This window comes from Pangasianodon hypophthalmus, chromosome 10 (genome assembly GCF_027358585.1).
Source record: "Pangasianodon hypophthalmus isolate fPanHyp1 chromosome 10, fPanHyp1.pri, whole genome shotgun sequence".
Taxonomy (NCBI): domain Eukaryota; kingdom Metazoa; phylum Chordata; class Actinopteri; order Siluriformes; family Pangasiidae; genus Pangasianodon; species Pangasianodon hypophthalmus.
The window spans coordinates 26,022,872-26,167,050 of NC_069719.1; the positions used below are offsets into that span (position 1 = coordinate 26,022,872).

General features: G+C 38.6%; 4 protein-coding genes across 9 annotated transcripts in view; all 4 read left to right on the forward strand.

Moving 5' to 3' along the window:
- Positions 1-10,315: 10,315 nt before the first annotated feature.
- On the forward strand, positions 10,316-30,486 carry gabrr2a (gamma-aminobutyric acid type A receptor subunit rho2a). Its single transcript, XM_026926558.3, has 9 exons — positions 10,316-10,756; positions 13,486-13,592; positions 19,449-19,516; positions 22,731-22,954; positions 25,286-25,368; positions 25,860-26,000; positions 26,440-26,592; positions 27,938-28,146; positions 28,286-30,486. Exons 1-9 carry the CDS (start codon positions 10,635-10,637, stop codon positions 28,589-28,591), a joined length of 1,413 nt encoding a protein of 470 aa, XP_026782359.3. The 5' UTR covers positions 10,316-10,634; the 3' UTR covers positions 28,592-30,486.
- A 1,463-nt stretch (positions 30,487-31,949) lies between these two features.
- On the forward strand, positions 31,950-71,168 carry syne3 (spectrin repeat containing, nuclear envelope family member 3). Of its 2 annotated transcripts, none has more exons than XM_053237599.1 (18): positions 31,950-32,131; positions 37,389-37,547; positions 39,095-39,267; positions 42,236-42,545; positions 43,568-43,723; positions 45,180-45,524; positions 46,000-46,136; positions 48,468-48,642; positions 50,711-50,893; positions 51,157-51,300; positions 51,495-51,629; positions 53,406-53,567; positions 53,739-53,911; positions 54,967-55,612; positions 55,752-55,898; positions 56,604-56,777; positions 57,009-57,050; positions 63,760-71,168. In XM_053237599.1, the coding sequence occupies exons 2-18, from the start codon at positions 37,404-37,406 to the stop codon at positions 63,946-63,948; spliced, it is 3,435 nt and encodes a 1,144-aa protein (XP_053093574.1). In that variant the 5' UTR covers positions 31,950-32,131; positions 37,389-37,403; the 3' UTR covers positions 63,949-71,168. The 2 variants fall into 2 exon arrangements, with proteins under 2 accessions (XP_053093574.1, XP_034164256.2); XM_034308365.2 differs by having other exon boundaries at positions 63,757-71,167.
- A 14,586-nt stretch (positions 71,169-85,754) lies between these two features.
- On the forward strand, positions 85,755-119,454 carry clmna (calmin a). 2 transcript variants are annotated; one of them, XM_034308118.2, is made up of 13 exons: positions 85,755-86,139; positions 105,676-105,737; positions 108,823-108,918; positions 109,165-109,248; positions 109,333-109,425; positions 109,716-109,909; positions 110,005-110,198; positions 110,336-110,418; positions 110,513-112,552; positions 114,187-114,380; positions 114,757-114,850; positions 115,775-115,833; positions 116,856-119,454. In XM_034308118.2, exons 1-13 carry the CDS (start codon positions 86,055-86,057, stop codon positions 117,034-117,036), a joined length of 3,459 nt encoding a protein of 1,152 aa, XP_034164009.2. In that variant the 5' UTR covers positions 85,755-86,054; the 3' UTR covers positions 117,037-119,454. The 2 variants fall into 2 exon arrangements, with proteins under 2 accessions (XP_034164009.2, XP_026782232.3); XM_026926431.3 differs by having other exon boundaries at positions 110,513-112,543.
- A 1,787-nt stretch (positions 119,455-121,241) lies between these two features.
- dicer1 (dicer 1, ribonuclease type III) overlaps positions 121,242-144,179 on the forward strand; it is a 25,610-nt gene continuing 2,672 nt past the window's right edge. The window contains exons 1-29 of one of the 4 annotated variants that reach the window (XM_053237600.1): positions 121,242-121,387; positions 122,320-122,424; positions 125,975-126,026; positions 126,672-126,774; positions 127,354-127,524; positions 127,756-127,909; positions 128,223-128,347; positions 129,021-129,155; positions 129,444-129,604; positions 129,871-130,039; positions 131,070-131,542; positions 131,807-131,939; positions 132,025-132,267; positions 132,353-132,507; positions 132,682-132,814; positions 133,358-133,433; positions 133,533-133,672; positions 133,788-133,967; positions 134,197-134,410; positions 134,557-134,710; positions 135,281-135,463; positions 135,549-135,654; positions 135,763-135,938; positions 137,160-137,925; positions 138,902-139,054; positions 140,152-140,977; positions 141,993-142,261; positions 143,771-143,933; positions 144,109-144,179. The exon at positions 144,109-144,179 is cut by the window's right edge and continues 5 nt beyond it. In XM_053237600.1, the coding sequence (XP_053093575.1) occupies positions 127,411-127,524; positions 127,756-127,909; positions 128,223-128,347; positions 129,021-129,155; positions 129,444-129,604; positions 129,871-130,039; positions 131,070-131,542; positions 131,807-131,939; positions 132,025-132,267; positions 132,353-132,507; positions 132,682-132,814; positions 133,358-133,433; positions 133,533-133,672; positions 133,788-133,967; positions 134,197-134,410; positions 134,557-134,710; positions 135,281-135,463; positions 135,549-135,654; positions 135,763-135,938; positions 137,160-137,925; positions 138,902-139,054; positions 140,152-140,977; positions 141,993-142,261; positions 143,771-143,933; positions 144,109-144,179 (5,472 nt within the window). In that variant the 5' untranslated portion in view covers positions 121,242-121,387; positions 122,320-122,424; positions 125,975-126,026; positions 126,672-126,774; positions 127,354-127,410. The remainder of the gene's footprint in view (positions 121,388-122,319; positions 122,425-125,974; positions 126,027-126,671; positions 126,775-127,353; positions 127,525-127,755; positions 127,910-128,222; positions 128,348-129,020; positions 129,156-129,443; positions 129,605-129,870; positions 130,040-131,069; positions 131,543-131,806; positions 131,940-132,024; positions 132,268-132,352; positions 132,508-132,681; positions 132,815-133,357; positions 133,434-133,532; positions 133,673-133,787; positions 133,968-134,196; positions 134,411-134,556; positions 134,711-135,280; positions 135,464-135,548; positions 135,655-135,762; positions 135,939-137,159; positions 137,926-138,901; positions 139,055-140,151; positions 140,978-141,992; positions 142,262-143,770; positions 143,934-144,108) is intronic. The other 3 variants (XM_026926596.3, XM_026926595.3, XM_026926597.3) reach the window with 3 other exon arrangements.

Genomic DNA, 144,179 nt, shown 5'->3' on the forward strand with positions numbered 1-144,179 from the left:
AACTCAAACAAAGTGGCAATTCAAGGAGTCATGAAACAAATCAAACTGAAGACTAAGTTGCAACAACTTTTTTTTATTACTACTCCTACTTCAAAACACAGGCTGAGAGTTATGATTCGGGAAGACATTGTTTCACTTTTCCTGTCTTTCTTGAATATTTCATAATTGTTCAGCAGGGTGCACAGCAATTGTATCTGCTGTTGCATGAGCAAAATCTAGAAAGGTCTTTGAAGAGGAGTTTCAGGCAGACATTTTGGATAAATAAGCAGCAGATCTGGCGTCTGTGCTTGCTTCCTGCTGAGATGTGAATATATATATAAAACGGAGGCATAAAACATTCACTTTAATCAACCTGTTTACAATCCTTATGCTATTTTTTCCGAGGCGGAGTACTGTTAGGAAACACTGAAACTGCAGACTCCTTCCATGAATGTTAAATAAACGTCACCATATCAGAGATTCTTTGTTAAACAACATTTTTTTAATCTGTTGATTGATTTTGAAACTGATTTCGAACTAGAGTGAACACTACAGTCAGAGCAATAGCTGTTGTAGATATGGAACAAAACAGAACTTCTGGAAAATCAGAATATCAGAATAGTGTTTATCAAGATTTGGACAAATTTGCTAGAAATCCTGGACTTAACACACATGTTCTGGTGTCGTGGTTCAACTCTGTGTCCTCTAATTTGATCTAGACAAAACATCCACTAAAGACTGTGTCTCAATAGCATATTTCTGTATACACTTCCTGTCATTAAGCTCATAAACAGCATATGGCCACACACCATCCAGCTGTCCGTTCCCCAGTTGCTGGTGTCTATGAATAATGAATAACTGTAATTCCTTTGCTTAAGGGTTCATTGTTACGCAGAGTGCTTTGTCCTTAACTGACTCCTCTGTTTGTTCTGAGGCTTGAGCAAACTTTTCATTATCATTCAGGAGCTTCCTGCTTTGTGAAAGACATGTCGTTACTCCGTCAGCAAACACGACTTTAATCAAAAGAACTGGATTCAGAATTGGGATGTTGACCTCTGGGCTAATTGGAAAATATAATTTCACTTCAAAAAGACTTCTGATCTGACCCATTAGACATCAAACATGAGGCGTACTTTTAGTGTGTCTTGTTAGAACAATTTAAGAATTGGTTATTGAATGCGGGAGAAGAAAAAGATTAAAGTACCTTCAGGATAAAAGATAAGTGTGTGTGAGAGAGAAAGCGATCATTATGTATGGGGAAAATGTCAAGAATATACTCTTGGGAAAATAAGGACACACTGTCATTGATGTGAAGTATCACATTAGCCACGCCCCAAAAATGTCTAGTTATATAAAATTCCTTGCTTAAGCAAATAACATGACTGAATGGCGACAAAATCTGAGCACTTTCCTTTTATTTCATTTTATTTTTTTTAAATTAAAGCATTAACTTTAAGAACATAAACAAAATGCCTCGTTTTTCAGGTATGAACATACAACATCAGTGAAAGCAAGAAATTTTATAGCATAACTCCCAGGTCCTGATGTGAGCTGTAAGTATTTTAGTTACATTAATACTTTTAATATTTAGTAATGTTTTAGTAATAATTCTGAAAACCTGATGATTAAGGGCTCAGTGCAATAGGAAATTAGAAACAATGAGCCAATAACAAGCTTTCTTTTGTAGTGTTTTCTTTGACATGGAGAACAACAGGGTCCTGAAAAATGACACTTCCGGGACCTTTGCTCCTTTTCTAATTACAGCTGTGGCCCGGGTGCTGTGATTGGACGGCGATTGTGTTCGTTATGGCACTTGTGTCTCACATAGTGAAATGCAGTTCATCCTTAAAAAAAAAAAAAAACGCAATCGCCTTTTGGTTGTTTCTCACTCAAGTGATGTAGTGAAGGTTTTGCTTTTCAGTGTGGAACGTTTTCTCTACATTACTAAAGAAAAGCAATATCACTTGTATATTGCATTTTACGGTTTTCCCCCAGTGTGATATCTTTTCTGTTTATTTAAATAAATGCACAAGATTGGCTGCAACTGAGGATCTGATCCAGAAGCTGTAATGTTTCATGTTTTGAAAATTAGAGTCGCTGAAGAGTCGACAGACAGTTTTTTTTTCTTTTCTCCTCTGAAATGCTAGACCAAAGTCCACTAGTTGCCATAGATTGTCCCATTTCTCATTTTAGGATCCTCATGAAAGCCCTGAATACACTCTCTGGTGAGTTTCACCTCTATGCAAACTCAGAAGTTGTCTCTTAAGCCATCTTGTGTGTATAAGGCGAGGACCAGTCACAGCAAATGGGTTTGTTTAACACACAAGATAGCCACAAGATGGATGCAGCAACCACAAGAGTCCTAAAGTGTCATTCACAAGGAGGTCATTTTGTTTTTTGCAGGAGACCAAAATGATAGAATTGATGACAAATCCTTGCGTAATCAATTTGCACTGAAAGTGTTTCGAATGCATTTCAAGTGCATTTCATCATTCAGTTGTTTCTTTATGTTGTTTCTTTACGCTTGTCTGTTTTTTCCAGCCTATTAAACAACTGACAACGCAGGGTTATTCAGGTGTTATACACCATCCCTACGGTTCATAGAACCACAGTTCTGTAAATAACTAGCATTGACATGAGTGCTAGTTTGTCCAAATCATTCAATACACTTGGCTGCAGAAGATACAGACACCAGCAATATTCTTCTGGTCTGTCTAAAATGACTTCCTTTAGGTTTCCTAGTGTTTAGTATATAAATACAGTTACATTAAAGTTTATTTTATGAATTATATGACAGTTGCACTTCTTCTGCTCATTTACATTTAGGAATTTTAAACAAGTGTCTGTAATGCATACATATATATATATGATATATATATATATATATATATATATATATATATATATATATATATATATATATATATATATATATATATGTATGTATAGTTTAATTACAATTGGTTATAAGATATTCAACATACAGTATGTTGTAATTAAACCATATATATATATATATATATATATATATATATATATATATATATATATATAATTTTCTACATCTTTGGCTCTCTTTACAAATTCATTTATATTGTACAGATATAGCTATAAACTAATAAATAATTTCTAACATGGCCGTAATGTGACTTTTATGTTTCCACAATACAAACTCATTAACAATTAATATGGCACTAAGTATAACAATTAAAATCTAACAATGAATATAACATTTTATTTATTTTGGAATATACGGTACCTTGGAGAAAAACATTCGGGAGGATGTAAGCAATTTTGTGCATGCATACTTGTGCATGTTAAACACTTTTCTGACTTTTAACCCCCAGGAGCTGTTAATGGGTCGAGACTTACTTTCCTTGCTTTAATAAATGCACGTCTTTCTGACTCATTTCACTGTATATATAATAAGTAATAATATGCTTCATAATGAATAACTGAATTATAAGATTGGTGTGATATCATTTAAGTGATTTCTGATAAATTGTTTGTAACAATTCTAAATATTCTTACAATGCTGTTGTACTAATATTGATATTAGTTTATGTCAAACTCTAGGATCGTTGTAGGTACGTTGTTTTAATAACATTATGCAAACCATTATATCTTTATAACTTCCCGTTCATACACCAGTGCATGAAGATTGAAGAATCTCTTCATCCTGTAAAAGCCTAACAGTCACTCTATCATTTGTTCTTCAGTTCTGCGAAAGTCAACATTTTCTGTTTTAGATCATGTGCTTTAAAGCTTTCCTAATTCTCAATAATTATTCATTTGGCTCCTCACATCAAACAGAGTGAGAATTTGAGCCCTTTTAAACTCTTCCTAATTTAAATAAGACATAAAGAATTCATGTTGTTTATTTTAAGTCAGTGGACACTTTACTAATGCACATTCAAATAGCGTTGTGTGCAAAAGTGTGGGCACCCCTGGCCAAATTACATTTTTTGTTGATTTTTGAAAAGAAAAGAAGTAAACGCAGCCTCTAAAGAAGATTTTTGTGCAAATGTTAATAATAACAATTACTTTATATTTGATAGACGTAAAAAATAGTAATAGTAAATTGCATGTGCAAAAAGTTTGGACACCCTTCCATTTGTAAAGTCTCAGAACTTAATTAACTCACTAGGCCATAATTGACTCATAAGACTCTTTGATGTTGTCAGGTCAAGAATTGTCATTTGGAACAACAATTCCAGAGCATAATAAATTCTCTGACTCTTAAAATCTTGTGCTATCACTCAACAGCCGTGAGTCAGTGGTGCCCGAACTTTTGCATACAACTCTACATTAACTAGAACATTTAAATGGGGGTGCAAACTTTTGAACTTACTAATTAAGGTCATTGTTGACTGTGAATTAATCGCTGTAATATTTACGTTGGGTGTTGTAATGGATTTTCAGTAAGAAATTTAAAAAAAATAGATGAATTATGTTTTGAAGATAAACTTTAAAGGACAAAAGGGATACAAACTTTTGCACTCTACATTTGCACTTAAGCATTTTGAGCAGTGTAGCCATTATATAAATAAAATTAAATGTTATGATTAACAGTATTTAGTAGCAAGATGACTTTTTTTAAATATATATACTTAAAATATGAATCAATATTATACGGTTTGGATATTAGTTCAAATTAAATAGCTTTTAATATTAAATGCAAATCCTGTCTTGTTAAGTTGATAAAGGTGCATCATACAAACCACCCACGCAAACCAAGCAGCCAGATTTATTCTTGAATCGCCTTGAAATCCCAGATAAGCTGAACTTCAGCAGCCGCAAAGCTGAGTGTGTGAGAGGGAGGGAGGATGTGTGTAAAAGTGACACACCATCTGCTGCTGTGGATCCACATTTGAGGAGCGAGGAGGCCCAAGGCACCAAACACAACCCCAAAACAACATTATTCTGAAGATTACTGACCACTGGGGTATTCCCAAAATATCCCACACCCTCAGGGATAAATAGGCTAAATCTGTTTATAGAGCTGCTTCAGTATAGATATATTACGTTTTTTTCATATCTGAAGGGTTAAAGTGAATGTAGAGGAGTCGGGTAATGCATGCTATAGCTCAGACAAAATAATACAGTAATATACATAAGCTTACTGTATTGTAGTACATAATATAAGTAAGCTGTAAAATACTTCAGGACATCCTGTTATAGAAAAATAATCAACGACTGAGTGGTGTGATATGGCCGGTGCAAACCTGAGTTACTGTTACAAACCCGAAGTTGCAAAAACAGCACATCCCGAAGCATTTTATTCATCTTATACAACAGCAACGATTACAATTTTTTAAATTTTTTTTTTATATGAACGACATGTTACACTTTTATCCATTTATAGCTACATTTAATGCTGTGGAATGTCCACAAAACAAGTTAGTTCTCGTTATCACTTAGGCTATAGCAGCTATGAACAGTTATTCCCCCATTGTGACATCACAACTCTGACTGTTCAAATTAAGATTGTATACAAAGCGCTGACACTGGAGACTCATTCCAACAATTATACACTTTTCTTTGTTAAATAATTTCATGTTTTTTAAAATCCTTTTATTTTAGTCTTAGATTATTGTTGACTAAATATTGTTGACCACAGAAACGATAACATTATAACGAGCGCATTAATACAAACCTGTGATTTGAATTACAGCCAGAACTATTGTCAGAGTTGATATTATAGAAAATGAATCAACACTTTCTTCTTCAAGAATCAAAAATTTAGCTGTGCTGTGAAATGAATTACAATATTTGAGCATTTAAGGATATATGAACATTTTACAGAGTGAACATGCACCATACAGTACACAGTCCTTGTGTGTATTAACTTAATTGTGTAAGTTACAGCAGTAACATTTTTTATAATAAACACTCTTGCTCAACTAACCTTTTGTCTAGATTGAAAAAAGAAAAAAAAAACAGTCCTGGTGCCTTGCTCTTGCTTTTTAACTGTAAGCGCCTGTCAAGCCTTAATACAGCTGTGCAGGTTTATATCTGGGGTTGCCAGATTGTGATGTTTACCTCCTGCATGATTTTATTTATTTATTTGTTTATTTATTTATTTATTCATTTAGAGCTTGCTTTGGTAGACATAATTTGTTCCATTTCGATTAACATAAAATATATCGAAAGCGAAAATACTGTCATGCTTTCCTTTTAAAAATAGAAATAAGAATAAAAACAAGTGATATTTATCCTACAATAGAATGAGTTTAATTACATTTTTATACACAATATGCAATAATACAATACGATAATGTGCTATCATTGTATGCTGAGTTAGTCATATTCTTCCAATATGTTACACTTTCAAAAGAAACCAACAACTTTTTTAAAATACGGCAGTAAACAGTCCTTGATGTAGACAGACATGACTCACTGTTTGGGTTTCCTCATCTGTTCGTTCTTCCCGATGCAACCTTAGAGAAAAAAATTGGTGTTTCATTATTCATGCTTGTTGTTGCAAGCACTGATAACATCTTCCATTTTGATTAGCCTTCTTCACACTATGCAGCTATGGTCAAGAATGTTGCACACACTCAAAACTCAAAAATGTTGTTGTTCTTCTTTCAGCTGCTCCCATCATGGGTCGCAACATTGGATCACTGGATCATCCTGACGCACCCCCCCCCCCCCATCCTGACGTGTGCAGCCCCATTGACTGGGGTTGATTCCCTGGCTGCTCCAGGGTCCAGACTCCAGTTCTATCCTCAGCTTGGGTTGCTCTCTGTGTGGAGTTTCACATGTTCTCCCCGTGTCCGTGTGGGTTTCCTGTGGGTTCTCTGGTTTCCTCCCACCTCCCAAAAGCATATTGGTAGGTGAATTGGCTTCTGTAACTTACCCCTGGTTGTGAATGTGTGTGCAAGTGTTTGTGCATGGTTCATGGCTATGGACTAGTGTCCCATCCCAGATGTACTCTCACTTCATAATCAGTGTTCTCAGGACTGGCTCTGGATCCACTGCAACTCTGGCCACTTCTCTGTATCTGAATGAATGAAAATAATTGACTAGAATAGCCATGAGCACTAGTAAAAATATTTGGATGGAGATCTGTGCTCCACACCCATGTAGTTGGGAGCAACCTGGAGAACCTGGAGAACCACAGTAGTGTTTGATATTGCTAGATCCAGGATGGCTGCTATAGTAAACAGTCAAAACAGTTTTCTATTAAAGAACTACCACTGAAAATGGAGTCTATGGACATTAAAACACACCTGCAAAACCATGATTTTACAAGAAGCAACCATCTTTGTACAAAACCCATAAGCTGAATCTGGCCTGCTCCCTCATGAACACTTACAATAATACAGAAACTACCCAAAGAACACTACCACCTAGCATTTTCACATTAGAGCAGCATGAGTGCAATACAATGAATTACTCTATGATTAGTTGCACAGAAATGCGACCCATCATTCATCTCATTCTCTCCAAAGACACCAGTGTAACTACTAGCAATGAAGAGGACACAGAGTGAAGACCTGTTTGAAGAGGACCTGTCTGTTCTTAGCTGTGACACACCGATGTGATTTCTTTGTAAAGAAGCTGTGCCAAACATGAAAGGATCCAATTTCCCTCAGCATTATCTCACAAAGCTGAGTAAAGGTAATCTGATTTCAGATAGCTTTAAATGAGCCTGTGTGCGGTGTACAGCAGGGTGTGTTTACATCAGCAAAACACGGCCAGGAAATAGAGCTTGTCATATGAAATGGAAAATAGATTTATATTTTTGTTATTTATACATTTCAAAGTGCACCGATCAGCCATACCATGAACACCACTGACAGGTGAAGTGAATAACACTGATTATCTCATTAGAATGGCATCTGTTAAGGGGTGGGATATATTAGGCCGCAAGTGAACAGTCAGTTCTCAAAGCTAATGTGTTGGAAGCAGGAAAAATTGGCAAGCATAATAATCTGAGTGACTTTGACAAGGGCCAAATTGTGATGGCTAGACGACTGGGTCAGAACATCTTCAAAACTGCAGGTGTTGTATGGTGTTCCTGGTATGCAGTGGTTATTACTTACCAAATCTGGTCCAAGGAAGGACAACTGGTGAACCGGTGACAGGGTCATAGGCCCCCAAGGCTCACTGATGCACTTGGGGAGCGAAGGCTAGCACATCTGGTCTGATCCCACAGAAGAGCTACTGCAGCACTGTGCATCACTTACCTGGGGAAGAGATGGCACCAGGATGCACTATGGGAAGAAGGCAAGCCGGCGGAGGCAGTGTGATGCTCTGGGAGATGTTCTGCTGGGGAAACTTGGGCCCTGGCATCCATGTGGATGTTACTTTGACACATACCATCTACCTAAACATTGTTACAGACCAAGTACACCCCTTCATGGCAATGGTATTCCCTAATGGCAGTGGCCTCTTTCAGCATGATAATACGCCCTGCTACACTGTAAAGCTTGTTCGGGAATGGTTTGAGGAACATGACAAAGAGTTCAAGGTGTTGACTTGGCCTCCAAATTCCCCAGATCTCAAGCCGACGTGCTGGACAAATAAGTCCAATCCATGGAGGCCAAACCTCGCAACTTACAGGACTTAAAGGATCTGCTGCTAACGTCTTGGTGCCAGATACTACAGCACACCTTCAGAGGTCTTGTGGAGTCCATGCCACAACAGGTCAGAGCTGTTTTGGTGGTATAAGGGGGACCTAGACAATATTAGGCAGGTGGTTTTAATGTTATGGCTGTTATCTATGTATATTTCTGATAATGAATAGAGTTAAGCAGTCACCTCTTTTTCATAAAAAAGTTCTACATTCTGGTACATAAAGCCCACTTAATTAATGTACAGAATGTGAAAAAAATGTAAAAAAAAAAAAAAAATTGGCCTTATAAGTTCATTAAAGCCCCTCAAAAATATGAATGCCTCTCTTTTTCTAAGACAAAAAAAAAAAATGCAGTATGTTATGTTGTGTTATGGAGAACCCACAATGCACAAACTCCCCTGTTCCAAAGACTCTACTGTGTGGGCTGTAAAACCTTCAGTTTTGTGATTTGGCAAATCACAAAATAAATGAAAGATTTGGGGGAAAAACATCACATATTAGAAATAAAACCACACACTACACGTAGAAAATCCACCACACATGGAAATGCAAATTGTGTGAAATATATTATGTGAGGTCAGGTTTCACAGTTTTGCACAAATTATAAATAAGCTTAGTTATTGAGAAATGTGTGCCAGTGCCAGAAATGGGTGCAAGCTAAGAAGAAAAAAAAAAAACCTGTTTGTGGTGTAAATAGTGTTGCCAACTTCACAATTTTGTTGCCAGATTGGGTGACTTTTTAGACATCTTTAGTGGATTTATGTAAAAAAAAAAAAAAAAAAAAAAAAGAGCCAAATCTATTGACTTTTGGAGCAGACATTAGCAACTCTCCTGCACCTGATGAAGCTCTCCAGCTCACATCACAGCTGCTGGTTATATGAAGTGAGACAGCAGGTTTGCCCGACTCACCTCCAGTGAGTTATGCTTATGCAAGGTGTTCCCAACAACCAATCACTGATCACCATTATTCCCAAAGAACCAATCACTGATCAACATTTTCCAAATTAACAAATCACTGATCACTATTGTTCCCAATGACCAATCACTAATCACCATTGTTCCCAAAGAACTGATCACTGATCAACTTTTTTCCAAATTAACCAATCACTGATCACTACTGTTCTCAGTAACCAATCACTGATCACCATTGTTCCCAGTAACCAATCACTGATCACCATTTTTCCCAGTAACCAATCACGGATCACCATTGTTCTCAATAACCAATCACTGATCGCCATTGTTCCCAGTAACCAATCACTGATCACCATTTTTCCCAGTAACCAATCACGGATCACCATTGTTCTCAATAACCAATCACTGATCACCATTGTTCTCAGTAACCAATCACTGATCATCATTATTCCCAAAGAACTGATCACTGATCAACTTTTCCAAATTAACCAATCACTGATCACTACTGTTCTCAGTAACCAATCACTGATCACCATTGTTCCCAGTAACCCATCACTGATCACCATTGTTCTCAGTAACCAATCACCATTTTTCCCAGTTACCAATCACTGATCACCATTTTTCCCAGTTACCAATCACTGATCACCATTTTTCCCAGTAACCAATCACTGATCACCATTGTTCTCAGTAACCAATCACTGATCATCATTATTACCAAAGAACTGATCACTGATCAACTTTTCCAAATTAACCAATCACCGATCACCATTGTTCCCAGTAACCAATCACTGATATAATCATGACAATTCAACCATTATGCAACTTAGACCATGACGTCATCCGGCGATTTCTACCCACTTTTTGAGCATGCATTGGCTACTTTCCCCTGAAAAGAGTTGGCAACACTAGCTGGAAAACAGTCAACCCAATCTGGCAACCTGTTTTATAACCAATAGCGCGCGGGAGCAGGAGGAGTACTTATAGCGGTGAGATTTAAACGGTTGCCATAGCGAAGCGCGGTGCAGCCTGTCGCGCGCTCTGACCGGAGCGATGCCGCCGATCCCGGGTCCGAGGCCTCAGGGATGATCCGCGTGCAGGGTGGCCGTGCAGGGTGAAGCTGCTGCGGAGGTGCAGGGTGAAGCGCAGGGTGAAGCGCAGGATGCCTGGGCTGGAGCTCTTGCTGATTGTCGCCGTGTGTCTGGTTGCTGTGGAGGAGTGCAGGAGTTACAGTGCAGCGCGTGAGAAACGCTGGACCGGAGCTGAGACCGAGAAACGGGGAGCGTAAGTGCTGCTTTTCAGTTACATCACTAAATGAAGTGCGAGGATGGCTTAAAAAGTCTAACTGGAGCATGCATTCAGGTCTGAGCTCACTGCTGAAATGTGGAGTGCTCATTTTAGGCGAAAATCTTTCCACTGGTTTTAGGAATAATTTAATGACAGGTTTGTTTGTTGTTGTTATTGATGATGAGGATGATGATGATGATGATGATGATGATGAGGATGATGGTCAGGAAAGTAATGACACTAAAGACGTAAAAGGTTTTGGTACAAATGCAGTGTTGATCATTTTGATCAGAATGGTGATTATGATTATTATTAAGATAATAGTGATAATAAGTTGGTACATGATGATGATGATGATGATGATGATGAGGGTGATGATGAAGCTACAGATGTAAAATGACAATTGATCATTATAATTAGAATCATAATGGTGGTCAGTTTGCTATTTTGTGATGACGATGATGATGATGATGATGGTGGTGATGATGATGAAGGTGATGATGAAGCTACAGATGTAAAATGATAAGAATGGTGATCATGAACACTATAATCAGGATCATTGTGATGGTCAGTTTGCTATTTGGTAATGATGATGAGGATGAGGATGAGGATGATGAGGATGATGAGGATGGTCAGGAAAGTAACGACACTAAAGACGTAAGAAAAACATAGAAATGCAGTGTTGATCAGAATGGTGATTATGATTATTATTAAGATAATAATGATAATTAGTGGGTACCTGATGATGATGATGATGATGATGATGATGGTAGTTATTAAGATAATGAGGGTGATGATGATGAGGATGAGGATGAGGATGATGATGGTCAGGAAAGCAACGACACTAAAGACATAAGAAGGTTTTGGTACAAATGCAGTGTTGATCATTTTGATCAGAATGGTGATTATTATTATTATTAAGATAATAGTGATAATTAGTTGGTACATGATGATGTTGATGATGATGTTGATGATGATGATGATGATGATGATGGTGGCAAAGACATAAAAAGAAGACTTTCGTGGGGATGAAATATTGATAATTATGATGGTGATAGCACTGATGATGATTATAATGTAGACAATATTGCTAAAGATCATGGCATGAGTAGTATCATGATAAAAATGGAGATGGAATGATAAGTATACTAAGGATGAAGGTAAAACTTTCTATCATTATTATTATTATTATTATTATTATTAGTTTTTTGTAACCAATCACTGAAATCATAACCAAGAATATAAAGATAAAGTTGCCAATATCTATGATAATCCAACACCATCCTTTCATAACTCAACCAACCCCCAAACCATAAAACCCTGTTCTCTTTTTAATCATGACTCATCCTTACTCTTAATGAAAGGGAAAAGGCCAGGGCACAATTAGCATGACCCAGACAGCCGGCACACACAACCATGGCGCTGTACACTGTGCACATGCTGTGCCTGATGCTCCTCATACACCACACGCCAGCCACGTGTCTCGCGCACGTTTCATCCATCTGGTACTTACCACTGAGATGACACAACATCCAACTAAAGCCACTATCACAGCCAATAATCTCCTGCATGGAGGACATCAGCACAGGGGCTGTGAAGAAACGCTTATTATGTACGTTAGAAATCCGTTCTCACATTACTGTGGTGTCAGAGTCAGTCTGGAATTCTCTGTCACAGAAATAAATGATAAATGATGAGATATAGCGAGTGGGAGTGGGGTCTCTGTGGCTTAATGATTTCCTTTTAAATGATTTCCTTTATGTTTCTTTGGCACATAAACAGTGTAAGCTTTCAGAGATGCAGTATCAGGGAATGATAAAAACCAGCACACATAATGCATAACAAATACTTTAAAGTCTGGTTCAAATTTCAGCTCAGAGTCAGTTAAGAGTTGATTATTTTCCTAAAACAGTGCATGCCAAAGTGTTTTATTCCTCTTATACCAGCAAAATTCGGCAAAGAATACAATTTTATATTTGTTAACAGATAAAAGTCATACTTTTTAAAGATTTTGGTAGCTATTTAATGTTGCAGAACATCCGCATCCAAAGTTACTTCCTGTTATCACTTATATTATAGTGGCTATAAACAGTACTGTATAGCAGACAACACAAATGCAGCTTGTCACTGTTACCGAGACACTGGAAAAAGCACAAACTCCCCTGACCTGAAGACTTTCCTATGGTGGAAAACGCTCTTTTACAATCTGCTGACACTGGAGACTCCTTTCACAAATGTTACATAAACATCTCATTAGAGAAAATCTCACCATTACACATTTTTTAAATAACATGTTTTTTTAATCTGATTATTATTAGCCTTAGATTGTGTGAATTATCTGCCATACAAGTCCGTGTGAATTAGCTCTAGCTATAGAAACTATAATGTAGTTAAACAAGCACATTAATATACTGTAAACCAATGATTTGCATTGCAGACTGAACTACTGTCAGAGCTGCTGCTATAGAAACATCTGACCAATCAGAATTAATAATGCAACAGTGCTGTGGTATTAAAAAAAAGAAGAAAGAAGACTGATTCAGGCTCTACTGTATTTTAAATTAATTATGTGTTTATTATAAGCTGCTGGTTCTACTTTTATGCCATGAAGTCACCACTGAGCTTTAATTCCTGATTGTATGCTATAGTGTATATCCTGTAATAAGGATTTGTTTTACAGAATAGATTGAATTTAAGGTCATATTTTGATTATTATTTTATTTCAGCCCTCTGGCGAAGAAGCCCCCAGATGTGACCAAATCCAGGAAGGTGAAAACAGAGCAGCTACTCAGGGTGGATGATCATGACTTCACCATGAGACCGGCATTTGGAGGCGAGCCCATTACCTTAAAACCAAATATTTATTATATTATGTAAAGCAATTATTTACATCATTACTTACTCAATTAATTACCACAATTATTCACAACAATATGTTTACTACATTACTTAGTCCAATTGCAAACCCCAGATATGTACTCCAATTATTTACCCCAATGGGTCATCTGCAAATATTTGCCCCTTGCTTATGCTGATTACTTACTCTAAATATTTTTCCCATTACTAACACCAATACTTAGCCTCTATCATTTTCTCCAGCATTACGTACCCCAATTATTTCTTCTTGTTACTTATCTTAATCATATACCACATTAGTTATCCCAGTTATTTACTCTAATTACTTACCCAAATTACTCAATCCAGTAGTGAGCAACATAGTGAGAAAATATTCCACATTCCTGCATTCCTTTATACACCAAAGAGACAGTTTCAGGGTGTATGGTCTGCTTTGCCACAATGACTTGTTCATCTGGGATAGCAGGTCCGGTCAGGTGGGTGAAGGTCAGTAAGACCAACCACAGGTGGAACCATGGTCTGTTCAGCCAGAATGGGCCTATCATCAACAATGGTTGCGTAGTATAGATGCATATTATGTTGCATGTGCTGCATGTCATCCAATAGTGACAGTGGTGGAAAGGCATACAGCTGTAGATTTGGACAGTTGTGTGCCAATACTTCCTGGCCCAAAGCCTCTGACCTGTCATTGAAACATGTTGAACAGTGAGTTGTCTGTCTGTTTGCAAACAGATTGACTAGGTTGGCAGCTGTTAAGGACAGAAGTTGTGCATCCACCCACTTCCAGAGCTTGTTCGCCCACTAAAATCACTTGCAATTTTATGGCCCCTTGGTTGTTGATGTAAAATACCACCATGGTGTTGTCACACTAATATGTGCAACCCCTTTGAAATGTTGCATCACTATCCATACAGCTTGCATTTCAAGAATGTCTTCAAGAACTGTTTTTCCAACTCTTCCACACACACACACGCACACACACACAGATACAGATCATGTTAAAATTGCAGGTTTTTTTCTGATATAAAAAATGGAACAAAGTCATGTCAGATGAAACAAATGAAACATAAAATGAAACATAAATCATGCCAGATCTTTTTCCACCTTTAATGTGATATAGCGACTGACAAAATCCATGTGAAAAACAAATAGAAGGTTTTTGGGAAAAAAGAAAAACCTTATAATAACCCGGTTGCACAAGTGTGTGCACCCTTTTATAATGGGGCATGTGACTGTACTCAGAATTAACCAATCAAATTCAATCAAACTCATGTTCAGAAATAATTATCATACACAGGGAAAACTCGAAGGAGAAAACTTCTGGAGCAAATGCTGGAGCAACATTTCACATGCTCTTGTCACTACTCTGTCTGAGGTGCATCATTCCCAGTTTTATTACAAGAAGAAAGTCTGCATATGTGTGGCCCCTCACAATTTTGTGACTGCATCCATAATAAGATAGCTCTTTGTTCTTTCCTGCGTTATTTTTGCCATAAAATAAGCCGCAACTTATTCAATACCCCTGCTGTGCTGTACTCTCATTTTTAGACTGCTGAAACCCAGCACTCTCCACCAAAATGGGTTTCAATCTAAGAGAAATAAAACACAGCCACTGAAAGCACATCAGGGTCTCTGTATGTGCGATGGCTGTAGTAAGCTCCTCCAAGTACTGCAGTCCATTGTGTCGTTGCATTGCCATTAACTGCTCTTTCACTTGGCTCAAGCCCACTGCCAGCTCCTTTATTCTGCATTCTAATGCACTCCTCCTCTTCCACATGGCTGATCAGCCAAATATATTGTGCTTTTTTTCTCTACCTGCTGCAATAGCGTGACAAAGGAGCTTACCTTTTACCTTTTTCTAGTGGCTCAGCAACTATGCCGTCATCAAACTCCATTGTGTCCTGGCAGAATGAAGAGCTTGCAGTCCTAGCTAGAAATCCAGGAGGTTAGGAAATTTCAACAATTCACAAGAAGTCATGAACATATAGACTTATTAAGGTTATAAGATTAATTACTCTGCATCTGTTGCATCCTCAAATATTAAGCTATGTCACTTAAATTAATTTATATGATCATTTTGAGAAGTACAATGTTTTGTCAGTTTTCAGAGTTTCTAGAACAATAATATCAAAGTTTTTGTGCATCACCTACTGGATCAAAGAGGTGTGTGTGTGTGTGTTTGTTCTAAAGTAAAGTTCTCCTGATTCTGACAGAAATAGATATATTTATAATCCAGTTTCTCACTCTGACATAGTGCAGCTGTCTTTTTGATGTTTCTTTGGCTCAGCAGTGTGTTATTTGCTTGTATGTGTGTGATTCTCTCTGACAGCGTGTACCTTGCGGAATAGCATCACCCTCCGCAGGGGGCCACACAGAAGGGGATTAAGATAGCCCAAACACTGGAACACATTCATCCAAAATTCAGCCTGCCAGTGAATCCACAGATCTGCTGGAGACTGTCACTGATGTGCTACTGTGACCAGCTGAGCATGCTGGGAATTCATAATATGGTTTGATAACAGCTCGTAATCAGAGAAATATAAAATGTTCTTTACTTTAATTCAGTTTCTCTTTAATGCTTTTATGTTACATAGACTTCTCATCATTAGCATAGTTCAGGTAGAAGGTGTCACAGGAGTCAGGGTTAAAGTGCAGGAATAATCTACACACAGCTACCAAATGGTGCTTTAAGGTCATGGATAATCTTTTGACTGAGAAGTGTCTTTATCATTTCATGTAAAGAGTGTAACATCACACCATTGCAGTATGGATGGTTACATGCATGTGGGATTAGTGGACATTGCTGGACAGATTATGCTGGACTTGTGCATGTTTTTTTTTTTTTAAATCAGATTACATATGATAAATAATATATTTATCAATGTAGGCACTTGCCAATATTGCAATCAAAAATAAATAATAAACAAAAGCATATTTATTTCTGCATTTTGTGCTAGTTTATATAGAAATATGGTGTTTAGGTCAGGCACTGGAGCAAACCACTAGAAAAAAAAGATTCATTTACCTCCTATTCATAACTGTATTTCGGTTACATCCTACTTACATGTAATATGTAAATTTTTCTGCATAGATACACTGACACGTCAGCACTGACATACAGCACGCAGCTGTTATAACTGACAGCTGAAGTGTGCACTTGTCCCTTGTGGATCTTTTTCCTGTTAAAGAATTAAGCAGCAGCTCTTTGATGAGTTTGCCCATCTGGACGCAATGCTCTACTGTAGCTCACCAGATCCTCTGAGGAGATTGAGCTTTGTGCTAACTGCGTGCGTCTGGCCACGTGGATTAGCACAAGCAGCACTAGCAATTAGCACATGGCCTCCCGCTCGAAAGAGCCGCGCACATTCAGCTTTAGCAGCAGCCAAAGGTTAGGGCTGCATGAGATATGGGACAAATCCAGCCAAGGGCACTTTCAGACACAGACATGTAGCAGGGAGTTGATTAGTTTGTGCTCATTGATTTTCACAAGCTGTGTTCCTGCGTAGCCTGATTCATCTGATATCAAGCCTGAATGGAGCATGACACGGAAGCTGACTGGTCATGTGTGTGACCGCTGCCAGATTAGCTCACACTCTGCAAATGAATTTCAGGATTACATGAGTTACTGTAAAAATCAATTTCTGATATCTCCTTTTTCTTAATTGCTTGAAAGTGCTACTCAGAAGTACGAGTTCGGAGGTTGTGAGTACGACGTAGTGTGTGTTCAAGTGGGTTTGGTCTAAAAAATTAGACAGCGTGAAAAGCTTCTTTTGTTTTTTTTTTTAGTTTATTTATTTTTTGTATCCTCAACTACGAGAAGTTCATTTTGCCTTACTGAAAGAAAATGAAGAGTGATGTTTTTAATCCAGGCTAACTGAATCAAACGCTGATATCATGGTTTTTCGCATTGTGTTGAGTGAAGTTTTTTTAAAAAAGACTTGAATGCGAGTGTTCGTGTGCCGGCTGCTGTAGGCGTAACATTCATACTGGTAGCCACCATGACTTTTTTTACTGGCACGCTCCTTCAGAAAGTCTGGGCTCACAGAAAAATATGAGTTCCCAAGTTGTAATTACGGCATTGTGGTGGCAATCGAGTGCACTCATCTCATCATAATTACAATATTTCCAGCAGGAGTTGAAGGCAGCATTGTAATGGAGGAGATGCTATTCAGAGCTACTGAATACAACCTTAAAGACATCACACTTGTTTTTGTCCAACCTAAAATAGCCTTGGAGTTGGTCGTCATGGCTCCGTCGCTCTCGGATGAGGTCGAAGTCGCTATTATTAGCTTGCCGAGATAATAGTCTCATCCACCCGTTTTCTTGCCTGCCATGTTTTCTTCTCCAAATTATGACCGGAGCCAGAACCATTTCAGATGCATGCTGGATTTAGAAACATGCAGAATGGCCTAGCTCTATGAATGATCTATGCTTTCAAATGTGTCACGATGGCATGTCACTGCTACAACCTTTTCCTATACCTTGACATTCATATGATGCACCTATCATCTGTAGGCACCCATGACCATGTTTTCAGTTCAGTCCTCCATCATCTGCGTGTCTGTTTGCATGTTAAATCATACCACTAGTCTGAGCTTTTAGGTAACAGATACTGCTCTTATCCTAATCCCACCAAAAGGCCCACCGAGTGGATATTAGTGAAAGATATCAAAGCTGCATTTCCAGCTGACTGAACATGGTCTGTTGATGTCTCATGTCAAAAATCTGATGAAAGAGATCTGAAAAAGCTCAGACTTGAGAGGACACACCGAATAATTCTGTGCTTGAACAGCCACTTTGGATAAAAGTATGTCTCTGTAAAGGGGCATGCTGTTATTGGAAAATAATCAACCAAGTGGAGTTGAAATGGACTATTTTCCAATAACGGCACACTTTTTTTAAACAAAGAATTGCCTATTGTACTTTTTTCATTTTTTTTTATCCATTTATAGTTACATTTAAAGTTTGAAATGATTGTGAAACAAGTTACTTCCTGTTATCACTTACGTTATAGGATTTATAAGCAGTTGTTCCCTCACCAGCTTTTCTCTTTTTTCCTCTTAAAGGTAATAAGATGAAAAACTGAACTTGTTATGTTAGTAAGAATCCACAAAGTTACAGCTACCAATCAGATTCGAGAATTCTCCAGCATTGTGGTATAAAATCAGATAGTCAAGTAACTGACTACAATTCTGATTTACAGTATATATATATATGTATATATATATATATATATATATATATGCGTGTGTGTGTGTGTGTGTGTATGTATATATATATATATATATATATATATATATATATATATATATATATATATATATGTGTACACTTGAGTAATTTAAAAAGCAATTTAATACAAGGTATATTACGTACTACACAATAGGAAATTTTGTGTTAATGTAATGACAAATTGATAAATTGCATTAAAATGGTTATGTTCCTAAATCATTGTGCTATATAAAAATGATTTTATTACTGAATAATATGATTATAGTTTAAGCCATTTATCAGCTCTGAGGCTGTGTATAAATCTTTTGCTCTGGATAAATGTCCACTCATGTACTCAACGTGTCACACACACTGCATGACAGAGAGCCATCACACGTACCAGTGGCCCAAAAACTACAGACACAATTCAGGTTTTGGAAATTTTCTAAGCACAAACTCATGTGATCAATGTAAATCAATGTACACGGTTTGTGGGTTAATGAGCTGTTATGTAACCCTCATTTTGATGAATATCATGCTAAACTATTGGCACCAGTGTGTCAGTTGAAATGGTTGGATAATTGCATGTTTGGTATAATTGCATGTCTATTCTTCATTGCAGGTCCTGCTATTCCTGTGGGCGTCGACGTCCAGGTCGAAAGCTTGGACAGTATTTCAGAAGTAGATATGGTAAAACCTTTTATTTTAGTATCCTTAGACATGCCATTGCAACAATAAGACAAGCATTATCATTCTGCATTTATTATCACCTTTTCATTCCATTTGTCTGATTTATTTATGTTTACATTTTGTTTCCATTTTATTATGTAGTATGTATGTAGGAAATTTTTTTAAACATTTACACCCCTTACAGTTGGAATCGTAATGTCGTCTTTGTCAATAAATGTATAGAACATTCAAAGCACATTACTGTGCTCCAGATTCTTATTAAAATAACAATTCTTATTTTTCACAAAATTGAAGTAACAATTATCACAATTATCCAGGCAAATAAAGTTTTAGTGCATGTTATGATTTTATTATTTCATTAAAAAACATTTTTTATTATTTTAATTTGCGTGTTAAGTCAGTGACTTAAATCAGTATTCACGCAGGGAAAGTTACACGTATTCAGAGTCGGGTTACGCACATGCTTACATTGATTTGCTTTGCGCCGAATTCAGATTATTAAAATCATCTCAAATCATGCCAAGTTGCAAGATTTGTCTTGAAATGGAATTGTCCGAGACGGTGTCTTAGACCACTGGCTTTAAACAGATCTCTTGCCTTTGGCCATTTATAAAATATTCAATTTTGATAAACTGGTGCAATTGTTTTTGCAGTTTATTTTGTGATATCATCTGTGTAGCGCTTAAGTCTGTAACTCCTCACTATGTACACGTAACTCAACTCTCAAAACTATAAAATAGAAAATACTAGGACACATGCCAGAACAGTGATGCATCAGAGTCAAGAAAAACTGTATCATTTAAGAGATATCTACTTAACTCTAGCTCTAGCTCTGAGCTCATCAATATCTTAGTAGACTGTGTGGACTTGTGTGGAGGTCAAAACTTGTGATGCTGATTAAAATGCAATTGTACAGCCATGCTTTATTCAAACTTTTGTCAACTTTGTGTAGTTTTCCATTCTGTAGTTAATTCGTTCATTCATTTTGAGAAGTTTGTGTATTGTATTTCCTGTTTTATCCCAGGTGTGATTCGCTCTCGGCATGGAATCATGGCAAGAAAGCCAAATGATTTAATCAACATTATTCATGAAAATGATGGAATTCATAAATATTAACGGCCGGCAACCTTTAGTTGTGGAATATGTCAGATTTAAAAGCTGCTTGGCTCATTAGGAGTGAGACCATCTGCTAAGAAACACCATGTTTAATTAGAAATGAGGGCTATGACTAAGAAAAGCACTTTATTTTCAGCACTTTTTTGCAGTTGGCATAATAGACCCATAATAAAAAGCCTTAAAACTATTGGGATCAGCTGATTCTCAAATGACTTAGAGTTAGTAATCAGAATTAGGGTACGTAAGGGGAACGTAAGAGACATGGGGTGCGTCTCAATCAGCTCCCTAGTTCAGTACTTAGAGCACTGATCAGGGAGTCGGCCATTTTAAGGGCTGTCTCAATCGCAAAATCCTTCCAGTGCACTGGAATGTTTGCTCCCTAAAAAATCCCACAATGCACAGCAAAAACCAGGGAGCATCAATGCTCACTATTTTCCCTTACTGGAAATGACGTCTTATTTTCTGAAGAAGTGCCCAAACCCGCATAAACGATAAACTGATTCACGACCTAGGGAGCTAGGGAGCTGATTGAGACGCACCCCTGATCGGATTGTTCCTGGTGTCTAGTACCAGCATCAAGCAATTATTATAAATTAGAGTCTCTGTCTGTTTAATTCCAGCTCTTTGGGAATGTGTGCCTGTGATTTGAATTACTATTTCCAGCTGCTGTTACAGAAAATTAATCACACCTTCTGACCAAACAGATTCGAGAATTCAACAGCGCTGTGATATAATGATTTAAATTTTTTTATATTTGAATTCCTTTCATTTGAATCCTGTGTGACATCCAAGTGCCATCCTTCAGCCGTGCATAATTACAGGTCACTAAAAGCCAAATATTAATGGTTACGTAACAGGGGTTAAGAACAGGTGGATGATGTACTTTACAGTGATTTAGTGTAGAGAGTAGAAGATCAAGTGTTTTATATATATATATATATATATATACAGTGGAAAATACAGCATTACAGCTTTGGGGGGAAAAAAATTAAAAGCCTGACGTGATAGTTTCATTTGTGATCATTTACATTTGGTTGCATTTACATGTTGGTATGCAGTATAAACTGTCAATCAAAATTTTGAAACAGTTGGAGTTCTTTATGCTTTATTACACCTTAAACAGGCAAAATATTATAACTATAGCAATAGAACTATAACTATAGTATTAAATTAACATGCTTAGCCCATGTAGTAGAATAGTGCAGTGGTAATGCGGCTGTTCAAAGACACCAGTGATCTGGCTTTGATCCTCAGTTCAGGAGTTCAGTTTTATTCAGGGCTTTGAAAATACCTGATCAAATCATGTTGGGTATACGAAAACAAATTGTGTTAATGCAAATCGGCTCAATCGCATGGAACCGATGTACGCATTTGAATTATGTAAAATCACTGAGCTTTTTTTAAGTGTATTAGATTTCATTCTGATTCAATCTACGCTCTTGGTATCTGCAGAGTGTTTTTTAAACTATCCATATTTGGTGTAAAAACTACGACTCTGGCAACCATCTCATTATCTGTCCGATCAGCTGAAGATGCTCACAGATTGAGCGTGGGGCAGCGTGATTCCTGCCCCAGTGGGACTCTTAGTGCTTGCTGCAGTTCCCATTTTTAACCACTAGGTGCAATAATAACTAGCGGATTCCATTAACTATGGAAGCTAAATGGATCAGTGAGCATCTGCCCCAGGATGGCGCAACATCTAGAAAGCTGAGAAAAATCAATGGAACATCAACTTATAGCTGTAATTTTTTTAAACTGTTAGTCACTCAGAAGAGATAATTAATATTTCAACAGAATTTAAAATGTATGGTGTTGTGAATGAGGACTTTATGGTGATTAACATCTGGACATCTGGATGAGCCACCTCTTACTGTATATTATGTAAATTATGTCATTAATAAAATATTAATGAAATTAAATAACTAAATATAGTAAATTATGCAAAAATCTTCAATAAATAAATTGAAGCATGCAGTTATTTTGCTACATGTCAGACATTTTTTTCTCTAAGCAGTCAGAATTTAGTGTACTAAACTAGATTGTAACTGTGATCTAGCAACAGTTTATAAATTCTTCTGAACTGATTGTCATTGTGCAGGACTTCACCATGACCTTATACCTTAGACACTACTGGAAGGACGAGCGTCTGTCCTTTGCCAGCACCACGAACAAAAGCATGACTTTCGACGGACGCTTGGTGAAAAAGATCTGGGTGCCTGATGTGTTTTTTGTGCACTCGAAGAGATCCTTCATCCACGACACCACCACTGAGAACATCATGTTGAGGGTTTTCCCAGACGGCCATGTTCTCTACAGTCTGAGGTGGGAGCAAACAAAATGGCGAGTGTTTTGCTAGCATAGTTTAATGATTTGAGTTATTGAGTTTTCACTATGCTTTCAAGTGACAATGGGACTTGAATGGGAATTGAAAAAAAGTGACAAGTTGCTACAAAAGCAATACTTTTGTAGCAAAACTACACAGCTGTGTAACATGCTAGCTAATGAACTTACTACAGAAATAAACACACCCACTTAAAGCCTGGCACATTGTGATACATTACAATGTGAAGTGCAGTTACTGTTACATCCCCGAAGTTGATTATTTTCCTATAACAGCACAACCCAAAGCGCTTTATTGCACTTATACCAGAGCAATTTGCTAAAGATGATGTTCGGTTTAGTAAACAATGAAAAAAAGTACAAACTGTTTTCTTGTGGAATGTCCAAAAAACAAATTTGTTCCTCTTATCATGGACATTACAGCAGCTATAAAGTTGTTTCCTCACAAGCCTCTTTTGTTTCTCTCACTTCTGAAGTTAATAAGAAGAATAAAATTGAGCTTGTTGCGTAAATGAGAAACTGGAAAGCACGAACACGTCTGTCCTGAAGACTTCCCCCACGTTTGAAAACTTAAAAGAACAGCTTTACCTCAAAGTGCTGACCCAGTCTGAAGTCCTCTTTGTCCTTGAGGAAAAACATTTTACCTGCACAAGTTGATGCAATTTTTTAGTGTTATCCAAGGTTTCATTTTTTGTATTTATTGCAGTGATAAACAGGGATTTTTCTATACAATGGAGATCTAATTTAATAATAAGGATTTTTCACAGTTTATGAATAATATGCTGGTAAACGGATGCTGACATTTAGGTCGTATCCTCACCATTACACAACACTATTATGCACCCAAAGCCCAAGGACTTGTTTTAGGAATATTTGTGGTCTGTGAAAAGGCAAACTATGCCCTACAGCAGCTTGGTGGTATTACCTGTGCATGCTGCATGCATTAAAATTGGGACTCGCTTGCGGTGATGCTTTTGTTGTGGCTCTGCTGACATGATGGAGGAACTGGGCAGAGCTACTTGTGTGTGTTAGGGCCAGTGCTAATTTCAAAGTCAAATATCCACCTAGCTGCTGCAGGGAAACTGTCAGTACTGATGGCTCTGGCCTATTTTATTTATACTGGCTGATACAAGGTGGACAGTACTGACTCACTAACGACTTCTCTTACAGAACAGAGAAGAAATAAACACACAGGGCTGAAGGATTGATGAATAATACATAGACTGTGTTTCCATTCCCTTTACATTAATTTTGACCCTTGATATCATCCCTTTATGTCAGTTTGGAGGCTAGGGGTGTGATGATATACTTTCAATATATGGTACTTTTCAAAGTCAGTATAAAAAAAGAATATAGAAATATTCTTCTATAGGCTTCAAAGGCGTTAAAACTGGATTTAAAACTGAGAGGTGAAAGTCAAATAAAGTCCAAATAAAGTTTTTACCTAAAGGTACAGTACCTATAATCACATGATGATGTGGGTTTAGAAACATTTTATTATTACGAGTATAGCATTTGCAATTTTCAAATCATTTAGGATGTTTATTCAGACATACAATATATCTCTTTTCATCCTAAGGACTTAATTTAAAGATGTTAAATATAAGATTTTGTCTTTTCTTCGGAAAAGACGATGTGTACTACTTATAGCATTTAGTAAAATGATATAATTGACGTGATCACATATTATAAGAGGGGAATATTATGCGGGTTGGAGCACAACAGAACACAATGTAATTATCTGCTGTCAATATCACTCTCTCTGCAAAATTACAGATGTGGTATGAGAATAAAAACTCAATTGCCAAAAATAACCAATATAACACTCATTAAAGAGAAATATTCATTATCCACTAGCCAGCCTATGTTTTGCACGCTAGCTAAAACAGAGCAGAGGATTTAAAAAAAAAAAAAAAAAGCACAGATCTGTGGATTAAATACACACACCAAAGGTGAGAACAGCAAATGATGCAATACAAAGTTTGTGAAAATTACACACACCAAACGCGAGCAGATGAGTCGATCAACTTGGCTTGGATGAAAATCACAACAGCCCTCTGTGGATAAGATCAAGGATTCGTGATTTATTTGATCACAACCCAACAGAATCCCAAAAGAATCAAAGATTTGGTCTCAAATCTGATTTTGGCACAAATGGCACTTCCAGCTCCAAGCAATAGAAGATATCAGATTTACTGTTATCCTCATTTTATGAAATTGGGTTGTACGATTATCATACCCTGAGATTGTCATAAAAGTCATCACATGGGTTGTGGGGTTAGTAAGTGTGTGTGTGTGTTGTGTGTGTTTCAGAGTGACGGTTACAGCCGCCTGTAACATGGACTTCAGCCGCTTTCCTCTGGACTCGCAGACATGTTCTCTAGAGCTCGAGAGTTGTGAGTTGAATTACTCAAACACACACATACACACACACACACACACAAAAGTCCACTACAAAAAATTCCTTTTTATTTCACTATTTATCAAAACTATTACAATATCTGTATCACCTTTATATAAAGCTGAGATCTTTTGGAATATCATGTCACCATTTTTTTTATAGGGCTGATGCAGTAGTTTATATTCATAGTCAGCACACATACACTCTTAACACACAACAGCCAAGAGCTAACATTGACCCAATTACTGTAGTACACTCCGTGCTTCATTTGTTATCACTCCTACTGCTTTGAGTCTGTAACAACGCACCATTTTGGAGTTACATTAGTATTATTTATTAATTATTATTCATCATTTCTATTGTAGTTTTATAATAAACCCTTATTTTGTCCCAGATCTCTGAGGGTCCTTGGACCACTTGGTTGGCAATCTCTGCTGTAATCCAGGTTCCTGCATTATTCCTGTGCTTTGTTCCTCTGCCTCACAGATGCTTACACAGATGAAGATCTGATGTTGTACTGGAAGAGCGGGGATGAGTCTCTGAGCACAGATGACAGGATCTCCCTCTCTCAGTTCCTCATCCAGAAGTTTCACACTACCTCTCGTCTGGCTTTCTACAGCAGCACAGGTCTGAAAGACATCACATGCAGTTGATTAGCTCTACTCATTTGTTCTATTTATTTTACTATTGAACTGTTGATGATTGGAAAAATAGTCTTTTTCTGGTGTTTTTCCAATCTTCAATTGTCCAATTTTGCTGAGCCTTTTCCTCTGTGACGCTTCAGATCCTTGTTCTTGACTGACAGGAGCTCATCTGCTGCAAGGTTCAGCATGTTGTGCATTCTGAGATGCTTTTCTGCTCACCATATTTGTATAGAGTTGTTATTATTTTCAGCTGACCACTCTCATCAACGAGGTGCTTTCTTGTCGGCTGTTTCCCAACAGATCAGCAGTTTCTGAAAACCTCTAGCAAACATCTGGCGCCAAAACAATGGCACGATCAGTGTCACTGAGATCACATTGATCTGATTGTCTGAATTTTCTCTCTCTCTGTCTCTCTGTCTCAGGCTGGTACAACCGGCTGTACATCAACTTCACACTGCGGCGTCACATCTTCTTCTTCCTGCTGCAGACGTATTTTCCAGCCACGCTCATGGTCATGCTGTCCTGGGTTTCCTTCTGGATCGATCGCAGAGCCGTGCCAGCCCGAGTCTCCCTGGGTAAAACCTTTCAAATCATTTCAGCTCAATTTTATTTGGTAGCACTTTTAACAATAGACTTTGCAGCTTTACATAATTTAACCACCAAAAGTCCAACCTTATTACTCCTTATTATGTATCCTAAATTATACTATTTATTAACTCTGATGAATTATTGCTCAGTTATTTATACTACATTATATAGTTTATTAACTACTATGAATTAATTATCAGTTGTTTAACCCAGTGTATACAATTTACTAAGTACTATGAATTATTACTCAGTTATTTATCACAAAGTATGCTGTTTACTAAGTATTATGAATTATTAATCTGTTGTTTATCCCAAAGTACACTGTTTCCTAACTACTATAAATTATTACTCAGTTATTTATCCTAAAGTATGTTGTTTACTACCTACTATGAATTATTTCTTAGTTATTTATCCTACAGTACAGTATTTACTAACTAATACGGATTATTACTCAGTTGTTTATCCTAAAGTATACGATTTACTAAGTATTATGAATTATTAATCTGTTGTTTATCCTAAAGTAGACTGTTTACTAACCACTTTGAATTATGACTGAGTTGTTTATTCTATAGTATGCTGCTTAGTAACTACTATGAATTATTATTCAGTTATTTATCATAAAGTACAGGATTTAGTAACTACTATGAATTATTACTGTTATTCATCCTAAAGTATATTATAGGTATAACTACAATGAATTATTACTTAGTCATTTATCATAAAGTATACTATTTAGTAATTACTATAAATTATTACTCATTTATTTATCTTAACATGTAATGTTTAGTAACTACTATGAATTATTACTGTTATTCATCCTAAAGTATACTATAGGTATAACTGCAATAATTTATTACTCAATTATTTATACTAAAGTGTACTATTTATTACTTACTATGGATTATTACTCAGTTATTTATCCTAAAGAATACTATATAGTAATTACTATGTAAAGTATTTGGAAACTACTATGAATTATTACTCAGTAATTCATCTTAAAGTGCACTATTTAATAAGCACTGTGAATCTTTCCTCAGTTATTTGTAGTAAAGTATACTATTTATTAACTCCTATACATTTTTACTTAGTTATTCTATCCTAAAATATACTATATAATAATTAATATGAATCTTTGCTCAGTTATTTATTCTGAAGTATGGTATTTAATAGCTGCTATAAATTATTACATAGTTATTTATTGTAAGGTATACTATTTAGTAATTACTGTAAATTATTACTCGGTAATTTATGATAAAGTATGCTGTTTAGTAATGATTGCAGTAGTGATTATTCAGTAGCTACAGTGAAACTGAACATTTATCCCCCACACAGGTATCACCACGGTGCTCACTATGTCCACTATCATTACCGGCGTGAATGCCTCCATGCCCCGAGTGTCCTACATCAAAGCTGTGGACATTTATCTGTGGGTCAGCTTCGTGTTTGTTTTTCTCTCCGTCCTTGAGTACGCCGCAGTCAACTATCTTTCCACTGTACAGGATAGGAGAGAGCGCAAACTCCGAGAACGAGTCCGAGCACAGGTAATAACACACTGCAGGATAATAACACACTCTGTTACTCTCCGCACTGTATTATTGAATAATAACATCAGTGAATGCCTGTCCTGCTTGTATAACTTTCTCTTTGACCGCTGATCTCACAGTGTCCTCCTTGTTTCAGTCGTTGTCCTGCTCATGTGGCCTGTCCCACACCAGAACCATGATGCTGGACGGGACGTGCAGCGAGGCGGACACCAACAGCCTGGCCGGCTACACCGATGCTCCCATGATGCCTCAGGAGATGGAGAAACGTGAGCACATGGTGGTGCACTTGTCAGTCAGCAATGCCTCCACGGCTACCAAGAAGAAGGGTCTGCGCAACTTCAGCATAGTCCAGAACACACACGTCATCGACAAGTACTCGCGCATGATCTTTCCAGGATCCTACATCTTTTTCAACCTCATATACTGGTCTGTTTATTGCTGATGTGCAGATGTGTCTGGGACATGAAGACTCGATGACCACATCTGGTCAATTTTTGTGTTGACGTTTAAGACTGACATTTACCCTTGTCAGATTTTTATTATAATTTTTCACAGAGACCTTCAGATTTTTTTTCCTGTGTCATATTTCCTGGATTTGTTTTCTTTCGCCCGTTCCAGCTCCGCCCTGCACACGCCCCCTTTTCACTTTCTGCAAATGTTTATTTTATTATCATGTTTTTTTCTCTTTAACTGCAGAACCAAAAGTCTAGGGGGTGGAGCTGGACCTGATACGACTCCTCCTACAAGCCAACTCATAACCCTTATTCCTAACACACAACACAAAACAACACACAACGCGGTACAACGCAAAACAACGCACTTACACGTATCCAGCCTGAAACACATGAAGCTGTCTCCATCTCCTAGACTTTTAGCTCGACTCCACCCAGGGAGGAGGAGCTAAATCAGGTCTGACTCCACCCATGAGCTTTGTTCTGCATTGATGTGTACTTCATCTGAGGCCAGTATTAAATGCATAAATATTACAAAATTAATGTATTAATAATTTTTGTCTCTATAAAGTGCAAGAAAGCAAACACATCAGATGACACAGGACACAGAGACACTGCTTAGCATAAGCACTGAAATTTTTATGGATAAAATTATGATTTTACTTAAAGTAAGCTGTAAATGTAGCAGATGAGTGCATGGTCAGCTTATCCTTCAAACCACATTTTTGGGTACATTTTATACAGAGAGTGAGTGCATCAAAATAGTGAATTAAAAGTAAAAGCGTGATTCAGTCCTGCTCACACATTATAATTTCAAGACCTTGATTTAGTATCTTGTGGCTTTGGTAAGTTTTGGGCACAACTAACTGTTAATGTACAATATAAAAAGATAAAATGCAAAATAATAGCTGGATCAAGTGCTATTTTATAAGCTGTCAGAAAATAAGGATGGAAGCCATTTTGTTCAATTAAACCAACATACTGGCAATATACTAGACTCCTATTAGATGGTTGCCATCTTCTCATTCATGTATCATAGTATTAGTCTTTTTTTTTATTTTTCATTTGGAAATGTCTCATGCTTTCATGTTACAGTGCATTACATTTGATGGAAAATCTCCTTTCCTTGGAGGCATGAACTACACACAGGAAATTTTAATAATCAGAAGCAGCTGCGTAACCCGTTTCTGAATATGAGGAACTTTCCCCTTGTAAATATTGATGTAATCTTTGGAATTAAGTTACTAATTCATTTCAGAATTAAAATTCAGTTCATCATTTAGTCTAAAAAATACCAAAGAAGAAAGTAAAAAAAAATACCCAGATGATTGAAGTGTCAAATAAAAAACGAAGACGTTCCATAGAGTTGAGATTTTAAAAGAGTCCATCTTTCCTAAGAACATCAAAACAGGTTGCCTGATCTTTTAAAAAGTAGCTACACAACTCTTTTGTACAGTAACCATTTTTTCAGTGTAAAATGATCCATAAGATCTATGATCCACTGATTAAACATAACACATGACTTACATAAAAGTGTGTGAAGTACACAATTCGAGATACAGCTGTAAACTTTCATTTAATCGGAATGAGTCCTTACACCTCATCAGGTGCTTAACTTATTTCTTGTATCTTATCAGATGTTATTGGAGCATTTGTGTAAATGATTGTTAGTATAAGAGGTGGATTGTTATTAGTAATTTTTGTTAGTCTGCTTTCCTGCTGTGTTATTTATCAAATTTTAGATTAAATGGATCACTTATATATGGTATACTACGCTGCAGACAGATGTGTGCACTGCTGGATTTGATGTGTCTATGTGTACATATTTCTACGACATGCTTTTCTTATTTGAGTGTTTGAAATAAATAATAAGGAAAGCTCCTCACATGTTTTCACTGCAGCCTGATTTCCTGTCCATGTATCTGTGTGAAGGTCTTATGAATAAAATCAACACACCAAATGCAGTAGATGAGACCTGATCATCAATTTGGCCCTTGTTAAAGTCACTCAGATCCTTACGCTTGCCCATTTTTCCTGCTTCCAACACATCAACTTCACGAACTGACTGTTCACTTGCTGCCTAATATATCCCACCCCTTGACAGATGCCATTGTAACAAGCTAGTCAGTGTTATTCACTTCACCTGTCAGTGGTTTTAATGTTATGGCTGATCCGTGTATAGATCCATGGTTCTCAAAATGGGGTCCGTGAAGCACAGCCAGGGGATCTGTGAGTTTTTTTTTTAAAAAACTGGTTACAAATTCAAGTTTTAAGTTATTATAGTCATTAGCGTTTTGACTAATCCAACCTCAGCAGCTCTAATAATTAGGCTTATAAATAATATCAACTTAAACCTCATGACAATTATAAATATTTGTATTATGTTCAGTGACAGTTAAAGGGATTGCTGCCTCCAGAATGTTTGAGAAGGCTAGCGCTAGAACCCCAGCTTCAGAAAATTAAATAAATAAATACATAAAATTGAATTAACCCTTTCATGCAAAGTGTCCACTCTTATGGACGGTCTATTTCTTTTTTTAAATATATATATATATATATATATATATATTTTAGGAAAATATAAGATGTAATTCACCTTCAAATCATGTAAGTATCATGAGATCATGTATTATAATAATGCAAATTAACGTAAACTTCTGTAGCTCTCTAGACTATTTGTCATTCTCAGTCTTTACTAACTTTCTACATATAATGATAAAAAAAATTAATAAATAAATAAAAATGTTGTTGTGCTAGACTCCACTGAAAGTCTCAGAGTGTCTGATTTCATTTTTAAAGGTTTTCTTGTTATATATATATTTTTTATAATAATTTAAAAAGTGTGTTATTTGTTTGTTTGTTTTGGAAAGTTTTATTTTATTTTATTTTATTTTTTTACTTCTTTGCATCATGCAACAGTCCTAACCTGTGTACATCTTATACATCTTGTGCATGTCCTAGCATGTCCAGAAATGCTATTTTCTATAATTTGTTTTTAGAATTACATATTTTAGCCTTGAATGTAAAAAAAAAAAATTGACATTGGAAGATTTAATACTATTTTCTTCTTCTTATTATTTAAAGTGTATAGTTTTAGACTTTTCATGCATGGACAATCCATTTACTTTTTGGGATATTCATTCAAAATTCATTTATTTTGAAAGGAAAAAAGAGAGAAAATCTACAGAAGCTGGCTATAGTTATAAAAATAACTTATGCATGAAAGGGTTCGATTAAATTAAACTGAATTAAGTGAAAAACTAGATTTTACAGGCAGCATGGCATAGCCATGACCAGGATACTATTGTAAAACCGTTGTAAACACGCTAAATCCCTAGTGCGCATGCGTGAGGGCTTCGCGCATGCGCACTTCAGACCTTGTCAGGGACGCAGGTCGTTTATTGACAGTGAAGCTGCAGTAATACAGTAGTGCTGCTGCTGCTTCCTAGCTAGCTTCCTCTGGACAACTTTTGTACTCCGAAATCGCTTCGAGGACGTTTTTTTTTTGCGTTTCAGATGCACAAGTAAAGGTAAGTCGACTCATTTAGACTTATTTATGTGTGTGTGTTGGGATTATTGCACAGATTTACGTGTATTAGTGTCTTAATGCAAAGTTTCCAGCGTGGAGGAGCTGAGCTGCTTAGCTAACTGTGCTTTAATGTTCTTTATAATCTTGTTTTTGTTTAAAAAATTGAAATATTAGTCTTGTATTTTGACAATCAGGAAGATGGTTTTGTATAAATCTCCCTGAAACAGAAGCAGAGAGTCGTTATGATTGATTATTATCATCATCATCATCATACTACTACTATTAATAATAATAATAATAATAATAGTAATAATAGTCACCATCATCATACTACTACTACTACTATTAATAATAATAATAATCATCATCATCATTATTATTATCATCATTATCATTTCTGTTTCCAACTGCCATGCAAATCATCTGCTCTGGATTGGATGGAAATCATCTGGGATTTTTAAAAAATAATAATTTCAACAACATTATAAACTATATAATATCTGCTTTAATACTATATCCTGCACCTCTTTTTCAGAACAATGTACCATTATTGCTTACTGTTGGTTTGTTATTAAGGATTAGGGGTGTTACGATTCAGATTTGTCACAGTATCTAAAACTATCACGGTCTCATGATATCATTGTAATAATCAACCATGTAATATACAACTGTTAGTTCCAGTCCATTAAGGCGGCTTCCACAGTGGCAGTTTTAAAATGCCGACCAGGAAGCGCACCGCCGTACCGAACCCGAGACTTCCTGTAGGAGGTGGTCTCTGGAACTGTGCCACGATCCCCGTGAATGTGAACACAGCTCACACTCGGGTCCACACTTCTTTACTTCAGGAAGTCAAGTAACCTGTGTGTGTGTTTTAGCCGATGAGGACATCATTAGTTTCCATAACACACGTGTGTCATGAGTGGCACGGGAACGTTGTGGGACACCGAAGAGGTGAGGCGCCTTTTTCAGATATGAGGAGAAGAAAACATACAGGAGCAGTTCAACAAAACTCACAAGAATGCAGACGTTAAGTGTCGTTCACTCTGCTGCGCATAATAGCACCAATATAACAATAAAAAAAGTAAATAAAATATATGGTGCGTCATATTGTGTTCTCCCTGCGCATTTGTGATGATGTAAGATGAACACAAATGCACCAAGATTCGATAGAATCAAGTGAGTCTGAAACCAGCTGGGACGCCACGAACAATCGCACTCGGATTCAGACCGTAGCAAATGTTCCCAGTGTGAAAACCACCTGATCTGATTGGTCAATCAGCATTCCAAGAGTGCCTATATTTCCTATAACCGCACTGGGAAGTGCTGCTGTTCGTATCAATCAGCACGTTTGTATTTGCCACGTAAAAATCCGGTTCGAAACGGTTACTAAAGTAAAGTTAGCGACATCATCAGTGGACATGGCAAACGATACTTTTCAGGAATGTAACTTTTGGCTTAAAATATGAAAGCTCGTCAGAAGGGACAGTAATTTTACCAGAAGCACCTTTAACGAGAATGTACAAATCATCGTAAGCTAGCTAAACCTGCTATCTGACGGGCTATAAAGTGATTATGGCTTCTTTGAGATCTATTTCCGCTAACGGAGCAAAAATAAACAAAACATTTGGCCATATTGTGTCCGAAATGTCAGTGATCACCTACAGCACTCAGCCTACAGCCAAATCACAGCCGTGCCGATATTAGGTATAACCTCATGATATGCTTACGTATAATTGTGAATTACTGCGTAGTTGAACTCTCAAATCCGATCAGCGTTATATTCGTATAACAGCACGGCTCGGACAGTAGGACAATAATAAATAATAAACAGTTGTTTTTTTTTTTTTTTTAAAAAAGACGTTTTTTATTAACAAAGTTAAACATATAATCACTGATGCAGTGACGTTGTTTTGTTAGGATACATTTATTTAACATTTAGAACTTTGTAACTTTCTATTTTCTCAGAAAAGTTGTGTTCGAAAGAGAGAGTTTGAAAGAAAGTTGAGAGAGAGAGAGAGAGAGAGAGAGAGAGAGAAAGGCTGGTGAAGAGTGGCTGTTTACAGCAGCTATAATGTAGGCATGAACAGAAACTAACTTGTCACTTTGACATTTCACAACATTAAATCTGACCATAAAACAATAAAATGCAGGATGTTTTGTTCATTAACAAATGAAACATTGTAATCCCTGGCAAATCGCTGTGGTATAAGCGGAATAACACACTCTAGAACTTTCTGTAATACAAAAATAATGCACTTTGGCAGGGTAGCGGCACTCCGTTGCGCGTTGTGCCACATCACACCCCCCTCCCATCCCCTCGACATGCATTATTTTTGTATAACAGCACAGTCTAGAGTGTGTTATTCCTCACATAACACACAAGCTGGTGGTGAAAATTACCACTGCCAACCGAAAGCTCTAATCCCCTCTCTGATTACTTTTTGAGAATGACATTTCGATGAAATGTCTTACACTGTCAGTATTTATCACGTTGTTAATGTTAGAAGCTGCAAAAGAGAGTGAGGAAATACAGCAAAAAATCGAAATGTAGCTACTGTGGTAGTGTGTAGCGCTGATTTGTTCTGGTCAGCAACATTTGATTTGATAGCCGTCATATGTGAGAAAGTTACGAACGTGCTAGGAACGGCACAAAGGGAGCAACGTAACATAACGTAGTGGATTACACAGAAATGGAGGTTGCTGTAGGATGATTCAGGGCGAGTCCACAGGGAGGGGGTGGTGGAATTTTTGGGGAGTCATAGCCGGACACAAAATGGATGAACACTGCTTTGGAAAACAGTTCATGATGCGGTAACGATGACTAACCATGCAACCATAAGATTCTTATTAAGGAATTGGATAAGAAACTGCTACTCTAATACTACTACTAGTTAACTACTGCAAATAATAATAATAATAATTAGAATGATTATCTTATGTCTAGACTTTGCAGTGTCTTTCTTTTTAACTGTGTGTTACAAAACGAAAGTGAAAAGACCGAAGTATTTGCATATGAATCGCAGACTTTCAGTGGTGGAACAAACAAATCCTTCACATCAGTAAAAGAAGAAGTTATTTATTGCTGTTAAAAAAAAAAAAAAAAAAAAAAAAAAAAAGCAGAAGCTCAGTAACCAAAAAAATCCACTCAAGTGTTACTTTAAAACGTTAAAGTGCACTTGCACTAAGCTGTGTTAGAATAAAATGTAAAAGTAGTACAAAGTATAGGTGTGTGTCTGCCATGATAGTATAATTCCAACTTTGTTAAAGCTCTATAATCCACATTGCTGTTGAATTCTCCATTCTGATTGGTCAGAAGTTGTCGATTTATTTTCTATAACAGCAGCTCGGACGGTAGTCTACAGCAAATCACAGGACAGTGTGAGCACAGGGTTAGTCTAAATACAGTAAACTAAGTATGGAGTATTATATGACACGCTGTAGTATTAAAAATAAAAGTTTAAATATATTCAGTACAAAATTTCCATCAAGCCAACATTGACAGTGTTCACATTAGGGATGGGTGATATGAGGGAAAAAATCACGATGATACGATATACAGTTATATTAAATATTAAACTATACAGCAATATGTAAAATGCATTAAAAATGTTTTAAATAATAATAAATCTGAAAAAGGTGGGGGAGTAAAATTGTTACAATTTTAAAGATTGAGTACAACATTTTACGTACAAAATCGGCTGTTTGTAATTTAAAAAAAAAACATAAAATATTAATAAGAAGATATCGTGAGATCCATGATATATCAGAAAGGCATATTGTGAAATAATTAATCTTTTTTGTTTAATTTGATTTTGTTGAATCGCAATGGATACGATTGGAATGTATCCATATTAACCTATATTGACATATTTTGTCAATATTAATATTATACTGTAAATTTTCCAGAGCTCTGTTTTCAAGTGAATTGTCCGAATTTTTTGTATCTTACGTTTAAATGAACGTGATCAATTTTGCATCTTTTTTCCCCTTCACACGCAGCTAAACCACAAGCCTTTATTCAACTTGACTCGCACCTACAGGAGAAAGGAAGCAAATTTCCGACGTCAAGCGTGTTTTCATTAATCAACACTGTTTGGGATGGCGGAAAATAGTGCAGGTTTCATTCATGGCTGGATTGTTGCTTTAATCAGAGCGGTAGAGTTCTCGTAGTCTGCTCCTCGCCGCACAGCCGGCTTCAGGGGGACTGCCGCGAGCTTGCGGTGGGAGAAAGTGACTCACTCAGGAAATAGATTTCATTTCAAACATCCCCTCCTCATTACAGAGCACAACTGCTCGAGTCAGTGAAATGGAGAGTTAGCTTCTTTTTTTTTTTTTTTTAATGGTTGCTGCTCTGAAGATGTTTGTTATCCATCTGGACAAAATAGTATAAAGTGATTATATGATTGTGATTGCGATATACCTTGTGGTGCGTTAAAACTAGCTACAGTTTAGCGCTTGAAACATCTGGAAAGTCGGAGACCGTTTTTAAGCCGTATTAGCCGAATCAGAATCCGAGCAAATTTGATACTTTTTTCGGTTCATTAGGTTTTTGGTTTGTTTTGTTTTTCCTGCACTAAATTAAATGCACCAAAAAAAAAAAAAACATTGTCTGAAGGGTGTATAGGGCTAAAAAAAACTAGGCGTAAAACTTTTTGACTCATTGGTCAATAATATGCGATAGAAAAAAATCCCTGAGCAATGTTCCCCGAAGATTTTAGTTTGTTTTTTAATTTATTTAATTGCAGTGCAGTGTGAAATGAAACCAAACTTAACACTAAATGAATCAAAAGAATCAATTTCGCTCTGATTCTGACTCGGGTAACTGGATTAATAGACGTGAAAGCACTCTGTTTTCTCAAAGTGCACTTGCACTAAGCTGCGTTAGAGTAAAATGTAAAAGTAGTACAAAATATACGTATGTGTCTGTCACGATAGCATGATTTTAACTTAATTTTAACTTAAAACTCTATTATACCATATCACTGTTGAATTCTCCATTCTGATTGGTCAGAAGGTGTTGATTTATTTTCTATAACAGCAGCTCGGATGGTAATCCACGGCAAATCACAGGACAATGTGTGGGTTAGTCTATATACAGTAAATTAAGTATGGAGTATTATATTGCACGTCGTAGTGTTAAAAAAAAAAAGTTTCAATATATTTGATATATCTATGGTTTGTCAAAGTGCTCAGAAAATGCCTAATGTTAGAAAAATATAATAATACGGCACGTTGTGTGCTGTGTGCTGTGTGTGCAGGCACTGGTCAAGCCCATGACCCAGCAGGAGCAGAATGAGTTCAGGGAGAGATGGGAGGAGGCGCAGGCGTGGATGCAGGCCGTCCAGGAAAGACTTAAACTCAACGACAACACCGAAGGACCCAGAGCGGCTCTGGAGGCCCGACTGAAAGAGACGGAGGTGAGACCATGACCCGCATTCTACCTTCCGAGCTTCATAAGCGTTGATATGGTGATGTTTTCTGATAAGAGGTTATTATTTAACATTGATGGAAGGAGTCTTCATTGTCTGCAAGGAGGTTAGCACGCTGAAAGAGCTGAAAAGAGTTCTATACATGAAGGGTACGGAGGAAAAACAACTGCTGGCTGTTAATCAAGTCAGTACAAGCTGCAGAGGGAGAACGGAATATCTTCTCTGTAGGGCATCACATAAAGAGATGTTTTTCCTGTAGAAAAAAAGACACTACATCTTATCTGTGTATGGTATGACGTTAATAAGTGATCGCGATTGGCGTTCCACAAGGATCTGGGAGCGCATTAGAGCTGGTAAAGGCAGGATTGGTAAGGAATAGGGACGGGAGCTTGTTATTTTTCCCCTGAAGGGAAATGCAGAGATCTCATTTTAACATTTTACCAAAGTTACTTTCCACACTGTTAACCGAATAAGACGATTCTGTTACCGGGGAAGGCCTACGTTTACTGTTTCTATAGTAACAGCTAATTCATAGGGACGTACATGGCGACGCTTCACATAATCTAATCACAAATTTTTTTTTAATATTTAACAAAGAAAAATGTGTGCAATTGTTTTTTGTGAGAAGACGTTTATTGAGCATTTATAGAAGGAGTCTCCAGTATCAGCGCTTTGTAACATTATTTCCTTGTAACATTGTTTCTCAGGGACATGACAAACTGCGTTGTTTTCTTTTTTTAGGAGTCTAGTATATTGCCAGTATACTACAGCATGAACAGCCCTAGTTGTAATTATCACATTAATTTAGCAATATGGCTTCCATCCTAATCATTGAGTAGCTTATAAAATAGCACTTGATCCAGCACCTCCTATTATTTTGCCTTTTATTATTTTATATTGCATGCCGACAGTAAATTGTGTGCACAACTTAATGAAGCCAGAGGATACTAAATTTGAGTAATGCAACATGCAGCTGTCATTCCTTGACTTGATGGAAAATAAACTAGAAATATAGCAGCAAGCAGCGATCTGCGGGGTCCAAGCACCCTTTGCAAGTAGGCTTCCCAGTGGTCAGCTGTTGCCAAGTTAAATAAAATGTCCATAGCTGTGCATACTAAAAAGTTTTGTGATAATATCATTCTCCTCATATATAAATATATAAATTCTTCTCATATATAAATGCATCAGTGATGTAATACTTAAATCCTTTAATTCAATCTTAAGTCACGATTTTGACTGATTGAAACTCGACCTAGATGTGACCTTACAAGACTTGAATTTTTATTTATTCTAATAGGCTACAGAAATAATTGTTTCTTTCATTACTCCAACCATGTGACCACAGCCTACCGCCAAGTCCTCCTTCTCTCCTTCAGGACTTGATTAGCAGATTATGGGCTTTAGGCTTCTCTTTTATTCCGTACAGGAGATGCAGCGTTCACTCTTTGCATGTTTTAATATGTATTAAGTGAATATTAAAAACACACCATCTCCTGTGTACGGTTTAATGAATGTGCTAATGCTTTGCCCTGAAGAAAATCCACGAGTCGGAGCCGGAGGGCCGGATGAAAATGGAAGTGGCCCTGGTGGCCGCAGACGCTCTTCTCAAGAACGGAGATGAGGAGCTGAAGAACCAGACTCACTCCAAACTTAAAGAACTTAAGACTCTCTGGGAGGAGACGTCCACCTACATCATCCACTGCCACAGGTATGGACATGAACTTTGTACCATTGACATCACATTAAAAATTCCTAAAACATCCGTATTATAGCTAACGGAAAACAGGGATGCTGTGATGTTTTTTTCTTCATCACTAGATTTCCACAGCGCTATTATAATAATTATAAGTTTTATTATGAATAATTATCTAATTATGAGTTAAATATGCCTTCTCACATGGAGAGCACTTGAAATGAAAGGTACACAGGTACGACAGTAAAGTGGATGCTGTGCTATAATTCTACTTCATTAATCAGTTTCATTACATAATCAGTCTCATTAATTAATCTCACGCAACGTGTAGCTGTCATTTCTTGACTTGATGGGAAATAAACTAGAAATATAGCCACAGGCAGCGATCTGCGGGGTCCAAGCACTCTTCGCAAGTAGCCTTCCCAGTGGCCGCTTGTTGTCAAGTTACACAAAAGATCCATAGCTATGCATACTAAAAAGTTTTGTGTCTCTTTATATATACATGCATACAATACTTAAATCCTGGACATGGGCTTTATTCTGATTTATTCAAGGAAAGTTCCGTGTATTCAGAGTCAGGTTCTGCAGCTGCTTAAGTCTGGGTTCAGCATTGACGATATGCAAATTACCTCTGCAGTTGCCACATTTTTTTTTGAATAGAAGTGTCCAGGACAGAACAGTATCTAGAACACCACATTTAAAAGTAAGCTTTTCTCATTAAGACGAAAAAAATAGAAAAGGGCTAGAAAATGTGGACCGAAGTAGGTTTTTTCTTTGCTGTAAAAAATAAATAAATAAATAAATAAATAAGGGGGTGGGGGTTGGGGGACAATTTAAAAATGAAGATGACAAGCATGAAATAAACTTCTAGTAGGACAGACATTGTTGCATGAATAGTCCTAGCTGTACTTATCACATTAATCGCTGTTTGATTTTAACAACATGGCTTCCGTCCTTATTATTCAGCCACTTATAATAGAGCGCTTCCTATTATTTTGCATTGTATTTTGTTTTTTTATATTTAGCACCATTTTTTTAACGAATGACTTAATGGAGCCATGAGATACTAAACCGAGGTCGTACAACAGTTATCCTTTTTTGAGTGGATGGAAAGGAAACTACAACCAGAGCAACAAATTCCTTATTAAAAAATGTAAAGCCCATTGTTTCCAAAATATATTTGTGACCATAATCATGCAAGCCTAGTCCTGTAAATGGACATACCAATATACACTATGTGGAGTTAAACCTGTAAGATTTTGGTGTTTGTGTGTGAGTGTGTGTGTGTCTAGTATGTAGCATTACAAGCTGTATTTGTGTAATGTAATGTAATGTAAGTAATGTCATTACGTACAGTGAGAGTAAAAGGTATTTGATCCCTTGCTGATTTTGTTGGTTTGCCCACTAATAAAGAGATGATCATTCTATACTTTTAATGGTAGATGTATTCTAACATGGAGAGACAGAATATCAAAACGAAAATCCAGAAAATAACTTTAAAGAATATATTTTAATTGATTTGTATTTCATTGAGGGAAATAAGTATTTGATCCCTCTAGCCAAAAGCACTTAATACTTGGTGGCACAGCCTTTGTTTGCAAGCACAGCGGACAGACGTTTGTTGTAGTTAACCACAAGGTTAGCACACATATCAGGGGGAATTTTGGCCCACTCTTCTTTGCAGATCCTCTCTAAATCATTAAGGTTGGTGGGCTGTCGCTTGGCAACTCGGACCTTCAGCTCCCTCCGTAGATTTTCGATTGGATTGAGGTCCGGAGACTGGCTGAGCCACTCCATGACCTTAATGTGGTTCTTCTTGAGCCACTCCTTTGTTGCCTTTGCTGTATGCTTCGGGTCGTTGTCATGTTGGAAGACCCAACCACGGCCCATTTTCAACTTCCTGGCAGAGGGGAGGAGGTTGTCCCTCAGGACTGCACGGTACATGGCTCCATCCATCTTCCCACTGATGCGGTCAAGTAGCCCTGTGCCCTTGGCAGAGAAACACCCCCAAAACATAATGCTTCCACCTCCATGCTTGACGGTGGGCACAGTGTTCCTGGGGTCATAGGCAGCATTTTTCTTCCTCCACACATGACGAGTAGAGTTTAGGCCAAATAGTTCAATTTTGGTCTCGTCTGACCACAGAACCTTCTCCCAATCATTTTGTACAGCTTTGAGGTGATCATTGGCATACTTTAGGCGGGCCTCCACATGTGCCTTCTTAAGCAGGGGTACCTTTCGGGCACTGCAGGATTTTAATCCATTGCGGCGCAAAGTGTTGCCAATTGTTTTCCTGGTGACTGTGGTTCCAGCTGCCTTGAGGTCATTCACTAACTCCCGCTGTGTGGTTGCAGGCCGATTTCTCACAGTTCTCATGATCATTGCCACCCCACGAGGTGAAATCTTCTGTGGAGCACCAGACCGAGGTCTATTGATGGTCATGTTATACTTCTTAAATTTTCTCACAATTGCACCAATGGTTGTTACTTTAATACCCAGCATCTTGCTAATGTTTTTGTAGCCCATTCCAGATTTGTGCAGGTCAACAATCCTGTCTCTGAGGTCCTGAGAGAGTTCTTTGGTCTTACCCATGTTGGAGAGTTTGGAATCTGTCTGATTGTCTGATTCTGTGAACAGGTGTCTTTCATACAGGTGATTAGTTAGAACAGGTGTCTTCAATTCAGGTAACAAGTTGATTGGGAGTGTCTAACTGGTCTGTGAAAGCCAGAACTCCCAATGCATACTAGGGGATCAAATACTTATTTCCCTCAATGAAATACAAATCAATTAATATATATTCTTTAAAGTTATTTTCTGGATTTTCTTTTTGATATTCTGTCTCTCCATGTTAGAATACATCTACCGTTAAAAGTATAGAATGATCATGTCTTTATTAGTGGGCAAACCAACAAAATCAGCAAGGGATCAAATACTTTTTACTCTCACTGTAGAATGTGTGTCTTTGGCATTGTTTCTACCGTAGCCGTATTGAGTGGGTGTGGCTGCACTGGAGCGAGTACCTGAAGGCCCACGAGGAGTTCTACATGTGGCTGGTGAAGGTGCAGCGGGTGGTGGAGCCTCAGCTGGAGCTGCAGCTGGCTCTGAGGGAGAAGCTGTGGCAGGTGGAGCATCACCGCGTGACCTGCAGTAACGTGAAGGCCCAGGAGCCGCTGTTGGAGCGCCTGCTGGACGAGGCCTCCACACTTTATAACCGCACCCAGGACCCCAGTGTGGACGAGCACGCTCAGAACAAACTGCAAGAGGCATACAACAACATCCGCACCAGGGTGGAGGTAACTTTCAGATGGTCAGAGTGGAAATCCAAGCCAATAAGTCAGCAAGAAAACACCTAGGAGCGAGACATAAAAGGAAAATAGTTAATAAAGGGATGATGTGATGAAGTGATTTTTGAATTTGTTTGGAAAAGGAACAAAGCTGAGGATTTTTTGAATGCTGGTGCATTAAATTTGCATTCAGTCTCTTGGTCAGAAAGTGTTGATTAATTTCCTATAACAGCGGCTCTGACAGTAGTTCCAGCTGCAAGTCAAATCGTAGGGTTTATATCAACGCTCCACATGAACTGATTAATTTTGAATCAATTTAAGATGATATGGTGAAGAAGTTTTCTGTGAGGAAATGTTTATTTAACATTAACGGAAGGAGTCTCCAGTGTCAGCGCTTTTTAACATGTCTGCAACTGGAAAGTCTTCAGGAGGGAAGGATTTCTCTGTAGCATAACGAGCTGCGTTTTTGTCTTATTAACTTCCAGAGAAAAAAGAAAAAAAGGGCTGGTGAGGCAATGTTCGTGGACGTTCCACAACATTAAATGCAACTGTAAACAGATAAAAAAAAAAGTAGAGCTCTTAAATGTCACTTAATTTGTTTAACGTAACAGATGATTCATCTCTTGTAATTATTTGTCATAACAGCTTTTATATAAGAGTTTTTCTTTTAAAAACACAAGGTGTATTATAAAGTAATTCCAAAAGTAGAGTGTATTGTGTGCCAAAGCTCTTCTGCTAGCCAGCGAAACTTCTTTGGAATGCTAGATAAGGTCTGGTCCTGTCCTTCAACTGTCCTGTTTCTTTTATGCACTCATGTCTGAACACGTTTCATACCAGATCACTGAGATACCAGATACAAAATGAAAAAATCCCGTGCTATTATATTACTTACTGTGACATTCTTTATGTCTAGTGCATAAAAAGATTGATTTAATCATATATCTGACTGAAAAAAAAAAAAATCGTGTAGTGGTTTTCATTCTTGTTTATGGAGATGATTATGATATGTGATTGTTCGTACTGATTTGCAGGAGAGGCTAGCTCTGGTGCAGAAGGTCGCAGAAGAGCATCAGCAGCACCAAAGCCGCGTTCATGATTTCCAAACATGGTTGGCGTCGAAAACAGTAGAAGTGAATCGTTTCAGGGAGATGGAGGACGTTTCGGAGAATCGACTACAAGCCCTGCAGGTACTCTAACCCACTTAAGCAGGAAAGGGGGAGGGTGTGCACTGATCTTCCGCAGAAAAATATTTTTACTTTACAAAGGGAAGTGAGTCATGCTGGCTGTGAATAGGGCTCAGTTCTATTCATTACTTTTAGGTTAAACCAGAATTTGTACTAATATCATTAATTATAATTATTTATTTCAAAAACAGTGTATTTATGCATCATGAAGTCAATCACTATTTTCTATTTTTTTTTTTTAAATGTAGTCTTTGGCGTATTGGGATATTGATTATGTTTCGGATTATTATTTATTAGTGATTATACCACAGTGCTATGCAAGGCAATTCACAGGTTTATTTATATTAATGTGCTCATTATAATACGTTATCGTTGCTATAGTGACAACTTACACGGCGACTTGTATGGTGGACGCTGTACATAATCTAACTCTAATTAAATAAATGGATTAAAAATGTGCCGTTATTTAACAAAAAAAGATAATCTTTGATATGGTGAAGGATTCTGTAAGGAGATAAGGAGATGTTTATTGCATTTTTGAAGGAGTCTCCAGTGTAAGCGATTTACAACACTCAGAGGTAAAAGCTGTAACTTTTTTTTAACGTTTTCAGGACAGATGTTAGGTGCTTGTCATTGCATGTCATTCAAAAGTGTTTATTTGCCAATTCTTCGTGTGAAATCGTGTTTATGTTTATGTTTAAGTGCCAAAATTAACACTTGCACTTTCTGCAGCTTTGTCTCTAAAGGTGCTTTTGCACATATTAGTTCATTTGGTGAGTCTGAATCAGATGGAAAATGATTCTTTTGGTTGGTTTATGATTAGGTTCGGTTTCACACTGCGCATAATTAAATGAATCAAAAAGGGAAAAAAAAAAAAAAGTTGGCTGCGGGGCATGTTGGCTTTTTGAACTTTTGCCAAATACACAGAGAAGTCACAAAAATCATCGGAGCATGAAAAGAACACGGTGTTGGTGCTAAATAAATGATTAGATAATTATATAAATAGATAGTTTAAAACATTTTGTGTATCGCATCCAGCATTTGTTGTCTAGATATCCAGAATACGTGGCGTTTCTGCAGAGTTCAGTTTGCGTCTCATGACTCAGTTTATGACTCAGCCCAAAAAACACAACGCGTTTGATTCATTTCCTGAGTCGATTCAGAGTCGAATCACTTTCTCACTGAGCTAGTGTTCACTTATTTATTATTTATTATTTAGTCCTCACCCAAGAGTGATTGTTTTGTTCTCTGCTGTCTAAAGAGCCATACTAAGAGGGAAAACACACCAAGGTTCCATTCAAACAGACTAAACACTGCATATGTAAAAGCACCCTAAGTACACCCATTTTATAGTTCTTAGAATTTTAATGCTAACTTGACATTTGAAAGCGGGGCTAAATATGTAACGAAGACTGTATTAACCCGCATGAACCTAAACCCACTCTGCTGCTCTTTCCAGGACCTGGATGCCAGCGTGGCCCGTGAAGAAGAGACATTAGTGTACATCGAAGGCCAGGCCGAGGCGGTGAAGGCCAACACGTCACCTGCAGGAGCTGAGCTAATCAGAGAGGAAGTGGAAGAGCTGCGGCTGGAATGGCAGAGGATGCGGCTGGAGCTGCAGGAGATCCACACCAAGCTGAAGGGCTCTATGGATGCCCAGAGAGAGTACTACACCCGGCGAGAGGAGCTGGCAGCGGGCATCAAGCGGCTCCGAGCCCTTGTGCACAAAATGAGCCGGCAGCTGGAGAATAAGGATGGAGAGAGGAGTGAGGAGAACATGGTGGCTCAGTGGAAGAGCTATACCGTGAGTCTCTAACACTATTTAAACCCTTAAACTCTGGTCCACCAGATAACATGCTCGTATAGTGAACACAGCAGAAATAGCGCATAGCCTGCATATTTCTGTGGCAGTAATTATGGAGTAGAAAAAAACACCTCGGGTAAATTCCTGACCAGGGAGTGACAGACCATCACACCCCACTAAGTGCAATCTCACGCTGGATCAAGCGAGAAGAAAAGTAGCTAGTCATCTTGGTAGTTAGCTACTATAACGCTATAAAATTAGGCATTAAATAAAAATAAAGTACTTAATTAGATGACGTTACACTAAAAGACTAGCAGTGCGCTAGCTAAACATTAGCCAGACCTAAGATTATAGGGGAAAAAATGAAACAGTGAATTTCCATGCAGCGGTGCTTGTCATTAACACTGTTCTGAATGTTTGAAAGTTCTTGATATCTGTGTATTTTGTTTATTAGTGGTGTCTGTTCGTGTTGCAGGATGTGAGGACAGTCCTCTCGGCCGAGGAGCCTCAGGTCGAGCAGCTTAAAGCCCAGCTGAAGGAGTTATACCGCTTCCCTTATGATTACCAACAACTTGCTGATGAAGTACTGACTGCAGTGAAAGAGTACCAGAGGTGAGCAGAGACTGACACAACGCACGATTCACAACCTATACACATGATTCAAGACCTGTACACACGATTCACAACCTACACACATGATTCACAACCTATACACATGATTCAAGACCTGTACACATGATTCACAACCTATACACATGATTCACAACCTATACACATGATTCAAGACCTGTACACACGATTCACAACCTATACACGATTCACAACCTATACACACGATTCACAACCTATACACATGATTCAAGACCTGTACACACGATTCACAACCTATACACGATTCACAACCTATACACATGATTCACAACCTATACACATGATTCAAGACCTGTACACATGATTCACAACCTATACACGATTCACAACCTATACACATGATTCACAACCTATACACATGATTCACAACCTATACACATGATTCACAACCTATACACATGATTCAAGACCTGTACACATGATTCACAACCTATACACGATTCACAACCTATACACATGATTCACAACCTATACACATGATTCACAACCTATACACACGATTCACAACCTATACACATGATTCAAGACCTGTACACATGATTCACAACCTATACACGATTCACAACCTATACACATGATTCAAGACCTGTACACGCGATTCACAACCTGTATACGCGATTCACAACCTATACACATGATTCACAACCTATACACATGATTCAAGACCTGTTCACATGATTCACAAGCTGTTCACACGATTCACAAGCTGTTCACACGATTCACAAGCTGTTCACACGATTCACAACCCATACACACGATTCACAAGCTGTTCACACGATTCACAACCTATACACACGATTCACAACCTATACACACGATTCACAGCCTGTACACACGATTCACAACCTATACACATGATTCAAGACCTGTTCACACGATTCACAGCCTGTACACACGATTCACAACCTATACACATGATTCAAGACCTGTACACATGATTCACAACCTATACACGATTCACAACCTATACACATGATTCAAGACCTGTACACGCGATTCACAACCTGTATACGCGATTCACAACCTATACACATGATTCACAACCTATACACATGATTCAAGACCTGTTCACATGATTCACAAGCTGTTCACACGATTCACAAGCTGTTCACACAATTCACAACCCATACACACGATTCACAAGCTGTTCACACGATTCACAACCTATACACACGATTCACAACCTATACACACGATTCACAGCCTGTACACACGATTCACAACCTATACACATGATTCAAGACCTGTACACACGATTCACAGCCTGTACACACGATTCACAACCTATACACATGATTCAAGACCTGTTCACACGATTCACAGCCTGTTCACACGATTCAAGACTTGTTCACACGATTCATGACCTGTACACACGATTCACAAGCTGTTCACACAATTCATGACCTGTACACACGATTCACAGCCTATACACATGATTCAAGACCTGTACACACGATTCACAAGCTGTACGCACGATTCACAAGCTGTACGCACGATTCACAAGCTGTTCAAACGATTCACAGCCTGTACGCACGATTCACAACCTGTACACACGATTCACGACCCGTACACACGATTCACGACCCGTACACACGATTCACGACCCATATACACGATTCATAAGCTGTTCACCCGATTCACAACCGATTCACAACCTGTTCACACAGCACATAATTCACACACACTATTCACATGATTCATAGCTCGTCATTCATCAGTGGAATTCTGCCAAAAATATTAGGCGCAGATGTGCACAAACACGTTTTATACTCTGAATGGTGTCATTTTGAGTATATTAATCACACACACACGTTATGACAAGATAATGATTTATGCCTTAGTTATCATTTTACATAGTTTATTACTGTATTATCATAAGATATATTTAGTATAGTATATGATTCATTAATTACATTTTTTGTAATTAGTAGCAAACGTGACAGTAGTAGCTCGCAGCACTTGTGGTTCATTTTTTTCCTATAACAGCATACCGAAGTGTTATTTCTTTTTAAATACTTATCTTATGGGCAATTTTAAATAATTATGTTCTTTATACAAGAAATGTTAGTGACTTTTTATTTTATTTGAAATGAGATTTATTTGTAAAAGCCTGGATCAGTAATACACCAAAGATGCACTTGTGGCACATTTCCTTACTTCTTTATTCTTAAACTCTTCACTGGTCTCCATATTTAGCCACTTCCTTACTTCCTGTCTTTACCTTTCTACCTTTTGTCTTTGGCTTGCCCACGTGCTGGACGGCGTTTTGATGCTTCGTTGTGTGTGTTGCAGTGTGAAAGGACGCACGTTCCGGCTCTGCTCGGAGAGCGAGACAGCTCTGAAGCAGCTCCTACAGGATCCCCTGCACGTCTTTAGTCAGTGGAGTCCGCTGGCGTCTCAGATGCTCGACACCTCAGCCGAAGTGACCGACTTCTCCCACATGGCTGTGCTCGTGCAGAATATCGAGGTAACACAGTGTCAGAGATCTTTTAGAGATCTATTCTGACAGATCTTTTGGTCAGAAAGTGTTACTGATGTACACAGACATCTGCTCTTGGTTTAAACTCTGTGTTGAGTTGATTTTGTAAAGCTATTTTGTAAAAATATATATTTACATATGCTATATATATATATATATATATATATATGTGCTGTAGAGGCGATTATATTCAGTTCCAATGATAACACACTCAAGATTAATGGCAGTTACACATCTAAAGCTTGGAATTTTATTTCACTCGGATCTCAGTTTCCACAGACGTATTAAATACTACATGAAACTAGCCTTCAGTCATCAGAGATTTTATGCACACACAAGCCCTCCATCAGACTAGATGACTGTATTTTATAGCCTCTTTAGGGAACTTCCTGGAAAGCTCATTAGACAGCTTTTTTTCCCAAGTGCTTCTGCCCGGATATTAACCAAAACATGAAGAAGTGTCATCATTTCACTACTCAGATACATTAAACAGCCTTGAAACGAAATACATCTCTGATATCTTGGAAAAAAAACCCAAATCATCTTTGATCAGCTCGTCTGGATCAAAGTCTGGTGCGGCTGGTGAAACAACTGCACCGCTTTTACCATTTTCACTTTAAAAAGTTAGATAACTTTGACCTGTGCAGAAAATAGGATTAAAATATTCTTGAATTGTCGACCTTACCATGGAAAATTCGCTTTAAATTAAATGACCCACACATCTGCTCTATTCATCTACTCCGACTGATGAATAATAAATGTACAAAAAAAAAAAGAAATAAAAATAATAACAGTATAAAGTATGCAAAATAAAATAAGTAAATTATATAAATAAAAGTAATTAAAATAATAAAATGGATCAAAATGAAAATTGAATTTAAATTAAATAAATAATTGTATAATTTATCCAGGAAACGTCTGTCAAAAAGCACCCACGCATCAACAGAGCTTTTTTTATTATTTTTTATTTTTTAATTAATTAATTAATTTTTCTTGTTTTAACTTGATATCTGTAGAAAAAAACTACACTGCAACAAATATTTCTTAACACAGAAAGACAAATATACAGTTGCCATTTTCTAAGAGTTTTTCTTTTTTGGCAACGGATCGGATTATTCATCACATCTTACATCCTGGATATTAAAGTAGCAATTTCACAACAAATCAGTTTGATTTTGCAGCAGAGATCCGTTTTGCATTTTACATTTTCAGAATGTATTCAACAAAACGTTGATAAAACATGTATGTGTGTATCTGTTATATGTTTGTTGTTGTCAGGGATTAACTATCACGTCACATTCTGACCTTAATGCCTTCTTAGCAAATCTAACAGCTTTGTTATAGGATGGAAAAAAAATAGATTTTTCTTTACATATGGTGTAGTATTGTTTTCAGGTTTATATAACTTTTAGAACTTTATATAACTTTTTTAGATTTTTTTTTTTTGGAATGAGGTATTCCTTGGGTGCCCCCTAGTGGATGCTGGCCATTGTGCACCTCATATTTTGTTTTGCACATATTTCCCTGAGTGAGGCTGGAAGATATTCATATTTCATTGTAAATTATTCTGATTATCAAATGCATTTGATTTATACAACTGTTCAAGAAAAAAAAATCCGTCCTGATTCCAACCTACATACTAAAGGAGCCCAAGATTTCAATTGTTATGGAGTTTCCTTTTTATCAACATGTTGGTCTGTTGGTGCTGTTGGATTTAGCCCTCGCTTCCTCTCTACCTAAAGAGAGCGATGCAGCGGAGCTTTAATCCTTTAGTCTGTCCAGCTCTCTCAGCTCCTCGTCTGTACACGCCGCTCATTGATTAACTGCTGTATGTCTGACAGACGTTCTTATATTTAAATACGTTTGTGTTCTCCCTGAAGTTCACACGACCACATAAACACACACACACACAGACACACAAACACACATACATATACACACGGATTAGTTGATACTAAGCATTTGGAGACTGTGAGGCAGCACACAGGTCACTATAAGTTCAGATGTTGTATTTTTTGCTTTGGTTTTGAGTGCTTCTCCTTCCTTTGCTCTGCAGAAGCTCCTGAAAGACAGCGTGCAGCTGCAGGAGAGGCTCAGCTTGCTGCAGGTGAAAGCCGACCTGCTGAGCGCCGTGTTTGGCGAGGAGAAAGCCCAGAGCCTGCTGGAGGAGCTCAGTACAGACATGAAGAAGAGAGAGCAGCTTCACAGCCAACTTCTGCAGAGGAGAACTCGACTGCAGGTACCTGAATCCGGCTGCCAGTGCGAGCTGGAGGTGTTTCCTCAGAGCAAACTCAGAGTAGCTTAATTTCATCATCACAACGGACGATGAACACGTAGATACAGGTCAAGAGCTTCAGTTAAAGTTCACAGCAAACATCAGAGACCATCCCTTCCCTGTCGAATGACATATGGGGGAAAAAATAAAATAATAATATCAGTGTTTAATATTGATTATTGCTGTATAAGAGAGTCACTTTTTTTTTTTTTTTGTCCACTCTTCAGGAATTAATATCAACTACAAAGAATTTTGGTGATGCTTACGACTCTATTCACCAGAAGCTCATGTCTATAAAGGAGAGATTTCACGCTGCAGACGGACTCCAACCTGATATTCTCGCTAAGAAGAGCCAGGCTGACCAGCTCAAGGTGAGCACCACGTTAAACTTAAGCCTAGGGGCGTCTTGGAAGCAGCAACAGGAAACAATGACCATATAAGGAAAGTAGCTTGGTAAACGTGGACCACAGGTCATGCAAGAGAGAATCTTGTGATTAGAATTTTTTTTTTTTTTTTTGGCCACAACTCCTCCTACTACTACTGATACGCTGCGTTTTCTTGACAGGTCATTAAGAAAGATCTGGAAGACTGCGAGGCTCACATCACCGCTCTGGAGACGCTCGTCTCCTCCAGTCCCGCTAACAGGACCAAGTTCGAGCGTCTCTACTCCGACTGGAAGCTGCTCTATAAAGCTGTTCGGGTAAGCAGGCTCGGCACGACGTTCCTCACAATGCAGAATGATTTTTTTTTTTTTTTTTTTTTTAAGTGACTCCTCGAACTCTCCTCTTCAAATTTCCAAGCCTTGAGTAATTCTGCGAGAGCTGCGTACTCCTTTCCTCCTGCTGTGCTTTGATGATGATGATGGTGGTGGTGGTGAAGACCATGATCAAACTGTGCTTATTTTGGCCGGAGGATTTTGGCTCTGTGAGATATTTACTTATTGAACAAAGTGACTGTGAAAACAGCCATTTCTGTGTCTGTCCACAAATTCGCAAAGTTCTTCTGATTCGGTATGTTCAAGTTTTGGAGCAAAATCTACGACTAATTAAAGCCCCAAGGACGTCTGTGATTTGATATCGAGGGGAATGTTGGTTTTGGTACAGCGTGCACTATAAAGCATGAATAATTAGTGTTTTTTTTTTTTTTTTTTTTATACTTCACCAGAACTTCTTCACCCTGTGTGTTAGGGCCCGGCTGATAAAATCAATCAATATTCATTAGTTTTAATGGAAATCATGCCAATAAACCAGAAATATTCTACATGAATATGTCACGCACAGTAGGCCACTAGGGGGTGCTAATCATCCGTTCACTTTGAGTATGATAGCTAGAGTAAAAAGCTAATATTAGATATATGTATATACTGTAATACATAGATCTAATATTTGCGTGTGACTCTAGCTATCAGTCTCAAAGTGAGCGGATGATTAGCACCCCCTAGTGGCCTACTGTGCATATTACTATGCATTTTGCGTAGTAATCGCGAGTAAACACTCAAAAATACGCAAAAAAAAGAGCCGTCTTTTCTTTGCCCCCAAAAAACGCGAATATGAAGATCAACAAGTGAAATTTTTTAAGAAATAAATTGTAAAAGAAATAAATTGAAATTTTAATGGAGATTACTTTTCAATTTTAATCGATTAAATATGTAAAGATAGAGATGTACTTTTACAACTTTTGTTCATTTTTCCTCCATGTTTTTTTTTTTTTTTTTGGGCTGAATATCAAATGGCGTTCACAAGCATCACAGAACTTATATTGTTTTTAAAATAAATAAAAAAAATAATAAAAAATCAGTGCATGTAATGTGATAGTCTCCTACCGAAAGTAACCATTTTGCAAAAATATTATTCTTGTGAGGTTTTTTTTTTTTTTTTTTTTGTGTCGTGAGGTAGATAGTGCAGACATGACTGTTAACATTTGTTCTTTCTTTAAATTGGCAAGCCGAAATTGGGCTGTCTGGTTATTTGAAATTTGCTATTAAGAAATTATGGTAATTTCAGTATAATTTAATATAATTACGGAATATGTGCAGGATTTCCCAAAAGTCTCCGCGCATAGTGGATGTTTGTGGACGTGCGCTTGTCGGTTGGTCCGCAACACTTCCAGTCTTTGTGAATTTGTTAATAACTTTGGCAACAGTGTCGAGTGTGATGCGCTTGCCAGGTTTCCTGTTGAAGTCCATCGCAACCTTGCGACAGCTTCCCGATCCTGCCGTGAGAACAATTTCAATACACTCTTCTTACGTCAAAAGCAAAGAAAAAAATACAATATAAACTAAATATGAAAAAGTATGTGCACTCCCTGGTTCTGGTTCTGTTTTATTTTCCGTTAAAGAAAATATTATTTCAGTGTTAGAAATGCTGACATGCCTGAGACTCACATTCACTTGCACATATTATCCGTGACTAGTTCAGAAGGTCTTTTTGTGTGTGTGTGTGTGTGTGTGTGTGTGTGTGTGTTGTGTGTTTATCAGTCGAAGGCGAACGAAAGTGAGGAGAGTATTTTGGAGCACGAGAGTTTCCATGAGAGTCTACTGAACATGGAGAAATGGCTGATGATCATGAGGCAGAAGCTGGAGTCGTTTCGAGGACCGAACGGAGAGTGGAGCGTGGTGAACCGGCAGCATGAAGCAGAGGTAACATCTACACACACACACACACACACACACACACTTATCATGTGTATAACCAGCATTCCTACCAAGTTTCAAGAGTCTGACTAACTTGTGCATTATCCTAGGGAAAATGTTCTCTGAACAGGAATCCCATCATGCTCAGGGTATTGTTGTTTCTCTCGGCTCCTGCAGAGGGCGCTGGGCGAGTTTCCAGAGAAGGAGCATCAGCTGCACAGGACCGAAGAGCAGGGTCACATCGTGCTGCTGAAAACCTCACAGGAGGGCAAAGTTCACATTCAGCGTGACCTCAGGCGCCTGCGCGAGTCCTGGATGTCTCTCCATGCGCTCAGTCTGAACCTGTACAGGTGAGACTCTGGGACTCTCTGCATGGGATTGTGGGTAATAGTGCTATATTAAAGCACCTGACTGTATTGAGGTTGGATGGATTCTAGTACAGATGACTCAGATTTTTTAAAATAGGATGATAAAAGAGCTGAAATATGAAATTAGCTGAACTTGTGTCCAAAACCAAATCTGCACAGTTTCTTTCCTCAGGCCATAATCCTCTCGAGTAAGGACCTTCTCCACATCCCACATTTAATTGGACGTATTTTCCACTGTATCTTAATTATATTTAACCACTGATGAGCACTGGAAATGATAATATGTCTCCTGTAAATAACTGTCCTTCATGTAAATTGCTGTATGTTGCATATTACTGTGTATATTGTGTGAATTGTGTTCTCTGTTGTTGACTCCAAAACGTATTCTGATAGTGATTTTGAGTCCTATTGATTCTTATTCTGCTTCTTATTGTGAATGATTCTTATTCTGATTCTTCTTCTTATTATTATTCTGATTCACGTTTTGATTCTTCTTCTAATTCTGATTCTTATTCTTATTGGTATGATTCTTATTCTGATTCTTGTTCTGAATAATATTGTGACTCTGATTCTTATTGTGATTCCGAGTCTTTACTGATTCTTATTTTGATTCTGATTCGTATTTGGATCTTATTTTGATTCTGATTCTTATTTTGACTCTTACTCTGATTCTTATTCTGATTCTTACTGTGATTCTGAGTCTTATTGATTCTTATTTTGATTCTGATTCTTATTTTGAATCTTATTCTTATTCATATTCTGAATATTATTCTGATTCTTATTCACAATCTTAATCTGACTCTGATTCTTCTTCCTCTTCTGATTTCTTGATTCTTAGTCTGATTCATCATTCCATGAAGCTTTTTTTATGGAAATGATTTGATGAAACATTTTGCTGGATCGCATATATTTTTTTTTTTATCACTTTACCAAGTTGAAGAACGTTTTTTCCGAAATGTAAAATATTTTTCCAGGTATATTTATAATAATTGTATAACGTGAATATGCATGAATCAATGTGCTATTCTTTCTTTCAGACTTCTGAATGGACACGGTGCCTCAGGAGAAATCGACTCTTCACTACACTCACACCATGCAGCCGATTTCCTGGAGGGAAGTGGTGGATCCTCAATCCGAGTCAGAGCAGATGGCCAATCGGGATTCGAGGACGACCTGCAGCTTCCTGAGGGCTCACGGATGGCCAGAGGTTCAGGAGGGTTCGAGGCTTTTGCCAAACACGGGAAATTCGTTACCAAACACGACGATGCGTCTCAAACAGAGGATGGGGAGTTCAGTCCTCGAGGTGGAATCCTATATCCTGATGAGAACGTCCAAGGAGTCTGGAGAGGGGAACCAAGAGGCCATTCCACTTCCACTGATGAAGTGGACTCGACTGCCATTGGACGAGGATATCAGGGTATCGGAGAGCAGAAAGATGGAGGACACACCCATGGAGCAGGAGCGATCAGGAAAATTGGATCCGGGAATCGAGGCAGAACAAGAGAATGGGTTGAAGAGCATTTATCTAGGGTAGAAGATGTTGGGATAATAAGTGAAGGCCACTATGCAAGAGATTCTGCTGACACGGCAAAACCCTCAAATACAGATGTTAGACCAAAACAGCTGTCTGCATTTACACACGTCACGGACGCTTCAGGTCACGGCTCCACTGACATCACTCAGGTCAGGAATTCCCTTTTAATCATTCAGAATTTTATCCAAAGTTGTAAACAGGCTTTGAGGATCCTGGTCCTGTGAAGACGGCACCAACAGAATCTGTTGTCCACCGGAGCATTTTTAACACTGTGTATGTTTCTCGCAGGTGAGACAGCGCAGATCTGATTGGAAATCTCGCAGGAGAGAGTTTGAGGCCTGGCTGCGTAAAGAAAACGAGAAACTCGCAGGGATTATGAACAACCAAAGAGCACTGAGCACCAAAGAACTGAAGATTAGACGGAACACACTCAAGGTTGTGAACCACGTCCTCTGAGAGAACGACATTTCTCTCTCTCTCTCTCTCTCTCTCTCTCTCTTCTGATTAGACTTTCATGTTTACTTCGAATAACTTCGATGAAAAGCCAAATGTCTTGAGGAGTTTTTAATGTCCTGTTCGGTTTGTTAGATGCTAGGCTCGAGCGGTTTGCTGTCTCGTGTTTGGTATGTGAAGTTTCTCAGCAGGGGGACGGTTCTAAAATGAAACGTGGTATAAAACAGAGTGCTTCGTCTGGCTTTCTGGAAGAAAAAAAAAAATGTCACAAATCAAACACCAGACATTCAGCGCTCGGACTCAGCCCGAGTCTCTGGTTGCAGTTTAGGGAAATCTGAAAAGCCAGACAGAACTGTTTTGCAGTGAATTTTAAGGATTTAAAGTAGCAGTGCGTAATTTTTAAGCGCGCTCAACTACACATACCTCATTGTGAGAAAGGGGCGAGCTTTCCAGAAATAAAAGAAACAGAAGTTGTGAAGTGAAAACTGAGCAAATATCACTCCTAAACATTTTGACAAAAGGGTTTCAGGATATGATTTATTGTAACATATAACATATAATTAAATCGTACACTTCTGTTATAAAGAGAGTGAGAGAAGTTATTACTATAGTAAATGACTGAGAAGTATATTATGATGTATTCCTCTTACTGTGTATGTGTGTGTGTGTGTGTGTGTGTGCTGGCAGGGCCTGCGTGCTGGCATACCGTGGGGTCAAGCTCAGTTCCAGCAGTTACTGAGCTCCTGGCAGGCTGAAGCAGGAACGGAGGATGTGGAACTGGAGGAGCTTCGCTACAGATGGATGCTTTATAAATCCAAACTGAAGGACGCTGAATGTGTTAAAGCTCAGCTCAAACTCCAGGTAGCTACTGGGAGAAAGAAAGATGTATTTTTCCTGCTTAGTCATTCTTTCTCACAATACATGCATGCAGTACTTATTTTTTATTAACGTTGTTATATTGTCAGTTATATTAGGCAAAATAAGATCATCACTGCAGCGAAGACATTGTAAATGTGTGATCAGTTCCAGCCACAGGGAGGCGCTCTTGTAGAAGCAACTGACCTGACAGTTTGGTTTACTGCTCTTTTCCAGGATGAAGGAGACCAGCAGGAGGAGCTTGTTCGGACCAGAAAGGTACTTTTTTCTTTATTTTATTTTGAAATGTGTATCTATCTATCTATATCTAACTATCTATCTATCTATCTATCTGTCTGTCTATTCATGTATATACATATATACACACACACACACACACACACACATATATAAAATATATACAAAGATGCTTTCAAAAATAAGGAAATTAAATATTTCTACATTTAAAAAAAATACTATAAAGACCAGTAAACAGTAATCAATGAAAAAAAGTCAATTTTTGGTGTGACGACCTTGTGATTTAAAAAAAGAAATCGTAGTCTCAGGTACAATTTGTGCGGTTTTATAAGGAAATGAGCTGTACGTGTTACTGAGCATCTTGTAGAACCAGCCACAGTTCTTCTGTCGCACTCGCTTCTTATTTTTGTTTTTTTTGTCTGAAAGGTGGTCCCTTATGTAATCTGCTGCTTTCTTTACTGACATACAAAAATTTTTCTGTAATATTTAATTTTGTACTGGAAAACTAAAGTTTGGAAATCTAGAAGTCATTAGATAGAAATCTATAAGAAAGTTTGTACTAAAAAAAATAGGGTGCCTAAGACTTTTGCACAGTACTGTACATTTATATGTATGTGTGTGCGTTAACTGTATTCGTCTAATGCAAGGATGAATGCATGTAAATTTAATATCATAAAAGCTGTTTTAATCTCTTAGCTCTTAACAGCTCTTGTGATAATGATTAATGAGTAATATGGAGCTGATTAAAGAAAAACAAGGAGCTGTTTTAACCCGTGCCAAAGGAAACACTGTTTCAGCCAGAAGTCTGTGTTCACATAGAGGACCACCTCTAGCTTAGATCAAGCCCAAATTGTTATTACAGCTTTAAATTAAAACTCCAGATACCATATAATGATATAAGCATGTAACCACCTGTAATACAGGTTAGCAATGTAATAATCATATAACCTGAAAGATACTCAGGAAAACCTGTGCAAATTAAACCCCGCCCCCCAGCCAGAACTGAGCTAGTCAGCTCGCCCTGTTTTCCCTTTAAAGGAAACTTAGGAGAAATACAGTAGTTTGCCCGGAGGGGACGGGCTTCGGTGTGGAGCGTAGTATACGTGAGAACACTGCTGAAGCACCATGTATCTGTATTTTTCTGTAACTCCATCTAGTATGTTATTTTCTGATATTAGGACATTTTGTTGCATGTTATGGCTGCTTTAAAAGGATCAAGACTGCACTTCTTGTCGCTGATTTCAGGGTGTTGACAGAGAACTCGTGTAAAAAGCAGGGCTTCAGTCGTTCACGTCAATGATAAGCAAGTTGGAGGAGAAAGTAATCACATCCAGTGCTGTACAATTCAGATCTCAGAATAAGGCCAGAATAAGGTGCACAGGATCAAACATTTACTTTAATGAGGCTAGCCTGATAACAGCACTATGGATGTAGGTTATAGATCCCTAATGTACAGACCCAGAGGCAACACTGGTGAGGAAAAACTTCCTGAGACAACACGAGGAAGAAAATTTCCCGGGAACCAGACTCCAAAGGGAACCCATGAGCTTCTGGGTAACAAGACAGTGGGATTATTAGGTGTAGAAGAGTAAAGACAAACAGTACTAAGTGTGAGCAATATGAGCAGAAAGTGAATAAATTGCCCTGGGATGAGCACAGGACAGTCTTTCTGATTACAGTAGCAGCTCTTGGGTAGATATCTGCACTATCCAGGTGAGCTCATGCACTGAAGCAATGATGAGACTTCGGGATAAACAGTTTTCTTTAGGATGGCCATGTGGAACCATCCACAACAGCAGAAAGCGAGTCACAAGTGCAGAAGCATCAGGATGGAGCCGGCAGATCCGGAAAGATGACAAATATTACTTGAGAATCTTGGCTGATTAAGATCTTGGCAGTAAACTTGAGACAGTAACTTGAGACCAACAGAATACAAATGTCAAGAGAATTTTTATCTCTGGATATTTCTGTGTAATAAGCGTGTGTTCTCAACCTTTCGGTTCTTGTACAGTACAAAAGAACAAACTTGCAGATTCCAGACACTTCCTTGTGAAAAACTTTCACTCATCGCAAACAGGGTTCACAAATATGTTCCGTTCCTTCCCCTCGCTCAGTCTGCCAGGTCATGTTTCCTCCATTTAAGGTGCATTTTGCAGATAAAAAACAATTGCTTTCACTTTTCAGCGATCGAAATGCGTCGAAATGGTCAGACTCGGGAGGTTTCAATGAAACGCAGCTGGTCGGCTCAACAATCACCGGCTAAATCGGCTTGAACTAACGAGCTTTCTCAATCAACAAGGCAAATTTAATTTTGAGGCTCTGTGGGATATGGAGAGTTTACGAAACATCAGAGACGCGGTCTCTCTGTAGGGAGCGTGCTCGGCTTTCTGGCTCATTTCCGAAATTCTTTAGGATTTGCACCTTGTTTCACACCTCGTTCCCCCTCTGTCATTCCATCTGTTCTGCCTCTCTGAGGACTAGGTCTGGAGGAGAACCAGGTCCACTGATCACTGTGCTATAAGTAAAAGACTGCACCGAATATAGAGCTTTCTTCAGTTACATGTGCAGCTACAAATGCAGGAGTTATAAATGATATTTTGCACTTGCATAATGACTGCACAGGGAAATGTCATTTCCAAAAAGTGTGTCTGTGCAGCATTTAATACATTTCAGGTCTGACCTTCCTTGTGAAACCAGTATTCCTGAACTCATGATGTTTAAACTGCTAACTCTTCCTGGATGCCTGATTCTGATTATGCAGACTGGCCTTTGTGCCTGATTTATTAAATGGCACAGAAGTTCAGACTTGGGGTAGCCATTATGGGTGGCCATGCCCCTGGTTTCTGTCATAGGTCACTGGTTTGGATTATTGTTGTTATTCTGGTCAGAGGATACGTTTGATTTTGTTAATCATGCAATCGGTCTTTCTCTTTTAACATCTTAGCTCATAGTTTTACAATCATGACTAAGTTCCATATTCTGAACACAAATAGCTCCTTAACAGAATCTTTTGATAATATTTAGGTCACAAAAATAGAGTTTTTTTCCCCAACAAATACTCAAGGTGGGTTTCGCGTAAAAGAAGGATGTTCATACAGAAAAGGACCAAATCTCGTCTATCATGGCTACGCAGTTTTTCCTCCAAAGGCCTTAAGAACCGTGTTAGGATTCATGGCGTCATGGACTCCTTGAAATACCAGGAGATTTTAAATGGTTACAACTGGATCCTGGTAGCAGGGCAATGATCAAAAACATACATCTTCCCAAACCCCATTGAAAATCACAAGAAGAGAGTCCACAAGGGAGGGATTTAGGACCCTGGAGGAGGTGGAAAGATTCTGAACTGAGGAGTGATCTTAGATTTCTCTCTCTGTATTTTCTAGTCACATCGAGCATTAGAGGAGAACACTTAGTGCCGTAAGGTCACTGGAAAGTGATTCAGTGTTGAGTTTCAGTCAGGAAGTTTATTAGAACAAGCAGTTCCTGGAACCCTCGCTCACAGAATGTCCTAAAGTCGCTTGTGTCTCTCAGAGAAGGTGGTATATCCTGTGTGTGTGTTAGTCCCAGTGATTACTGTGTCTTTCATATGTCAAATTCTTGATATATGTCATGAATGTACAAAAAGAATTAGCCCATAATATAAATACCAAGGGTAACGCTACCACCACCATGCTTCACTTTGGGAATGGTGTTGTAAGGGTGATGAGCATGGTTGGGATTCTGCCAAGCATAATGCTTTATCATCATTACAGCAGAAGTGCTATGTTAGCAGAGGGAGTACTAGGCAATAAATGACACAGATGTGTAAGGTATAGCCGGCTCTGCACATAAAATCACCTTTTATTGTTAGACGTAATAATTCCGATATCAAAAATAAATTGTTAATGACATCAGAACTCTGTTCTGAATGTGCGCCCGTCACTCTGGCCAAAGCTTAATCGTGGTTTATTTGTAATGAAATACACAACATCAGCGCAGGTAAACAGTTAGCAATTTCACACACAGATGCATTTTACTGTGTTAACTGTAAATCTGCAGCTTTTTGTACTGATCAAGATGTTGTGCTCTCACATGGGAGAGAAATTTTGCTGTTTTGGTGGTTGAAAATTTGGTTCTTCCCTATTTAATAGTCTTTGTGAAAGGCTGCTTGTGCTGTAGTGAAAGAGGTGTGGTGGCCCTGAGAAAGGGTTTTACTGCTCCATTTTGTCATGGCACTGGTGTTTTTAGTCTTATTATGATGACACTAGCATCCTGAGGGGATTTTAGGCCTCTCCCGTGGTGTCATTAAGGAAACCTGGTTACACAGTCACCTGCCATTATCATCCTGAGTAAATATAGGCTGTTTTCTTGGGAACTCCCTCAAACCACAGGTCTTTCTCACACATTGCCACTTTTCACTGTGGGAATATTAGGAGTGTAAACGTGCAGCAGTACAGTCTGTTACACACACCCAGCTCTTTATTACTTCTGTTTATCATTTAGAAAGTATAGAACGAGTTTCCATTAGCACTGTTCTCTTAGTCTTCTTTGTGCATGTCTGTGCAAATGAAAGAGGCATGGCCTCAGTGCCTGTCAGTCCCAATGAAGGAGGCGTGGCCTCCGTGGCAACCAGTCTCTGTAAAGGAGGCATGGCCTCAGTGCCTTTAAGTCCCAGTGAAAGAGACATAACCTCCGTTCCTGCCATCCTTAGTGAAGAAGGGGTGGCTTCAGCCAGTCTCTGTGAAGGAGGTGTGGCCTCAGTGGCAACCAGTCTCTGTAAAGGAGGCATGGCCTCTACACCTGTTAGTCCCAGTGAATGAGGCGTGGCCTCAGTGGCAACCAGTCTCTGTAAAGGAGGCATGGCCTCTATGCCTGTCAGTCCCAGTGAAAGAGACATAACCTCCGTTCGTGCCATCCTTGAAGGAGGCGTGGCTTCAGCTAGTCTCTGTGAAGGAGACATGGCCTCAGTGGCAACCAGTCTCTGTGAAGGGGGCACAGTGTTTGCGTCTGTCGATGTCGGTAAAGGAGTCGTGTGGCCTCTGCCTTTCAATCCTAACGAAAGGGGTGTGGCCTATGTGTGTGTTAGTGTTTGTCAGTGAGGTGTGGTCTCGGTGCTTGTTAATCACATTAAAAGAGGAATGGTCTCTGTGATTGTCAGTGAAGAAGGCGTGTCCTCAGTGGCAACCAGTCTCTTAAAGGATGCACTGTCTCTGCCTCTTAGTCTCAGTGGAGGAGGCATGGCCTCTGTCCCTGTCAGTCCCAGTGAAGGAGGCGTGGCCTCTGTCCCTGTCAGTCCCAGTGAAGGAGGCGTGGCCTCTGTCCCTGTCAGTCCCAGTGAAGGCGGCATGGCCTCTGTGCCTGTCGTCCCTAGAAAAGGAGGTGTGGCTTCAGTAGCAACCAGTCTCTGTGAAGGATGTGTGATCTCAGTGCCTGTCAGTCCCAGAGAAGGAGGTGTGGCCTCTGTGCTTCTTAGTCTCAGTGAAGTAGATGTGGCCTCTGTACCTCTTAGTCTCATTGTAGGACCTTTCTTCCTGTTATCCGTAGTGATGGAGGAGTGGCTTCAGTTGCAGCAAGTCTCTGTGAAGTAGGTGTGGCCTTTCTTTCCATTCACAGAACACTTTCGAATCACCGTATCTCATGATGGCACACTGAACAGTTTTAAATGTATATTTTATATATCGTATTGTTGATCACAGATCATTGAGTTGAATTGTGTTATCTCACAGGCAGACATGTGACACGTTTTAAAAAGTTTCTAACTGTTGAAAAGCTTTTGAATTAGGTGCGAAACTTCAGCATCAGGAACATGAGCCGTAGTTTTCTAATCTTTTCTTGCTTTTGAGAATGATTTGAGGGCTTGTGCAGATGCAATGGCCTCACTGTATCCTCTGACTTTGTGTTTTGCGTGTCAGTCGCAGGGGGAGATGGACAAGCTGTAATTACAATGAACTCGCCGATTAGAAGTCGACTAGGGCTGAGGAGGAAAAGATTTTCTCTTCTCATCCACCCACTCTCTCTCTCTCCCCCTCTCACGCTCTCTGGCTTTCTCTCTGAATCTCCCACTCTGATATACACACACACACACACACACACACACACACACACACAGTGCTCCTGTGATCTTCTGCATAGGCGGTACATGGGTGTATGGGGAGGGTGGGGGGATCAGAGGCTGCGCTTTGCTCGCTGTTAGCAGGTGTGGGTGGTTCTTCACTTCCATCATTCAAAAGCAGTACAGAGCTAGAACATGATTTATAAGCATTTCTTCATGCTGTCTGCATTTCTGCAGCAGGAGTTTTCAGTTTTGAATGTGTGCATTTATTAATTTCTGACTTATGAGTCACGGGAAAGTGAGTCAGTGTAGCGTTTCGTGGTGTTTCTTTAATCAGGAAGTTTATTAGAACAAGCAGTTCCTCTAATCCATACTCACAGAATGTCTCAAAGTTGCTCGAGTCTCTCAGTGAAGGGGGCGTGGCCTCTGTGTGTATTAGTCATACATCGAATCGTTGATAATCTATCAATCATGTGTATGTGCTTTATATCGTAGCACACATAAATAGATGTCATAATACTGAGGCCAAGGTTAGGGCTCGACATAATGCAACCACCACCATGCTTCACTTTTGGGTTTCTGCTAAATGTAGTGTTTTGTGCCAAAGCCAGAATGGTCAATTTTGGCCTTATCAGCCCAGACCATTTATATAAGTGTCTGTGTGTGTGTGTGTGTGTGTGTGTGTGTGTTTCTTAGCAGGACAGCTGCTGTGGGTTCCTGTACCGTGTGTGTCGCGTGGCTCTCCCTCTGCAGCTGCTGCTCCTCGCTCTGCTGCTCTTCGCCTTCCTCCTGCCCATGATGGACGAGGGCACGAGCTGCTCGCTGTCCAACAACTTCGCCCGCTCTTTCAACATCATGCTGCGCTACCATGGCCCTCCGCCCACCTAAACACACACACGTACACACACGCACACACACACACACACACACACGCCCGTAAGCATGTACACACGCACATACATACAGACACATAGCTGTACATGCACATACATACACTATTACACATTTACGCACAGCTCTACCCACACACACACACACACACACGCATGCACGCACACACACACACGCCTATACACACATACACACAGCTCTACATGTATACACACACCTATATGCACATATGCATAGCTGTACATGCACGCTCAGATATGTGCATAGCTATACATGTATACAAACACACACATAACTATACACATGTACGCACAATCATACATGCACACACATACGCATATCTATACATGTATGCACACACACCTATACAAATATATGCACACACGCACACCGGAACAAACATATGCACAGCTATACATGCATGCACACATAGATACACACGCAAATAGACATGAGCACAGCTATAACACATGCACCTAAACACTTACACTTATATACACATATGCACAGCTATACACACGTACAAACACACCTACACACCCTCATATAGACGTCTGCTCCATCAGCATCATGCTGCCTGGTCCTCTACGCACATAAAAACACACACACACACACACACTTGCATACATACTTCTATGCACACAGCTCCTTCAACATCAATCTCCATCCACCTAAACACACACCTACACACACACCTCCATGCATCTATGCACACTTATCCATATTTAAAAGAGAGTTACTTCATCGTCAAGCTCTGTCCAGCTAAACACACATACACACAACACCCACACACACCTACACACACCTACACACACGCTGAAGAGAGCTTTTTTTCCTCTGAGTCTCCTCCTCAGTGCCACCAAACACCAAAATATCTGTGGAATGTACACTATATGTACTACTATTATATTCATCATTATTATTACTGTTACATAATATGATTGTGTTAACTTTATTCCTTTTCCAAGCAAAAAAAAAAAAAATCAGAAAACAAGAAGCTGCAGAGATGCACTGCATGAATCTGAGATCAGTTACTGTAGCATCATATTTCACACTCAGCTGGGCCCAGCAGAACTGTGTATGCGAGTGTGTGTGTGTGTGTGTGTGTGTGTGTGTGTATGAGTGGGAGGCTGGCTTTGACGCTGGCAACCTGTTCCTCACGACTCGAGCTGTTGCGCTGTCTTATTTTATTACAGAGAAAGCAGAGTAGAGTAGCTCTAAGGAGTGCAGAAACATTTCTGTTCCAGTGTCTCAGTATACTGCGGTGTATAAGAATGCTAGCATGTGTGTGTTTCAATATTCTTTTTAACATGCCTTTATTAACTTCCCTTTATGACTCGGAAATGTAACTTCTCCATCACAAAAGACGGCACTAGGGCTGGGCGATATGACAGGCGATATGACAGAAATATCATATCGCAATACTTGAAAACATTTCTTAGATTCAAGATATATAAATTTATTAACAAAGTGTGATGTCTACACAGGAAAAAAAATAAATAAACAAAAAAACGCCTGGAATATCTTGCGAATTTTCATGGTATCGATATCATATGGTCATATCACCCAGCCCTAGTGAACAAAGAAGCAACAAAAAGTGGATTAAAATCGAATTAAAATAGCAACACACTTTGCCTTGGTACTAAATATTAAGTTAAACGTGAATTTCATTCCACAAGTTTGCTCCCGAAGGCCCAGTTTGAACAAATCAGTTTTAAATTAATAAATTTCAGAGTATGTTATCGCTCTGGTTTACACTTCTAACCAGCCGCATCTGGAAATGAAATCGCGTCAAATCGTACAAATTTCTGAGCAAGTCTACATTTATGTTGATTCGATTGTTTGACCCGTTAAGAGATCAGCTAACGAATTTTACATGAGCTATTACAGTAAGAGAACTACCCTAAATATGGTGTCTGGGATTTCAATAAGGGAACATGGTGAGTGGAAGGGTTGATGAGGTTATGTTAAAAACAGTACTGAAACAGAGCATATATCTTAATTTACCTCAATATTTCCATCTAACACTAAAACGTTTGGTTGGCCGTTGGATAAAATGCGCTTTTGTATGGTCTTGGATTAAAAAAAAAAAAAAAAGATAACTTTAAATCAGTAGCAGAAGAGCCAAATATTGACATTAACTATGCATTAGTTACAAAAACTTTGCTACATCTCTGCCTCATATTTTCTGCCTCAATTTTGTCACCGATGCTGATTTTTTTTGTAGCTAAGAATTTTAGCGCCTCGTTTTTATGTTCAAAAATGAAACCTGTAGTTTAACTTAAACAGATCTTTGCTCATGATTGTCAATTATCAAAGTCAGCTAAACAAAAATTGGCTTATACATATAAAGCAAGCCACATATGATGAATTAACCTAGAATTTTAAAGTCAATGGAGTGATTTAAAATCTGAGATTAAAAAACATTTTTAAATATTATTTTTGATAAATTGTACAAGAAAAAAGAAAATTAACAGAACACTAGTAGGAAAAAAAGCACCACTGCTCAAGTTAGATAGCGAATTTCTGGTAGCAGTGAACGCAGTTCGTAATTCGGACGTCATCCTAACAAAAACCCAAACCAAATATCAAGCTAGCTAGCTATCAGAGTTAGCAATCGAATTAGTTTATGTAATATATTCATTTAGCGATGGTAACTAGCTAGTTATTACCTTATTTAATACTGGTATTAGCTAAAATATAGCTATAACGCTCCAACAACATCCCATCAATGCAACACCAACTAGCTTATTCAATAGCAAGCTAGTGCTAGTTTCCCTTTTTTTTTTTAATTATTAAAATATTTCTTAATTTATTTCGTTCTGGCACATAAGAAAGATGGCTGCATGGTATCATGTGACTACCGTGTATGCCACCGATTTTTAGATTTTAGGACATAAAGTCATGGTTTGCATTAGATATGCTAAAATTAAATTTTTTCGTAAATATATTTGAATGTTGGAACGCACATGTGTTTTGAACAACACAGTAACGTTCATCCGGTTTCTTTTCGGTTGTTCTGAAGGGTCCAGCCGATGGAGTGAAAATAGCCCAGTATGTCAAGAATGTCCTTATTTTAAAACGTTCTCTGCTTCTTTTTTGACCTCCGAGTACTGCGTTCATTTTTTTCCCCTTGCTTGATTTTCTCAGAGGACCGACTGTTGCTACAGCAACCGGGACCAAATTTAGTTATTCTATTAGGATCCCATCATAAAGGTCCATTGTTCGAGCAGCTGTTTCAGAGATTGTTAGAACGGTTCTGTATGACTCGGATTATATGTTTTTATTATGCAGAACGACAGGGGTCGGATTTGAGAGCCTGCCGAAGTGTGTGTGCACGGGTGTGTGTGTGTTCTTTAAGGAGAACTGCTTAAGGAAGCTCAGGTGGATTTTGTATTTGAAAGCAGTGTTAAATATCTGTCGAAATATCTGTTATGCCTCAGAAAAACAGCAAACTATTATTTAAGCGTTCTTTTAAACTACGTTATGCAAAAAAAGATGTTATGCTCATGAAGAATCTTTAAAGTCACCCAAAACTTCTCTGAAGGCCATTTTCTATATTCAGAAATCTTTTTGGCAACAATTTACGTAAAATTTCCGTTTAGTACTATTTAACGTATTAAACATTTTCTCTGCTTGCGATTTTAAAGAATTGTGATGAAGGATTTAATCATCCACAGCCGATATCCAGGAAAAAAAGACAGGAAATCGAGCATTTCCACTATTTCAGGATTAAGGAGAGTACGAAAGAGGTGTAATATTATCAGCTGTGCAGTCGGGAACTGCTGGCAGGCAGTGGCAATCACCAATCCTCAACATTTTCAATATAATCCTTTTACAAATTTGTTCTCTAATGTCCACATGGCTGACATTTTTCACTGTTCATCTGATGCTCAAAGTGTGTGAATGCATCTGAGTGTACTCAAAAAAAAAAAAACAGCGTTATGTAATCACTTTCATATTATCATTACAATTTACCTTATTCGTAAAGTGTAAAAGATTTGACACTTGGGCCTATTTATCCTATTTAGATGAAAATTTTCATCTTTTTTCTCTTTCTCTTCTCAAAAGAGCCGTTCTTGAGCATTTTTGGCTGAAATATTTTGAAGACATCGGTTAGTTGACGTTAACTATATATCGTCTAACGGTAGTTACGTCAAACCTACGCTGATAGATTTTATTTCATATTAGCAAACAAACATTCTCCGTTTAACTTGACATAAAGTGAGGGCGCCCCAAGAGCATGTGGGATAGAGGGAAGGGGGCGGGGCTTTCAAGTGGTGTTGGTTATTATTGGAGAGTTAAAAACTCATTTACATACTGGCAATGATTTCAGATTCATATATTGATTGGCTGATCATCCCTTTTTGATTGGAGGAGTAAAATACAGCTCTTTTGGCATATTTGTAAGTGATAACTTTGCTGATTTTTAAATTGTAGTGTTCCAACGCAGGTCAGATAATATAATATAACATATATAATTGGAGTAAACGTAACTGGAAGTATAAAATCGTGTAGAGACGATTCAATCGTTATATCGCACAAGTCTAGTAAAATTGAGTAAAATTAAACGTGCCCATGTTTGCAGATGTTAACTAGCTAAATTCAGAACTGGGGCTGAAGCAAGTTCCAATATTTACACATGGAGAAAGATTTCAGGACGTTTTTTCAACATTTAGTAGCATATTGTAATATAATTTTGGCTAATTTATGTGGATTTTTAGTGAGTTAACATTTCAACAAACATCAATGAATACACACTAACTTAATTTGTTAACTTACGATTTATTAATGCTACGTTTAACATCATTTAATGTTCAAAGTTAAAGGAACCTTGACGTAAAGGTGTCAGTTCTCTTAAATATATGAACGTTTAAAACACTCCCAACCCTACAAGCTCCACCCCTTTCGCCTGGTAAACCAGTACTACACAGCCTGCATTTGCATACTGGAACATAATAGGCTGTTATACTTTATGATGCAATAACATTCTCCTGTCACGTGGTATAAATACTGATTTTCTAATAAGATTTCCATCTCCTGTGTTTCTTAAAGAGCAACACCAATGATTCCTATTTTGTGTTAACAGCTGCTAAAATTATATCTTTCAAAAATAGAAAGAGAATACTGATTAAAAAATGGATTCTTATGTTTACATGCATTTGAGTGATCTGATAATGCGAAAACTCTAATTTTTTTTTTTTAATAGTAGTGTCATGTGGTGTTGTGTTTTTTTAAGTATGTTTAAGGGTTTTTTTAATAGTTGTTAAATTATTTTATCAACTGCGTAGCGGATCAGCACCGATACACGCTACATTATTTGTTTTTCTTAACGTACACAATATTCAGTGCTGCTGAATGCTTGATTCTGATTGGTCAGAAGGTGTCTGATTTTTTTTTTTTTTTTTTTTAATGAAAAGGTCTTCATGGAAGGAGTCTCCAGGAAAGTCTTTGTAGTTTCTCAGTAACATGATGATTAAGAGTAAGCTAGCTCGTGCATGGAGATTGGAAATGACTAAAATAAAGTTTAATATTGTGGGGTTTTTTTTTATATTTTTCAATAATTTCAGTGGTGTTGCTCTTTAAAAATGCAGAAAAGCCACTGCACTGATTTTAATCATACACACGTTTTAACTTCACAGAAGTTTAGGGTGACTTCAATGTAGAACCTCCATTAATACTTGATACCTGTGTAACCAAAACCTCGGTACAATCGACTGCACTTAATCAGCTACTACGTGTTATAGAACTGAAGTGTAGAAGTTTTGCTTATTCGTGCATTACTTTACATTGTCTGTCTTTTTAAAAACCCTTTAAATGTTCTATACAGACGTCCTGTATAGCGGATCTACAGACGTGATACTGTACTCATTTATAACACTGTGCAAGAAAATTAAGAGAAAATATTTTTCAGTTATGCAAATTAATTGAGGATTTCTATTTTCTTTTTTTTTTTTTTGGGTGTAGAGGCTTTCAATGTTGAACGTGTGCTAAGTTAAGAAAAAGTGTATGTTATATTAAAATGACAAGGTTCATGTTATTTTCATACAATATTTTGGAATGTATAACATGCTCTATTATAACCTAAAGCTGATATACTGTATTTAACCAATATTTTTGTATTTTATCCATGGCAATAAATATGCAACATATATGCAGTGTACACAAATGTGTCCTTACTCAGTGTTTAAAATGTCGCGTTTTCTGATCCCCGACTAACCGAATCCAAATTCCCGTGCATATTTCAGGTTAATAATTCTCAACACAGCTGCTCTTTCTCTCGTCCCACTACGGCGCTATCAGCACTGTTTTTTCCACATCGTTAATTTCTGTTTGCTATTTGTGTTAGAGCCACATAGCAATGTCTTTTGAACAGGATTTTCGATGATACTACTGAATCTGCTATGATACGACTTCAGTTCATAAGATGACGGTTCAGTATTTGATGATACCACTGAATCTGCTACGATACAATTTTGATTCATAAGGCAACGATTCAACATTTAACATTTACGATACTATTTTGATTTATAAGACAATGATTCTATATTTGATGATACCACTGAATCTGCTATGATATGATACAATTTCCGTCCATAAGGCAGCAATACAATATTTGATGAGACCACTGAATCTGATATGATACAATTTTGATTCATAAGGCAACGATTCGATACGATTTTGATTCATAAGGCAACAATTTAATATTTGAGGATACCACTGAATCTGCTATGGTACAATTTTGATTCATTAGGCAACAATTCAAAATTTAACATAACCACTGAATGTGATAAAATATGATACGATTTTGATTTATAAGGCAATGATTCTATATTTGATGATACGATTGAATCTGCTGCGATACGATACAATGGGATTTTGATTCATAAGGCAGCGATTTGATATCTGAGGATTCCATGAATCTCATCAAATACAGAAAATACAGTACAATTTTGATTCATAAAGCAACGATTCAGTATTTGATGATAAAACTGAATTTGATGTGATACGATTTTGATTCATGAGGCAATGATTCAGTATTTGTTGATACCACTGAATCTGATGTGATACGATTTTGATTCATAAGCCAATGATTCAATACGATTTTGATTCATAAGGCAACAATTTGATATTTGATGATACCACTGAATCTGCTATGCCACAATTTTGATTCATAAGGTAACGATTCAACATTTAATATAACCACTGAATGTGATAAAACATGATATGATTTTGATTCATAAGGCAATGATTCTATGGATTCTAATGATTCATAAGGCAGCGATTCGATATCTGAGGACTCTAAGAATCTGATCAAATACAGAACAATTTTGATTCATAAAGCAATGATTCAGTATTTGATGATAAAACTGAATCTGATATGATATCATCCAATTTCAAGCCATAAGGCAACGTTTCAATAATTGATGATATCACTGAATCTGCTCTGATACAATTTTGATTCATAAGACAACAATTCGATACCTGATGATATGTGATGGTCAGGTGTCCACTAACTTTTGGCCATATAGTGTACTGTATCTTGTTTATAGTTATATATGAATATGAGTTTGCACTCTTCAGTGACATGACAATCTGCGTTATTTTCATTCTTATTAACTTCTGTCTAAGAAAGAAAGAGAAGAGACAGGCTGGTGAGGGAACGACTGTTTACAGCAGTTATGATATAAGTGATAACATGAACTAACTTGTTTCATGGACGTTCCACAAGATTAAATGGGGAAAAAAAAGGAAAAAAAAAAAAAGTATGATTTAATAAAAAGTATTACTTAATAAAATTAATTAAATAAAATTTCAGGTCATGCTGTTGTTGGAAAATAATAACTTCTGGGGGGTAACAGTAACTAAAGTAACTAAAAACAGTAACCAAGTTTAGAAGAATGGTGGAGCGTGGCCAGTTGGCATCTCCATCCATGAACATCAGTCTGAAACATGACTTAGAGCCGTACTGGAGCTTTCCATACGAAAACAGAGGAAGAAAAAGAGGACAAATAGAATGCATTGCAATGTATTTTTTAAAAAAAATATGTCATTTTTGTGTGTGTTTCTGCATTGTGGCAGTGTGCCATGTGGATTTTAGCTTGATGGGAAATTCCAGTGTTCTTTGTCGGGATCTGATCCAAACACCTCGTCTTCTGTGTTAGAGATTAGCAACCCGCAAGAACGTCATTTAACTCGTTTAGCAAGTTGTGCAACATCTGATAGTGTTACAGAAACCAGGAACGCTTTACAATTGTGCTTCATGGTAAACTGTGGTTTACTTTTATGTCCAAAAGAATTAATGTTGGCGCTACTACATGTGCGGTGCCACTTAGCCCTGGTAACTTTTTTCTCACACTTTTCAACAATAAACCTAAGAAAACATGCATTTAACCTTTCGAAAAATGTGTTAGCGTGTCTCAGACTATTTTTTACAAGGTTTCTTTGCAGACAACTGCTGCATTTTGCTCTTAAATGAGTAACTGGGTTGAGTTTTCAGCATAGGATTAGCAAAAAAAAAAAATACACAAAATGTGGTTAACTAGCATGCATGTGCAATAAATAATAATAATAATAATAATAATAATAATAGTTCATTTTCCATGTATACTGTGAGTGACCTCATCAGTTAACCACAATATCACTGAAAATAAAGCAAAAGCGAATGAGAGACTTTTCTTCTTCCCATGATCTTCAGGAAATTCAGATGATGCAACTTCCTGTTGACGTGTGGAACATTCCAAATACTTCATAGGGGTGAATGAATGAACTAAAATGGACATTTTTCATAACCTATAATGGACAGTTTGTGGAAAAGGATGTTTCAAGCTTGAGATGTTAAACTGATTTGTATATTAATGCAAAAAAATAATGTTTTTATTTTTATTTTAATTGTTATTTTTCAAGGTGAAGTGAAGTTATAGTGGGCTGGGATGGGCAAAATGCTGATTTTTTTAAGTTATTTATCTGAAACGTACATTGTGAAAGAAGCTTTACCGGTATGTAATGTATTAAATGTATTACTTCTACATACATATTTGTAAATGTAGCATCAGTAGGACACAAATGGCATCAGGTATCTTCTGCACTGTGCATTTAGTTTTATTTAGGACACTGCTGAGGGAAAACTGGGTCTAATCCGAGCCTGATATATGTCACAGCACGCATACACACACACACACACGCACGCACACAAACATGGCTACTAAGAAACAGCAGTGTTCTCCTTTTCTACAAGTTAATCATTGTTTCTATCTGGAGTCAATTTGTAAACCTTCACTTGGGTGACTGTTTGCCTTTTAGGTGTGTGTGGGTGAGTGTGTCTGAGTGTGTGTGTGTGAGTGTGTGTGTGTAAAAGTATGTTTGATCTCTGCTCTATCTGGCATTCCGACTCATCCAGACCTCCACTGGCGTAGTTCATTCAGAGTGCTCTAATTTATTCAAACAGTATTCCTGCTCAATGCCAAGTGCTGGTCCACTCACACACTCACCCATACACTCACCCACCCACTCACACACACACACACATACACACACACAGATTTCACACAGCTGCTTTCGCACTCTTCACTCAGGACTCTGTGTCGTCTGTGTGTGAAGTGGTTGTGGAATATTATGATATATTCCACTGTAATCACATATACCACAGTACTGTTTAATTCTTCAATCTGATTGGTCAGAAGGTGTTGATTAATTTTCTGATTTTTTTTTTTCAGATAAATAAACAAGTGCTGACATCATGTCAGAATTTTCCGTTCCAGTGCATTTCACTTCCATCAGCTGCCAACATGCCACACCGAAATGTAATCACTGTCCAATCACGGCCCTATGCTGCACTCAGGGGTGTGGCTTTAATCAGAGAAGCGGAGATTATTATATTATTGGATGGCCTTGATATAGTTGTTGTGGCTTTTTTTTTTTTTTCATTTAATTCCTAATACTACTGAGAAATTTTCAGAATTTTTTTTTTCAGAATCACTACTGAAACATGATAAAAGTTTAATATGACTAAAAATACTTACAGCTCACAAGAGGACCTAGGAGTTACAGAACTTTATTAAAAACCACCAAGGAAATACAAATGACAATGATAGATAGATAGATAGATAGATAGATAGATAGATAGATAGATAGATAGATAGATAGATAGATGTCATTCGGGTGGAAGCAATTCACTAAATATTACAAAAGCTCCCACTCTAATTTATCCTTTCCTTACATAACTGAAGATTTATACATCTTTTATGAAGCTTTTCAGGAAAAAAGTTTTGCAGTTACATTTTTACATGACCCATCTCCCACACACACACACACACACACACACACTTTCTCTCTGTACTTCCTACAGGACATATGAAGAGACGGACTCACTGAAACAGATTCGCAAAGTAAAACCCGATTAACGTCGTAACCCAGAATAAATGATGACCTGAGCACAAAAAAAAAAAAAAAACAATCAGTGGAGAAGGTTCAGTATGTTCAGTACGGATTACAGATTATAATCCTCAAATATTATAATCCCTCTTTTTTTTTATCACTCCCTAAACCCTTTCATCCCTTTCATTTTTGTGCTCTGTTCTGTCAAGGTCAATCTTGCACTTCCTTCCTGAAAGTTTATGTTAATGGTGTCCATGGCTTTGCATGCCATTTGCATTCCCGGCCACAGGACATGACACGTGTGCCTTGAAGAGAACAAATAAGACATGGTTTAAATGGGGTGGCAATAATTTTGCACAAGTTTTGTAAGGAAGAAAGCATATTGTAAGCATTCGGCAATTCAATAACGATTGTGTAGTGTATGCTGGAGATTATTTTTAGACATGTCTTCCCTTTGCACTTGTGTATCTGATTATAAATAATCAAATTAGCCCAGTGTATTTGCACAGGGAAAATTTTCCAGCATGGTTCTTCAACAGAACACAGAAAACTCTTATTATAGTTTGTATTATTCGCCTGGTGGATATATGATTTATTCCTCAGCTGCCATGTTAAAGAAGAGTACATTAAAGGAGGAAGCCATGATGGGCATCATGAATCATTTTAGTGTAATTCTGTTGATTATGTTAGTAATATTACCTTGGTCAAGAATGTGTGTGTGTGTGTGTGACCTCTTTAAAGGAGGAAGTACTGATGGGTTACTTCTGTAATTTGATTCATTCCATAAAACCATGAATCTTTTGACTCATTTGTTTTTAGGCACTGCAGAAGTATTGTGGAAAGATTCTTTTGCAACAACTCTTGGTGAATCGATTCACAATAATGGCTGAATCTTTTTTTTTTTTTTTTTTTTTTTACCTAAACACAAAGTTTAGTGATGGCATCATGACTCTCTTTAGACATTTCTTCTGCTAATTCTGTTGATTATAGTAGTAATATATCACCGAAGCTTGCTCTTGATGTGTGTGTGTGTGATTTGTAGAGGAAGTACTGATGGGTTATGATAACTCACTCTTGTATTCATTCGTGTGTATATTCTCTCTTGATTCATTTGAACTGCTCATTTGGTGAATCAACAAGTTTTGATTAAATTGATTCACCACTCCAGAAGCATTGTGGAAAGACAGGAATGATTCTTTTGCAATGATTCAGGTGAATCGTTCCCCAAGAATGAATGAATCAAATGGTCATTTTTTTTAACCTGTACAGTAAAACAAGTGCAGTCTAGTGATGGGAGTCATGTCTTACTTTAATGATTAAATTTTCTGGTTCTGTTGATTATAGTCAAGAAGCTTGCTTTTGAAGGAACTTAAACAAGGAAGTATTGATGGTTTATTATAAGTTACTTTTGTAATTCGATTCTTTTAAATTTGATTTGATTCGCCACTGCAGAAGCATTGTGGAAAGCCAGGAGCGATTCATTTGCAACGACTCCCCGTGAATCAATTCACAAGAATGAACAAATCAATTTATTTTTTGACCTGTACACTAAAATATAGAACTCTCAATCAATTAAAACTTCCTTCTTGCACTGATTTTTGCAATTTTAAAACAAAAATACAGTACATTTGATGCAGTGTTTCCACAATGCTTCTGGACAGCGCTCTGAGTGGTGAATCGAATGAATCAAAGCATGAAACATTTGATTCAGTTAAATTAGTGTATAAAATAATGAATTGATAAATCAAGCCATGATGCCCATTAATACTTTGTAGCTTCATCACCACTAACACACACTGCACTGAACACCAGTACACTGTACATCTCTTTTTTAGAAACTGACTGGCCAGCATTTTACCAGTATAAGTAAATATTTAATTATGTCCCGACTCCTCTGTCGCACAGCATCACATGAGAGATAAATCTCACACACTTAAATTTATGACTCATTTTATTTGCAGTTCTTACTTGCTGGCTTTGGAGGCTTGGGATACTTCAATAAGACAGCAGGATGTCTGTAAATGTGCCAGAATGAAACATGTAATTCGATTATTTACGATGAATGTGAATAGTGTGCACACTCTGTAATGGTGCATGGCATAAAATGTGATTTTATGTGACAGAGACAGTGATCGTGTCATTTCAGCAGCTCTTACAGGGGTTAAAGTTCACCGACAGAGAGAGTTACAAAGCCCGAGTGTACACCTCCAAGAATATGGAGCTATCTGATCTTTTTGCTGTTTTGCTCTCAGGGACAGTTTCTTAGCCAGAAGTCAATTTAGCCTTTAAAAGTTTAACTATCTATTTTTTTTAAATAGCCCTTGTTGCCATGGATTTCCAATTTCCAATAACAGCACATCCTGAAGTGTTTTATTCGTCTTATACCACAACAGCTAGCCAACATTTATTAATTAACAACACATCATACGTTTTATTTGTTTATAGTCACATTTAATGTTGTGGAACAAGTTAGTTCTTGTTATCACTTACATTATAGCAGCTATAAACAGCCTCTCTCTTTTTTTTTTCCCTTGAAGTTAATAAAGCAAGAAAATGCATAAAGTGCAAGGGCCTCTATCCTGAAGACTTTCCCATGGTGGAAAACTTACACTGGAGATTCCTTCCATAAATGTTAAATAAACATCTCATTACAGAAAACGTCACTATAATCGATGATATATCATCGATTCATTTCAATATAATGATATATTGATATCATTATTATAAATCAGTAACTTACTGTATATTCCATATAAATTCCAGCCATGGTTCGTAACAAGGTTTAGCATCTTTTCTCTCTTGCTACTTGGGTTACTCACTGGTTGTTAGAAAACATATCTGTAAAGCTAATTTAGGAAAATCTGTAATAAAAAAAATTATGTTTTATTCTATCTGATCATGCCAGAGTAGCCACTATTGGGCCCTTAACCCTTTAATTAACACTTAAAACTCTCATAATGATACATTTCCAATTAGTTTCGCTGTAGTTACTGAATAATATGCTGAATAATAAGAAGAAAACAATACGCTAGGACATTACTGGATTAAGCAATAACTCAACTGCAATAACTCAGCTACGTATGCGCTTGCACTGGATTCTGCCTTACATATAAATCAATCTGGACGAAAGAATCTGACAAATGAATAAATGTAAAATGTTCCAATCTTCTCTGTCCAGTGCGTTGAGAGAGAATAAGCTTCGCTACTTCATTTTGACTAAACCCTCATTTAATTATGGTTTGCCAAAAATAAGCTCTTCTAATGCCATTAGCGAGCCCTCAGAGCGAGGACATGGGAAAGGACTGAATTTGGACGTGGCACATGCATATGAGGACAAAGTCACCATTTAAAGACCTCTAGGTGCAGCATACAGACTATCCATACTGTATGTGTATATGTATGGGTGTGTGGGTGGGTGTGGGGGTGGGGGTGATGACACTCACTGGCCACTTTAATAGGAACACATGTACACACATGATCAGCTGACAGGAAGGCTAACTCAAACAACCACTCTTTACAACCGGGATGAGCAGAAAAGCATCTCAGAATGTACAACACGTCAAGAGGCGGATGGACTACAATAGCAGGTTCCACTCCTTTCAGACAAGAGCAGGAATCTGAGGCTACAACAGGCACAGGCTCATCAAAACTGGGCAGGTGAAAGTTGGAAAAAGTGTCGACCTGAAGCACTTGACCTGCATTTGCGTGATTTTATTCAGTGTGTTGCTGCCACATGATTGGCTGATTGGATAAACACACTGGATAAATACGTGAAGGTGCTCCTTAGGTGTTCTTAATAATTTGGTCGGTGAGCGTATGTGCACATATTTGTGAATGTTCAGAGATTACAGAGTGACAGTGGATCATGTGTTCATACGTACACAGATTCTCCCGGCCCATGGTGACATTTTTCCACTAACCCACACGCTTTCACAGTGGACAGATGGTCACTGCTGGTATGCTGCCATTTCTGTGTCTATCAGAGCAGTATTTTCAGTTCCTCCACACAAAATAAACTCTGTAACCATGACTATGGCTCATGAACATACAAGGTGCTCATCAAATAATTCAATATTTCTGTGTGATTTTGGCATAAGACAAAAGCTGGACTACATAATACTTAAAATCAACACTTGGGGCATGTGGTTATGGGAAAATAATCACCGACAAGGTGGTGCGATGAAGGAATGTTACTGTTCCCACCCCGAGGCTGATTTTTTTTCCAATGACAGTACTACTTGAAACATCGTGTTCCTCTTATAATACAGCAATTTTCCAACTATTACAATTTTCCTTTATTAAAGTTGTAGTTTTTGTCCGTATATAGTTACATTTAATGTTGTTCAATGCCCAGGGAGGAAGTTTTCACTTACATCATAGGAGCTCTAATCAGTAATATTATCACCAGTTTTTTTTTTTTTTGTTGTTGTTGTTGGGTTTTTTTTCTCTCTCTTTTAATAGGACAAAAAATTACAGCTTGTGAAGTTTTAAAGAAACCAAACAAACTCCTCTGTCCTGAAGACTTTCACATAGTGGAAAACGTAAAGTTACAAATTTATCTCTGACTGTTAAAAAACGCTGACACTTGTGATTGATATATAAACATGTTCTTACAAAAAACAGCTACTTATAGTTGTTACTATGGAAACGATAACCGAATTATAGCAAGTGCATTAATATAAACCTGTGTTTTGCCAGTCACAATCTGACCAATCAGAATCAAGAATTAAGAATATCAAGAATAAAACCTCAGCACTGTGGTAATATGGTTTTAGCACATAGTGCCACTGAATAAAAATAGATGTTTTTATGACCTGTTTAATGCTAATCAGTTTCCATCTCCCAGTGTAGCTCTGTTTTATCACCTCTGTGCCAGAGCTATAACATGGTGTACTCAGGAGAGCAGTGTACATCCTCCTGCAGAGGTTTATTTCAGCTTTATTCATAATCCCAGGTTGTAGCTGAGTCGAGAAACTGGCAGACAGTGAACAAAGGCTAATCAAATAGTCATGAACCAGGAAATCAGGCTGTAAAACAATACACTGGGAAGCAGGAAGCAGATTAATACTAGTGAAAAACAAGAATAGAAAAGCACAATATACAGAAATAAGGTGTTTAAAGGTGCAGTCAGTGATTTTAGTGGATGGTAGCTGAAGCTGGTGATGGGAATACTGGCTATAACTGCTATGTCCATATATGGTATGAGCTTATCTGCTGAATACTATGTCATAGTATGTTCACAGCATTTTTCTTATTATATTGTTATATCTTTTTTCTTTCCAGTGAGTCAAATCATTTGCTTCACCAATAAGAGTTGACTCTTTCAGCCCTCATATGGCTCTTTCCCAAACTTTGTGATATTATGATCCGTGATTTGCGATTGGTCAACTATGGCTGAAGTCATTGAAAGAAATTAAAAAAAAAACAAAAAAAAACACTACTTGTCATTGCATTTTTAATGATTCAGAAAGGCACTGAAAATGTCATTGACAAATACAATAAGCATCCCTGCATTAATGTTATTGTGCTGCTGTGTGTTACATTATGAAGAATTATTTCCATTTATCTTGATAAATCCTAACTCTCATAAAACTCTTGATTCATACACACAGCTGAGAGTAAAGCACACATCTCATCTTTCACACAAATGAGCAGCTCAGTTGCTGAAAAGAAGTCTCCATGGAAGCATTTCAGCATTTACTGAAGATAAATGAATGAATTAATGAATAACTGATTTGCCTAAGCCTGCAAAAAGAAAGGGAAAAAACCCAGATTATTCTGTATTCACCAAAAAGAATCCAACTACAGCCACTTCCTTCAGCACTCCCTTCAAAAGCGTAGAGAGATATGAGTCATTGTAATGATACTGTGTTTAGCAGTAATTACAACATTTCTGAGGTGAGATCGGAAATATCAGCTAACAGCTAACTTGTTGACAAACATTAATGTGGCTTGTGGACTGTAGATAGCTAGTTGAATGAGGCAATAAATATTAACATAAAATAAAACCATAAACTTTTATCCAACATATCTACGGATTTATCCTGATGGATTCACCCTGACGTAAAACTCATTGCCCCCTCTTTTGAATGATAAAACAGAAACAGTGTGTCACCAATTAAAAGTGTGGATGATTACTGCGACAGGAAGCAATGACCAAATAAGGAATGTGGAAAACCAAGAGGGTCAAAATGGCTGTAGAGGGTTTTGAAAGCCATAGGGGTCAGAACCTAGGTGGACATGACAGGTGCTGTTTAACCCATAAAAGTTACAAAAAAGTTGTATCGTAGTCGTATACTGCTTAAGTTGATTATTTTCTCAGAATAGCACATGATGTAGTGTTTTATTTCTCTTATACCACAGCAATTTGCTGTCATGAATGAATTAAAAATGATACTTTCGACACATTATACTTTAAACCATGGATAAAAAGTATGAGGTTGTTCTTTAATTAATATATATATATATATATATATATATATATATATATATATATATATATATATATATATAAAACCATTGGCAAATTGGGGTGGTAACAGTAACTCCACGTTGCATAAGGCTGCAATACACCCTGTGGTTGATTATTTTCCTATAACAGCATGCATCATCGCAATTTATTCTTACATAGTTAATAAAGTGCTTAAATGTAATAGTGCATTATTCATAATACAGTAGTTGATCAAAAGGACTTTAGAGTTGAGAAATTCTGCTTGGTAATGTGTGGGCTGTGTGAGTCTTTATCTTTCTACTCTGTTACATAACAGCTGGTCCCTTCAGCGACAGAGACATCAGCCTGCCTGCATAAATAATATAAATACCACTGCAGTGGTGACACTGCACAGTTTCAGTTCATCTCAGCCACGAAGATAAGACAAGTCATTTGGGAAGTCATTCCTATAACACACAATGTGGCCTCCCTTTAGACTGTGGACTGCTCCATCCTCCCTCCTCTGCAGGAAATTCACATTCACATTCCTGGGAGCTGAACTGCTTAGATTTTAATCATCTGTCTTAATGTCTTAGGAAATTTTCAGGCGGCGAGTTGCAAGTGGCTGCTAATCAGGATACCTAATTTAACCTAATTTTGTAGCTGTATTTCTTAAGAGAATACTACTGAAGAGATTGCTCCAATTACTGAATCATGATTATAGAGTAGGAGAGCTCTTATATACACAGGGGTGGGTTAATGTAGCACTAGTGTATTTATTTAAAAGCCTCCACATAGCAATTGCCTAAATTCAAGTAAATGAGTTACCGTGTGCAACAGTGTGCTATGTATGACAAAGGAAGAGAACATCCCTTCAACAGAGTATAAACCATGACAAGATAAATATCAGATCTTTTTCCACCTTTAATGTGATATCGCAACCAACAAAATTCAAGTGAAAAACAAACAGAAACTTTTAATAACCTGGTTGCACAAGTGTACACACCCTTTAACTAATACTTTGTTGCTTGTTGCTTGTTGCTTGTAATAGAGTACTCAGGTTTTTTGAGTACAATCCTACCAACTTAGCACATCTTGATTGGGTAATTTTATTTATTCGACTGGCTCTGACTGGCCCATTCCAAAATATATATCTTCTTCTTCTAAAGCTGTTCCTTTCTTGACTTGGATTTGTGCATTGTATTGTTATCATGCTGGAAGGTGAAAATTTTCATCAGCTCTCAAACAGAGGCCTGCAGGTTTTGCCCCAAAAGAGGTTGGTATTTTCCCAGCCGAAAAGAAGCAGCCCCATAGCATGATGCCGCCACCACCATGCTTCACTGTGGGTATAGTGTTCTTTGGCTAATAAGCTGTCTTGTTTTGTGTCAAACATATCTTTTAGATTTATGGCCAAAAAGTTCTACTTTGGTCTCATCAAACCATAATACATTTTGCTACATGGTTTGGGGTGATTTAGGCAGGTGACCAGTACTTGCCAGATATTCCAGCAGCTCCTTTAATGCTGCTGTAAGTCTCTGAGTGAGCTGCATGATAAGTTTTTGTCTTTTCCTTTCGTCTGTTTCAGAGGAACGTCCTGTTCTTGGTAATGTCACTGTGGTCCCTCATTTTCTCCACTTATTGATGATTGTCCTCACAGTGTTCCATGGTATATCTAATGTTTTAGAAATTCTTTTGTGCTCCTCTCCTGAGATCCCGTAAATGCTTTGTAAGCTCTTTGCAGACCTGCTTGAGCAGTCAGATGAAACCAAGAAGATGTCAAGAAAATCCTACAGAAACAGCTGATCTTTATTTGATGTTAATCAGAATCACTTCAGTGATGACAGGTGTATGGTAATTACTTTTGTACATGAGTTTGAATGTGATTGATTCATTCTGTGCATTGTCACATACCCCATTATAAAAGGGTGTGCACACTTATGCAACCAGGTTATTGTAAGTCTGTCTATCTATCTAGATACTATATACTTACATTACATTACATACAGTATTTACATTCATATTTATTCTATACACCAATTTGGCCCATCTGTGGTGCTTTTTTAACCTTTTAGTTCATGCCTAGTGTCAGTAGGTGTGTGTGTGAACACAATTTAAAAGAAACACAGTTAGGTGAACTTGTTAATGACGCCGACTAGATTTTTTGTAATCACCTCATGGCTCATGATTTCTATATTTCACTAATTGTCTTCATAACTGCTGAAGGTGAGGGGATGATCAAAGAATAACTAATGTAGCCTGGTGCCTCAGGATGTCCTGTAACCTGATATATTATTGTGTATACAAAGAATATTTAACCTGAAATATAACAGAACTATCAGGGTTGCCAGATCAAATTGAATTTGTGTAGTCTATTCCTGGTTTAAACTTTAATGGAGGTGAATCACGGCTCATGTAAAACAGTGGACATTCTTTAGTGCTCAGTCATCACGATCAGAACAGAAACTACACCTGTATAAGCCTCATGAATGCAGACTGCATCTGTCTTGTGAAACCGACTGACCAAGACTATTACAAGCTTGAGTAAATATTTAATTCTGGTGCCATGGCTGCTCTGTCATATAAACCTTAGATTCTCTAAATTTACGACACCTCCTAAAGCCAAAGGGAGAACATTTCATCTTAAAAACACCACTTCTTATTTGTAACTTAAATAATATTTAGATCATAAGAGCATAAGGCTATGTGTGACGAGCAGATTATATTATGACAAGGGGTCATACTGATGCCATTTCTGCAGTTGTAACAGGGATTTTAAAATTGAAAATCAAATTTTTGCACTTTTTCCCTTCACGTCAACATTTAGAGTCTATAGATTGCTTGTTTTGCACCAGAGCTACAAGGCTAATGTAGCTAACAATAAGGAAAGCTTACAGCCATTAGATTAGCATTGTTCAAACTGCATGACAAACACTCACACATTCACTTTAAACAGCTTTGTGGAGTTGTTCAGTGTCTCAAACAGACTTCTTTACATGTTTTCTGACACGATATGACACACTGTTATGTATAAAAACAAAATGCTTGTAGCTCCATTTTGAAGCCATGAACAACGCTATTGTTTAGCACATAGTTTGGCTAGCATAGCATCAGACTCAGGTGGGAACTGTAGCTGTTTTGACACCCAACTGGACTTTAGAAGTGATTTGGATGATAATATAGATGCAAATTAACTTGTATACTTATTTATTCTGCTACTGAAACATTGGAACACTGAAGTGAGTGTGTACAATGTTAAACTAGTCGCTAAAAAAGCGACTATTACTTGCTAGCTGCATTAGCTCCGAGCACCAAACATGGCTTTGCTGATTGACAATAATTATTGTGAGGAAAAATAATTCAATCATTTAATTTTGGGCTGGACTTTTGTTTTTGATGCTTGTTTTTTTAAAACTTGTAGACGTTGGGTCAGGAATGTATAATATGTTTCAGATAAGATGTTTAAATAGATGCTAATCAAAACGAAGACTATCAAATACATTTGGAGGGTAAAATCCAAATAAATAAATAGATAAATAAACCCCAAATCCTGTCCACCTCATACCAGAAAAGGCAGAAACAAAAAGAAGAGAAAGGTTCAGCAACAATAGCAATGGTGGACCAGCTTGTAGACATCTGAACCAAATAAGCTGAGTTAAAGGTCACGGGAAAAAGAAAAAAAAAACAAGTCCCCTTGGCATCTGGTTGTTCACAATCCCACAAGGCCATTTTCCCATCACAATGTGGTTAAAAATATCTTAAAGAGGAGGGAATATGGCCAATCTGGCAACATTTAAAAGCAGGTCTACATGATATTCAAAGCTTTTACAATCCCTAAGGGATACTGCAGTGGGCAGGGTTGCCATGTTGTGCATTTTAATTTATAATTGGCCTATATATATATGTTTAAAAAATAAATAAATAAATACTGGATTAGTAATTAGCTTTTTTTTAAAAAAGATAAATCTTATCATATATCATACATTATCTATGTATATATGTATATATGTATACGGTGGCTCAGTGGTTAGCACTGTTGCCTTGGGGGTTACCTCCAGGGTTGGTGGTTCAAATCCCGCCTCTGTACTGTGAGTGTGGAGCTTGCATGTTCTCCCTGTGCTTCGGGGGTTTCCTCTGCATACCCCAGTTTCATCCCCCAGTCCAAAGACATGCATTGTAGGCTGATTGGCATTTCCAAATTGTTTGTGGTGAGTGAGTGTGTGATTGTGCCCTGCAGTGAACCGGTACCCCTAGGATAGGCTCCAGATGACCCTGTGTAGCGGTACAGAGAATGGACAATTATTCACTATATTATTTTGTATTGAATTGATTGATTAAATAATGCTTATTTATCTATTATTTTAAAATGATAGAATATAATACATATAATCATGACACATATTCAGTTGTGATGCTTAAATCGAGGATTAAACTTAAGGATTAAACTCAGTCACAAATTTCCCATTTGTCGTTAGGACAGTTAAACAAGATATGATTTCTAAATCTCATTAAAGGTGCAATAGTTGATTTTTTTATTCCTTACTTGTGCAAATAACTTGGAAGATATGTAGAATATGTTTAAAAAATATGACTGTGGCCTTAATGAAAGTGTATTGCTGTATAAATTGCTGATAAAACCCATTTGGAAAACGGACTTCCGGTCTGGAATGCTTGTTTGTGTTTGGATGTGAGTACTGTCAGTCAATTTATAGACAATCTACGGGCCACTATAGATCCTGGCGTGAACATGGGCGAAATGTTGAACCCACATAACTATTAGAGATTTAAAAAAAAAAAAATGACATGTTAATCTTACCTAATGCACCTTTAAGTAAACCATAAAGAGAAACAGGTTACAGTGCAGTGCAGGAGGGATTATGAGGGATTAGGTGGGATCAGATGATTACTTGGCAACCCTGATCTTTGTACTCTGGCAACCCTGGTTAGTAGGCGTGCACAGAGAATGACGGGAAATCTGACCCAGGTGCTTCTACCATTGCACTGCATTTCAGTCCAGAGAGAGAGAGAGAGAGAGAGAAAGAGGGAGAGAGGGAGAGAGTGTGTGTGTGCGCGCGTGAGTGTATGTGTAGTGCTGCTGCAGGAAACTCGCTGCACCTTCATCACCACCATCATCATCATCATCCTGATCATGCGCGAGCCGGAGGCAGAAACAGCAGCAGCAGCAGCAGCAGCTGGATTTTCCCACATCTGCACGCATGGGCACTGAGCAGCACTGAGGAGTATTTTAAAGCAAAAGAGTTTTAAAGCACCAGGTGCAGAGAGGAGCTGCTGTGCCATCATGGCCGGCCAGGAGTGGACTGACTGGTTCGAGAGGGAGGAACTGATCGGTCAGATCAGCGACATCCGAGTGCAAAACCTCCAAGGTAGGTGTGCTGCACTCCCTCATCATCATCATCATCATCATCATCAGCATGGATCAACTTAAAAGTTGCATGAAGGAAAGCTACCGGCTCTGCTTCAAACACAACCATCACAAACATAAATGTTTCCGTTTCATTTTGACCTGAAACTGAAAAAAATAAATAAATCTACAAGTTGTTGTAACGTGAACAACAACTCTATCTCCAGCTCTGAGTCATACAAAAACAAGTTTTTAGCAGCTCAGACTTGAGGAAGGAATTTGATGAAAAACATCCCGCAGTGTTTTCACTCAGAACTGCACGATATTATCGTTACCGCGATATTCTTCCTCTTTATACCGATATTTCAACGATTTCTCGTTATACCTCGTCTGCTTGTGATCACATTGTCTCCTCTGCAGTCTACTAGTGAAACCAAGGCGTAATTAATTAATTAAGTTGTTACACACGGTAGTGGTCAGAAGGTTGATTAATTAAGCAATATCAAGACCAAGATTGCGGTTATACCGAATATCGGCACGGCTGTGATTCGGCGCAGGCACGAAGCAGTGCAGAAGTATAATCGCACTCTTGCTCGTTCAGTGTTGTTTTTATACAGCAGTTTTACAAACAAGAAATTAAGATAAAGTGGCATTTCGGACACAATGTGGTCGAATGTTTTGTTTATTTTTGCTCCGCTATTGGAAATAGATCCCGAAGAAGCCGCAGTCACTTTATAACAGGTCAGCTAGCTAGCTTACAATGACTATGTTTATGTGCACATCAATATTCCCGTATTAATCGTAATTTGGCGATATCCTAATTAGGGTTGTGTCATGTAAACGCCACAATCTGATTGCCCGATTCCGATTAAGACAATATTCTGATTCCCCAAATTCCAATTCGCATCTATGGAATATGCCGGTTTTAATCGGAAATTTGTTACATGTAAACACCTTATTCAGAAAATCCACTGAACGAAGGAATATTCCGATGCCTGTACACATATAAACATCGTATTCGGAATATGGCTGCAACCCAAATATAGACCTTAAACGGAATTTGGTATGCATGTAAATGTTGAAACGTAGCCATTGAAATCAAGGCTTAACCAATTAAGTTGTTCCAACTAATTAAGTTGTTATATAAAGTGACATTTCGGACACGATGTGGCTGAATGTTTTGTTTATTTTTGCTCCGCTGGAGGAAATAGTTCCCGATGGAGCCACACCCACATAATAACACTTCAGCTAGCTAGCTCACAACAATTTATACATTTCTGTTAAAGGTGCATCTGGCGAAATTGGCGTCCCTTCTTCCTTTTCATCTTCATCTAACGAGCGATCATATTTTAAGTTATATTTGTGAAAAACGTGTTGTTTGCCGTACCGCTGATGATGTCGCTAACACTTCTTTAGTAACCGTTTCGAACTAGGAAGTGGAACTTTACGTATTTTATGTTGCAAACAGAGATGAGCGGTGTGATACACACAATGAAACGTTCCAGTGCGATTATACTAAATATAAGCACTCTTGGAGTTTGTTTAACATTTATGGAAGGAGTCTCCAGTGTTTTCTCGAAGTTTTCCCCCATTCAGCCATAGGGGTATTTAAACACTAGGCACAAGTGAACACTGGAACATTTCTGCATACTAAGGCTTGTGTGCCTTAGAGGCAAGTTAGCTCCAGGAGCTGTGAGGTACTGTTATGTAAAATTTTTATTCTGAAAGCACAATTATAAACACAAACCTGTTAGCTACAAGACAAGTGATTCACGTACATTTGTAAACGACTCCTCAAATTCTATGCATACTCTTCCAGTGACTCTTCCAATGATATATGTGCATTTGTAAATGACTCCTCAAACGATACTTAGATTTGTAAACAACTCATTAAATGATATATTTACAGTTGTAAACATTTCTTGAAATGACACATTTTCATTTATAATGACTCATCAAGTGATAGACGTGCATATACTTAGACTTACTCCTCAAATGATACACATACATTAGTTAACAAATTTATAAATGATACACTTTCATTTGTAAATGACTCCTCAAATGATACACATACAGTCATAAATGACTCTTCAAATGATACACATTCATTTGTAAATGACTCCTCAAATGATACACTTACATTTCCAAACAACTCCTCAAATGATACACTTTCATTTGTAAACGACTCCTCAATTGATACCTTTACATTTCTAAACGACTCCTCAAATGATACACTTTCATTTGTAAATGACTCCTCAATTGATACCCATACATTTCTAAATGACTCCTCAATTGATACCCATACATTTCTAAATGACTCCTCAAATGATACACGTACATTTGTAAATGACTCCTCAAATGATACACTTTCATTTGTAAATGACTCCTCAGTTGATACCCTTACATTTCCAAACAACTCCTCAAATGATAGAATTAAATTTCTAAAAGACTCTTACATTTGTAAACGACTCCCCATCCCTCTCTCCGTTCATCATATGAAAAGTTGCAGCTTATAATCCTGCAGGTGAAAGATCACTTGTGTCTTTTGTATGGTAACCATAGCAACACGACAGCTAGCGATGGATGAACGAGGGCAGTCTCATTATTTTCAACCCCCACACTATATATTAAAGAGAGCAAACATTTACATAATATTTATAGCATAATGTTTAACTTTTTTACGCATTATTTCCTCTTTTCCTCAATACATATATATTTCACAAGCTTACTAAGCGTTAATTTGAGACTGTAGATATTAATATTTTTATTGGTGGTGTTTAATTAATAAAATTTTGGTTCTTCTGACATCATGGGATATGAGGAAAGTTTCCACAGGTGGAAATGAATCACAGGGGTTTTACAGTAAAGCTGTCTGTCTGCTGTGGCTTTACTCCGTCTGGCCTTCAGCGCTGACATGGACTCTGTTGTTTGGTGCATAAACAAATATAGGAATAAATCGGTCGTCCTTGTCTCATGAGCTTCACACATTCAGTCTCATTAACACCAACGGTATTGAATTAACCTCTGGTGTTGAATTTAGGTCCGGATAAACTTGCACAGTCGCTGCGGGTGTTAATCCGACACTATATCTAAAGTGTTAATTCAGGGGATTTTGCTTTGTGCGTCAGTTTGGCTTGTGCTTATAATCAGTTCTGTGATACGTAACAACATTGTTCTCATGGACCCTTGAAAACATCTTTACTATGCCAATCTTCTGTTTAGTAGGAGAGCAAGAGTTGTGTTTGTGAGATAAAGTCTCTCTTGTTTGGAAGGGAGCATGACAGCAGAACCAGTCTATTAAGTTTCCTTTTTTGGATAAGTCTGAAGCAACATCACATGTATCCCACAGTTCTTTTCACCAAATTTGAATATGAAATTTGAAAGAGTGAAATTTTTAGTTGGGTTTCTATAGAGATATCATGAGACCGTGATTAAAAAGATTAAAACGTTAAGTGTGTGCTGATTTTACATAACGTTTTCATAACAGCAATCTAACATAATTCATTTTTCATTACTTACCATTGTATCTGTCGTATATATGTTTTTATACCTGGTGCGCGATGAGAACATGGCTCATGACTGAAATGACTTCGGAAACGCAAACACAATGCGCTACATTGGAATGTGTAGGAATACTTAGGGATAAAGAACTTTCATTTCGCTTTATCTGTATTAATTCACGCTTGTTATATGTTATTATACTGCGTTCGACTTAGCTCAGACATCAAGAGCTTGGAGCTGGAAATGACCTAATTTTCGATCTTCATGCATTCGAGCTACAAAGTGGGGAAAAAAACATGGATTCCTCCATGTTTGTCTTTTGTCTAATAGTCCTTTTTGCTGATTGATCTAAAGCGAATACTTGTATATACATTATAGATAATTTAAAGAAATTTTAAGAAGTGCTACGTTGTTTACTGTTGATGCTGTGAGCAGCCATGTTGAGTTGATGTCACTTGCTGAACTCGAGGGGTTGACGATAGCGTCCCGAGTTCTCGAGTAGAAAGTCTGAATTTTCTTTGTTAATTCTGACCTCCAACTAGGAATAATCATTATGAGTTACAACCTTTAGTCATATGCAGAATTACTTTAGCAACCATTTTTGAGTCTAGGTTTCCAGGCAACCAAAACATGGGGCTTTTAACCACACTGGAGCGCTAACTTTTGCACTTGGCTAGCTAATTACTTTATAATTTGTCCACATGGGCATATGTAATCAAGTATCAGAGCAAGCCAGTGTCTGTATACTCTCCTGCATTCCCATGATGCATCGCAGTCAGTACTTTTTTTCAGCATGACGTTGAGTTTTTATCATCTCAGGTTGCAGTGGCTCTGAGTCTGAGGTCTATACAACAGCCTTTAGTCTCCATGGAGGTATTACGCCAAGCGTTCATAAACACACACACACACACACACACATTGGTGAAGGGAGGAATCAGACGGTGGATGAAATGCTGCAGAGAACACTGCCTCGGAGCGGATTGTATAACCCACACTGCTCACTGAAAGAGTGTCGGCCTCTGCATCAGAGCAGGAATTTCAGCGCAGTATGTTCCCACACATCGCAGCCTCTCGAGAAGTGATTGGGATTCAGACTCTGCGCCATGTGTGTGGGTTTGTGTGGAACTCTGTTCAGAAATGACCCTCCATGAAACATCAAAAGCTGGTCATGCGTTATTGTTGCAAAATGATAATACTGTATAGGAACGAATACTCATCCGTTGAGCTCTATGAAAGATCAATGACCATGGCACTGGTGTTCACATTTAACCTATGATACAATATAGCACTCATATTGTAACACAGTCATAAGTAGTTTCTTAGGTGAATAAATGCTGGCTGTCTTTTTAACATACTCACCGTCTTTCACCAATCATCAGCTGTCCGGTTTCGGTGAACCTGCGCCCACTGTAGCCTCAGATTCCTCTTCTTGGCTGACAGGAGTGAACCCTGATGTGGTCTTCAGCTGTTGTAGCTCATCCACCTCAAGGTTCGACATGTTTTGTATTCTGAGATGCTTTTCTGCTCACCACGTTTGGAAAGAGTGGTTGTTTGAGTTACCGTAGCCTTCCTGTCAACTCAAATCAGTCTGACCATTCTCCTCTGTCCTGTCTCATTAACAGGGTGTCTCTGCCTGCAGAATTGGAAAAATCTTTTTTGTTTTTTGCACCATTCTGTGTAAACTCTAGTGACTTTGTGTATATGTGTGTGTGTGTGTGTGTGTGTGTGTGTGTGAAAATCCCAGGAGATGAGCAGTTTCTTAAATACTCAAACCAGCCTGTCTGGCATCAACAACCATTAAAGTCACTGAGATTGGATTTTTTCCCTCTATTCTGATGTTTGATGTGAACATTATCGGAAAAACCTGAGCTTAAGTGTGTGTGTGTGTGTGTGTGTGTGTGTGTGTGTGTGGCTGTGTGTGTGTGTGTGTGGCTGATTAGATAAATGCATGAATGAGTAGGTGTCTAGGTGTTCTTATTAAAGTGAACGGTGAATGTATATCACATTAAAAGAAAAGGATTATTCATATGAGAAAATCTGAATACTGAAACCGTGCGTGTGTGTGTGCGTGTGTTTGTGTGTGTGTGTGTGTGTGTGTGTGTGTGTTGATAAGGATCTTAAATGTGAGAGTTAAACTTCTGCGCTGTCTCCACTGCAAGAACTGACTTGTATAGTCTCAGTTTATCTTTATCAAAGTCACTCTTTGGACTGTTGAGTTCTCTGTCCTCCATCTTCCTCACTATATCCCTGTTCGGGAGTTTGGGTGCTTACTGACGTGACAAATTGCTATTTCATTGCTCGCTTTGAATGCTGTGAATCTGTGAGGTGGTACTGAAAGTGAGTGCTGTTTATAAATCTGGACCTTTTTCTGTATTTCCTGAGAGGATCCTTATAAAAGGGTTCCCATGGCTTGTTTCATTAGTGAAAGAACATTAAAGCGGGCCGGAGAGCTGTTTATTAAATCTCTAGGATTTGAGATGCTGTTTAATGGTCACTAGTGGCTCGGAGGTTAATGCTCATTGGGGCTGAAGTGGTTCATTCGTCTAAAGCCTGTTTCACACTGTGCGATTTCAGCACAGATTAAAGATTATTAAAGATTATTACTCGTCACACTCTGAGGGAGATGATCCCAATAAAATCTCTGCCGAATTCTATAACAGACTGTGCGATAACGTGTTTTCTACGTCAGATTATACGATTCTAATCGGGCAGAAAACCAGGCTCGCATTTGGTGGCTTGGAGATTGAGTTAGCTAGCTAGCTAGTGAAGTGCAGTCTGATCTCGTGAACACAGATTTGATGCTAGACGTGCGAATCCCGCTATCCAAGTGAATGAATTGAAATCCGCCAAATGACTACAAATGACTATCCCAGTCGATGCGTCGCAATTGTTTTGCTTAATGTTAGAGAGTGTGTATGTGTGTGTATGTGTGTGTATGTGTGTGTATGTGTGTGTGTGTGTGTGTGTGTGTGTGTGTGTGTGTGTGTGTGTGTGTGTGGAGAGGCAGCAAGGAAACACACTGATCATTGGCGTGAGATCTAATTGAAACTGCAAACTCCTCCTTCATCACTGTCAGAGTTCCACCACCTTTTATCTCTAGAGTAGATGTAAATGTGGTGATGATTGCCTCGACTCTTACGCTGCCTTCTCATTTGCTTGCACATTTCACAGTCTGCTGGATTTGGAAAAGCTTGTGGTGTTTTCCTATGGACATCCCCTGGAGTTCTTGGGATCTTTCAGGACTGTAGCATTAATCACCTTGACTTCCTTGATGGCATCCAAAATGGCCTGGATGACGAAAATCCTGCCTAGAAATGTATATAAAAAGTGTTGAGCCCAGACAAGGTGAAGGTAGAAATGGGAAATCCTATCTGACGGAAAAAGGTCATTCGTCATCCCAGATGGCAGGCTCTGAACTTTTTTGGCCTGTTAAATGTCACACTGTTGATTTTAGAGGTTTTTTTTTTTTTCTTTTTTTTTTTTTTTTTAAAGCAAAGTGGTTATGAATGTCTGAGACCCAGACTCCAAGATGGCAGCTTTTACGTTTAAGGAACTGACATCTGCTCGAGTGTTTGGACGTGCTGAAAAGGAGCCAGTGTGTGCCGGGACGGGAAAGCAGCACTAAAACAGACAGGCTCTGTCGCACTCGACTGTTTTTGAACAGCGAATTGAGTAGCTAGATGAGTTTTTATATGACATGTGATGGAAAAATCCTCGTAAAGACCTTCCACTGACGTAATTATTAATGCTACAGTACACCTAAAGCTAATTTTAACCTTAACCTCAGTCATTTATTTATTTATTTATTTATTTATTTTTAAATAAAAGCTGCCTTTTTTTAAAAAAAACAGTTTTGACCTTGTGGAGACCAGCTAAAGGTCCCCACAAGGTCAAAACTCTCAGATATGATGTTTGTGGGGACATTTTGTAACCACTAAGATATAAAACATTCCCACATCCCCTAGACACACACACACACCTTATGCCTCTAAAACTATTATAATTTTAAAAAATTTATAAACAAAAACAGGTTTTCCTTTTGGGACCTTAACTGTCAGATATTCCAATCCCTGTAGGGACATTTGGTCCCCATTGTGATATAAAAAAACATGTCGCCCCACACACACATTTTGGCTTTTTTAGTTTTTTAAATAAAAGCTGGGTTTTTTTTTTTAATAAACAAAAACAGGTTTTCTTTGTGGGGACCAGATAAAGTTCCCCACAAAGTCAAAACGGTCAGATATTCCTGTCTTTGTTGGGACCAGGTTATACAAACATTCCCTCAAGGCACACACCTTTTGGTTCTTTTAGTGTTTTATTTTTTTTATTATTATTATTATTTTTATGTAAAAGCTGCAGTTTTTTTTTTTTTTTTTTTTTTTTTTTTTTTTTTTTAAGTAACAAAAAACAGGTTTTCCTTGTGGGGACTTTTGGATCATCCCCACAAGTAAAACCTGTTTTTTGTTTCTAAAATAAATCCTGCGGCTTTTATTTTAAAATAAATAAATAAAAGAGCCAAAAGGGGCGTGTGTGTGTGTGTGTGTGTGTGTCAGTGGAATTAAAAATATGCTATTGCTTTCCTTATAGGGACTTGTGGTCCCCACTAAGGTATAAAAACATTCCCCTTGACACACACAGCTTTTTGCTCTTTTAGTTTTTAAATTTTTTTTAGTTTTTTTTTTTTTTTTTTTTTTTAAACCAAAAAACAAAACAAAACAAAAAAAAATCCGGTTTTCCTTGTGGTGCCCAGCCAAATGTCCCGACTAGGATAAAAATGTCATGCCTTATCCTTGTGGGGACGTGTGTTCCCCTCCAAGATGTAAACACACACACACACACACACACACACACACACACACATACAAACAAACAAACTGCCCCTTTCGGAATGTCGTATTCCGTAAACGGGGGAGTTTTTCAAAAGCCACCTTGTAGTGAATGTAGGCTGCATTGTTCGAGCTTCTGGACTGCGGATTTGGACGAAGCCTTCCACCCTCTTCCCTTCACACTCCTCTTTTTACTCCATCAATACTGCGCTGTGCTACACTCCTCCCTCTCCAGTGTCCACTTGACACCGAGCAAAGTCAATTTCGCTTCCCGTCCTCATCCTGAAGTGTGCCGTGTTTGTTTAATCATTGTGAAACCGCCGCCAGAGTGCAGAACTGTTGAGTCATCCATGTTGTTTGGACAGGATCAACACACTATTAGCCCATTGTGGAAAATAATTTATTATCTAATCCACTGCTTCTAGGAAACCTGCAGCTGTCTCCGGAGAGCACTGTTTAATTGCTCTTCCTGCTGAGATGCCATGTAAATCCCCCAGAGCTGTACTGGTGCACATTGCACTTTATCATTTCGATCCCTCACAGTGCTATACATCGTTAATGGAGAATCTGTTGAATCTTTACAACAAAAAAAACAATGAAAGCTGTTGCTGTTGCTGTCGTATTGCTGTCTCAGTGTTCAGAAATCACCTTAAGAAATGTTTTTTCTTTAAAAGGAATGTTTCTGGTGCTAATTGATTGGTTGGTGTTGTATTTTCCTTATTCCCCGTGAGAGGTTAGCAGTTGTGTTGTGTTGTGTGTCGAGCTGATGTCACACAGGGACATTGCTAGCACACTTACAAAGGTGTTTAACAGGAAATCAAATTTCAGCGATCTCGAACATAAGAGATAACCGTCAGGTTTCACAGTCAGCTCCAACAAACAAAGGATAAGGGCTTCTTTTCTCACTCAAGAATTTCTAGCAATGTTCGACGTCATATTAACAAGAAATTGCACAATGTATGTACAAGTAGATGATGGTAGACGTTGATATATAAGTAGATGATGGTAGACGTTGATGTATAAGTAGATGATGGTAGACGTTGATGCAAATGTTGGACTGAAAGTTGCTGAATGCATTGCGGCTATACGACGCAGAGTTGCTCCGAGTTACAGCATAGACTTGGCTCGGTTTTCTGTGTCTATATTTACTCATGAAACTTCACTTCCTTCAAGGCAAAGTGGGCGGGACTAATCTTGGGTAAATATTGCTTAGGCTTTACCTTCACCAATCACATTTTATCAAAGCTAAGAGTACATGCTTGAACTCGGGAAAGTCTTCAGAATGGAGAAGTTTGTGCTGCGTTGAAAGTGATAATGTAAGTGATACCAGGAAAGCGCTGATGTTCCACAACGTTAAAAATAGCTATAAATGGATAAAAAGCATGACATGTCGTTCATTAGTAAATTAAACTTTAAATTGTAACTGTTATAAATTGCTGTGGCATGAGAAGAGTAAAATACTTGCTGTTCTAGGAAAATAATCAACTTTGAGATACTCCATTTTGTAGAGTATTTCCTATAAACATTTCCTGTAATATTTCATTCCTTATACATTCCCTGGAAATGTAGCGCAATACTCCAGCAACTTTTAATCTACGGACGGCCTGTTTACTCCAAAACTCACAAATATAAGCGTAATTGTTAAAACTACAACAGTTATACTTTAACAATGAAGGGATTTTGGATGCGCAGGATTTTGGATGTGAGAGAAAGTCTTACCAAATCTGTTTTTATGGAATTTTATCTGACTTTTGTCCAACGCTTGAGCAATACACTAAAAAGTCATTCTGTTTACTTTCCAGAAGGTTCTTTGTGCCTATATTTAAGCTACATTGCTAAAAAATAACCACCAATTCTTTACTTTGTAAAAGTACTTCCAGGTTTGAAAGGACAAATTATACAGATGTAGAGCTTTACTTTCAAACAACACATTTAGTGTTTCACATTAATTTCTATTGATGGAATTCAACAAGTGCCCTTCAACTTTATTTTTTTATAAAGTTGAGTTTAGAGTAAACTTGTTTACAACTCAGTTAACATCAATATTCTTGCCTGTGGCTGAAAATTCTGGAGTGTTCTTTAAACATAACAGAAATTTAAACCCATTTTTGATGTATTTCCAAGTAAAGCAGCATGTTTGGGTGAGCAAACTTTGGTTTTATCCTTGAAATGATAATTTGTAGGTTGGAAAGACTTCGTTTTCTGACTTGCAAAGTGGAAAAAAAAAACATGGATGCCTCTGTATTTGTCTTTTGTCATCAACAGTCTAGCCAGCTAACTGTGATGAGTGATGTATATTTTCCTCCTCATGCAGTGAACTGTATGGTCAATGTTATAGATTTAACAAGCAAATATGTCTATGTTGATGGGACTAAAGCAAATACTTGTATATACAGCATAACTCTAGCATAACTCTATAAGTGCTACTTTGTTTATTTCTGATGTGCTTAGCCATGTTGATTTGACGTCACTCCATTACTGGTGGCTATTATTTGTTGAAAGTGGGGAATTACAAGTGCAACGTCGAGTTGAATGCAACATTAGTGACATACCAAAAAAAATCTGAGGCCATTTAGAGGCAGGAAAAAGTCGCTGACTTTTAGTGGAAGATTCCAGATAAAAAAATGATAAGTATGTCTTTAAGTCATTAGTACAGTTAAATCATGCACAATCTGACCATTGACATGAGCTAACAAGGAAAAAAGGCTAGTTTTGATTTCTATAGCAGTACCATTAGTCTGTATGTCTGTCTATGCCTGAGCTCTTATACAGTCTGTTTTGTATAACATCATCATCTTCATCTTCATCATCATTATCATCATCAGTGGTCAGACATCAGAAATTCCTAGTGTCTGGGAATTGGAAGTGCCGTCTATACATCTAGCGCTCACAACTGCATACGGATGTGGATATGCATATGAAAACCTCTGCAGCCAAGCTCTTATATAAGCAGTGTGTGTGTGTGTGTGTGTGTGTGTGAGAGAGAGAGAGAGAGAGAGAGAGACTGTAGTTAGCAGAGTGTTTCTCTCCTCATGCTCTCCCTCCGCCAGTTTATCTTTAACATCCACCTCCGCACTGATGCAGGCATGAATTCACTCTAACATTTACAGTCTGATGTCTTCTGTTCTGTTTTTTAGGGATGTAATTTGTACACCATGCTGACACTCCTGCCATTTCTACATCTTGCTGGAATTAATGCTGTTTTGATAAAAAAGAAACAATGGTGTGATCCTGCTTTTAATTCGGTGTCAGATAATATAATTTGAACCTATAGTGTCTGGTTGAAATATTGGCACCCTTCAGAAAAATGAGCAAAAATCATTGAAACACTTTATCTATACCAAAAAAATCATTCTCATTAGAGCTCCTTTTGAAAATATTAATATTTTCTAAAAAAAATAATGGATAGCACATGTGGCAGGATTGCTGACACTATTAAGGATTATTTAAATAAATGCAAAGAAATGACTGATTCTTGAAAAACTTATCAGTCCTAGGAGTCCCCAGGAACTCTGTTGTTGTCTGTAACCATGTTCTGTTTCCATAGGTTATGAATGTAAGGTTGCACACATGTAAAATCCCTTTGTCCTCAATTACCATGGGGAAAAACAAAGAACTTTCAATGGAAAAGAGAAGGACAGTTTTTGACTTTCACAAATTGGGTATTGGATATTAAAAAAATTTATATAAAAATACATAAGCAATTAAACATACCATTTAGCACAATTACAGACATAAAAAAAGAAACATGTCTGAAACAGGAAAACCTTTTGGTCTTGCACACTATCAGCATGTTTGGCGAAAAAGGGGGACTATTATTATATATTGATATTTCAGCCCAAAACTTGGTTACCTCTGCCAGGAGGTTCTGACTTGGCCATAAATGGAGCTTTCTCCAATATGATAAGCCAAACATACTTCCAAGCCAACACAGAAATGGTTAAAGAAACAGACAGTCAATGTTTTGCAATGACTCAGTCTGGAGTATTTGAACCCTACAGAAAATCTGTGGTGTGAATTGAACTGGCAAGTCCACATGCACAAACCTAAGAATATAAAAGAGCTTAAAATGTTTTGCATGGAGGAGTGAACCAAGACATTACAACAGGAGACTGAGGGCGGTTATTCTCTCCAGGACAGGTGTGGAGAAACATTTAAATAAAAGTATTTATTTAAATCATCTCTGTGCTTGTGTATATCACTTGTGTCTATCACTCTGTGCTTGTGTATATCACAAAATATCACTTATTGCTTGTGTTATTCTTCTTATATATGAATATTTGTGCATTTTCATGGAGGGTGCCATTAATTCTCGAGGTTGATGGCTGTACATACAGTAGGTACATAATCTTTCAGAACAACATAAGAAGCCTTTCTGGTAAATGAACTCATTCAGAAGTGCATGGTAAAATGTCTGAGTCATTCATTTGTAAACCTGTAAAGTCAGTGTGATGTAAGAGATACTGAGGTCAGCTTTATTTTCGGTCATGTGAGGACATCGTGAAGCAGTTTTATTAGATGCAGGTGTTTCTACCGGCTGGAAAAAATGCTGCTAATGCTGCTGAACAAGACAAAGCTCACCCACTGGAGTGTTTCCTCCCTCCGTTTGTTCTTCACTCAGTCTTCCCTCTAAGGCCATAAACCAGCTTTCTTCTGGTTATGACTTAAAAGGCCTGTAAAGTTGATTTAATTGATTATCCCCTTTAAGAGATCATACTTCACAGTTTAACACCATGATCTCTCTCTCTCTCTCTCTCTCTCTCTCTCTCTCTCTCTCTCTCTCTCTCTCTCCGTCTGTCTGTCTCAGTGCTGTATATTATTGCTAGACAATTTATTAAAACTTTGAAGTCTCACAGTGCAAAGCTAGAACAAAAAAATGAGAACTTTGGATGGGCGTGGCCTAATTTTCTTTCTTTCTTTTTCAGTCTTATTGTTGTTTTCCTTCTTTCTTAAGGACAATGAACATTAATATAATTTTTTTTATGTCAATGTATTTAAATTAGCCAGATAGCTAATTTTCTCCTGCTGACCCTGGACAAGCTGATGTTTAAGAAAAAGAATGACTAGGACAAAAATCCACAAAGCAACATTTAAAACAATGTGTTTACATACATAAAACACCAAACACATTAAAAACACACCACCACACTTGATACAGTCTCGACACTAATTTACGTGAGCAATATTGTAACATGCGGTTACTGAAAGGAGGATACACGTGTGTAAATTCGTGTTCAAAAAATCCAAAGTCCATAGTTGTGGTAAAAGCATAGGCAGAGATAGCGTAACATGAGAATAATCTATAATCAAAATGTGAAAACAAAAGTGAGGGTCAAAACCAGGAAAGAGGGAAGCAGGAAATAAGGCACAGACGATGTAATGCTAGAAATCCATGATAAGACTTTGCAACAAGAGGGCATAAATAGACAAACTATTCAAAGGCTTAACACTGAACAGGTGAACACATTAGGGTAATCACACAATGACAGGACAGGGGTGAAGAAAGGACAAAAACAAAAGCACACTGTGATGTAAAAAAAAACGCATGACGTGAACTCAAAACAAAACAACATGAAGGCAGTGTTTATCGCATTTGGAAACGTGCTGTGCACTTATTCGTGGAATTCATGCCAATGATAAACATGCTATCTTACAAAACAGCAACAGAACTTAACACAAGGGCTAAGAATCAGGCTTGTCCAATTCTGCATAAACAGTTACAGAGTTAGCATAGTAGACTATGCTCACTTGGATAGCTTTCTCTTGATAGGTTGGCTTTTGCTTGCTAGTTCACATTCACCCATATGTTTTGCTAACGCTTGCTAGGTCATGCAGTAAATGCACTTTCATGAAAGCTTGTAAATTTGGGAAAAAATAACAGATTATTGACTTTGCACCACAGTTTGTGTTCAATATTAACATTAAACCTCAACATTTTAAAAAATGTAACATTTTTCTTCTGCTTTGTGATGTGTTTCTGACTGAAACGGAATAAGGGAGAGAATAATGAAAAGCCGGACTTTTATTGGTTTTATGTTCCGGGATGTGATTGGCTCAGATCTAGATGCTAGTCTTCTGTCAATCATGGAAGACTACTGCACAGATGGTGGAAATCCCGCTAGCATTGCTGCTTGCTAGTTAGTATCATGGTGACTGGAGTGTGAGATGACTCAGCATTTTCTGATTGGTAATAGCTAGGTATGGTAGGGGAGTGAACAAATAAAGATTAATACTGATTAATCATAGACATAAACCAGTCTGATGAGGGACTTGAGCTAACAGTCAGTTTTGATTTCAGGTTTAAGGGGGAAAAAAAGGGGAAAAGAAAAAAATAGCTTTAAAAAATAGCATTAAATAAGTAGAAAAAGAAAAAAGTAGCTGTTATTGCTGTACCGTATTTCGTGATCAGGAAACACTGAGCTGTTTCAATACTGACAGATTATTGTTTAATTTTCAAGAGTGTAGGAGAGACTCGCTTCCCTCATCTAAAGCTGTGTGTGATCAGAATGCAGTTAAGCTGTTTTTTTTTTTTTTTTTTTTTTTTTCTCCAGACTCATCATATACCACTTATCAAAATGAATCATGTCTTAATGTTGTATTTCCTCAAACAAATTCTGCTCACAGTAGACACTATGGCCATTTAGATAAGACAGCACATGAATAATGACTGTTTACAAATGTTTGCAGTAATCATGTCAAATTTGTCTTTTCTTTATCTTATACCAGTAGCAGCAAAGCCTCGGAGAATAAATAGTGTCTATATTTGAGCAAATTAATGAGAACACATTTGGACAAAATCTTCTTTTTGTCCTTCAGTTGTATACTTAAAAATAGCTTAACAAACACTCTATGGGCTCAGTCTTTGTCTCTCTTTTTTTTTTTTTTTGCTCTCTCACCGACACACATTTGTACGCACTTAATTTATCTTTCTTGTCCTCTTTTGAGCACTCAAGAACATCCACTCGGCTCTTCCACTGCACTCGGGCCTCTCTGTGCTGAGACGGTGCAGCTGGAGTGTTTATTTGCGATTTTCTCTTTCCTAAAGATGGGATAAAGTGTCTTTCTATCGAGTGCCAACTGGGCTTTACTTTCCCGAAAGCACCGGCATACCACCAGATCTGTTATTTCAGGCTAAGATAAGTACCACCTGTATATAACATTTATACTGTCTGTGTTATGTAGGCAATTAAAGTGTCACATGATCTCAATATAAATACACCTGTTCCTGGAAAACTCAAGGTCTTAGAGAGCAAATCTAAATAAACAGCATCTTGAGGACGAATGGAAAGAATATGACAATGGAATGGAATAAGTCAGTGCCCAGGTAGGGAGGTCGTTGGTAAGAGAAGTAACCACGAAACCAAGGGAAACTCTGAAGAAGCTCGAGAGATCCACAGCTTAAATGGGAGAAGCTGTTTACAGGACAACCATAGCCTGGTCAGTTCCCAAATCTGGGCTTTGTAGACGAGTGGCAAGTCACATGAAATCCCTTTGGAGCTTTCCAAACGACATGTTGAGACACGGGGAAAAAAGTTTCTCTGGTCTGATGAGGTCATATGTTGGCCTTGGCACAGAATGCCATGTTTGGCAGAAACCCAAAACTTCTTATCACTATCCGCACTGTGAAGCGTAGTGGTGGTGGTAGCATCATGTTGAGTTACCCTTGGCTTCTGGCTTGCTTCTCTGACTAATCCCCTCTTTACCCGGTCACTGACTTTTGGTGGGTGGCCAACTGTATTCAGAGTCGTGTTTGTGCCATATTCTTTCCATCTTTGGAAAAATCTCTTCCTATCTTTCCAACTTTGTGGAGCAAATCTTCCATTTTTGTCTTTATTATACCAATACGTATTCTTAGTAGTTACATCATCCCTCTATGTGTGTGTGTGTGTGTGTGTGTGTGTGTACAATTTCGTTTTTCGTGAAGCCTCCACAGAAAAGCCTTAATTTAAAGCCGTGTATTTGGGCCAGTGAAAACACTGACATGCTCATAATGGCTGGATTGAAATGTTTAAATGCTAACACGTGTCACAGCACCATAACTATTATTTCCAATCTTTTGAATAAAGACACTGCAGTGTGTGAGGGGACAAGGACTGTATTTATCATCTTTAGCTCAGTAGGGTCAGGCTCTGTTAGTGGGAGCGAAAACAACATTAAATTCCACTAGAGTGAATGTATAATGGTCATGCATTTAAATGGAAGTGCATTCCGGAGACTTTTTTTTTTTTTTTTTCCCTTTCTTCCTTTCTGGGAGAGTGGCATTTGGGGGGAAAAAGTTATTTTTCTTCTAACTAATCAATTATACAGATGGTGTACAATATGGGTAATACATAAGGAATAAAACACATAGATGTATGTCCTTATAGGAAAATAATCAATGGTAGTGTGGTGTGATGAAGTGGAGTTACTGTTAGCACTCACTGTTGATTATTTTCTTGTAACTATACATCCTAAAATGTTTTGTTACACTTATAACACAGTAATTTTCCAATGATTACACTTTTTATTTATTAAAGAACTGCACATTGTAGTTTTTACCCATTTATTGTTTATTGCACCTATAAAAACTCATTCCTTCACCTCTTTTATTCACTTCAAGATAGAGAAAAGACAAAAAAAAATTATGCTAAGAAATGGCAAAGCATAAACTCCTCTGTCCTGAAGACTTTCCCATGGCAGAGAACTTACTGTTACAAAGCTCTGACACTGGAGACTCCTTCCATAAATACTAAATAAACACCCCCTCGTAGAAAGTGTCACCATATCGACAATTACACGCATTCTTTAATACTGTCCATATTGTTGTACTGTTGTCCAGCTGTAATATTGACCATTAATCAGCCTAAAGATTGGTGTTCATTATTATGATTCCTGTGAGAGTTCCCCTGTTTTTGTATCTTTTTGTATCCCCCCCCAAAAAAAAAAAAAAAAAAAAATTTGAATGTTTTCTATTTGCATTTTTCATGACTCTGTGAAAATCTCTTGGATAATTCCGGCAGCAGAAAAGCCACGTCGTTAGCATGTCCGCATCAGCCCATTTGATCTGATCAGATTTTTAAGTATGTGTGTGTAACCCAAGCCTGCTGTTTTCTTTATCGCATTGTTCGGAATCACTGATTCAAATTGCTGTCGCAGCTAACGAAGCTCAGAGCTCATACGGAGTCGCCGGTCGGCTTTCACTGCCTCAGGAATAGCACCATACCGAGCTGAGCCTGCGAGAGCTGACGTGCATGCTGTGTGTAGGTTTTGTTAGTCTAATCTTGCAAATCATCACAGACCTCAGGCAGCCATGATGAATGGAGTGGATTTAAGCTTGACGCGAAAGCCTGCATATTGTTACTGCTTTTAGGTTTTGGCACAGACAGTGGTGTTTATTTTGCAAATTGTGGAATTATTAATATACAACAGGCGTATTCAAGTAAGATTTGTAAAAGGTCCAGCTACATAAAATTCCTTGCTTATAGAAGGCTGGATTGGTGACTAAAATGGCTGAATGGCGACATCAATAAAAACATTTTAATGCCTAACCATTAATGATTACTTCGTAGCTATAATTAAGACACATCCATTTAAAGTGGTTACGTTTTTATTTCGCACTGATGCTTCAAGTTACCTCTTTTGACCAGAGCCATGGACTAAGCACTTAATTAATAAATGCATACTTTTTCTTGACTTTTCTATAACAGCTTGACCGGAAGTGTTTTATTCCTCTTATACCACAGCAATTTGCCAATGATTACCTATTTCATGAAGTTTAAAAAAGTGACACATGATACTTTTTAATCTGTTTATAGTTACATTTAATGTTGTGAAGTTAGTTCCTGTTATCACTTACGTTATAGCAGCTATAAACAGTCATTTAAAAAAAAAACTAGAGTGCTGAACTATAGCCAGCTTGTTTATTACGTTACGTTGATCAGTTCTGCTAGTGATTTTGCGAGTTCTTATTTCTCAAATTCAGTATTTTATCCAAACAACATAGCTGCTTTCTCAGATTTTCAGCTTGAAAGTCTTGAAGTATAATTAATCGAAATTAATCAAAATAATTAATGTTTTTCCAAAAAAAATAATATTTTAATATTGATTTTAATATTTAATATTAATATTAAATATTAATATTTCTGGACAGTTTCTGTCTTATTAACTTCAAGAGAGAGAGGATTCTGGTGAAGAAATGACAGTTTATAGCTAAAACATTGAATGTAACCTTAAACTAAATGTGTCATTCTTTAATTAATAAAAAAATTAACCACTGGGATATTTCTGATACAAGTTTCTGTGTAAGAGGAATAAGAAACTTCAGGAAATGCTGTTGTGCAAAAATAACTTTAGGTAAGAGTAACTCTCCTCACACCACTCTGTCGCTGATTATTTGAACTGCATGTCTCGTTGTGTTTTGTTCCTTACTTTTCCTTGACCTTATAAAAGATTTTGTGAGTTTGTGAGTTTCCACTCACATTAGTGTGTGCAGCCTGGTGAATGTGTGCTGTTGTGTGTTTTGTGACTCAGTGTGTGCATGGCTGTTAGCCTGGCCTCCCCACTTGTCCGCTCGGTCATTATTCCATCATGTCATTTGCACAACACTTATTGATCTCAGCGAATGGAGCCTCTTTGGGTGTTTTTTTTTTTCTTGATCTGAATAATGAATGAATGAAGGAAGCTCCGGCTGAAGTGGCGCTCCCACGAGGATGGGTCTGTGTCCTGTTGAGTTATTTATTTACATGGTCTGAATGCTAATAAGGAGCCTCTATAGTAGAGGGGGACAAAACTTCAGTATCGACACACTCTATTAAGAAGACGACAGAGTGGACAGTGCCAAGCGGACTGTATAATATGACCCGGTCTGTCTGGCCTTCACTGTCACATTGCAATTTCAGTTTTATTTCAGATTGAGGCTGAATACACAAGGATATGACCTTTGCCCTCGGTGCTTGACACACTCACAAATACTTGCTATAACATGTTAAATGCTATAGGTCTAAATTCAGTGATGGTGCAATGTTTTCAGCTTTTTAAGACAATTCTTGGCATTCAAACTGAGTGAAAAATTAAAATAAACCAATTGCAACTAATTGCTGGTACATGCTAATTATGCTCTACTGACTACTTCCTCTTTTCACAAGATTTTGTATGATTAATGGCCTTCTGATAAAAGTATCTGGCTGGTAGATCTTTTCTGTCATTCTGTGTGTGATTAGACTTCATTAAAATGATTTTTTTGTTTCTTTCAGTTGAGAGAGAAGTTGTTCAGAAGCGGACCTTCACAAGATGGATGAATCTGCATCTAGAGAAGGTTTGTTCGAGTTTATTTATCAGCAAGAGATCCATCCTGATTTTGAAGAGTAAAGGCAACCCTGGGTCAACAAGGAAGGAGATTAGATTACATTGGATCAGCCAACCATATGACATCACCACATTTGACCTAATGGTGGCTAGCATGCTAGCAAACCTGGCTCCTGATTTAGATACATAATCATTAAAAAAAAAAAAAAAAAAAAGTTCACTTAATGTTAGTCAGCTTGCTACCAAACAAGATAGCTAAGTTTTTTAGTGAAATATTGAAGCATTTTACTTCACTTCAGCCATTTTACTATCAGATTATTAACGGCAATGTTAGCTAAGCTACCTAGTTAGAGAACTAGCACTAGTGCAATGCTGTGCTTAGCTAGCTGGCTAGCTTGTGTTATGTTTTTAATCCATTATATAGCTTAAAGCAGTATGTTATGCTAAGCAGTACATGAAGGAGAAAATAAAAAGGGCTAGTGGTGATATCATGATAAAGTTTGTGTTTAAATTTAAAACTTAAGCTTGACCCTTTTCGCCCCAGGGGACGCAGAATCAGGACGTGTGAAGGAGATGTAGGCCATTTTACTGCTAATGAACAAGTCACACAGCTACTACAGTGACACACGATAACAGGAAGTGCACGTGTCTCTTCCCTTGCCATGAATTATAAATGAACAAAATGGAATTGACATTAATGATGTATTAGGCGATTGGAGAAAGTTGAGTCTTCAACAGTGTGCTGCGGTTTTCACTCTCTCTCCTCGTTAGATTTTGATTGTGCTTGTTTTGGCTCTATGGGTTTTCCTCCCCCTCTACGTCTGCATCACTTTCTCTTTCACTCTTCCTCACACATTTGCATTACACTTTGTTCATTGCGGGTACCCATGTGACTTCTCGTTAAATCCCAGTCCCTTTGTCCTCTCTGTCCATCGACTATTTGGCTTCTAGTGTTTCAGACAGCTCGGTGACGAGAAGGCTGCCATTCACAGCATGCTTCGCACTGACGGAAAGCGTCGAGTGATGAGTCCTTTGTTTTGCAGCACAATGAATCTCTATTGTGTGACCTAGTGCTTGGCTTCTGAACAGGATGACGACCCACTAATTAACAATCACACATTTGTCTTCATTATTTTGTCTCTCAACTACCATTCACTGCCTCCAATTCTGGAAAGTTTCTCTTCAAGCCATGGCTTTGCCATGAAGGGCACTAGGGGGTGCCACAATTACCCTGAAATGACCTTAGCTGGTGTCTTGCGATGAACCGGTGCCTCATCCAAGGTGTATTCCAGCCTCACGCCCAGTATTCCCAGGATAGGCTCTGGATCCACAGCAACCTTGGCCAGAATAAAGCTCTGTAGTACCATACAGTGCTACTCAATGGCCAATTTTTTGTAAAATCTGTCAGTTTTTTTTTACGCAATTGTAGCATTTCCTAATTTCGTTGTATACAGAGATATACGATGACAATAAAGGCTTTCATTCATTCATTCATCATCCTTTGGAGTCCCAAAGATGCAACATGCAAAACGTCAGCAACAATTTTTGGCATAACACCCCCTTGTGAAAAATTAGCATGAAATTAGGAGATAGTCCTAGGAATGTTCTGATGATGTGTACCAGAACTGGACATTGTGTCCACAAGATATAGATGATTTAGTAAAAGTAGTCCTTGCCCTGATATTTCATTAACCTGTTTTGAAATGTCTAGTATTTATGCTTCTGCCGCCATCTGTGCATCCTACTTTTTATTAGCACGATATCTAAAGAACGAGTGGTTGAATTTTTGTAAGATTTATAAGGAATTATCGCTGTAACCAACAGATGACCTGATTAGAATTGGAATTTATCCAAACAAAGACAAGGTCTCAGCAAGCACAATTGTCTGAAATAGGTTTTCTTAAATTGCTTCCTTCCTGTTTGAAGTGTATTTTCAGGGTATTTCAGGCATAGCAATTTGTAAAAAGAAGGAATAGATTTTTTGAGACATCACTGTCAACCGTCGCCGTTACTGGCATCAAATTCTACAGTCATGGGAAAAAGAACGTACACCCTCCTTCAATTCTGTGTCTCACGGTCCAGACCTCAGCCCCACTGAGATGCTGTGGTGGGATCTTGAGAGAGCTATGCGTAAACAAATACCCTCAAATATCAATGCACTGAAGTAATGTTGTCAAGAAGAGTGGGCCAAAATTTCTCCAAAATGATGTGAGAGACTGATGGACTCCTACAGAAAATGATTACTTTACATGTTATTGTTGCTAAAGGTGGTTCTACGTGTTGCTGAATTATAGGGTGTACTTATTTTTTCTGACCTAGTTTCTGAATGTTGGTTTACTTTTTGAGAAAAATGACTACATAGTGAAATCTGTTGTGTTTCACTGTTGTTATTTGATTATTTATAGAAGTTGTTGAGGACCACACAATTGTTATTTAGGCCCTGATAATTAAAAACCCAGAATTGACAGAGAGTGTACTTTCTTTGTCCCATGACTATACTTATTTATTTTTGGATTATCAGATAAACTATCAAGGAGGAGTTAGTAGCACTGGGTTTCGTATGAAATGCAAATCAGCTCTAAATCTAAGTAGGCAGAGTTTAATGGCTGGTTTGAGTCAGGGAATCCTCAGGGCGAAGGCGTTATAGGCCAGAACGTAATCCTGCAGATTGATTTGACTCATCTTGCTTGCCTGCGTGAAGTCAGGGAGTGCTACCAGTCCACCAAGTCTCTATGATCACTATGATGTATGAAGGATCTTAGATGAAAGAAGAAAAATCTTAACAAAATCTTAACAAAAATAAAGTTGGTGCTTGGGCCCCTAAAACATCATTACTCCTAAAAAAAAAAAAAAAAAAAAAGTAGATTACTTTTTTTATGCTGTAACTGTAAATTATTAAGAAAGGTAGTTTTTTCTTGACATCAAGTAACCATACAAACCAATTAGCCAGGTTTTTGTGAAATGGATAATTGTGACTATCCTGTGCTAACATATAGATGTTACATCATGTAGAAAATATCCTTATCTAAAAAGGATCAGAAAAGTTAGCCCATCAGATTACACTGAGCATTACATTTCCTCTCTACTTCCTGTAGTGTAATCCTCCATTGATGGTGAATGATCTTTTCCATGACATTCGAGATGGACGAGTTCTCATGGCCTTGCTGGAGGAGCTTTCAGGATGCAGGCTGGTGAGAATCTTCTGGAATAAAAGATTAAAAAAAAAAGCAGCATTTATATGTCCATTCACCAACAGAGATAATACTTTAAGAAATATTCTTAAATGGTTTATTTGATTTGGCTCCACTAAAAATAAATACAATTAGCATCCGTCAGTTAATGCACAAGGCTTTTCTGAAAGTATTTGATTTCTCTATTTTGTCTCTATTTGTCAATTGCTGGGGAAATATTAAAAGTATGTGTTCTGATTTTTTCAGCTGCATGAATTCAAACCGTCCGCGCATCGCATTTTCAGGCTTAATAACATAGCCAGGGTTTTGGCATTCCTGGAGGAAAGAAATGTAAGTAGTCATATAAGCTCATAAATCAGTAAAAATACAGCATGTTGGCACGATTGTGTGTGATGAGTCACTTGTCTCTTCCAGGTAAAGTTGGTCAGCATCGATGCCGCAGACGTCGCTGATGGCAATTCTTCCATTGTGCTCGGACTGATCTGGAATATCATTCTCTTTTTCCAGGTAAAGATATGATACGCTTGTCTCTGTTCGCTTATCTGGCATTGACTGACATAGATTGTGTTTTGCTTTATGCGCAGTACAGGAGCGAAAAAGAAAAAATACTGCTAACTAGACAGTAGACTTCCTAAAATGAAAATAATAAAGGCAAAAGGTTTTTCCTTAAATCTGAATCCGCCCTCTCTTGTGCTTTAATTTAGGTTAATTTCAGTCATTTACTCACTTTCAGTTATGCTTATGGTAGTTCATGTACTTTTCATGCGGAGTTTGAAATGTGTATGTCTTTTCCCCAGATAAAAGAGCTTACAGGAAACATAAGGAACCAATTCCCGTCCTCTTCCAGCCTGTCGTCTATCCCAACCAGCTCAGACTCAGACATGTCACAGTCCAGCACGCCGTCAGATGAGAAGAAGCCATCCATCGTTGCCAGGGATCATGGAAAAGCCATAAAGACTCTCTTGCACTGGGTCCAGAGACGTACCAGGAAGTAAGTGTTCCTGAGTATGGTAAGGTCTTTCTGAGGAGCAGTCACAAGCTGTGTGTATTCAAAAGCTCAATACTTATCATCCTGTTTTTTTATAGATATGGTGTGGCAGTCCAGGATTTTGGCAAGAGCTGGACAAGTGGTCTGGCGTTTCTTGCAGTCATCAAGTCCATTGACCCGAGTCTGGTGGACATGAGGAGAGCTCTGCTCAGATCGCCCAGAGAGAACATCGAAGAGGCCTTCAGGACGGCACATTACAGCCTGGGCATCCCACGACTTCTGGAGCCTGAAGGTACCACTGCCTCCCTAAATGATTTGGTGTGATTTTGATTTATCACTTATGCAAGGCTTACATTGGAAAGCTCCTGCAACAGTAAAAACAATTGGGTCAGAAACAGTGGTGTAGTAAAATGAAACATATCTCCTCAGACGTAACCCTGAATCGTCCTGACGAACAGTCCATAATGACCTACGTGTCCCAGTTTCTGGAGCACTTTCCAGGAATCGAGGAGGTAAGATCCTGTGAATGTCATCCATCAGATTATAAATATCAAGTAGTGTGTTTAAGATGTGATTTATGTGCTATCCGATTGCTGTTTCCTGAAGGACGAGCCTTCGGATATCCTGGAGAGGAATAAGGTCAGTGCGCGGATGACAGAGTTGCCGGTTAAGAATGGAGTTCAGAGGAAGAGAGAAAAGTCCAGTGTAGTGAAGAGAGACTGGGTTCAGCCTCCACCCAAGATCTTTATCTCCTCGGTGGTTAAAGATCAAGAACAAAAACGTTCTCCTGTCCCACTCCAAACGGTAGATGACCGACCTTGGGACAGCGAGGACTCCTCAGTGGGTTCGAGTCCCAGTACTACAGAAAATCGACCTCTGAGTCGCCCAATGGGCCTGAACAGGGACCCTTCCTCTCCCTTGAGCTCCCCACAGCCGTCTCTCATCGACTCAGCTATGGATTTTCCAGAATCGTGGGCTGAGACGCCTAGTGAGCTTCCACAGTCGTGCAGCAATGACTCTCTGAGAGATTCCACCTCAGCAGGCGATCTGACCTCACTAGGTTCTCCACTGGAATCAGAGAGGGGTCTGCAAGATCAGGTAGATTCAGAGTTGTTCATTGATGAGGGAAACTTTTCGCTCAGCTTAGAGGCTAGATCTGCATTGCTGTCTGAGGAGGAGGATGCTTATAGGTACATTTTAGATCTTAAGGAGGAAGAATCTGCCAGTGATGTGCCTAATGAGGATGTCATGAAAAACTCAAATGCACAGGAACCTTGTCCCGAGACGAATCCAGATAAACCCACATCTTCTGATCCTTACTATGGGGACAGTGACTCTGGGTACTATCCAGATCAGAAGGATATATCCACACCTCAACCAGATGATGACAGTAAGAGTTTGCTGTCCCCAGATTCTAATAAACCAGTTGATGTTGTTGAAAATGAATTGGAGAACCTGGCTGAAAATCGCAAAGAAAATCTTGAGTCTTCCAACACTGAAGCTGTACAGAAGACCTCTACTGAATCCGATCAAACAAATGTTTTTGAGGATGACCAAGAGTGGCCTGTTGTTCAGTATGAGAGGATTTCCATTTCAGGGAGTGAAGAGGACATTGAAGAACTTGGAGCAGAATTGTGTGAAGAACCTCTTGATGATCAAATAGAGGGAAACCAGATGCCAGATGTGTTTGGTAGCAGGATGGAGGATGGTGCTGCAGACAAAAATTACAGTTTCAGAAAGTCTGAAGATGTAGATCAGGTGCAGGAACCAGATCAGAACAGTCCAAAGCCAGAAGACAAAGCAGATCAGATCAGTACTGAGTATGAGCTTCCTCAGATCCCCACAAACCAGCCTGGGGCAACAGATACTGAGGCAGAGATCCAAGAGAAAGAGGAACAGAAGTCTGGCACTGAGGATTCAAGCAAAACTGAAGAGCCAACAATGAAAGATTTGGGTGAATCCTACCAACAGATGACCGACAGGCTGGTGGAGACGAACGTTCCGGAGGTTGAAGAAGAGAAGCCGGAATCCAGCCCTGTGAAGCAGCCCAAGAAAATTGGTGAGAACGTCACCGGTGATGAAGAAACAAGTCAAGGTGATTTAAGCCTTGTTCAAGAGGACATTGTCGCTAAAAGCAAGTTGGAGGATGAGCTGAGTGCAACCCAAAGTCTTCCTGAGACTGAAATTATGCCTGAAAATGGGATCATCGAAGACAAGTGTGAAGACGAGTGCATGAAGGAAGAAGACTCCTCATCCAGTCTGCAAAATATCAGTAATTATAAGGCTATGGAAGATGCACTGTTTGAGAACAACATGTCCATGCCAGTATCTGTGACCTCTCGGAGTAATGCCCTTGTATCTGACATCCCCACACCTGAGGCCTTGGACGAGCCAAATCCTGGCACTCCATCCTGTGCAGAAGATGAGCAGTCCTTCAGCCCACCGACACCCAGCATAGGAGACCAGCCGTATGATAATGAGAATGAAGGACAGGCCACTTGGGAGGAGACCAAGATTCTGGATACGGAGCGGGTGGAGAGATACCGTGCAGAGCTCCGGCTGTCGCTCAGCGTGACTCCTCTGCAGCCCGCGCCCTCGCAACCTGCGCTTACTGACTCTGACAGTGCGCAGGAAAAGGTGATTACCGTACGTAATTAGGGTCATATAATGAGGACAGACAGGATATTGTGAATACACACTGGATTATCAGGAAATAGTAGCAGCGATAATGACCTTATCTCATGTTTATGGAAGGCTATAACCTCGCTGGATATGGTTCATTACTTTACTTGATTTTAAGCTACTTTTGTAGTATCTCACTGGACCTAGGAGGATGTTTGAAGTTATCTCAGCCTGGAGGAAATTACATCACTTTCACTGCATGGCTCTTGATTTTCTGACACCCACGCACACACGCACACACACTGATGAAATATTAAATAGCTGAGCTGAGGAGATGAAGATATTTCTAGCAGAAGCTCTTTTCCTTCAGTAAATGGATCAGGCCTTTGCATTTTGGATGATTTTCCCAATCAGTATCAGAATCTCACTGCAGTGCAGTTATGAAATTATCCCTGTATACACCAGCGCTTTCAGAAGAAATATAAGAGGTGATTTGAAATATGATAAATACTGTAGGGTTACAAAATCAGAGTCCACTACCAAGAACAGTTTGGGAAAAAAAACTTTTATCCAGCTGAGTATATTTTGTTTAATTCATCATATGTTAGAGCAGTATGATTAATCATATTTAATTTGTGGTCTCAATTTAATTTGTGGCTATGATATTTGTTAGCTTCTGATTGGTCGGTTCTGACTGCAAGACAAAGCCCAAGTTTCTAATATGTTTAATTCGTTTCTATACTAACAACACACGTATCCAGATTAAAAAATGTGTATTATAGTTGATATGGTGCAGAGATGTTTATTTAGCATTTTTGGAAGGAGTCTCCAGTGTCAGCGCTAAAGCTTTTTAAGTTTTCTGCCATAGGAAGGTCTTCATTGCACTTTCTTTACACATTTCTGAGTAACATGACAAGCTGAGTTGTTTATTCTTAGATTAAGTGCAAGTATGACTTCTCAATCTTTAATAAATTAAAAATTGCCTTGGCAAATTGCTGTGATATAAGATATAAAACACTCATATATGTTATTAACGGAAAATAATTTGGAACAGTGGCATGGTTATTTTCCCAGAGCAGTGTGCCCCACAGATGTTTTATTTCTTACTTTTTTCTTACTTCTTACTGTGCTGGCATAGTTGTTTTTTCATAAATAGAAATTCTATTAATGTGACTAAAGATCAGTTTTTACATTCTCAAATTTATACATGTGAAGGATTATAGAGGATTGTAAAGTACAGCTTGAGAGGTAACTCATACAAAGCTAGAATTTATTTAAAATATCCTGTTCATGCTTTTATTTGTTGGATTTCTTCAACTGTAACACTGCATATCTCATTAAAATTTGCATACACTCCTAATACGCTGTTAATTACTGTAAAAGTATGATCCTCATTTACTCATTTACTAAGAACACATTTTTTGGTGTCAAATTTTTATTCCTTTTTCATAATTGGTTAAATTGAATCAGCTCTTGGTAGCGAACTCGTACTTTTAAATCCTACTTTGGAGTGAGATTTAGTTTAATAATCAGGTAGTCTTGCAGGTAAATGAAGCTTATGTACAGTACATAACCATCCCAAAGCCTTGTCTTCCTGATGAACACTGTATTTTGTATGTCTATGGAAATAATAATCTGTGGGTTTGAACTTCCTGCAGGTTGATGATGGAGTTGTGGAGTCTCCGGGACAGAGCCCGTTCGGGCTTTGGGTTGCACACCCAGGAGAATGGGGCTTGGTGGAGACGGACCTGGACGCAGAGATCGAGCGCAATAAGAGAGAAGAACAGAAAAACAGAGAGGAAGAGAAGAACGAAGACTCTGCCGCTGCCAGAGAAAACACGGACACACTGAGGTACTGTGCTATTATTAGAGCCACGGCCAAGTGAGAAAACTTTTTTTTTTTTTTTCCTCTTTCTCTCTCTTTCTCTCTCTTTCTCTCTCGCTCTCTTCTGAAGGGCGTAACCTCACATGAATGCCCTTCAAAGCTAACTGCAGATGACCTTAAATGTACTTAATGATGTTTGGTTTTGAAATGCGGCTAAGCCTGAAGATTTCCTTTTTAGATAAACGACTAAAAAGTCTTCCTGATTCCCTCGACGCTCTTAGGTCTGACACTTTGGTGTTAAAATGGACCTTTTGTTCCATTAAACTGTGAGTGACTTGTTGATGAATGGAATGATCACAAGGTCATGGGAAAGAAAGGTGTTATTTTTTTATCATTTAAACAGGGAAGAAGCTGCCAGTGAGCGAAGCACTGAAGATGAGAACCAGCCACCGGCACTTTTGAGCGTACCAGAAGTGGTGGAGGTGAAAGAAGTGAAGGTCTGCACTGTAATAATCAAAAGCTGTATAAATGTTATATATGTATATATATAGATAGATAGATAGATAGATAGATATATAGCTGCAAGGTAATATATATTAGATATACCTATCTTATAGGTCACTTTATAAGATACTTTATGGAAAGATACATATGTCAATGATTATATTCCTAAAATTTATGAACTGATAAAATCCAATCCTGAGCTTGTGATTGTTAATCGTCCAACAGTTTAGTCCGTTTTAATGGAACCTTGGTGATTGATTTGATTGCAGTGAGAAAATATTCGACTCTGAGTTAACCCAACTGCATGATGTGATACATACTTACAGTATATAACTAGTTTATGACATGGTGTGTGGTGTGTGTCTGTTTTTTCTTCCTTTTTTTTTTTTTATTGGCCCAAATCTTCAGAGCACATGACAGTTCTGTAGCACTACAGTTCTGTCCTTTGACTCACATCTAGCAGCTAACATCTACTTAAAAAAAATGCTGTAACCCAAACTCACGGCATGTTTGGTTCACTTCCTGCAGTCGAGTCGATTCAGAGTCAATTTGCATTCAGACTGCAGCTGAGTTCATGTATTAGTGGACTCAGAACACATCGCTCAGACGCTCTCGGACCGGTTGTTTTGGTCCACACCCGAGTGTGATTGATGTGTTCTCACCTCCCTAAAGAACCACACCAAGACAGTAAACACGCCAGGGTTCGATTCAGGCAGACTAAACACTGCGTATGTGAAAGCATCCCAAAAATTCCTGAGCTTTCAACTCACGACTTTCTGCTCACTATCCCTTTTGAATAAAGATTACAATACATTCAAAATTTACCCATCAAGTATTAAGAATTTATTAGTCCCTGAATAACTCTCTACACATCCCTGATGTTTTATCCTATTGTGAAGCAGTCTTTTGTCTTTCAGCAACCCAGAGAAAACGGAGAAACTCCCGCTGCCATAACGACAAATCATGCAGACGAAAGGTACGAAACTTATACCGTGTGTTTCTCATTTCTCATCTAGTGTATGCAGAAATCCGAATGCCCAACCCTAAACCATTACTCCACCCAGCGCAGTCAAAATCAATGCAAAATAGCTCCCACACTGAGCAGCTGTTTCAGACAGCTGAGTGGAGCTCGAGGCATTTCACTAAACCGCCTGTGTGAGCAAGTCTGTTCCTGTTACAGGACTCACACCAATTACACTGTAGTCATTCCATCACAATGGCATGTTTTCCTGCCAATATGAGTCTACCGGGTGTGAAAGAGATTATATCTCACACCCCTATACAGCTTTCTCAAATTCTCAGATGTAATAATAATGTTGATAATAAGAATAATAAGACTAAAGGCCTTTAAGTGAGACTCTTAGTGAGACTGATAACCAGAGACCATGCATTTTTTACTGGGACTGACACAGAGGCCACACCTCCTCACTTGGACTGATAGGCACAGAGACCACACCCCCTAATGGAGACAAATGAATACCTTCTTCACTGTGACTGACATACAGAGAGGCCACACCTCCTTCACTGTGACTGATGTGCAGAGAGGCCACGCCTCCTTCACTGTGACTGATGTACAGATAGGCCACACCTCCTTCATTGTGACTGACGTACAGAAAGGCCACACCTCCTTCGTTGTGACTGACATACAGAGAGGCCACGCCTCCTTCACTGTAACTGATGTACAGAGAGGCCACGCCTCCTTCACTGTAACTGATGTGCAGAGAGGCCACACCTCCTTCACTGTGACTGACGTACAGAGAGGCCACGCCTCCTTCACTTAGACTGACGTACAGAGACTGACGTACACCCCCTTTGCTGGGACTGACGGGAACAAAGACCACGCCTCCTCCACTGAGTTTCACAGACACAAAGGCCACGCCTCCTTCACTGAGACTAACAGGAGCAGAGGCCACACCTCCTTCAGTGAGACACACCTTTTGATTTTGATTAGCATAGTAAAGTGATAAAGTGTGTAACACATTCTGTCTGAATTTACAGGTGTGTGATGTGTAATAAGAAGGTGTGCAGTCCTGTACGGACTCCACAGCGAGCAAATCACCCAGAGCTCTCAGAAGTCGACTTCCTGCTGCTCATGTGGCTCCTCCTGTACTGCCTGTTCGTCCTGCCTCACATGGACATACGGACGATTTCCCGCTTCCTGCTCAACCTGGATGAGTGAAAACACGGGATCAGATTAACCAACGCAGGATTAATTAACGCAGGATTCTGCTCGCTTTCTTCCACAGCTCACATATCGTGAATGAACATTCTGGGAGAACTGACAGCACGTTGCCATATCTGTACATTTTAAATCCTCGTACACACGCATGGACTAATCGAAGGGTGTGTTTACTGTTGAGGTTTTTTTGCATCGGCCGACAGGTTGCCAGGTTTACAGCTGTTCTATAGCCTACACACTGCATCTTCTGGACACGAATGCTTTAACAAGTCCGTATTTTAACGAGAAGATTAATATTATGACTAATAAATAATCTTTTTTGCAGTTTTGGCCTTTGGTATGGTAATGCGTATGCTGTTTGATATTTCGATTGTGCACTTATATTATTTTAAGCTCGTAACTGAATTGCCATCACCAGTAAGGAGTTATTTAATGGGCCACCTGCATTCAGGCTGTATTCTTTATTATTCTATAACTTTTTTTTCTTTTTTTTTAATTAATTTGAAGGAAATCCCCAAATTTTTATTCACCTGATTAATAAATCAATTAATGATGGACAGAACTGTCGCTCCAATGCTAAAATTGTGGCAATAAAAAATGATTATTGCGATTTCAAATCCTAACACATTTTTCATCTGTAAGGTTACGTTGCTGATGTAAGGCTGGATTTTGGTTTAACCACCGTGATTTCATTGGATTTTAAAAATATCACGATATCATTGATTAATATTTTTTTAAAAAAAGATTTAGATGGAAAAAATTCTTTGTATTTTGATGGAGGATTGCAGAAAACGAGTATTTTGTCTTTTAAAGGCAAATCCACCCTGAACGACTTCCATATCAATGTTTATAATCAACAATGCAAATGTCAATGGTGTCTGGGATTTATTCTGAGTTTTATTCACATCCACTGGGATTGTCTATGGGATTTAGCCCTTGCTTCATGTCCGCATAAAGAGACTGATGTGATGCAGCGGCGCTTTAGTGGTTTAGTCTCTCCAGGTCTTTTACCTCTTCATCTGAACACTCTGCTCAAACAGATCAGCTTCTGAAGCTTGAACTTTCACACCGATTCTGGCATCAACACCATCACACTCATCATCTCGTACATCGCTATCTATCCAAGCTGAGCCTCTGCATCATGCATCTGCATTGCATTCTGGGACTTTGCCTCCCCACTAGTTCTACACTGGATTTCTCAATAATATGACATTTCTATAAAATGCAGAGTGAGAAAAGAAGCACTTGTGGAGCTGAATGTTATCCTTGTGTTTGAGATCGCCATTATAACTGCACCAGAAATGTCTGTCTGTGAAGTCAGAGCAGCACAAAATAATGAAAAATACAGCATCAGCCAGCAAATTAGCACCGAAATCGCAAAAAAAAATCACAAATATTTCAATATAAACATTTAATAAGCTTCGGGGTGGAGTTTTCCTTTAAAATGCCAAGTTATGAACTAACAAGATGAAAATGTCATGTATGATTTCAGGTTTTCTGATTATATTCAACACAAATAATAATAATGATATCTTTAATATCGACACGTGCCTAAATGCTGGGAGGATTTTTCTTTATGTAAAATAAGAATATCCTGAGTGGTCCTCTTGAATACAGCCTAATTAAATTTCAATTTAATTAAAATGCACTTTTACAGAATCCACGACTTCTAAACCATAAGTCTTTTTGAATAAGCTTCAACGGTGTCAAGTTGCACTTTCCAGAACACAAAGCGCCAAAAAGAGCCGCCAAAGATTTAGTTGGACGCTAAAGTTACGCCGCTCAGAGGGGCCGATGAAAGATGGATTTTACTCTTCTTTTAATAATGAAGTATTTCAAAAGTGACAGAGCTGTTGTTCTATATTTACGTGTATATTTTACAGCACATAAATCATGTCTACACTGCTCAGTTTACCCGTTGCTTAGGGTGTTGCTGATGGGTTTGAAATTTTTGATTATTTTTAGTGAGGTCTGTATGTATCTGGTATTATATAAGCCATTTCAAAGGAAGTGGGTTTTTTTTCCCTGTTGACCTGTTGCGTTTGTCATTTTTCCTTTCTATGTGTAGATAAGTTATAGATAATCATTTCCTTAATGCTGTATGGCCATACACTTTGTTGAAAATTCAGTTGCACAGATTTGTATCACTTACAGAACACCAATTGCAAGCACTGTGTGTGTGTGTGTGTGTGTGTGTGGCATTAAAGTAAAGGCAACCTTGTTGAAATATTGTACGTCTTCTATCCTGTACGTTGACACGTCTAGCAGTCGCAAAAGACCCACATCCACAATCTGTGCATGAGGATTTTGTGGTTGCGGAACAAGTTTTAAGTTTTGTAATGCTATCTGGTAAATCAGTACTTCACTTTTGTATTGAAGATCCTTGTGCAAATAAATAATATGCCTCCTAAAACCAAATGACTCCTACGGTTTCTTTTTTTCTTTTTGAGTAATGTACAAATAGCCTTGACAGCTCCAGGGTCTCTGGTCCTGTTTGGAGTTTCGCACGTTCTTCCTGTGTCCATGTAGGTTTCCTCTGGGTTCTCTGGTTTCCTCCAACCTCCCAAAAACATGCCAGTAGGTGTATTGGCAGTGCTAAATTGCTGTGAATGTGTGCGCATTGTGACCCGAGACAATGGACTGACCGCTCAGCTAGTGTTTATTCCCGCCTCACGCCCAGTTTTCCCGGGATAGTCTCCCGATCCACAGCGACCCTGACCAAGATACATGAATGAATGAATGAGTGAATGAATGGTACAAGTGAGGCAGAATCCAATCCAAGCACAGATCTGAAGAGTTGAGGGTGAAAAGGTTTTGTGGCAGCACTGGGATTTGAATTTATAAATCCCCAGTCCAGACTCCCCTGGTATACTCTATATAGTGCACTCCAGAAAGTGTAAAAACCCTCTCATACCCTATGTAGAGCACTCCTATATGATATAAAGCAATGGTGGAAATCCCAATCCACCTTTATGTTATTGTATTTATTATTCAGTTCTGTCTGCAATAAAAAATGTTCCATGGCTCCAATAAATAGCCAAAATATTATCACATACATTTTAAATATTGAGCCTGATATTTGAATAGTTTGATTATGTTCATGAACTAAATTTGTAGAAGGGGTCAGTGGAATTTATTTCACTGTTAAAGTGGTCCCTGGCTGCAAAAAAAAAAAAAAACAAACAAACAAAAAAAAAAGTTTGAGAACCCTGTTATAAGGAGCCTGTGACATGAGGTTAATTTGTTGTACACACTGCCACCAAGTGACCAATGAATGAACTACAGCCTCACAGGCACAGACTTCTCTTTCTTGATCTTCAGCCATTTTTTCATAAGAACTCTAAGGGACAGTGGTCTGTCTGTCTGTCTGTCTGTCTAGTAAATTGAACAGTTGTTAATAATTTCTTTTACTGTGTGGCAGCCTAGGAAACCTTTCCTAAACTGTTTCTATTTTGCATGCATCCCAACCACAAGCACAGTTCTAGGATTTTAAAATCTGGTTATGAAAACATAGAAAACTACATTTAAAGATTCCATTACAATTCCACTGAAAGGATAATAATTTGCATTTAAAACCTGAAAATATTAAACACAACCATGGAAACTGTGCCTGTCTTTATGTGTGCCTTTATTTTCTGTCTCATGCTATTTCTGTCTCCCACTTTCTCTCTCTGTCTCTCTCTCTCGCTGTATCTCTCTCTGTCTCTCTCTCTCTATCTCTGAGTATGTCTCTATCTGTCTCTCTGTGAGTGTTTCTCTATCTGTCTTTCTCTGAGTGTGTGTTTCTCTCTCTGTCTTTCTCTGAGTGTGTGTTTCTCTATCTGTCTTTCTCTGAGTGTGTTTCTCTCTCTGTCTCTCTGTGAGTATGTCTCTCTCTCTCTCTCACACTGCTAATCATATTTGCTATGTACAGAAGCGACTACTGTATACAACTATTGCAGTACAACACAGTCAACATGTATATGGTATTTTTCACTTTTTGTTTGAGTTTATATTAGGATTGTAAAGTTTTTTTCCCCAATTTATATATATATATATATATATATATATATATATATATATATATATATGTGTATATATAAACTTCTTTTTATTCTCTTATATATATATGTGTGTGTGTGTGTGTAAAATTCTCCACTGTATATGAATAAGAGAGTTAAGAAGTTTATTTGTCAATAAGAGTCCAGTTTGTAGGTTTCCTGTTTGCTTTGCGTGCGCGCGCCTGCGAATGCGTGTGCGTGCGTGTGTGCGCGCGCGCGTTACTGTATTAGCAGTAACAGGAGGGAATGGAGTAAGAACAGCAGAAACTCACTTACTGAACAGCACTAAAGCTACAGAATACACATCATAGGTGAGATTCTCTACTCTTACCAAACATTTTAAACATTTCATTTCATGCAGGAGTTTAATAAAAATTTAGAAATTACAATTGTGCCCAGTTAGCTTAACAGGCCAGCGCTGTGACATTTCGGCAAGCTAGCTTAGCTTAGCATAGTCACCATCCGCTGTTAAACTAACCGTCGTTTTATTTTAAAATGAAATTAGTGTGAATAAAATAAAGTGTTTAAGACGCAAATTTAGCTTCTTTCCCCTCTTCAGCATGAATGACAAGTGTTAGCTATAATACAATGATAATATTTTGATAATGTTACCGTTTTTTAGTTAGCCTCTTAGCCCACTACGCTAACTAGCTAACTATGTACATATAGATACAAAAAAATACATCTTAAATTGTTTTGAATTGTTCTATTCCTTTTCCTTTTTGATTAACACACTTGCAGAATGATGCACACGTTTCTGTTTCCTCAGCATGCTTATTATTAATTCCTCACGCACACTATCAGCGGATAATCCCGAATCGTGCTGTGCTCCCTGCATTAGTGCACTCCGTAGGGTTTAACGCTCTGGCGCCTGCGCCCTCTGTAGCACACTCTCTGAGTAATACAGAGCTGTTTGGACTTCAGCCAGAGCCGAGGTCGAATTGAGGCCTAAACTTGAGGCATTTTAAGTTGCAGCTTTTATTTTTAGATTGACGGTTTGTTAAGAAGTTTGTGTTGACTTATATTTTATCATCAGTTTAATTTGAGCTTTGAGATGCGATTGGTGTTGGAAAGAGGGGAATAATTGCAGAATTAGGGGTTAAATTGGGATATAGGAAGTGAGGAAGCTTTGATTTAACAAAGAAGAAACATAAGGTGAAGTTTTCTCTAAGGAGATGTTGAGTTTCACATTTTTGGAAGGAGTCTCCAGTTTCAGAGCTGTGTAACAAGTTTTCTGCTGCAGGAAAGTCTTTGGAGTGTTTTGCATCTTATTCACTTCAAGAGAGAAGGAGAAAGAAAGAAAGAAAGAAAGGCTGGTGACGGAGCGGCTGTTTATATCTGCTGTAATGTAAGTAAAAACAGGAACTAACTTCCTGTTAGGTTTATAAACTGTATAAACCTATAAACTGATTAAAAGGTACCAGGTGCCATTCGTTAATAATTACAAAGGGCAATTGTGATAAGAGAAATAAAACACTTATTCACACCACCACGTCACTGATTATTTTCTTACATCAGTATCCCTCACTGTGTTTTATTCCTTCAGTAATGCATTAAATCTTTTAAACTAGTTTAAAAAAAAAGTCTCTTTTTTTTCTCTGGATATCCACATCTCAGTCACCTCTTTTTCTGTTTAGAGATTTGTTATGGAGCCCTGCACATGACATGTGGCTAAAAGATAATATATCGAATTAAGAATTCGTTCCCATGACTTATTAATTAGTGGCCACTTTTTTATTAATTCGTTCTCTCGAAGGCATTTACCCATTTACCTAAAATGAGGGAACAAATTAAAATGTGGTCATGATTTACCTAAAACAAGGGAATGAATTAATAAAATGTGGCCATGATTTATTTATTTATTTATTATTTGCTTATTTATTTATTTATTTTTACAGACATGTCACGTGTGGGGCTCCGTAGCCTGTAGGCAAATTATTAACCCCCCCCCCCCCCCCCCCCCTTTTTTTTTTTTTTTTTTTTTTAAATAAACAAATTGACTATCAAATTTATTTAAAATACATGAAAGAGGCCTACTGTCTGAAGATATGTTTGATACCAGAATTTCATCAGGCAATGCGAGGTAGGTGACCAAAAGTTTGTGGACACCTGACCATCATATCATATATCCATATGTGCTTATTGAACACCCCATTCCAGACTTATTCCCCATTTAGATGTTATAAAAACCACCACTTTTCTGGGAAGCTTTCCACTAGATTTTGGAGCGTGGCTGTGGGGATTTGTGTTCATTCAGCTACAAGAGCATTAGTGAGGTCAGGCGCTGATGTTACAGAAGGTGAGGAGGTCTGGGGTTCAGTCGGTGTTCCAGTTCATCCCAAAGGTGTTCAGTGGGGTTGAGGTCAGGGCTCTGTGCAGGACACTCGAGTTCTTCCACTCCAACCTTCATGGAGCTCGCTTTGTGCACATGCTGGATCAGGTTTGGGCCTCTTAGCTCCAGTGAAGGGAAATTGTAATGCTACAGGATACAAAGACATTCTACACAATTGTGTGATTCAAAACTTTGTGACAACTGTTCAGGGAAGATCCACATATGGGTGTGATGGTCAGGTGTCCACAAACCTTTGGCTATATATTGTATAGTGATGTAAAAATTGCTGAATTGTCCTTCAAATGCTCATTCCCTCACTTTCTCTTGAAGTTAATGAGAAAAAAAATACAGCTTGTTATCAGGAAACTGCAAAACTCACCATCCTGAAGACTTTACCGTGACGGCAAACTTACAGTTACAGTACCGATTTTCCTCTGACTGTTACAGAGTGCTGACACTGGAGACTCCTTCCATAACTGTTACACAAATGTCTCCTCACATATCCTCACACAGACACACACGTTTTTTTAAAATGTTGACCACACAAGTCGCCGTGTACGTTGTCACTATAGAAACTGTAACGTGTTAGAACGTGGGCATTAATATAAACCTGTGATTTGAGTTACAGTTGAAACGACTCGATTAATCAGCAGTGCTGTGGTGTAAACTCTTGTATTACAGGTTCCTTTTATCGTGACTTAAATTGATGTAGAAATTTTTCTCTCCCTTCCGTGCTCTCTCTGTTTCTCTCCATCTCTTTCTCCATGTCTCACTTTCTCTCTCTCTCTCTCTCTCTCTCTCTCTCTCTCTCTCTCTCTCTCCCTGTCTGTCTGTCTGTCTGTCTGTCTGCCTGCCTGCAAGTTTCCGTAAAAATGATTCTTGGACCTGAGATACGTCGCGTGTGTGCTTATAAAGAGTGATCGGTGCCGTGACCTGCTGTTGTGTATTCTACACAAAACCCAACCTAATAACTAAAAAAAAACCAATAAGCATATGGAGAGGTGATGATTTCAGTGACGACCTCTGTAACGGCGAACCGGCTAATCATCCAGGCTTCACGTTTCTCCAGTCCAGATTAAAGCAGCATATTATCGCGACCCGCGCCTGTGCACCACATGTGCTCAACAAATGTTATTTCTTCCAAAATGGATGTGTTGCTGCCTTCAAATTAAAGCGACAGTAATGTAAGCAGGGATGAATTATTGATGAAGGCATGTGACACGCGTGTTCTGCAGAAGGGGGCCCTTTGCTTCCTGAATGATAGCGTGCCTTTGGGGCTTTTTTTTTTTTTTTTTTTTTTTTTTTTTCTTCTTCCAAGTGGCAAGTAAATTCTTGGCCCCATTTTTAGGTGTCAAGCTGTGGTGCCTCTGATTGTAGGGTGTCTGAACTGTACACAACCTTTACCAGTCGCCCACGAGAACGTGGACAGAAACATCACGGCCTTTTTGAAGCCTGGTCATGTTGGTTTAAGCCACACTAAAGCCACCAGTCTTTATTTTTCCGGTAATCCGTCAATGTCTCTTGTCTCGTGTGTTTGAGGTGAGAAAACCGTATATATTTAAAATGCTTTTCTCAGGCACTGCTGGTGGAACTGGTGTCTAATCTGAAATGGTTCTGGGTTTTTTCTTTTTTTTTTTTCTCCTCTACAAAAGATGAATCATAAATGGAAATTTTTTTCAGTTTTTTTGCAGAGATAACCTGCTCATCTGGAACCCAGGACTTTTACCAGTGGCAGCAACGAGCTCTGCTTCTTCCTTCCATCTTTATTTTTCTTTCTAAAGCACATTTAATGAGATCATGTATGACATAATAAGATGAAACCACTGTTATGACATAGTCTGTCTCTCGGTACATCTCTCTTTCACTCTTTCTCTATGTGTCTCTCTCTCTTTGTCTCTGTGTCTCTGTGCATCTCTCTCCCTCCATCCCCGTCTCTCTCTCTTACTCCCTGCCTGCCTTTCTCTCGCTGTCTCTGAGTCTCTCTCCCTGTCTTTCTCTTGCCCCCTTTCTCTTTTCTCCTCTTTTTCTCTCTCTCTACTCGCCCAGAGTATGTCAATGTTGTATCCCCCGTTCAGCGCTTGTCTCATTTATGAAATCCTCAGCTTTAACTCTTACATGTTCTGCATTAATATCAGCACCGTTTTCTTGTACCCTTTATTTCAGCTGGATGAAGCACTAATAGGACTATGTGTTTATTTATTTATTTATTTATTTATTTTTACACGGATATTAAGAGCAGCCCGTGTCGTGTCCTCACCCGGAAAATATGTGCGTCAGCATTTTTAAAAAACCCTGAAGGCGACTAGCACATGCGTTCGAGTCAAAGTCACGGCAGTCCAACACCCAGAGCGAGAGCAGGGTTTAACCAGGAGCAAATGTGTTGTGAGCCGAGTCGAAGGCCTGCAGCGTGAGCCGTGATGTTGTACAGCTGTGTTCGGGGAACGCCGCTTGCTCTTGATATTGGAGCCCCGAAAACTTGTTGACAGGCCAGATCCAGATTCCTTGCTTTCCCTGCCATGGACATGTTCATAACAATATTCTGTTTGATTTTTTTTTTTTTTTCCAGAACATTGGAAAAATATCATCTCAAGCTGTGACTGTCTGTGAGCTGTGTGAGGGTAATGTGTGTTTCTGTGGTTTCATAAATAAAGCTTTGTGCAAAATACTGACTATTGAATTTAAAAGCCCGTGAAATTGAAAACACTCTGATCAGTGCTGTGATAGGAAAATAATCAGTGACAGGGTAGTGCGATGAAGCCGAGTTGCTGTTACCACCCTGAAGTCGACCCAAAGTGTTTTCTTCTCTTCATACCACAGCAATTTACCAACAATTAAATTATGCATTTTATTAATTAAAGAACTAAATGTCATTTTTTATTCATTTAAAATTGTGGAAATGTCTGCGAAACCAGTTATATCCTAATATGACAAATAAAACGCATCTTGTCATGTTACAGAGAAACCATAAAAGCAAAAGAATTAAGACTTTCCTGTGGTAGACTGTTACAAAGTGCTGAAACTGGAGACTCCTTCCACAAACCTCACAGAAAACTTCACCATATTAGAAATTGCACACATTTTTTTATAAAGCTGTTTATGTGGCTCTTTTGAGCTGTGCTGTATTAAAAATGTAATTAACACTGTCAATCCAATGAAATTTCAGAATTCAGCACCACTGTGACATAACGTTGTGTTTCTCTAATATGAAATTCGAATATTTTTTTTGTTCCTTTATATGACGTGTCTTGTGTTTTGTGCTGTAGATTCTGTGGGTGTGGCCAAGAAGAGTGAGGAGTGCTGATGGTGACGATGAAGCCCAGAATAAGTGCTGCCTGGATCCACAGTGCCGTGCTGAACACACACCCTGTAAGTCCACTCAAAACACACACACACAGGCCGCAAGAAAGCTTCTTAAAGGAGTACTTCTGCATTTTTTTTTAATTTGGATGATGTTTCCTGAGTCTAGTTGAGTAAAGATGTCTGATGTCTGATTTTTGCTTCTTTACTGTACACTGAAACTTAATGGCGGCGGCCATTTTGGAAAAGCAGAATTACTTTTCTCCTCTGAGTGCAATAGAGCTGAACAGTGAGGTTCAATGGCATTCATTTTTGCCATAGAAAATTAATTAGTGAGAGCAATAGTGTTTAAACCTAACACGACTGACTCACCATGAGCTACGAGATTGTCTGTATTAATACACTAGCAAACTAGACTGGAATATTTTCTTACATTATTGTTATCTAGCATTAGGTTTCTGCTCAACCAGATCATGAGACTGAGCTTCTATTGTCTGGTGGGTTCGATTATAAGGAAATAAATTTCTGATCTATGCACCCCCAAACCAAAAAAAAAAAAAAAAAAAAAAAAAACCCCAAACAAAGCGAAACCTTTTATTTTAGAGAATGTAAGTGGATTGGTCTGTGCTTTTTTTTGTCCTTGTGCAGTGAGCTTTTGAAGAGCAGGACGAAATGAGATAAACACTGGATGATTGGAGTCTCAGCATGGCAGGACTGCAGCTGGTGACCCCTGCCTCCTCTCCCATGGGGCCTTTCTTCGGCCTGCCGTGGCAGCAGGAAGCTATCCACGACAACATATACACACCAAGAAAATATCAGGCAAGTCTGAGCCAAGACGGTGTATTTTTAGCACAGAGACTCTGTCCATATTCACTGATGCACTGATGCCTGTCCAGTTTGCAGCTGCATATATTATATATTTATCAATTAATATTTCTGCTCCATTTTGCCCCATTTTAATATTGATAATGTGAAAATGGAGGAATTTTAGTCTGTATAATCTATATTCTCATATGTTTGTGTTTCCTGTTCAATTTTTTTTCCCATCAGGTTGAACTTCTCGAAGCAGCTCTTGAACACAACACTATAGTCTGCTTAAACACAGGCTCAGGGAAGACGTTTATCGCAGTACTTCTTATTAAAGAGCTCTCCCACCAAATCCGCCAGGAGGCTGGGAGGAGGACCGTTTTCCTGGTCAATACGGGTACGAGTATCATGGGAACCCATCGTGATTTTGTGCGCTTGTCTATAGATCGTGTGCATACATCATTAATCCGCTGTATTGTATGTGGCGGATTTAAATGATTCGGTGTGTTTAGATACAATAAGTTGCTATACAGTTAGGTCTGCAATGAACTGTTATGTTTTTATCATCAAATCTGTCTACATTTTATTTAATGATTAATCTGTGTTGTGAATACAGTAACTGATAAAAGAAATGCTGTGTCTGAAGGTGCTACAGGTACATCTGGATCTGTTCTTTAATGAATTTATGAATGAATTTTCTTTGGTTGTAGCTTCATCTGTGGTTCAGCAAGCCTCCACTGTGAGAACCCATTCGGATCTTCGGGTTGGGGAATATATAGACAACACAGCGTCATGGACTGAGGAGACTTGGGATGAAGAGATAAAGGAAAATCAGGTGTGATTAATTCAATTCATTATTCCTATACACAGTGTAACATAGGGCTGGGCAATTTGACAAAAATAATATCGATATTATCATAAGTTGTCACAGTTTTCTGAGATATTGTGGGTGTCACTCTATCTGTCTAACTTATGTACTCTGGGAGCTGCTGATTTGATGATAACATTTTCTACAGTTTTGAATCTTTGAATTTTTTTAAATTAATTTATTAAATAATTTTACTGTATGTCATGTATTGTAGAAATGTCTTCAAGTACAGTGATATGATTTATAATTTTTTTAAATGATAAATCGCCCACCTCTTGGGTAATAGAATGCTTTTGACTAGCTCTCATGCAGATCAACATTCAGCATGACAATGCAGTTATACAAAGAGTGAGAAAAGTAAAGTTAGCTTTTTAGTTTGCTAATAATCCAACTGGTGATATGTGGATCGCTCTGAGAGTGCTACTTCTACGTAATGAGGTTCTCCTAAGTATGAGTTTAGCGATCACGGTCCAGTGATTGTTCTGGTATGAATAGCTTGACTCGCATGGAAAAAAGTTTTCGGGAACTTGAAAATGTTGATGAGTTTCCATAAGTGCCATAAGCAGACCTGATATGTCTACCGCCTGTCATGTTGTAATCTTGGCTGGACACCATCATTTATCTCCTCGTTCTCTTGCAGGTGCTCGTTATGACGTGCGACATCTTTCTGCACATGCTGAAGTTCGGGGTCTTGCCACTATCACAGATCAACCTGGTCATTTTCGACGAGTGCCACCTTGCAATCACGGACCACCCCTATCGGGACATAATGAAGGTAAAATTACAGCGTATTAACTTGAGAATCATGTCCGCTTTTATACAGAGAAAAATGATTAAAGGTGTCATTTTGCACAGGAGAGATGGTAAAAAAGATGTCAGTCCAGCAGCATGGTTTAATAAGAATGCATTTACTTCATGTGTTCAACCAGAGTTTAAAAGTGTAGGAATATTAAACTTGACGTTGAGATTGTGTTATTATACAAAAACATCTTCACTTGGGTGTAATATTTGCCCCTGATGTGTTCTGTGCTGATTTTTAACGCTTTTCTCCATGCACTCTTAGAAATGTGAGGACAGTCCAGGCTGCCCACGTATCCTAGGTCTGACCGCTTCAATTCTGAATGGAAAATGTGACCCATCTGACCTGGAGGAGAAGATCCAGAACCTGGAGAAGATCCTCAAGAGCAACGCCGAAACTGCCACCGATCTTGTCGTACTGGACAGGTGCGGTTATTCACACAGTCGGCTACTTACTCATGATTAGAGCTGTGCATCAACAAGCTGATGTGTAAAAGATACAACACAAGTTGCTTCAGTGTGTAACAAAGTGCCAACAGTTCAGTTTTGCTCAAAATTACGTTCAAGTTTGATAAGTGGGACCCTATGTGACCTTCACTGAGACTGGTGCATAGTCACACATCCTTCACCGAGACACAGAGACTCTCAATAAATATTATTGCATTTTTTTTGCATTATTATTTGTAACACAGGTATGCGACCCAGCCTCGAGAGGTGGTGCTGGACTGCGGCCCTTACCAGGATAACAGTGGCCTGTCTGAGAGGCTTCTAAATGAGCTGGATGACGCTCTTCATTTCCTCAATGACTACAACTTGTCTGCACATCGGGAGGATCGGGACCCCACCTACATCTCCAAACAGGTTCTCTTGCTCATTTTTAAACACCTGTGCCTTGTCTTTATTTCCACTGGCAAAAAAGGCCGCATGGTACCTCCATACCTGTGCTGAATTTGGTTCCCCATCTTGTCTAAGCACCAAGAGTCAAGAACAGGGAAATGTGGGTGGAGGTAGAAGTAATGCAGGCCATTGATTGGTTAAATGAAATCGTCAAAGATAATATTTTTAGCTAGAAAGTATTTTTTTACTGGACACAGACCACAGCAATCTTCAGTAGTAGTCCAGCGGCTATCAATGTTTTATCTTTTCAAATCTTTTTCAGAAGGCAACAATACAATTTTTTGTAGTATTTAGTGATTCAGATTTGTAAAATTGTTCATCTTCGATTTAAGCCAAATCTGAAATGGCTTTCTGTTCACTGTGTATGCTCACTACATGGAGCATAACATGCAGTTATAGAATAGCTGTAGTGCACTACATGCTCAAAAACAATGTTTGAGTTTCAGGCAAAGAAAAGGGAGCAACTTCTAGCCAATAATTTAAGTGTCTGACCCTGAGCTTAACTGTTTGTGATTGTGACTAGGATTAATGTATTGATACCCTTGGGCTGCACCTGCTTGTCATAAGACCTGTAAATCATGTGATGAATGGAGGATGTTGATAACCACTGTAAATATATGTGTACAGTAATATAGAGTACTCCCAATATATATATATATATATATATATATATATATATATATATATATATAATATAATATTACATAATATTTAATTTGCGCTCTTGGACGTAGCTAAAGAGATTATTCTATTTACTACATCATTATTAAGGACACTTTTTCCATCTCCCGTTATTAAGTCTAATCTCCAGCCTTTCCACTTCAGGTGAAATTTCTTTGGGCTTTTAAAAAATGTCTGACCTTTCTCTTGTTTTTTTTTTTTTTTTTCTTCAAAAACGCTTGTCTCAGAACAGTATGCTGGAGTCAACACCTCTGGCTCCTATTCTTGGCCTTGAGATGAATCTTCATCCCTGTTACTTGTTTTGCTCCTGTAGGTTCTGAGTGACTGCAGGGCCGTTCTGACCGTGCTCGGCCCCTGGTGTGCGGATAAAGCCGCCGGCATCATGGTGCGCGAGCTGCAGAAGTACATCAAGCACGAGCAGGCAGAGCTGAACCGCAAGTTCCTGCTCTTTGCCGACACCATCCTGAGGAAACTGCACGCTTTATGTGAGGAGCACTTCTCCCCGGCGTCGCTCGACCTAAAGTTCGTCACTCCCAAAGTGATCAAGTTGCTGGAGATCCTGCACGAGTATAAACCCTTTGAGAGGCAGCAGTTTGAGAGTGTCGAGTGGTACAACAACCGCAATCAGGACAATTACGTCTCATGGAGCGACTCTGAGGACGAAGATGAGGACGAAGAAGTCGAGGTGAAGGAAAAGGCAGAGGCCAACTTCCCCTCGCCCTTTACCAACATTCTCTGTGGCATCATCTTCGTGGAAAGGCGTTACACGGCGGTCGTTTTAAATAGGTTTGTGTTGCTTGGTTATGATTTTAGACTCTGTGATTTCATTAGGCAGGCATTTAGAATAACATGCTAAAAATGCTTTTAAATATTGGCACAAAAACTATTAAAAATTTTATCTAGCCTGAGTTTAGCTACAAACAGACATGATCATCACTGACAAAATGGGAATTAGTTTAAAATCAAAATGTAACTTTTCCATATGACACCAGTGATGTCACATTTGGTTTATATTTCTTTATATGTTTTTTTTTTTTCTGTGAAACGTAGGCTTATAAAGGAGGCAGGTAAGCAGGATCCAGAGCTGGCCTACATTAGCAGCAACTTCATCACTGGCCACAGCATCGGCAAGAACCAGCCACGCAACAAGCAGATGGAGGTGGAGTTCAGAAAACAAGAGGAAGTGAGTAAAAGTTAAATCTTGTATTACTTTCCTCTTTTTCTTCCTTGGTCAGCCAAGCTTGAACATCTCCTCCTGCTTTCTTCAGGTGTTGAGGAAATTCCGGGCACACGAAACTAACTTGCTAATTGCCACCAGCATCGTAGAGGAAGGTGTGGATATCCCAAAGTGCAATCTGGTGGTCCGGTTCGACTTGCCCACAGAATATCGGTCCTACGTGCAATCCAAAGGCCGGGCGCGTGCTCCTGTCTCCAATTACATCATGCTTGCCGACAGCGAACGCACTAAAGCATTCGAAGAGGACCTCAAGACTTACAAGGCCATTGAGAAGGTCAGCAGTTTAGACGAGACGTATTTCTTTGTGTGGGGCTGTTTTAAAGGCGTTTAGTTAATGATGTGTTTTGTTTGGACTTTAGATTCTCAGGAACAAGTGTTCCAAGTCAGCGGAGTGTAACGAGTATGAGGTGGAGTCCATAATGGACGATGACAACATCCTCCCTCCATACTCTCTGCGCTCTGACGACGGAGGCCCCAGAGTCACCATCAACACCGCTATTGGCCATGTTAACCGGTCAGTATGACTGAGTGTTCCCACCAGCGATCACATGTTCATCCCTAAGTGCCTAGACAATACACGGATTTTCCGAAAATTGCTGTCTGCAAAACATTAAATTATAACAGATAAATCGGTGCTCGTGTAGCATGCACTTGGGTAAAGTTTATAATTGGTCTTTTTGTCATGCAGATATTGTGCAAGGCTTCCTAGTGACCCGTTCACACACCTGGCACCCAAGTGTAAGACTGCAGAGCTGAAAGTGGGTGTGTACCAATCCACACTCTTTCTGCCAATCAACTCGCCCCTCAGAGAGCCCATTACTGTAAGTACTTTTTATTTATTGTTTATTTGGCACCTTTTTTTTTTTCTTTTCAATTAGAAGTAGGAGTGCATCAATACCATTTCTCCCCTTTCCCCAGTATGTAGCAAGTAGTGCAGGTAGTAATTTGGTACTGGATGATACCAGTGCTAAGACCAAAATGAGTACTGAACTTAGTATTAAGCAATCATGGAACATATTAAGATAACATGGAACATTTAATTTGCTCAGTATTTGTTAGTCTCTGCAATGTGCTGTTAGCAATGAACTCCTCATGCTGAGTATTATGTTTGATGTTTAATCTGAAGCAACTTGGATAGTTGGTACAATGCATTTCAACACCTGGATGGATGGTTAAATGGTTCTTGGGGTGGTCATTAGCTCTGTGCTGCACTGGTGGCTGTGAGGACTCTAAGCTTAAATCTTTAATGCTGCAATTGATTTTATTTTTTTTTTAAACCTCAGACACCTTCTAACCAAGATACGACTTAACAATAACAGCTTAATGAAAAGCTTTATGCTCATGATATGTCTGTGTTGTTGTAGGGGCCCCCAATGCCCTGCGCGAGGCTTGCAGAGAAAGCTGTTGCACTTGTGTGTTGTGAGAAACTTCACAAAATAGGTATGCACATTTTTCCACCGTCTTCCAGCAGCTGGCGAGTGAGAACCTTTGTTTGCTAATCCTCTCTCTCTCTCTTTCTGTTTGTCTGTCTGGATTCAGGTGAGCTGGATGATCACTTAATGCCAGTGGGAAAAGAGACGGTGAAATATGAAGAGGAGCTGGACTTGCATGATGAAGAGGAAACCAGTGTTCCAGGCAGGCCGGGCTCCACTAAGAGGAGACAGTGCTACCCCAAAGCCGTGAGCACACCAAAGTTTTTGCTGAAAATTGAAAGATATCTCGAGGGTAAAAACCGTCACCTTCATTGTGTTTGAAATTCAGTTTGAATATTTGTGCGTGTCTTTGCGTGTTCAGATCCCAGAATGCCTGCGAGGCAGTTACCCTGTGCCGGAGCAGTCTTACTACCTATACGTGATTGGGATGGTTTTGACCACACCTCTTCCAGACGAGCTCAACTTCCGCCGGAGAAAGCTGTACCCTCCTGAGGACACCACCAGATGCTTCGGCATTCTCACAGCTAAACCAATACCTCGTGTATGTGCACTCTTTAAAATCTGCCATCTTTGGAGTTTTAGCATTTGTGGATTTAAATGAGAATAAAATGTAAAAGAAAATTGTCGCTATCGTGGTGCTATTACAGTAAAACCCTGATGCAGATATTGAACCTAAGTGAACTTTATTTTTTAGTAAAATGGTTCTCTAGCTTGGACCTCTTGTATAGTTTTACACGTTTAAACATTTATATATTTATTGTACATTCCAGATTCCTCATTTCCCTGTGTATACACGCTCCGGTGAAGTGACCATCTCCATAGAGCTGCTGAAGTCGGGCTTCAGTCTGAGCTCGTCCCAGCTGGAGCTCATCACTCGCCTGCACCAGTACATCTTCTCTCACATCCTTCGCCTGGAGAAACCTGCACTGGAGTTCAGGCCCACCGAGGCCGACTCGGCCTACTGCGTTCTACCTCTCAACGTGGGTGAGTGCACTTCCTCTCCACACCATTTTTTTCCGGCTTTTTTTCTCACTAGGAATGTGAACTTGAGAGAAGGGGAGGATTCGATAAGACAGTGGTTATTAATCAAGGAATTTTTTTTCTTTGTCTGAATCTAAACCTTTTTCCAGTTGGGGATTCCAGTACTCTGGATATGGACTTCAAGTTCATGGAGGATATTGAGAAATCTGAAGCACGAATTGGCATTCCGAATACTCAGTACACGAAGCAGAACCCATTTACTTTCAGACTGGAGGACTACCAGGATGCTGTCATCATTCCAAGGTAGGCAAGATGAAGACGTCCTCCTTTGTGATGAAGCATTTCGAAACATGATCAATGATTTGATGTATGAAAGATACATTTAAAGCATCTAGTGATTTGTGATAGACTGTAGAGCTGTTTCAGTACAGCAGAATGTAATACAGTGTATTACATGTAATATGTAAAACACCAATATTAGCTCTGAGAAGTGGGAGGTCACACCTCTACTGCTAGAACTGTCAAAGGACATACCTCTTTCTCTGAGACTGGCAGACACACAGGTCACACCTACGTTACTGAAAGTGATAAGCGTGGGGGAAAAGCCACTCCTCCTTCACTGAGACTGATAAACGCAGAAGCCATGCCTCTTTCACAGAGACTGACAGGCACAGCGGCCACAGCTTCTTTACTGAAACTGACAGGCCCAAAGGCCAAACCTCCTTCACTGAGACTGGCAGGCAGAGAGGCCATACCTACTTCACATTTGGGGGAAGATTCAGTTGGTTTGGCTGTATCATACATATTCAAACTGGTGAATCCTTAAGCTGCTGTTTACAGTGTTACTATCAAATTTTTAAAAATCTCTCTCAGGTATCGTAATTTTGACCAGCCGCATCGCTTCTACGTAGCTGACGTATACACGGACCTCACGCCTCTGAGTAAATTCCCCTCACCAGAGTATGAGACGTTTGCCGAGTACTACAAAACCAAGTACAACCTAGACCTGTCCAACGTCAACCAGCCACTTTTAGACGTGGACCACACATCCTCCAGGTGGGAAATCAAGCCTGGAAAATGATTTCCTCTTATCGCTTTAGGGAACTGTATTAAAGAGTGTGTGCTTTTGTTTGTTTCTCAGACTGAATCTTTTAACCCCTCGGCACCTGAATCAAAAAGGCAAAGCGCTCCCTCTCAGCAGTGCAGAGAAGAGGAAGGCCAAGTGGGAGAGCCTGCAAAACAAACAGGTAAGCTGAACAGGGTTAGTCTTGGAGAGCTGGTGGGAAGTTTCCTGCTTAATTCTACACACTTATACTGCCAATGAATAAAACAGACTTCACCCATCATCTTTTCAGATTTTAGTTCCTGAACTGTGTGCCATTCACCCAATCCCTGCTTCTCTGTGGAGAAAAGCCGTGTGCCTTCCCAGCATCCTCTACAGGCTGCACTGCCTCCTGACAGCCGAGGAACTTCGGGCTCAGACGGCCATCGACGCCGGAGTGGGGGCTCAGAGCCTGCCACCTGGCTTCAGGTCAGTGCAACACCTGTAGGAAACATGCACTATTACACTGAGATACCTATGATCTGTGCACAGTGATGTGATCACTGATACACATCCTACACCACCTGCTCGTGTGTATTTGTGGAGCTAATCCAGTCCGTCTGGAGATTTGATTGTGTGTAAATGTTGTCATATGCCATACAGTGCTAAAAAAATTAATTTACAAAATCTTCGGTAATGCTGATTTTCTTCATACTCACGCATGTTGTGAAATGCTGACAGAGCTGACAAAATGAAGAATAAACAGTGAAAGAGCGCCTCATAAGGGCGTCGTGTGCTAAATCTCAGTCATTATAGCTCGTCCGCTACCGTAGACACACTCTTCCTCTTCCTCCTTTTATAGGACAGCATTTGCTTTTTCCTAATTGAATAGCTAGTCTTATTTATTTTGATTTGTTACAGGTTCTTAACGTGAAATTTTTGTTAAATTTATGTCCACTACAGTAAATAAGCCATTTTAAAATAAGATAACTGAAGCCCATCAGTGATGGTTCCCATTAGTCTACTTATACGTAAATTTAGATATTAAAAGGCTCTTGTAAAATGCAAACATTTTCCAAACTGGATTTTCATGGATACCACATTTATTGTGTAAATACTCCTGTGAATACTTTAGGAATAAGTTTGTTCATGTCCAGTTTGATAAAGGAGGCCGATTGTTTGAGTGTACGTAGCTGTCTAGTGTGTTTAGAATGTGGTGCGCTAAAACGGCCCTGATGTTCCACAAATGAAGTGTATGGACGATTGACACGAAGCATCATGGCTTTCACTGACATCGGTAGAGGTTTCGTTTCCAGCTCTGCTTCTGTCCCTGTTTCCAAACAGTAACTGTTGTACTTTACAGGGTAAAAAGCACACATCATTGATTAGATAGAAAAAGAAAAGATAGAAATCTAACATCAGGTACAGCTACAGTGTGCATAATTCTCAGGATAATAAAACCCTTATTCGTCCATGTAACCTCTTAATTACTAATTTTCTACTTAACTTTATAATTTTCTAATATCTACAATATGATTTCTGTTAAAGTTTTAATTCATTATTGATTAATGATTTCAGACCTACTGGAATCTAAACATTGAGCTAAGGATGGGATGAAAAAACCTGGATCTGATTTTTCAGCGATTTCGCTCATGTTGCTTATTTTTAAGTAAATCTCACTGATTTCTGTATGTGCCCGTTTTTCTGCAGGTATTCCAATCTAGACTTTGGATGGAAGAAATCCATCGACAGCAAGTCGTTCATTTCCTGTCCCAGCACCTGCACAGAGGATAATGATGATGACGACGACGACGATGGTGACAACGATCACTGTAAGCACTCTGCAAGCTCAGCAGCCCCGGATCACACTGCCCAGGAGGACCTCAGCACCGGCTCGTCCGAGCCCAGAGAGGACACTGTCTCGCAGGAGAATTGCAACGCACCAGATGTAAAGCTAGAGATGTGCGCACACAGAGCCCAGCTATCAGAAGAACACAGGAGCGAGTGTGAATGCTCCAGGAACCTCAGCAATGGCCATGATGTTTGCCTAAACTGCCAGCTAGCGAGTGACGTATCGACACAAACCACTACCTCAGTTCCGAGTGGCGAGCCCCAGGACGGCCATGAATGTAACCCAGATGAGAAATCAGATTTCCACGATGGACGTGTGAAGAAACCTACCTCAGAGCGTTGGCTCGCTTGTGGAACGCCAACCAGCACCGAAGCACCTTCAATAGCGTCGTCGTCTTCAGCATCTGATACTGTAACGCTACCCGGGGACTGTGTGAAAGCTCTGGGCCCAAACCCGGGTCTCATTCTGCAGGCCCTGACCCTCTCCAACGCCAGCGACGGGTTTAATCTGGAGCGTTTGGAGATGCTGGGCGACTCTTTCCTCAAACACGCCATCACCACCTACCTATTCTGCACTTATCCCGATGCCCATGAGGGACGGCTCTCATACATGAGGAGCAAGAAGGTAGGTTGCATGCTGGTCACGACTAATTGAACTCCAAGGTGTTTCATCGGTTCAGCTCTCTCCCCAAACACCTGTTTTCTTTATCTGGGAAGCCAGATTTCTAGTTCAAGAAGGAGATAACTCTTGGTCCACAGTGCCATTGTGATTTACTTTTTTTATTTATATTGTTATTTACTAAAATATATGTAAAGACACCGAATACAAGCAGAAAGCTTCTCATGAAGACATCAACAACTTCAAATTTCATCTCAGCTCCAGAAATTAGGGAAAACTTTCTCCACTCCTGTTCAGCTTAGTTTTTTTTTTTATTATCTCAGAAAAAGTTGAACTGAATTTACTTATAAAAGTGGAATTTTTAGAGTTTCCTTAATATGTATTTTTTTTTTCGTTCCCTTTATAAGACAGTGCAGAGCAGGTTTCTCTAAAGTTGGCAGCCTTTGGATGCGAAAAGGAAAGATCTTGACTTTAATAAAAATAAATAAATAAATAAATAACTGGTGGCGCACCAAAATAAATCTTTCAGTAAACAACTGAGCCAAGTACTGGATACCCAACATTTCTCATATACTCTCTGTTGTCATTTATTTGCTTTTCCATTTTTTTCCACTAGTGCAAACTCTAAAACTCATGACCTGTCACACAAAATCTTTGGCAACGTGAAATCACCAACAACCAGTCCATCCACCAAGCCGCTAAACCATTATGTGATGTTACAAAGCGCTGACACTGGCGACCGCTTCCGTAAAGATTAAATAAACATCACTATATGAATGATTATACATTTTTCTTTATAAAATAACAGCATATTTTAATTAGGCTTAAATTATGTGGAGTGCTGAAGTAGCTGACTGTGTCTAAATTACACATCTGAGCATTTAATTAGGAACATTTTAAAGTACTGTCTTGCTGACTTGTTTTATATATAAATATGGAATGGACAAACAATGTTTCCGCTGTTTTTTTTTTTTTTTTCTAGGTCAGTAACTGTAACCTGTACCGCCTGGGGAAGAAGAAGGGTCTGCCCAGTCGGATGGTGGTGTCTATCTTCGATCCGCCAGTGAACTGGCTTCCCCCAGGCTACGTGGTGAACCAGGACAAGAGCACCACTGACAAGTGGGACTCGGATGAGGTCGGTCTCCCACAGCTCCCGCCGATGTTTGTTTTGCACTGCAAGCTTCGCTTAACTCCATATCAACATGCATCTTCATGCACAATTACCCAGCTGGTTTCATGGGTCCGCTTTGGGCTATTAAGAACATCTTGGCTTTATTCGGGAGTGGAACTTTCTCTTTCTGCCACTAGGCGGCGCATTTATTCTTCCAGCATGCTTCAAGGACAGAATTTTTTCCTCCTCTGTGATGTAGATCATGCAGCCTTAGTGAGACATTTAGCATGCAATTTAACACGCATCTTTATTAGAGCCAGTTAAAGAGGCCTGGCGGTCTGCTGCATGAGCGGAATTGCATGAGTGGTCAATAAATTACATAATGTAGCTGGATAAAAAGGGAAGATCTGGAATTAACGAGTGATTTATTTATGTTTTAAAAGAACATGATCAAACCATGATGAAGCAGTTCGTTTCAAGTATGTATTACATGTTATAGCTGAGTTTTGAACATGTGTTATTAATCAGCATGCCTTGAGTAAAACAAAAAAAAAAGTGAAAAGGAAGAAAAACGCATTCATCAGAAATCAGTAGGAAAATGTCAAACATTCACCCACGCTTTTGAGTGGGCGTTTTGGAGCTGGCCTGTGTGTTTTGGGTTGCTCCGTGTGGTTTAGGCTGTTCATGTGTCGGCTAAGATTATGCTGCTTTTGCCTGAAGCTGACTCATTCTCAGCGTCAACTCTCCATATTATTACAATATTAGATGTCAGGGCTGTTAACGTTTTAATGAATATTCATCAGAATCTTTCCCACATGGTCAACTTTATGGTGTACTAATGCTGTAAAGATGATATTCAGGATGCGTGTCAGCTATTGGATTGCATTCGAGCCGATGACTCATCGAGTGGGACAGCCAGGCTCTGCCTGTACATTTAAAACCCTCCTGGGTTTATTTAATACAGCGTTTTAACCAAAACGCTAACTGTAATCATTGCAAATCCCTCTCTGTGAATGTTGTTGCTGAGTGCTTGGCCTGTTAAAAGGGATATTCCACTCAACGACTCTCTTCCAGAAACTACCCCTTTAATTCTTGTTTGTTTTTCCGTAAATCCATTTTAGGCAAAAGAAGACATGGCCAACGGAAAGGCCACCAAGGACGACTTTGACGACGAGGACGATGTAGACGATGATGAGGACGTGATATGGAAGGAACCCAAGGACGAGGTGAACGTTGAGGACGACTTGGAGTACTACCACGAGCACATCAAGTTCATCGACACCATGCTAATCGGCTCCGGCGCCTTCGGGAAGAAGTTCCCCCTCGGTGTCTTCCCTTCTGAACCCAGCTGCGATTGGAAAGCAACCAAGAAGTCTATGTTCGCTTCAGATGGCGGCCATGATGACTTTGACTACAGTTCCTGGGACGCCATGTGCTATTTGGACCCGAGCAAGGCGGCTGAAGAGGACGAGTTTGTAGTGGGTTTCTGGAACCCGGCCGAGGAGAGCTGCGGCGCTCAAACAGCCAAGCAGTGCATCTCGTACGACCTGCACACAGAGCAGTGCATCGCAGACAAGAGCATCGCAGACTGCGTGGAGGCCCTGCTCGGCTGCTACCTGACCAGCTGTGGGGAGAGAGCCGCCCAGATGTTCCTCTGCTCGCTCGGCCTCAAGGTGCTACCTGTGAAGAAGAGGATCAAGAGGAAGATAGATGGGGGACATGACGATGGGGATGACACCAGCGGAGAAAGCGATGGAGAAGACGAGTACGGCTGGCTACAGATCCCAGCACGCTGCATGTTCGAGCACCCAGACGCCCAGCGCACTCTCAACCACTTGATCTCGGGTTTTGAGAACTTCGAGAAGAAAATCAACTACGTGTTCAAAAACAAGGCCTACCTCCTGCAGGCCTTCACACACGCCTCATATCATTATAACACCATCACAGGCGAGTGTCTAAAAATATAGGATAAAACCAAGTTAATAAGATAATTTAATGAGTAAATAAAAATTAAAAAGCTGATGCACATATTTATTTGGGTCAGTAATTAAACATACACAATATTCACCAAATGTGGGTGTTCAGAGGTGCCAGCATCTACAGTTTCGCTGTAGCATGGCGATACAGGAGACATCTGAAAACTATGCATCTGCTTGTACAGCTAAAGTAGTGGTCACAGCAAACGTGAATAAAAATGTATCAAACGGAAAAGCCAGTTCACCAAAGGGGAAAGGAAGTGTGACGTGAGAGATGTGTTTTTGCTTCTGTGTCGTGGTTACACGTCGATTCTGTCTCAGTGAACTCTGATCTGTGAATTTAGGAGCTCAGGTTTTGTGAGCCAATAGAAAAGACGTTGGTGTAAACTGCATATCTAAATCATTACACTCCTTTCCTCACAGAAAATTATTTGGATCTGAAAGTAAATATATGATTAAATTGGAACTATTTGATCATCCAAATCACTAAAGTACAACTCTGCCTTATGTTTCAAGTTCATACCTCTTACCTGTGTCTGATGCAATGCAGAGTGACCTCAAACACAAGGACATAATGTCTTTTTATCCATTTGCTTATATATAACAGTGTTAGAAACCACATAAATGTCTATTTGAGACGGTGGGAAAAAAATCTGTGATTGTGTTGACTGCTGTGCAGTTTGCATGATGCTAGTCTTAAGCCTATTAGCTTGCCTTTCTTCTTAGAAGCATTAGCCACATATCTCCAGTACAAAATTAAAGACGTTTCAGACTTCATACGTTTTGGCTGATCGACTATATTTGGGGTAAAGGGGAAGATTGTAAAGTCAGGCTAAACATAATATTAAATCTTATCTTTAAGATAAATATGTTCAGGAAATAAATAGTGCTCTACGTAAAATATTATCGCAACCTCACTTGTTGGTTCATACAAATTCTCATTGCTTTGCCATTTACTCCTGTGTCTCTCCTCCATGTGAGTGCAGATTGTTACCAGCGGCTGGAGTTCCTGGGCGATGCGATTTTAGACTACCTCATAACGAAGCACCTTTATGAAGACCCGCGGCAGCACTCTCCCGGCGTCCTGACCGATCTGCGCTCTGCACTTGTCAACAACACCATATTCGCTTCACTCGCCGTCAAATACGACTACCACAAGTACTTCAAAGCCGTCTCACCCGAGCTGTTCCACGTCATCGACGACTTTGTGCAATTTCAGCTGGAAAAGAACGAAATGCAAGGAATGGACTCTGAGGTCAGTAGCTTCGAGAGATTCGGGAGTGAGTGTGTGTGTATATAGACATTGTGCTGTGCAAATCTTGGGCACCTTCATTTCTTTAACGCAAAATGGTCGGTATTTAACAAGTCAAAGCTTGAAATATAGATAAGATTAAGAATCGCTCTCTGGACGATTCAGACTATCGGCCCATTGGTCACAATGATGTATAGTTGTGAAAAATGTGCAGAACCAGTAAATATATATAGAATGGTGACCTTGTGTTAGTCTCAGTGTCAGATTTTTTTAAAAAGTATTTTATAATATTCTCATGACCGTATTGCAGTTAGCGACCCGTTAAGTGATTTAATTAAGCCTAGTTAAGAGTTCTGTAGTAGTGTTAGTTGATGGAAAGCTGGAAAGAAATGTTTTTAAATGAATACCTTTTGGTATTTAGTATATTTTGAAAGTAATCCAACTATATTCTACTTTATATTAATTATATTCTGATTAATTTGGGGGTAAAGGTCATTATCATTGATAAATTAATTGATTATCTAAATAATTGTTAGCTGAAGTCCTATTTTTTTCTATATGACACCCTGTAGGTGTCCACAATTGTCCACAAAGGCTGTCCACTGCTCCGGGTGTGTGTTCACGGTGTGTGTGTGTGTGTGTGTTCACTACTGTGTGTGTGCACTTGGGTTAAATGCAGAGCACAAATTCTGAGTATGGGTCACCATACCTGGCTAGACGTCACACGTCACGTCAGTTGCTTAAAAGAGAGCACTTATTGCACTAAATAGTTAGTGCTTTTGTCTGAAACATTGTTTCTTTACAAACTCTATATACTACTCCAGAGTTGTTTTTTTTTTTTTTTTTCTCCCCAAGCAGACAGTGTGTACATTGTTTTGAGTGCAGCAGCTATTGATAAATATATTCCTTCGAGAGCCCTTGGAAATGTCATGCCAACATTGGCAGTATGAATCTGTTCTCTGTTTTTATTTGTGTTTCTCTTTAATTTTTTTCACTAGGATTTTTTTTTTTTTTTTTTGGAAAATGCAGTTGGATTGAATTTGTTTTGAAATGGTTATTTTGGCACTGACCATAGTCTTGTTTCGCTGGAAAGCATTTTATGCCACAGGGACAACATTGGATACTGTATGAGGAAAAGCAAATTCATTAAAATAAGTAATGTTGCCCTTAATTACATAGCCGAGTAGCATCGTCTCCAGTAGACTCTGGAGCGCAACAGATGAAGCTTTTGTTAAGTCTGATGTTAAATGTAATTGAGGACAGATCATGTTTTGGCCCGTGATGTATGACCAATTCTGAACTTGAGTGCTTATTTATTGGGTGGAAGATGTAAAAAACCGGACCATACCTCATACACTGTTCGAGCTATTTCACTACATATAACATTTTCATCTATTTGTTGGTTTCAATTAATTTAAAATGAGTCTGCCGTATGGGTGTATGCAGTTCTGCTCCTGTGAGAAAACGCTGCCATGAAAGGAAAAAACCTGCAATCACTTTTCTCCCTTTCAGCTGCGCCGATCTGAAGAAGACGAAGAGAAAGAGGAGGATATTGAGGTCCCTAAAGCAATGGGGGACATCTTCGAATCACTAGCCGGGGCAATTTACATGGATAGCAAGATGTCACTTGAGACCGTTTGGCAAGTGTATTATCCAATGATGAGGCCGCTGATAGGTGAGAACGAGACGCGTACAGTCGTCGAATCACGCCTGCATTTTGTATAGCTTGATTGTTCGTCAGCTCATGCGGCGAGGGCCTTAAACATAGTTATCTTTCAAATGTACTGATTTGTACGTGTGATGAGATGTTATATCGAAATGTTTGGCTTTTGTTTGGGTTTGTTTTGCAGAGAAATTCTCCGCCAATGTCCCTCGCTCGCCCGTGCGAGAGCTACTGGAGATGGAACCCGAGACTGCCAAA

Excerpts from the sequence above, each read along its gene's own strand:
- syne3 (XM_034308365.2), top strand. The coding sequence starts at position 37,404 with ATGACCCAGCAGGAGCAGAATGAGTTCAGGGAGAGATGGGAGGAGGCG. Across the intron at positions 50,894-51,156 it reads AGAGGAGAACTCGACTGCAG|GAATTAATATCAACTACAAA; the intron begins GTACCTGAATCC and ends TCCACTCTTCAG. Across the intron at positions 55,899-56,603 it reads TTAGACGGAACACACTCAAG|GGCCTGCGTGCTGGCATACC; the intron begins GTTGTGAACCAC and ends GTGTGCTGGCAG.
- clmna (XM_034308118.2), top strand. The coding sequence starts at position 86,055 with ATGGCCGGCCAGGAGTGGACTGACTGGTTCGAGAGGGAGGAACTGATC. Across the intron at positions 105,738-108,822 it reads TGAATCTGCATCTAGAGAAG|TGTAATCCTCCATTGATGGT; the intron begins GTTTGTTCGAGT and ends TACTTCCTGTAG. Across the intron at positions 109,426-109,715 it reads ATATCATTCTCTTTTTCCAG|ATAAAAGAGCTTACAGGAAA; the intron begins GTAAAGATATGA and ends TCTTTTCCCCAG.
- gabrr2a (XM_026926558.3), top strand. The coding sequence starts at position 10,635 with ATGCCTGGGCTGGAGCTCTTGCTGATTGTCGCCGTGTGTCTGGTTGCT. Across the intron at positions 19,517-22,730 it reads GTATTTCAGAAGTAGATATG|GACTTCACCATGACCTTATA; the intron begins GTAAAACCTTTT and ends GTCATTGTGCAG. Across the intron at positions 25,369-25,859 it reads TTCTCTAGAGCTCGAGAGTT|ATGCTTACACAGATGAAGAT; the intron begins GTGAGTTGAATT and ends TCTGCCTCACAG.